Here is a 144,179-nt window from a genome sequence, read left to right as displayed (position 1 = left end):
CCCAGCTTTGTGTCATCAGCAAACTCTCCAAGGATGCATCTGTCCCTTTTATCAAGTCATTGATATTCATTGAAATCAAGTTAAGCAATACTGTATCCAGTAAGGAGCATTGTAGGACACCACTATTGACAAACCTCCAACTAGACCCTGTGCCACTGATTGCCTCTGGAATCAGCTGTGCTTTCAGCCAATTCTTAATCCACCCCACCGACCACTCAGTCAGTCCCCACTGCATGAGTCAGGATATTGTGGGACACAATGTCGACAGCATTGCTGAAGTCAAGGTAGACAATATCCACCACTCTCCTTTCATCCACCATGGTAGTCATTCCAGTGTAGAAGGAAATCATGTTCATTAAGCATGATTTACATTTAGTGACTACATGCTGACTGCTACTGATCACCTCCTTCTTCTTCAAGTGCTTAGAGATGGCCTCCAGAATGAGGCACTCCATCACCTTTCCAGGGACTGAGGTGAGGCTGATTGGCAGTAATTTTATGGGTCCTCCTCCTTGCCCTCTTTGATAACCAGGATGACATTTGCATTCTTCCATTCCTCGGGCACCTCTCCTGACTGCTACAACCTTTCAAAGATGATTGTGTGGCCTCAGTATAGTCTCTACCAACTCTCTCAACACTTGTGGATGCATCTCTTCAGGGCCCACAGATGTTCTCTAATCCAATCCTCCTGGACCAAGGCAATCTTCCTTCTGACATTCCTTTACCCTGGTTGTCTGGGTCAGAGTTTCCTGAAAGCTGGTATTGTCAATGAAGAACAATGGAAAGAAAAGCATTCAGTAACTCTGCCTTCCCTGCATCCTCTGTCACCAGGGTCCCCTTCCTTTTAGTAATGGGTCCATGAAATCCTTTGTTTTCCTCTTGTTATTGATGTATTTGAAAAAGCCCTTCTTCTTGTCCTTGACATCCTTGGCCCAATTTAAATCCAGAGGGGGCCTTGGCCTTTGTTGTCTCATTTCTACTTAGTCTGACAGCCTCTCTGTATTCCTTCCAAGTGGCCTGACCCTGCTTCCATCTCCTGTGTGCTCTTTGCTTATGCCTGGGTAATGCCTGAGTTCTTTATTCATCTTGTCCCCTTTGCCCGAGTTCTTACTCATCAAGATTCAACATTCCTGAGCCTAAAGGAAGTGACTCTGGGATATCAATATACTCTCTTGGACCCTTCTTCCTTGCAGCACTGGTTCCCATAGGATTCTTCCAGGACAAAATTAAATAATTAAATTTAATTTGATCTCCAATTAAATGAAGATTAATCACTCCTTTAAGATCCCATCCTCCTTAGTCACTGAATTCAATTTGATATATTTATTACAATATATGGTGCGATGTATCTATATTTAATATATATAACATACATACAGCTATGCCATATATATACGTGTATACATATATGTGTGTATATATATATAGATAGATAGATAGATAGATGTACATATATATACACACACTATATAGCAGCTCCATTAAGAGAGAGCCCTAACTCTAGCTAAGTGACATTTCATCTACTGTATAAAATTCATGGAGGTTCAGGTGCTAAAGCTGAAGAAGCTACTTCATGTGGCTGTGCATGTGTGCACCAGCACCCACTCAAGCTCTATGCAGAAAGCAAGGTAACCTTGACTTTACTGCTTTGCTTGAAAGGAAACTTAGTTGAAGATGGCTGTTTCTTGATTTTCCCAATGACTCTAACAGTGTGGTAATACCAATTAATACAGGGAAAGAAATATTGGGACATCCACAATTCATGTCATGACAATGACAAAGAGATGATTTGTCCATGGTGATAAGTCCTAATGCGTGTGGCAGCTGAGGCATTCAACAGACATGGTACTTTCAGAAGTTGATCATGCTTCTGACTGATTCTGAGTTCCTAAAAGTGATCATGCAACATTTTCTTGCATCTGTGAGCACACCTATCTAATGATAAAGATAACAATAATCAGTCCTACTGCCCTTTTTGTAAGACCCAAGTCCCACTTGTCAAAGCATGTGGGAATTTCACTGAAGATGCATTCAACTAATGCTTCTGAAAAGTTCCTGATATTCTACAGATATTAAATTACCCCTCCTCCATTCACTTTTGAACATAGCATCCAATAAGAATACTTAATCACAAAAGGAAGAGTGTGTAGAAAAAGGAGAGAGGGAAAAATTGAAATTAAGCTCTATCACAATTTGAATATTGTTCTGTCCCTGGACTAAAACTGGTCATTTATATAAAAAAAATTAAAAATTAAAAATCAAAAACCTTATCAAGCAGAATAGCCATTTTAACCATGCCTCTGTTTCTCTCAGGTGAATAAGAAATATCACATTGACTGAAATCTCTCACTCTGTTTCAAGGATAATACCCACAGGAATATTTTATTCATTTTTAGTTAATTAACCAAAGTCCACAGAGGACCAGAAACCAAAAAAAAAACCTGGTTCTTTGAAATCTTCTAGGAATTTGATTTTGCTCATTTTGTATGAAAAGCAACAAAGCACCATGAGAACAGCAGTGTATAACAGCTGAAGTGTTTTCAGCTGAGCCTACTTACTGATCCACTCAAAAAATAAAATAGTTTTTAATGCTTTTTGAGTTAATTTTCACTCAGCTTTAGTTGTAGCTTTGCTCAGCTTTGAAAGACACTTGAACAATTAGAGATAAATTTCATAAAAATATGCTTGCCTTCCTTGGAAAAATGCTGCTGTTGTTCTCAGAAGAACCTCTACACACTTAACTCCTCTTGAAAATCCCAGTGGGTGCATATCTGCATATTTTCATACTCAGGTACTTGTGCAAACTTGCATCATAATTGAATTTTCCAAAGCTGAAGGAACTTTCCTTAAAGAGAGAGACTATGAGTATAAGTGCCCAGCTTGAATCATTGATTATTTTTATTTGCTATCTTGTCCAGATCCTTCCATTCTTTTCTGCCTTCTGATTTGATATTTAAAAATTGTTGAGCAATTTTTGTTGATTTAGAGGAAAACAGGCTTGTACAATAGTCATGATCCTTGGAAGATTTCATTCTACTACACTAATGTACCTATTTCTGTAAATGAGAGTTATACACAGGCAATTTTTAAGTCCCTACCATACGGCCTCATGTGACCCAAAAGGAAACCTTTTAAATTCTGGACATTACAACTACTGATTCAGGAGTCAAATAAACATGTCATACTTGGTGAAGTAAGCTAATTTTCATGGTCTTGATATCTAAGGAGTTCTTCTGTGTGACCCATAAAAAACTTTCTCAATATTTTAAGAGCATCACAGGGAGACCATGTCAAGAGCACTTAGAAATCTTGATGCACCACCAGGGTGGTGAAAATCCAACCAGGGCTGGATTTTCAAGAGTGTCTTCATTGTGTTTATATCTGAGGACTTGCTGAGATCATCAGAGCATTATAAGTACTCTATGGCATAGTTTTATAGCATGATAAACACTCTATGAAATATTTTTAACAGACATATTCCTTTACTTCAACATACTCAGTTAGAAGTGATGGTGTTGTAACTTCTAAGAGACGTTTTCTAACCAGACAACTCTTTTCAGTGTTGCTAAAAACGCAATGTACAGATGATCCTATCTGTCTCAATTTTGGCTAATAAACTGTAGCTTTAGCTTAAAATATTTTCTTTTTAGATGTCAATAAACTAGGAAGGCTTATGTTTCTGTGGCAATTGTTAATGACTGTGAATATGTTGTGCTAAACAGTTTAGTGTTAAGTTTGGCATGAGTTTTGTTAAATACATGAGTTAATATCTCAGTTTTGATTTTCTTTTCTTTTCTAAAACGTATATTTTAGATTTTTATTGCTTTTTAACAGATAAATTTCCACTTCTTTCTGTGACTAAGTGCTTCATGTATTGAAATATGCAGTCATTTTCATAATTCTGTTGGCATTAAGATCACTACTTTAGGCAATAAATTTGAGAAAGCAGTTTGAAAGTGATGACTTTCCACTAAGCAATTACTTTTCTAGAATTTTGCAATAAACTCATTGCAAGAATTTATCTTCTTGTCTGATGATAGCATTTAAGTCAATATGAGTCACATGAGAAAAAAACAATTTAATTTTTTTAAGAATAATGACCTGAAACTCTGGAGAGAGACATTTTCTCACTTAGCATGGAAGTATATTATAGCATAATAGTAGGCTTAAAATTTCTTACAGATCTGGCCCAGAACTTTGATAATTACAGGAGCTGATTTTTCATTAGGTCTTAGAAAAAAGCCAGCTCCAAAGATTTGGAAGAAAAACAACACTGTTGCAATAACTGGGAAGTATAAATAGGAAAATCTGCAGTGATGGGCCTTTCAGTCTGACTTTGTTCATGAAAACAAAATGGAACTGTTCAATCTGGACTCAGTTAATAAAAAAAAGGTCATGAAATCAATCAATGTGGTTCATTTAAAAAAAATTTTCAAGTTTTTATTATACCAGTTAATTTCCAAGAAAAGGGATCAGAGCTAGAAATCTCATCTCTGTATTTAGTAGTGATGTGGCTGAAACACAATTGCGGTCCTCAGTTTTTGACAGTTGCACTGCAAGGAAATAGTATTACTATATTGGGAGAAACTTATAAAATATCCACAAAGATGGTTAAAAGACTGTGAAAGAAACATTTTCACCAAAGATTAAGAAAAGATGGAATTAGGGGAGGTAATATTATCACAGAGTAAAATTACCTATAGGCATTTAATAATAATGTCTTAAAATAACTGGAAATAAATAATTGTAATAGCCGAATGAGATACAGCAAAGCTTGGTGACTGAGTGAAGAGGAAGCTAGAGAAATTCACAAAAAAGAAGGTTTCAAAAAATGCAATAAATAAGGTACCAAAAAAACTCTGAGCAGTTGTATTCTATTATTCATCATAGTAATTTATCCATAAAAGAAATCTCTTCTGGTTGGAAATTTATTAGTTACAGTATATACATTGATTTCATCTTATGAAAGGCAGCACCATACTGTGGCTTTATCAACTAAGTCAACGAGAGTTCCAGAGTATCTCAGCTAGTGTTGGATAGGGTCTGCTCAGAAAGCAAACTGTGTATTTGCATAAGGAAGGAGGGAGTTAAATAAAAGGTATTTCACTTTCTCATTTATGTAACACACATTTTTATCCTAACTTCTGTCTTACACTCTCCAGCTGTATGATAATAGTTTGTGCTTGCACAGTACTTGACACAAAAGCACTGATGCTTATCCCATTTAGACCACTAAACCCTCCCCTGAAGGTAGTAGGTGATTGACTAATCTATTGAATGGCTACTGTGGCCCAACAGATTGATTTTATTGATAAACCACCCACTTGCACAATAGCCATCATTATGCGGAAGCCATATAGGGCAATTCACCACTTTATAACTTCTATAAATATATAAATAAATGTATATTTATTATAAATTTATTTGTCTGTTATTCTTATCATTGCAGGTGACACCAATTTAGAAGGTTAAAATCTATTTTCAAAAGCCCTTTATATTTTTGACCTCAAAGAAATTTAAATCTCTAACAGTCACTAACAGGACAGAGATATCATGCAGTAAATATCACTAGTTAGTGAATAAAATATCATATATCACTGTTGAAAATACAACCAGACCACCTGAATTACTCAAGCAACATCAAGTATGTAGAAACTATGTAGAAACCGTGATACTAAATTCTGGTTTTCAACATAATAGTGAATGTTTACATATGAAGTGCCTGATTTCCCAGTAACAGTAACTTGTCTTTAAGGCTATTCTTCAAACTGCAGAAAAGTTTAGAGTTCTATAAAGTTCATGAACTTTATTTGCTAAAACTTAAGGATTTGATTCAGGTCAACACAACAAATTTCTGTGTGACCTCATGAAGAACCATATCTGGTTCTTTTTTGCATATATGTAAGAAACCAGTGTTTGCAATTATCAAGTCCCCTATTGGACAGATGTGCAGTGCAATATTCCCAATACTTCCATGTAGGAATTATGCCCACTTCTGACTAACTTGCTGGTCTTCTCAGTCCCACTTCTCAAACAGCAAAAGCCATACTCTGACATCAGTCCTTTTCATTAAATTTGCATTTTAACTATACTTGATAGCACTGCAGAGAAAGTGCCTGAGGACCATAGGAGAGTCCTTGTCATTGATAAACTCATTAGGCCTAGCATTAGAAGATATATTGATTAACTTCTAGAAAAATAAAGGAACAAATAAAAGAAGTTCTGGTACTGTCGACTGGATTACCACCATAATGAGAAATACTTTCAGAGGCAGAATAACTGTGCCTCAAGAAAAGCAGTTTCAGTGCTGATTTTACATCTGTGGGTACACGCTGTTACCACACCCCACCGAGGGTATGAGAGTCACCAGGAGCCCTTCACCAGAGCATTTCTCTGTTAGAGCAATCTTCCAGAGAGCAGAGAGAATAAATTGTTGTTCATGTAAAATTGTGCAGAGCTCCACTGAAAGGAGGAACTCAGCCTGTCAGGTAACCTGGCAGCGCTCCTGCCCTTGACTCCATGAACTTCCATTCAGGCCTTTGGAGTAAGAGTTTGTAGGGAGGCATTCAGTCCTGTAGCGCTGCTTTGGCCTGATGGGATTAATGATAATGGGGGCCTGAGACTGAGAGCTCCCTTATGGCAAAGTTTTTGAGGCTTCATAAGTTTTGTGCATATTACATCAGCATGAAAGTAAAGCCTTCAGAATATTTACCAGAAAAAAAAAAAAAAAAAAGAAATCATAGTCATGACTCCATTTATGATCAAAAGGCTCCTCTTTTTCATACAAGTTTTCTTCTTTCCCCTAGGAACAGACTGGAGACTATATGCTGAACTGCAAAGGAGTTTTCCCTTGAATATGTTACGAAAACCGGTGTCTTTAAAGACATTTTTTTCTGTAGAACAATGTTTAATGGTAAAAAATAACATTTTCTGAAGGTGTCATGCCTGTTTGCTTAATGAATTAGGCAATAGTCTAAGGTACTTGGATAGCACAGAGCCCTAGATATGTCATGACTCTAATTAGCTAAATCATAAAAACGTATGTAGAATTTGACTGCAAGATTATATTTTTAATGAGGTAAAACAATAGCAAATACATTTCTCTTTTTGGATAACCAATAGCATTCAAGACTATCTTGCAATTAATTTCCAAAGTTCTCAGTGGCAAACCCTCAAACGAGATGCCTCAACTCTGTTTGGAGATACTTCATTAGAGCCATTAGATTTGTCACGTGTTTCTTTTTCCTCATCTGCTTCCTTAAAGTAGCCTGCTTTGGTTGGAAGTGACTGACAAATACAAATGAACTGGATTTGTGGCTGTCATGATTTAATCCTAGATGGCAACTAAAAACTATGTAGTTGCTTACTCACACACTCCCCAGGTGGTATGGGGAGGACAATTGGAAAAAAAAAACTCATGGGTTGAGAGAACAGTTTAAGATCTGAAATATAAAATAAAATAAAACAAAATAAAATAATAATAGTAATTATAATACAAATGGGTACTTAAGCTTAGGTCATACATATGTTTAAAATTAACATACATAGTCTTATATTGTTGAAAATATGTAGCAATATATGTATAGTAATTTGCACTAATAATTTGGTAAAGAGGTGACATTCAATTTAAAAGGAAGACATTTGAAAATATATTTAGGTTGCTTTTGTCAGAAGAAGTCTGCAGGAAAGTTGGATCTTTCAGCAAGAAGAAAATTTGCTCTGAAATTTCTGCTCTAAAAGAAATCAAATTAATGCTTATTATTTCTTTCTCCCATCCTATGTTATTTATTACCACAATCTTTTCTACTGCACTGGTAAAATCTTTCTAGTAAACTGATAATTTTCCATGCTATTCTGAACAAATATAAAAGAATGTGTGATCAACCTTTGTACTGAATTTATCGGAAATTCATAATACAAATAATTGGATTTTAATTAGTTCTTTCAATAGTCTATTTCTGAAATTTGCTACAGATAATCAGCCACTATACTAATGTAGACTAGCAATAATTAACATTCAGCTTTCTGGCACTAATCTCCGGAACCATGGCTTGCTTCCTAGTATTTAGGGCAGTCCTTGAAAATAATGCGATAAAGCACTCAAGAGCGTTCAACCAATTAGCATGCTTGGATGAGTGAGCTTTCCAAGCCATCTGATTTTAAAAGTGGGTGTCTCATGCTGTGGAATATTGTCTCTGCTGAATTTCCAAAAGACTGTTCCATTGAATAGTGTGGCTGGAGAAGAAAACTGGAATCAGAATATATTAACCTGAAATGAAACTCTGCTAGCTGGCCAAAGAAAATGGATGCCCCCCAGGAAAAAAAAAAAAAAAAAAAAAAAAAAAAAAAAAAAAAAAAAAAGGAAAGAAAAAGAAATAGTAGTGTGTGGCAGAAAAGGGCCTAGCCGTACTTGTGATTTTTTCAAAAGCCAGATTTTCATTATGATAGTAAGCATATAATGGGCAGGTACACTATGGTCATGTTACCATGAGAATTCACCTTTCAGAAAGTTCAGTAGAATCAAGAGGGTTACACTCTCTCTGTTGCTTTGCTTATGATTTAAGACGTTCAACAGTCTCCAAATGCCTTGCTCTTCTCAGCATTTATTAAAAAGATTCACATTTAATTGAAAAAAACATTCCATAAGTTTCAGGAAAAATTCCAACATGTTCTCAAGATCTAAAAGCAGGTGAAATTCCTTTTGGTTAATACATGCCATTAAATAAACAAATTGACTGTGTTTTCTGTGTCAGCTAAATTTGCACACAGCACTCTAAAAAGCATATCTGTTATGCAAAGCATGCTGTTAATTAAAACCTGCAAATTATGACCTGTTTATACTCAGGTAGTCTTTATCTAGTGTACTAGCAAAGTGTCTGATGCAGACATTTGGGTTTGTTAAGTTTATAATCTACTAATAACATAGTACTTAGCTAGAAAAATTTCAATTAAAACCCAATTTTAGAATTTTCTCCTAAAGTGCCTGAAAATTGTTAATCTATGCTTTAATAGGGGGAAATGAGATCTAGAGTATATTATTAGAAAAAAATTGAGCAATTTTAATCTAGATGATAGAAAAATCCACTTATGTCTATGTTTTCTCTGTTACATCTTAATAAGCTGTATGCAACTGTGAACTGCATTAAGTCCCACCCATACCCACGTGCCCTCATTTTCATGCAAAGAAAATGTAAGTACATGCTAGGGAGAGGAGCCACTGGAGAACACTTTGAAAATTACCTCTGAACACAAGCCTGTAGGCCCATCCATGGAGAGGATTTTTTTCCCTCTATGTTGACAAGAGCGAAGTTTCTAATAATACTGTGGCTAAAAGCCCCAATGTGCTTGCTCCATTTTCAGTGTTAGTTGCTCTGACCAGCAGTATTTCTTTCAGTCTTTCTGCCCTTAATATGACATCTGAATTGTGAGGACTGTCTTTAAAGTTATGCAAGAGAGTGTTAGACTGGCTTCATCTTGTGGGAATCACACCATAAACAAGCCCAGAATGCCTAAGCTGTATTCCCTGAATACATGCACAAAGCTGAGTACTGATAGTTCTCACTATGACTGTTGTGTCCACCACTGAATTCAATTAGCTGCACATTTTCCTTAAAAAATAAAATAAACCCAAACAAGAAACCAAACAAAAAACAAAACCCAAAAAAATGCACCCACAAAAAATAAAAGTGCTAAAATTGATTGGAAGAAATGACTGTGAGGAGCTAGTATGTGAGATGCCTACACAGAGTTCTTTCAATAGATTTTGTCGCTCAGAGATGGGGAAGGTCACCTTTAGCTTCTAAAAATCTCAATAGCTGCTGTGAAAAATAATAGAGATTAAAATGTCAAGGAGCTCCCTGAGATGTAGGAGATCAAGGAAAATTTGCTGAACATTTCCCGTGTCCTGAAGACTAAATCTCTCATGAAGATACCACACACAACAAATGGTCAGCAGCAATGTGGAGAAACATTAAAAAAAACCCAAACCCAACAAACCAACTAGCCAATCAACCAAATTAAGAAACAAACAACAACAAAAAAAATCTCCTTCCAAGAATGATAGAAAAAAAACCACATTAGGAGATGTGAAAAGCCAAAGCTTTCTGCAGTAGTTCAAGCTTCCTGGAATATGCTGTGATTTGTCACATACTTCCTCATCAAAGAAATCCAAACCAAGATTTCTACTTGGAGGTACTAGCCCAGTCCTCCTGCCTTCGTTAGTATTCATATGGCAAAGTTTCTTCTGCATTTGAAAATGGAATTGAATGGTTTAAGATGTTCATGCTCTTTCCTGAGCCCTTTTTGTGCTCACAGTTCTGCAGACCAAGGAGGGGAGGTGGTATGATGCTTCCTCAGCTCCTAACATAGTTCTCATTAATTTCTGTCCCTGGTATGCACTTTTGAAAAAGAGAAACACATGGGTCTCCTTTCCTACTTTAATCATCCCAATCAAGTCATTCCTTTGATCAACATCACAAATCACAGTACATTGCATATCCTAGAGCAAATAGGAGAAAGGTGTGCTGTAGATTGATATTCAAATGGCATATAAAAGATGTGGAGCACAGATCAAAGAGGAGAATGTTGTGTTTGGGCTTGTCAGTTGTGTTTTACTGTATTACTTATGTCTTTGTTTAACAAGTGTTCTGAGAACGGGCTGACTCAATGAGCTTCTAGGGGAAAACTCACTTTCTGTTGTCTATTCTGAGCTATCATGCCAAACTTTTATTGACTCTGTTTTCTAATTTGATTACAAAACAGTTGAAGAGGAATGAAAATATAAATCCACACCAGCAATATTTAAAATATTTACTGTGCTTTGGGTCACACAACATCATTTTTCAGCCCATTAAGTCCTTATATATGGCTCCTATTTTCACTGTGCTTATAGATGGCTTCCATTATCCTGGTCTCTCTGGTGAGACATGAAAGTTCTGCTATCCCCTTCACAGATGGGAGACTTGAATATCTAAAGTTTAAGATCAACACTGAGCTTCTTTTGCCCAATTTTCTCTACAAGATATACCCTACAAGCACTTCACATCAGCTCCCATTCTGCACTCCGAACACACACACACACACACACACACACACACACACACACACACATCAGCAAGTCTGTTCCTATCAGATGGTTGTCAGTTAGCAATTAGTCCTTTTTTATCATTCTAAAAATTAATAGCAGGGCCCTATTGTTCAGTTCTGTTCCTCCCAAAGCACTTGAAGTCTTATTTTATGCATGCACTGAGTTTTTTTGAGTTGGTTTTATTTTTAATTATTAATATTGTTCTGGCAGGGGTGACTTAACCATTATTTTTTTGTTGGTTTTTCCTTAGTAAACACAGAATCACAGAATGGGTTAGACTGAAAGGGACCACAGCGGGTCATCTGGTTCAACCTCCCTCCTCAGGCAGGGTCATCCTAGAACACATGGCACAGGATTGTGTCCAGATGGCTCCTGAGTATCTCCAGCAGGGAAGACTCCACACACTCTCTGGACAATCTGTTCCACTGCTCAATCACCCACACAGCAGAGAAGTTCTTCCTCCTATTCAGGTGGAACTTCTTGTGCACCAGCTTCTCTCTGCTTCCTCTCATCCTTTTGCTTGCCACCACCAAGAAGAGCCTGGAAACATCTTCTTGACATCTTGCTTCCAGATATTTATACACATTGGTGTATTCTTCTCTCAGTTGTCTCTTCCCCAGGCTGAACAGGTCCAGTTCCCTCAGACTTTCCTTGGAAGAGAGGTACTCCAGTCCCTTCATCATCTTCATTGCCCTCTGCTAGACCTGCCACAAGGGCTCCATGTCTCTCTTGTGCTGAGGACCCCAACACTGGACACAATTCTCCAAATGAGGCCTCACCAGAGCTGAGCAGAGGAACAGGATCACCTCCCTCAACCTGCCGGAAATGTTCTTCCTAATGCACCCAGGATGCCATTGGCATTCTTGGCCACAAGGACCCACTGCTGGCCCATGGACAGCTTGCTGTCCCCCAGGACCCCCAGGTCCTTCTCTGCAGAGCTGCTTCCCAGCCGGTCAACCTGCATTCTGTTCTGGTGCCTGGGGTTATTCTTCCCAAGGGACAGGACTCTGCGTTTGCCTTTGCTGAACTTCAAACTGTTCCTCTCTGCCCTCTCTCCAGCCTGTCAAGGTGCTTCTGAAGAGCTGCACAGCCCTCTGGGCAATCAGCCACTCCTCCCAGCTTTGTGTCATCAGCAAACTCTCCAAGGATGCATCTGTAATGAAAGAATAAGTTAAGCAGGCATGTGAATATTGAATTTTGAGGAACACCTCTGGTGACAAGCCTCCAACTGGACCCTGTGCCACTGATTGCGACCCTCTGAGATTTGTTGTGTTTTATTTCTCAGATATCTTGTGCTTTCTTGCTCTTTTTTATATTTTAAAATTTACTTGCACAGATCGCCCACTGCTGTATGTAAAATTAACCAATGATATAGCCTATTTGCTTTAAAGGAAACACATGCACAGCTGTTTGCAGAATCATGGCTTCAGTGTGCACATCATGAATCCAGAGAGGCCTGCCTGTGGCTCTGGCTGGGCAGCTATACAAATAGCTGGCAAATAAGGAGCCATCAGCCCTTTGCTTGCTTTTTAGGAGTGGTCTATATCCCAAGGCACATACCTATTCAGTAACAGAGAAACACAGCCACTTCTTCCTGTGCTTCTGTTTCTCACATTGAGGTTTGGGAACGCTTACAGTGGGACAAGTAACTTATGCCAAGTCACAGTGGTTATTTGCACTGTGATCATCAGGGTGCAAGGCAGGACTGGATGGTGATTCTCAGAATTAAATACTCTCCTTTTCTTGGACTAGTCAGTAAAGAATGAATAGCTAATTAGTAATTTGCCTTGGTGTTGTACTGTCAATGTAACAACCCTTGGGTTTGTCATTTCACTCAGTTGGCAAATAATGGGCAGAAAAGGCTTGCGCTGTTTCTTGGTTGGTTTTTTTTTTTTTTTTTCTTCCCTAATCCATTTCAAAGCCTTGAGCTCTTACACGAAGCCTTTTGGCATATCTGAATGCCTTTGTCTGGTTAGCGGTCAGAGAATGATTTCATGGGGGCATCCTTTCTACTGAGGTTCACAGAAACCTCATATGCTGGTAATAAAATGTGTCCTTATTGAGCTTTGTATCTGCTGATGATTGTGTAAATGCTTGTGAAGGTGAGATACCAGCATGCTCGTAACCTTTTGCTAAACATATTTCCATATTTCACCAAGGCTTTGTAAGTACTTGGTACAGAGGCAGCTCTGTTTATTGGAGGTGCTTGTTCCCCAGCCTCCTGGGACTGTGCCCAGTTGCAATCACAGCAGTGTTATAGCAGTTCCTTCCTGTCCCTTTGATGTAGCACTTGCTTTTTAAATCCCTGCTGCTTTCACTCATTTTTCTCAGTCTGCTTTTTGGCTTGATTTCTGAAGGTACTGGGGCTCTTTCAGGGACAAAACTTCAATAGGGAGCGCATGTTTCTCCCACCTCACTGTTTTGTTAATTCATAGTATTAAAGCTTGAGCTATTTAATAGCTCAAACAACCTCTACAAGGACTGCTGAGAACTGCAAGGATTACATCAAATCATCAAGTGCAGCATCTACTACATAAAGCTTAGGAGAAGTCAGCTCTAATAACTAGGAAACTGAGCCCTGTTTATTTCCCAGTTTCTCTCCTTACCCCCTCAAATTACTGCAGGGGTTTAAAGAGATTTTAAGGATCTGGAGGAGGCACTTGGTACTTGCAGCACGAAACTATTAGAAGTCGATTGCCTTGAAGCAAAAAGTGTAAGAAGATCACTATTAGAAAAACTGAATGGACTCTTGTATTCACTTTCATGGTCCAAGATTAAGGTGCAGGTGGCAAATCTGACGTTAACACCAAATCTAAAGAGGTTGGAAAATGTTTTGATTTAGACTGTCCAAGGTGTTTTATATAGTTACAAAGCTTGTTTTACAATTTTTTGTCATAAAATTGGCAAAGGTCTTACAGCTCAACACATGGAAATTAGAGAACAACTGGCATTTTTTTCTCCATTTACAGAAAGAGAATGAAGATATAAAACCCAAACTGAAAGCAGAAGGCATTGAATCTAGTATTTTTCCCCTAAAGTTGGTGTGGTAAATTCCAGCAAAATATGTACCACAAGCATACCTGGTATACCTGGAGTGATTTATTTTCCTTTACACAATTCTTTTAAACCAACTTATTATCTTTTTTTACAAACACAACATGTGAGAGCTCAAGATTCCACAAACAAATCTACTGTGAATTAACAGTGGGACTAAAATAAAGTGTAAATGTTGTTTAGTGGATCAGAACTTTTGTTGTTCTTCATGTGTGCAGTGTTATCTCCTCATTCTTGGTTAAGAAACTTATCTTAATGTTTTTTAAATGGAAACAACACTCATTTCCTTTCAACACATCCTACCTTCATAGGATCAAGGTCACAGTCCTACTCCAATAAAGTCTAGAAGGAGTAAGAGGATCCAAGTTAATTTTACAAACTGTCAGACAAATTTTGCCCTCAGCTGGACCCTTTGGATTTCTGTGGGAGTAAGAGAGTGGCACAAGGAGCAGAACTATTCTGTTGTCCTTTCCTATTCATACTGTGCCAATCATCACAGCATCTGAACACTTTCCCAAATTAAGACTAAACAAAGAAGAATAATTTCTGTGGTGGGAAATATCTTCTCTGTTCCTCCCCCACAGAGAAAAGTTCTGTGAATGCTGTGTAGGAGGGATGTTGTGATGATCGCATAAACAAAAAAAGGTAAATGTATATTATAAAAAATAAAGGGAAAAAACAGCAGACATGATTATTTACTGCCTGTTGGGAAAGAAAAGCTTAGACAAATGAGCTTTATAATTGAACCAGAAAGGCTTCTAGTTTGTTGACATACTGTTCTCTGAAACAGATTTTCAAATTCCAGACCTCACTGTAAACATTCAGTAATGAACATTGGGGTCAAGATGGGAAGTCTACCAATGTGGACCAAACAATAACTATTATTACTATACACTGAAGAGAAACACATAAATTTAAACAACATATTTTCATAATTTGAGTTATTCACTAAAGTATATAGTGATAATTCATATATTTCTTTAGTAAATTATAAAAGATAATCAATGATCCAGAGGACAGGGAAACTCTGCAGTTCATTTTGGGGGCCACCAATATCAATGCAGATGAAAATCTTGACAGTTATATTTCAAGCCATCCATCCCAATATTTGGACTTACACAACCTTAGGTCCAAATCTTCTGCTGATGTTAATTAACCCTGTGTTAATTAATCCCATGATTTCAATGCCCCTGTGACTCCATTGATTGTTATCATGGGTGCATAGATATTTGCAGGCATTTGATTTGCAGGCTTGCAGAAATTTTGTGGCTTCAAGGGACAACATCCCACAATAAGGAGAAGACAATGCAGAGCCCAGGACAAACTCCAGGCCAATGCACATTACGAATCAGATCATCTTACTGCTGCACTAAACATGGAAAATGCTGGAACATTTAAATAGAATCTAGGCTAACATTTAATCACACTGAAATAGCATTGTCTTAGCTAGGCAGAAGGCAGGGATGCTACCAAGTTCCTAGAGAGAATTAAAACAGCCCTTTCCCTAGGTATAAATTCTGCACTCTGCCTGGTTTCTGTGACCACACTTACCACTGAACTGATTAGGGCTGGATGCCCTAATTTCAGCAACAACACCTCTTTCTCCACAAGACAAGCACTGATGTGCACAGCTGTCAGTCCTGATGGTCTGTGCTGGTTGCTCCTTATGCTGGTTTCAGATGATTTGGACTTTTGCTGAACACAGACTGTTAATAACAGGGAGATGTTTCAGTTATGGCTGAGCAGGGCTTACACAGAGCCAAGACCTTTTCTGTTTTTCATACTGCCATGCTGGCGAGGAGGTTGGGGGTGCCAGGGAGGTTGGAAGGAGACACAGCAGGGACAAGTGACCATAAGTGACCAAAGGGATATTCCAGACCATATTACTTCACCCTCAGAATATAAAGGGGGAAGAAGAGGAAGGTTGGGACCTTTGGAGTGATGGCATTTGTCTTCCCAAGTCACCATTATGCATGATGTGGGTCTCTCTCCCAGAGATGGCTGAACACCTGCCTACCCATGGGAAGCAGGGAATTAACGCCTTGTTTTGCTCTGCTAATGCGAGTAGCTCTGACTTTCCTTATTAAACTGTCTCTATTTCAACATATGAGTTTGTTAGCTTTTACTTCCCTGATTCTCTCCCAGATACTACTGGTGAGAGGCTGAGTGAGGGGCTGCCTGGGGCTTGGCTCCTGGCTGGGATTAAACCTTGACAGTCCTTTATACAGAAATGTTTAGCTCTCTGCCATCAGCGAAGCTTGGTCCTTGGCTTTTTTCCTCTCCCTTTTTTCCACCTCATCAGGAAAATTATCCCCCTCTTACAATTGTATTTCTTGTGTGTTGATCAGGTTGTTATTCTCTTAAATTGGATGTTCTCAACCCTTGCCTTTTTATTTACTTTGAAAAGCAAACTTCATTCCCAATTCCAACACAATAGTTCTACAGAAAAACCCAGGGGAGGTCTGAGTGGGTAAGGAATAAAACATCAGATTCACTTTAGACATATATATTTTATGAAGAAATCACATACAATAGCCTTTGGTTTCACAGTCAGGGCTTTTTTATATTCTTCTACATTTAGACTTGCTCCATCCCTGGAGTTGTTCAAGGCCAGATTCCATAGGGCTCTAAACAACCCAATCTAGTGAAAACTGTCATTGCCTATGGTAAGGGAGTTGGACCTAGATGATCTTTAAGGTCCCTTCCAGCTTATGATTCTATGATTTGACTCACAGAAATTTGACAGATGGGGCCAGGGCTTAAGATTTTGGCAATTAAATTACTTCACTGCCATTTTCTGTATGTACAAAGAAATTACATGAGGGTGCAGAGATTCTTACAAATTATAGTCCAGATTCTTACAAATAATAGTCCAGTTGCAGCATCACCAGAAAAGTCAAACACCTTTCCTTGTATTAAGTTTCATAATAGGATATGATCTAAAAACCTCTAAAAGATGCTGTTGAAGAAATTGCTCTGGTCAGAGCTGGGGAGGTGGGGCTTGTTGGAAACTAGATCAGTTTTGGGAAGCCCACGTGAACAAATCCCAGACACAAAACCAGACTTATAAAAGCAGTTTGCTCAGTCCTGTGTAACTGAGCTACATCTTCATCTACTCGGCTGTGAAGCAGAATTGGATTTGGCAATTGACTCCCAGACTGTGCTTGTATAAATGAAAGGACAACTTTACCCAAGATCTGAATTTATAAAGGGTTATTAAAAGAATGACCTGGATAGTTGCTTGAGTAATTTTTTTCATCAAAATGTTTTCACAGAGAGCCCACAGCACCAAAGGCATTGTGCCTGTGCATGCATGTGCAATACCATTGGTATTATATTCTCCGACAGCCAGTGATTATGTATGTCTCTCAGATGTTGCTACTGCATACAAGACTGTGACAAACAAGGCAGAAATCATTTTTAAAATACACAGGCAGTGCTTATACTCCTTTCTTACTCTTGCTGCTGCTTATTGGCAATATCAATCCTCTACAAAAAAAAATAAAAATTTATAGTTCATTGTTGGTTTTATTGTTCTTGTTTGTTATTTTTTTAAGGTTGTATTCCAAAGGCCTCTTTCTTGCATTATGTTGTTATCCATTAGGGATTTATATGAAAAAGAAATATTTTCATATGGCTGGCTGGCTGGCCATTTCACTGGCTATGGGACCTTAATGTCCTGTGAACTTCATCTTGATCTAAATTAAAATAGCAATACTGTACAATGAATTCTATTAAATATGGTGGTGTTGTTTTCTAATTTATAGCCTTTTAATTAAGATCAGATGATGACCATGACTTTTATAAAACAGTAAGTGAATTAGAGGAACCAATTTAAGATGTTTCTAGAAAGTCGGCATTACAGAAACTCAAGAGCAAACTATGCTTCTTCCTTGTCCTCTCTCTAAAAATGAGAGGCTTTGGAGTGTCTCAGGCTTTTGAGACAAAATAATGAATAATTTCTGAAATATGATTATTTTTAATGTTGGCAACTTAATCTACCTGCTTTTGACAACACATCAGCCATGAGAAATACCTGGATCTCATAAATAGCAGTTGGTCAGTATAAAAAAGGGCCTAGAGTTTAAGGTGCTTTGATGTTATTTCATTTTATGTCCTTTGATTTGATTCATAAAGTGGTGGTTAGGAATTCTTTGTAGTATTCCTTAGCTCAACTACATTTCCAGATGCTTTCCCTCCACTATAGCTCTGATTATATCTTGGGAACAGTCCTTTTTGATTAGAAGGTGCCAGTTTTAAATATCCATTTTTCAAGCATGATTTGCTGTTCAGGTTCTGGTCTGTTGCCTTCTGGGCTGTGACAAAAATTGCTCTCCAAATAAAAAAAAATCTCAAGAAGACTCTCTTTTCTCTTGTTTCTTGTGGCAAAAGTATTTTATTGGGCAACATCAGCCACATGTAATTTTTCAAATTGTTAGCCTCCAAAGAGACTTACCAAACAAAGGATTGATCTTAAAATCTTGATTTTTAGACTTGCAAACAGTGATGCTATCCACAGCATGTTTATAGTTCTATCTTCTCAGTTTTGAGACAAACTAGAGTTGAAAGGATGTTGGTTTTCATTGTGGGGAAGAAGAAGAAACTTCTTTGACCACATAGAAATTTCCTAGAATTTATCAGTTATCTTATATTGTAGAAGATATAATGAAACCTAATTTACCACTCTATCATTCTGGATTGTGTTAAATTAAACAGTTTCTAAAGATTTACAGTAATATTCCCAAGATTAGATTCTACAATTTCAAAAGGGAGAGAAGATTTTGACTGCTTTCATTTTAGAAGTTTGCAGTGATTTTTCCTGAAAGTAAAGAGTGTGAGTTCACATTTCTCTGTAAAATGTTATTGTGCCATGTTTATAGATTAGGTTCATCAAACTGCACAATATTAAACAACTGGTATAATAGCAGGGTCTTACCCTTTTATAAAGTGCTGTAGGCATATGTGTTAGAAAATAAAGATGGAGTCTTGCTTAGGAGAAATGACATGTGATTTCTAAACAAGGGTGACAGAAGAAGAAAATAAATACAGGAAATTTCTGAGGGAGGGAGGCTAAAAATGAAATTGTGAGGTGATGTGGCTGTCTGGTTTTAACTTCAGAATTGCCTTATAATTTTTAAATAAATAAAGACCCGTCTATGAGTCTTTAAATAAACAAAGACTAATCCAGGGGTCTACTAAGGGAAGTGAGTTTTGACAGATACATAACAACCATATATGAGAAATAAGTATATGTGAGAGTAACCTCATGAAGCCTGTTGATTTCCAGTTAGGTGCTCAGCTCATTGAAACACAATGACAAATTTGGATGACAAATTCACAAGTCTTCATATAATTTGGATTTATGTTGTAATATATAAATATAAATGCTTTCAGTTCTGCAAGTAAGGCAAATACCTTTCTCCTTTACTCTCTAAATGAACAATAAGTTTAGGACATAAAATATTACTTTACAAATTAAGAATTAAGTCTTCAGGACTTTGTATCATTAAAAATGATACATAGCTGAAATAAAGGACCTCTTCCTCTTCTTGTTAGTGAGAGTGCAGTTTCCACTCTTCCAGAGTCATAAAGCTGGAGGTCCATAACATTGCAAGAGTAATAACGAAAACAGAAATCCAAACAAGTCCAAATGGAGCCATAAAAATGCCACTTTGCACAAGCCAGCATATTTTCAAATTAAGTTTTTACAAGTCACTGGATTTATACCCATTCCCCATTTTTCACCTGCAAATTTCCAAAAGCATTAGAGATGCTGTTGGTCCAAACCTGAAGCAGTTTCCAACAGTGATGCTGGGCAAAGAAAGCTTGGTAAAAATCACTACTTATCAGCTTGGGATTGCCACACAAAGTGACCCTGGGGAAAGAAGAAATTGAACACATCCTACATCCCCTAACACCTGCAATTGAGAGAAGGAACTAAATTGGGAAAAGCAAACTATATAAAAGCATTCAGAATATGCTAATTTTGGGCTGAGTGCAGCAAAACTGCACAGGCACTGGGATGTTTCAAAAAATTTTAAATGGTCTCTAACAGGAAAGTTTGAGAAGCACAATTCTCTGATCAGCTGCATATGTCACTTGTAGGTCAACACTATTCCATTGTTCTGTGAGAAGGACGTTGAGGTAAAAAATGTCCTGATGTCTCAGACTTTGGATTAAGCCATTTCTTTGCAGATTAAACTGTAAATTTATTATGGAAGAAAATGCATCAGGAGTCTCTTGATTTTCAGCAGAGTATTTCAGAAGTCAGGAAATTGCCACAAAGTTTACACTATCCTGCAGAAGACTTAAATTGTAAGAAAAAAATGTTATTTTAGTGGAGATTTGACAAAAGCTTCATCGTATTGGCTTTACTACCAATTATTCTCAGTCAAAGCAAAAAGAAGAAAAAGTGGGTGAGGAGGAACAAAAACCAAAAAAATATTTGGTCAAAAGTTTTGCCTGATAACTGCAATGACAGCCACAGTGCTTTCACATGGTATTTCCCTTCTGTGAGGAGGATTAAACTTATTGAAACTATTCTTGCTCAAGTAGGTGGAAAACATATTTCTGTTCTACCTGTGACCTCTCACCAGGTTAAATCCATGCCCATCTACAAAGTTTGTTGCTGGCTAGCTAACCTGTGGGCTGTATCTTAAGGTCAATGAAGTCATTGATTTCAGGGATTGATGGAGTCTGCTTTCATAACTTTTATTAGAAGATTATTTTCAAATAGAAAGGATTTGGTTATTTGTTATGCAAACTCAAAGTTGTCTGGCTAGGGCTATAGCCAGTTTATTGTTCTTGCATCATATACGAATTTTGACACAACAGTGTTTTTCAAATATTCAGACAAGTGATCAGAGACAGCCAAAAGCAATTAATCAAGAAAATGACACAAGAAGAACTTCAATATTTTCTTGTGATGGTCAGACTAAATAAGCCCTTGCAGTACATTTTGAGGCTTGTTCTAGTTTTATAAAAATGTTCCAATCACTTTTGTCAGTCTTTATGACAAATTCTTAAAATGCACTACATTATCTGAAAGTATTTATATAAGTGCTTACAAGGCAAAGGATTAAATTCATATTTCCATTTATTATTGGCTTGAAGAGGGGATACCCTAAAAGGATATGTTACAGAATAGGTGAGGCATCCTCCACAAGGACAATTTAAGGATATTTGCCTATTCTCTTGGCTACATGTGCTAACATTACTCACCCAAGTCACCCTGTGGGGACTCTCTGTGGCTGAGTACCATGTTACTTCAGAAAAGTTTCACCTTATACGTCACAAAGAAGAAAAACCAAGCACTAACTAAGCAATAGAGTGGTGTCTACATGGTTGTTTGTGTGCAAATAAAAACACCATTTAGAAAGATCTGACATCCTCTAAAGAGGAGGGTTAGAAGTAACCTACTGTGTTGAATCATGTAGTTGAATTATTTGCCCCCACAGGAAGGGCTCTAGGCGCTCAGGTGGAGCACAGTGGCCAGGCCCCGGAGAGGGAGAGCTCTGCCTCCATCTCTTGGCGATCGAGAGGAAGGGCAGCCAGAGGAGACTTATTCGTCTGGATTCTTCATTGACCCCAAAGCCAGATGAGCAGATGCTTGAAGGGAGAGGACAGCTGCGCTGTGACACACAGAGAAGAACGAGTAGAGGCTCATTCAGGTAAGCTTGTCTCCCAGGGTCTTCCCACCACTGCTGGGGGACCCACCATAACTGCAACCAGAGGTTGTGGTGCCAATCCAAGGAAGGAGGAAGAAGGTACCTAGTTTGCAGTAAGGAATCTTTTCAAATTACTATCAGATGCTGATTCCCAGCCATTAAAGCCCATATGAATCTGGCAGAATCCTTCCATACGCAGTGACAAAGAGGGAATCAAGAACAGAGAAATGCTTTTGCAATGGGATGTGGCATTCATTGCTGAGGGCAACAAGGTTGGCAGCAGAAGGACCAAAGTTGAATCCTGGTTGCAGCACTGAGGGGTGCAGCTGCAAATGATAAGCACAGGAGACTTCCCAGCTGCCTGGCCATGTGTCTGGAGATGGTGGGAACACACAAACCCCTGGCACCCACCTGTGACTGGCACCAGAGCCAGGTGGGAAAGTTGCCTCACTGATGCCTCTTGTTGCCTCTCGTTGGCTCTGGGCTGAGTTAAAAAACTCCTGTCAAACCGAGTGGGGACGGCTGAGAGAGTGATACACCATCCATAACACAGGAAGCTGCTCACCCTGCTCCTTTGAGTGCATAATAAAACTTCTGAGGTTGAGAGCTGTAAAAGCTGCCTTACAGAGTGCTGAGGAAAGTCTCAGCCACAGATCAGACCCTCGGCACCTCACCACCAGCTGCATAGCATAAGCAGAAATATACAGGATTAAAACCACATAGACTTCAAAAGCTTCATATTAAACAACTTTCAAAGATATACCATGACCCTTTATTTCCATAACATAAATCGTTGCTATGGTATACCATGGTTTTTCTCCTTGAAAAAAAGTTCTTGGTTCTCTCAGAAACTCCAGGTGGTCACCTATATGTGCTCCCAACCCCAAGTATTGCTGCTACCAACTTTGGAAAAGGAATTAAATCCATTTCAAAATTCAAAATTAAAAGAAATGGGCTCACTTATTAATAGACATAAAATTAATATTTTCACATTATACTGAGCACATTGCTTGTACTTATAATAGAGACACCACCCAAACTCACAAATAAGATAACCAATCTTATTGCAACACATCCACCTTGTTCTATATTTAGTTACAATTCTCCACCTGAAATATTTGCCTCTTTTAAAAGGTGGGCTTGTATTCACCCATACTCCATGGTTCCAAATGCTCAGAGGTTTTAAGTCAAACCATACCATATTGAAATTCAGCAGTATAAGCTTCTATAGGCACTCTTGTGCTATGAAGGCCAGGGGATTTGGGACTTTTTAACTACTATTATTTACATTTTGATCTTCAGCTTCAGCTTAACTAAGATTTTCATACAAATATGAAGTAGACAAATTAAGTAAAAAAATATAAAGTACAAGTCCTTGTGATTTCATTTTACCTTCAGAAAACATTATAAACTAAGTAAAACACAAAGAAAATTACAAACTTCTACTTGAGAAAGCAATCAATGTGCTATTTTTACAAAACTTCTTAAGTATGGAATTACCACTGAATCTCTATATAAGTCTCATTCACTGAGAACAATCATGTGCTCAAAGGCTTTCTTGACTCAGGATCAATTTTTAAAAGTAATTATTTACTGATAAAAATAAAGTTTTTGGGACATCACACTACAATAAACCCATGACTTATAAGGGAAGGGATGATACCATGATACCATGGATGTCAACATTAAGAAGAAGCGTTAAAGAGTTTGTGGATCAGCAAGCTAAGTAAAAACTAGCATGTCCTTTTTTAACCTTCATCTTGATAATTTATTGTGAATTTGTCAAGATTCATAACCTTGGGATTATCAATCACTAGAAACAGGCACTAGAAACAGTTCCAAATACTTCATGCTAAATGTCATTTCTTGAGAGATACAGGTGGGGTTTATGATTCCTAGTCTTAAAATTTTAGTATTGGTCCTTTCTGTTCAGTGATGCTTAAAGAAATGGTTTGCTGCAGAGTGCAAAGATCAGCTGGTTACTGAAGCAAATCTCCATCTCCTTCTGTGCAATGAAACATTTTAAAATCTATTCACTCTAGCTGCTAAAGAAGAGGAATGAAATATGAATGGTGCTAAAAATCTTTGCCTAGCTTGCAATGAACGAATATATTTGGTGAAATGATAAAATGATACCACTTCACTACTGAGCTGTGATGAAGAGACCACCGGGGCAGCCCAAGCCCATATGAAACCATCTCAAGCAGTACAGCAATAGCTCAGTTTGGTTTAGTAGCAGTGACATTTTTCTTCTGAGTCAACAGACTTTTGTTTTTGGTGGCTTTTGGCACATAATACCAGCCTTTGAAACACTGATTGCTTGGCCAAAGTTAACAGAAACAGCTGCAAAACAAGATGCCATTATCTCTGGGTCTTGCTCTGAGTAAGCTACAAGAGCACTGCCATCTGTAAAGAGCAGTTCTTTAATAAGGGGACTTCTGAAGCCGTTGTTTCTGCATACAAACAAGCCAAATTATAAATGTAGCTTGGGGAAATCTGAAAGTGGACTGTCAGAGCCAGACTCTGTGTTTGCTCAATTTGCTGCTACTGAGAAAAAAAAAATCTCTACTACTGAGATGCTCTATCTCTACTACTGATGTAGCTCTAATCACATTTACAAGGGAGCTTTCCATCCAAAGAACCAACTGAAGATGATGATTTCTTCAATTCATTTGCTTTGGGACAAAGAAGAGTTAGGTGTTGAGGTTGGTAGTTGTTCGGGTTTTTTCATTTTCATGGTTTTATGTATACCAGCACAGAAAGGTCTATTTAATTCTTTAAATGCATCTTAATAGTCAAGAAGTCAAGAAGCTTTAGATAGCCTGATAGTTATAAAAAAACTTCACAGCTGAAAAAGAACCATGGTATTGCACAGACACAACTAAGAAGGATTCAAGATTCACTTTTCACTTTACTTTATGAAGTAGACCATAAATACACATAAATACATCTCTGTAAGCACAGAACACTTTTTCTGACCCATTTCCCAGCTGATACTACAAATATAAGTGACTTTAAGCTGCTACAGTACTGGTGCTTATAGAGAAAAAAATATGTATATGATCTGTATATAAAACACATTTTAAATATTTCATTTTGTATCACATTGAAGTCATGCTGGGGCCACAAAAGAAGATCATGGCTTTATAATCAATATTAGGTCTTCAATTATTAAGTTGTTTTAATGTTAGCCTTTGATTTCTTTTATGTAGAAGATATGCAGATACTATTAACTGACTGTCATCTTGAAGAATTAATGACCATGACAAGTCTTAAATGCCTGGATTTCTACAGGTAAAATATGAAGTTGACTGAAATTATATAGTCAACTAACAATAGTGTAGACTTAATACTGGAAAATAAGGAACCTAGCTTCACCCCCATTAAATTCAATAGGAATTTTGCAGACATTTAACCTCACAATGTTGAAATAAAATTATTTTATTAGATTTATTTGGACTCTTTGTTCCAGAAGACCTTCTCAAGTACATGTTATAGATCTTCACATGTTCTTTTATAATACATTTCTCCATTTCTCCATTTTTTCCTTTTCTCAAAAGACAGTGAAAATTCTTTGGAAAAACAATGCAAATAGGTTTTAAATAATAAAAACAAAAAGAAAAAAAATTATAATAAGGAAACCATTTGGATTAAGAAATGCAAAGAAGCATAGAACAAAACCCATAAACCAGGGAGAGAAGATTGAAAGGCCTGGAAGAAAAAGTCATTGAGAGCAATTGCAGGGCTCTAAAATAGGCACAAGGATTAGGCAGTGGCCAGAACAGAGAAGCTGAACAGCTATTGAAGGGAAGTGGGTTTATAAACAGGAGTTCAAGCAACAACAAGGAATGGCTTCAGTGCAGGAAACTATGGTAATTAGGAATGGCTGGGCTTGTTCAGAGCTGTGGGAAACTTTAGGAGAGTAATACAAAATACAAGTCTATTAAATGAATATTTAAATGAATATTTAAACATTTTAAGCATAGCATTTTCAGACTTGTAGAATTTGGTATTTTTCTGATATGTGGATAAAATTATTTTCCTTCAATCCTACCCATTACTCCGTTTACCATTACTGTCTCCCTTTTAAGTTGAACATTTCAGTGTAGATACTAAATTTGTAGGAGAAGATGCTTGCTTTGATTGGTTTCATAGTTTTTGTCAGATTGGAACTGTCTTCCTAATATTGAACACGTGTGAAGGCTCACATTCTTTACAAAGTCATTAAGCTTCAACATATGAGTTTAAAGTTAAACAACTCTTGAGATTATTTCCTAATTATGGAGGTTTTTCCTAATTAAGGCCTTAGAATAGCACTGGTGCTCTTTAAAGTGGTGGAAAGATAGTAAAGAAAGATTTAATTGCAAGAGAAGAAGAAGAAAGAGAAGAAAGTTAATTGCAATTAACTAATGAAAAACATTGTTAATGCTTCAGAGATACATTTTATCCTTTACAAGACTCTTTTGAGCACTGTTTCTAGTGATAGGGAATGCAACTTAGATTTCCGTAAGGACTACCAAATTGCCATGCCAATAACCTTTGGTAATCAGACTGAGTTGTGGCTTCAAGTTGAAGGACTTTTCTCCACAAGGATCAAGATCAGAAGAAAAGAGAAGTCGTGGTTTTATGGGGAGAGACTTTCAGGGAGATTTACACTGACTTTAGTCCTTGTGAGATTCAGAATCTGAAGCTTCTATCCCAGAAGACAAAAAGTAAGCCAGACAACCATGGCTGCTACTGTCATGTTTTAAATTATTTGTGTTTTGAGTACAGATTCCTGAGACCCAAGCTTGTATTGATGTGCATATGCTCTTACAGCTCTCAGGGATGCTAGCAGACTGCTTTCAATTCTTTTAATTTCAGCCCTACTAACATACGTGTGATTTTGGCTTCAGTTTTTGTAGCACTACACCTTGAGCTCTACATGAGATACAAAGGTGTGTTGACCACTTTTGCAAAGAGAATTGGCACACATTGACGTCAAGCCACAGAACCACCTTAATGCAGCCTTGTGCCTTTTGTACCACCTTGCCAGACTGTTTTAGCGAAGTGGTAAATGTAGTAATGCGTCCTCTCCTCAGATATTAACATTTCTGGATTCATGGCATGATTTGACAGGATCCAGATGCCAAATATGTATTTTTCCAGTGCTAGTACCTGGAGGTGTATCAGCCTCCAGATTTCTAAGGTGCAGAAGGAAAGCTAAACAACGTTCTCTATTGAGACAAAGTTTGGAAACTGGAGTTTGGAAAGATGGGACAAACTAACTGGCAAAACCTGTCAGGATTCAGGACCCACAGTCAGATTTTCAGAGCATCCTCATGTTGATTATCATGGTTGATACTGACAGATCCATGCAGATCCACTCTGGTTCTTTATTCTGAAATTGTGCTTCAGGTGCCCAACATCAAAAAGTTACTTGGCCACTAAATCCCTGCTTGTCCCTTGCTTTCAGAGGAGAATAAAGCTTCAGATAGTAGTTTATGGACTTTTTATTTTTTTTTTAATCAATTTGGACATACCTATGCGGGGACCAAAGCAAAAACAAAACCGCAGCCTAGCACCTCTAGCGCTCCACTGCTGAGCACGGCGGCGTGTCGCTCCCGCCGTCACACGCTGCCAGCCCACGAGCGGGGATGCTGCCGCTCCGCCGCCCCGGCCCCGCCGCCTGCCGAGCCCCCCCGCCCCTGGCTGCCGGGGAAGCGTCCCTGCGACCTGCGGCGGCGCCCGGCCGAGCAGCCCGGGGCTGGCGAGCGGCGCTGCCGGGCCGGGGCGGGCCGTGACTCGCCCGCCGGGCCGAGCGGGGGAACTCCCGCAGCCGCCGGGCTCCGCCGCCGCCGGCAGAGCGCATGTGCGGGGCTCCCGGCTCCGCGCCGCTCCTCGCACCCTCCCGCCCTCCCTTCCTCTCCGCCGCCCTCCCTCCCTCCCTCCCTCTCGCTCTCTCTCGCTCTCTCTCGCTGCCCCCCTCCCTCCCTTCCTCCCTCCCTGCCTGCTGCCTGCCCGCCTGCCTGCCGCCGCCTCCCTCCCTCTCCCCGCCGGCTGGGTGCTGAAGTTGGGCGGATGGCAGCGAACCAGCTGCGCTAGGGGACGAGCCGCACCAGCCCTTCCCGGGATCGCTCAGCGCCAACTGCACGCAGCCGGGCGGGGGTGGGTAAGGCGCTCCGCGCTTATTTCAGCCGGAACCGTGATAAACGGCACCAAAATGTCTGCTTTATAGTGATGCAAAGGGTGTGTGTGGGGGGAAAACCACACCGACCAAAGGGAGGGATGTGGAGGGGCAAGAGGAGAAGGAAGGAGGGGGACCAGAGGGAGGATGGATGGATGGATGGATGGATGGATGGATGGATGGATGGATGGATGGATGGATGGCGGGCGGTAGAGTGCAACAGAAAATGTATTCACGGGGTGACAGGGTGTGTGTAAGCATGCCTCTGTGTGTGTGTGTGTGTGTGTGTGTAACAACGGGCGGTTGCAAGGTGGAGTGTGTGTGTGTGTGTGTGTGTGTGTCCTGCCCGCGATGCACAAAGGGGTGGGGAGAGGTGTCGCCGGGCTCTACCCGCGCCCCCCATCTCCGCCGCCCCCCGGTTTGTGTTGGGGATGCCGCGGGGCATTCGCCGCGCCGGGCGATGCTGCCCAGCCCGGGCAGGGGGAGGGATTGGGCCGCCCCCGGGGAAGCCGGGGACACGGGCTGGCGGTGTGACAGCCGCCAGATCGGAGGCGAGGCAGCGCTCCTCCTGTCTTTCCTCTTGACCTTCCCCTGCCTGTAACGTGGGTCTGCTTCGCGCGAGGAGAGGTGGTGTAATTTTTATTAATATTATTGTTGGTGTTATTATTTCAATCGGAGGAGCCGGCGGAAGGTGAGGGTGAACGAGCGAGTCGTTGCTCTAAGATCAGGAGTTGCTTTCCCATCACTCCCTCCCTCTGCCCCCTTTCTCGGCTGCCTGCCCTGGCCGGGCCGCCCTGGGGCCGGGGAACCCCCGCGGGCAGCGGCCGCGGAGCCCCGGGCGGCACCCAGCCTCCCCCGCCCGCCGTACCCTGCGGCACCGCCATCCCTCTGCCCCGGCCTCCTTCCCGCCCCTCCCCTGGAAATGTCGGCGGGAGGCGGGCGGGGGCCGCGGGAGGAGCAGGTGGCCGGGCGCGGCCGGCGGGCAGGGATGCTCCCGGTGTGCCGTGCCCGGCTCCGAGCAGCGCGGGACGGCGGCGCGGCCCCGGGCGGAGCGGGGCTTCCCTGCGCCGCTGGGGAAACACCCGCCGCCGCCGCGGCGCTCGGTGCGGCGGGGATGCGGTGCCGCTGCCCGGCGCCCGAGACCCGCCGTGTGCCGCTCCTGCGGGGCTGCGCCTCTCCTCGGGTTGAAACCGCCCGCGATTAAGAATGCCGGGGTTGCTTCGCTTGCTCGGCTGCCAACCTAACGTTCATCTCTATCTCTTCTTGTTGATGTGGAAGGAAACCTTACTGGTGCTGTCAGGCTTAGAAACAGCAGGGGTGAAATTTATGGTTTTCGGTATTCGCTTTCTTCGTTTCTGTATCTGGATTTTCACTGTGTGTCATAGGTTTGCAGCCAGATGCTTTTGCAAAATGGATGAAATCTGAAATATCCTTCTAGGTAAATATAAGTAAGTTACACATTGGCTGGCAATGCTATTAGGGGTAACAGGTGAAAAATAGCTTACTACAAATGTAATATTCAGGCATTACAAATGTGGGGAGTTCTGTAAAGGAAGCTGTTTCTTTTTCACATCAGTTGATGCTAGTGTCATCATCCTTATATAAATCACTAGGAAATTTACCTGTGGCACAAGCCATTTAGGCAAACAAACTATTTGACCTTTATAGAAAAACAGTGTTGCACACTGTTATCGGTGTTATCAGATACATATTTTGTTTCTAGCTCATACCCAGAAAAAGCAAAGTCCTATTAAAAGATGATTGAGCCCCACCCCAGTAAGTTTATGGCCTAAAACACAGATGCTATGATACACTCAAGTACTTGCCTCCCTGAAATAACGTGAGCATTAAAGCATTTAAATGCCTTTCTCCATCAAGGCCTTAGATCCTTTTAAGTAGCCAAAATAAGAACGTAATTTAATTAAAAGAATACGATCAAATAAATTGCTATAGTGAGTTGAACATCTAGTCCAATATCCTGGCTCTGACTACAGTCATTAGCAGATGCTGAAGGAGAAAGACATAAGAAGCAGGATTGGCATACAGGGATCTTTTCCTGGCATATCCTTTCAAGTTTCATCAACACACAGAACATGGATTTCTTAAACTGGAGTTTGCTCTCAGACCATCATATATCATAAATTTTGAGTTTTCCCACTCCCTTTAAAAAAAAATCTGTTTATGCTTTATTCTCAACCCTGTTCTGTGGCAATGAGCACCACAATTTAATTATGATTTGTGTGAAAAAGTACTTCCTTTTGTTTGCTATGAACCTGCTGCCTGGTAGATTCACTCTGTGCTCCTTAGCTTTCCTATGTGACAAGGAGCACGTATTGTGTCTATGTAAGGTGCCAGGAGTGTCCTCTCAAACCAGAGCAGGTACAGCACTGGCAGGTCAGGTCCCTTCATTTTACCTATCACCAAGCTGAGAGGCTTGCCCAGGAGTGTAAACCTGTACTCAGCCCTTGGTCTTTATCTTGAAATCTACAGATAAGAATAGTTCTTCTTCTTCTTCTTGTTATGCAACATGGACACTTATGCACAAAGAATTGCCCTGAACCCTTGAACTTTTTTCAGGAAGGCCGCTGAAAAGCTGTCTGTTGAAAAACACTCCCTGCACTATTGATTTGAATTGAAATCTGACTGACAGCTTGGTGGAAAATTCCCTATCCCAATGCAGTTTTCTACCTACCCTGAAAAGAAGATGAAATATTTTATTGTTAACTGCAATTCTTATTTTTTAACAACTATATACTAAACACAAAATGCAAGCTATATGTCAAGGCACACACATATATATGAACTCTGTGTATTTTAAGTAGCACCATTTTCTAATTGTTCTGTGTAATGTTCATTATAAGGATCTGCATCAACACGCACAGTTTCAAAAGGAAAGTTTAAATGTGCCATAAAATGTAGCTGATTTGTAAGGAGCTATAGCACAAGTTCTTTTTCAGAAGAGTACTCCTGAGTTCAGTCCTGCTTGAGGAGGTATTGATCAGATCAAAATTGCAGAATATTTCCCTGATCCCAGTGGTAGCCCCTCTTTGATTTTGTCATAAGAATAATAAAGGAATAAGAGACTAGAGAACCACAAAAGCACATCCTAGACCCAAAGACACAGAAGTTCTCACCGTTTTAATTTGGTAGCAGACACAACTTGGAGCAACACAATCCACAGCAGAATGTGATGAAATTGAGAAGGGTAGAAACCCATAAGTTGTGAAATTCTTCACAAAAAATAAAATGCTGGAAACCTCAGATGTGTTAATCCCCATCTCCCAAAAGACTAAAAGAAGGAGAGGCTGAGTGGTATTGTTATGGGGACAGGATAGGAGGAATGTCAGCTGGCCTCAGACTTAAGCCAGTCTCAGACATGATTTTCCACTTAAAAATGGTGTATATGTGTCTGTGTGTGGATATGTAGCAAAACACATATATAAGTAGATATACATGTAGATATATATGGTATATACACTTTTGTTCACTAAAAATACATTATCCTAAATAAATGTTACAATCCTAGTACTTTTAAATAGCACTTTCTTACTTGTATGCTTCACATGCATGCCTTTAAGTATGAACATATGGAGATTCTTAGGAATACACCAGAAGTGTACTAAGGGAAACAGTATTAGCTCTTACAGAGATGTTCATCACTGTTCCATTAGCTCCCTCCTGATCATGGCTTCATGATGTCAGGGATTTATTTTGCACTCATACCAAGATTTCAGTTTTTTACAGTGAAAAATATATCCCTACCATACTAGTAGTGCTTATTCTGTGAATACAGGATGAGTTTTCTAAGAACATAAAATTCATGTCCTAATTGGCTTGAACTGAAATTCATTAAAAACTAAATCCTTCACAAAATTTAGCATTTCTGTTGACATACCCTTTTGCTCTAAGTAATGAAATAATGCAATCAAACTTTCCATACCATTAATTAGTTAAAAGCTTGTGCATAGGGTATAAAAACAAATGAATAGATTAAGTTGTAATTAAGTTTATCTATTCGTGGGTATAGCTAATGGCTATGGCTATACAGGCTGTAAGCAGAGTTGTGTGAATAGCTTTGCCGCTGACTCCTCCAAAGAAGCCCGGCACTTCAGCTTGGCACTTCTGCAGGTCTTGGCTACAGAGGGTCTGAGGAAGTGAGCTGCATGTGTGTCTCACTCTGATTCTCTGCGAAGTTAACCATTTCAGAGAGGTCTTTTCTACAGAGATTTTGAGTCTCTACTTGAAGTCAGGTATTTGCTCTCAAAAGGTTTTCCTTGGCATGGCTGCTGTCTTTAGCACGCACAGAGGAAGCAGCCAAGCAGTGTGACCGTGGCAGGGACCTTGGGGAATGCTTGAAGCACACAAACAGATGAAATGGGGGTCTGCTCTGCTCCTTCTGCCCAGCCACCAAATAACCTGTGCCTCGACCAAACTGACATTAGGGCTCGATTCCCTAGTGTGCTTTCTCTGATTTGCATTGGTCCAGTGATGCAAAATAGATGCAAGCTCAATTTAAATGACTTTTGTGCTTCGAAAAATTTGTGTTGTTCTGGTACATTAATGAATCTGGACTTAAATAAGAGTATTTTAATCAATTTAAGGTTGATTCTATCATAGCATCATAAAAATTTTGACTCATAGCTTTGTCTTTAATTTCTTTTCTTATAAAATATAAATGAAATGCATCTTAACTTGCATACAATATAAATTTTCATACATTTTTTACTCTGTAAGCAAATAGCAACAAGTTCTTAGAAATCAGTAAATATCTAAATAGAATGTATGTAGAAAATTACAGGTAGGGAGATAGAGCAGAAATAAAATGTAATAGAATCTTAAATCCAGCAGCCAAGCATAAAAACATGCACACGCCTTAAACACTACATCTGTGCTGCATAATCTTTCTCCAAACAAAACCAGTATATATTGAGCCTAGGTTCTGCAGTGAGAAAGGGGTAAATTGGACAGTGAGGCATTAACACAGCTATGTAGCCTCTGCTACCAAAGCAGCTTCATTTAAAGTAGTTTGGCTGCTCTCTCCAGTGATGCCAGCTCTGTGCTTGCTGAAATATGAGAGATCACAAGCTGAACCACTGTATATAGCCCATCTCTGTACATACAGACTAGCAGAGAGAATGTCACAGTAGCACTGCCTTTAAAGGACACAGCCACTCTGTCTCAGATCCCTGATTAGTTGATTATGCCACCTTGCTAAGCAAGACTCGAGGTCTTTTTTTTTTTTTTTTAGGGAGGGTGAATATGGTTTGGGCAGTTCTGCTGTATTATGTTTTTGCTGTATTATGTTTTACTGTGCTATGGAATGCTGTAACAATGTCTTAATTTATCAGCAGCTCATGTAAGTTAAAGTAAAATAATCCTGTTAGAGAAAGCAGTTGAACCCCAGGAAGCATGGGTGATGGTGTCATGGTATCCTTAGCACAGCACTTTTATACCTGCTTCCAAGACCAAGTTGGACACGGCTTTGAGCAACCTGGCAGGGGGCTTGGAACTAGGTGATATTTAAGGTCTGTTCCAACCCAAACCACTCAGTGATTCTGTGGTTCTCTGATACTGTAGTTCAGACAGCTTTCAAGAGAGAGACTTCAGAATAGTGAACACCCTTAGAGACAGCGTGTCCTAGGCACGTCGCAGCTGTGGCAATGAGCTGCAGGAAGCCCTGGCATTTCTCACAGTGCCACTGCCTGATTAGTATCACTGTATATATGCTGCTCTCATAGAAGCTTAAATTAGAGGGAAGTCATAGAATGTCGGGGCTGGAAGGGCCCTTACCCATATTTTAGTTGCAATTCCCCTTACCATGGACCAGGACACCTTCCACTAGACTGAGTTGCTCAAAGGCCCATCCAGCCTGACCTTGAACATTTCCAAGGATGGGGCATCCCCAGCTTCTTAGGGCAACCTGTTCCAGTGCCTCACTGGCCTCATAGTGAAGAAATGTGTCGTAAGTTTTTGATACCATTGTTACTGTTTATGGTTTGCTTAATGGGAACAACCTTCTGAAGTAAGGAATTTCTTATCCATTTTGCTTTATTTTGACAGTACTGCAGACAGCACATGCTCTCTGATATTCACATTGCACCAGACCTTTGGGTAGTGTAGATTCTGCTCTCAATGATTTGCATCATATGAAAATTGAGAACAGTGAATAATAACTTCCTGTACAAGAGCTTCACAAGTAGCCTTGATTTAATGAATGTAGGTGGGAAGTGTCATCCTAATTACTCAGTGTCCAAAATGTACTTTTATTTCCAAGTCTTATTATCTTCAGAAATTACAAAGTCCTAAAATAAAAATCAGATGCTTCATAGCTTTCAAGATGGGTTTGGGAAGAGTGAGATGTAAAAGTTATTTTTTTATCATTCATGTAGAATGGTTTAAAAATACATCTACTGTGTTGTAATGCAGGTGTCTCATAATGGTCTGATAATCTAACAGACACAGTTTGATATACCTGATAACCTGGTAACTGGAATCTCATGTGTAGAATTTTTTCACTATTATATGTATTACATTTGTCCAAATATTTTTATGAACATTTACTGACCCTCACAATGTAAAAACCCCAGATGATAATAAGCAGAATCTCAGCTGTATGGTAAGCATTGTGCTGACCAGAATAGACAAGGCTGCTTTCAAATTTTTGATTATTTGATATGTAAAATTAAGTCACAGAGCAACCACAAAAGAAATAAGTACTTATGTGGTAAGAATCTTGAAAGGATAGAGAGAATACCTATAACCAGTGAATGCAGCTCCTTCATAAAGTATGAAGTTATGAAGGCAGCAGCTTTGAGCTGATAGCTTAGGTAGGACCAGGCATTGGTCAGTGATTCAGAACACAGAAATCTGAGTGTTTATTGGATTTATCCTCAGCTCTCTCTGCAGAAGGACCATCCCATATCCAGCATCTGTCTCAAACCCTATGCCTACACTGCTAATTGCAGACTAGGACAGAGATAGCTGACAAAGTTCAGACACTCAAAAAATCTAGTAAAAGCAGAACTAACAAGAAAGTTACCTTATTTTACCTCTACTATCTGTATGTCATCTTGCATCCTGCAGTATAGACTACTCAGAAACTGAGAAATACACTCCTGAATTTTTTTCTATTTTTAACCTAAATAGCTTCTGAAGATGTTTACCACCGAATATGTTCCATACTCCTTCAACCATTGTCTCAGCTCTTCTTAATCTGTTTCAATTGGTCAGTAACCCTCCAAGGAAATCACAAATGTTGTTTGAATAGCAGTCAGTGTTAAAAGAAGAACATGGCATTCATGTGGCTGTCTAAGATTTTGGCTTTATGTAGTAGCCAAGGTAGCACAACTCCAGTGGGTGCAGGATTGCACTGAGCACTTCTTTTAGTTGCCAAGACCCTCCATTTTTATTAAGACTCTCAGATTTTTTCTCTGTGAACTAACAGAAGCCTGAGCTTTTGCACCAGAACTTGATTGTGTATGTACTGAGTTCTTAGGATGGTCCCAGACCTGACTGGAAAGTTACCACATTCCAGGGATCATTCCCAATAAAATACTTATGTGAGACTGTCCTGCTATACAGAGCAGGTCACTCTAATTGTACGAATGAAACTAAATTGCCCATTTAGCCTCAGAGCCAGAGAACAAGTCCAGGAACTGTTTCTTTACAGTACAGGCCCATCACATCTCTTCAGGAAGGCGTCTGCCTCTGGCCTGAATTCTTCCTTCTCAGGAATATGATATTGACCAAAGGAAACGGTCTTTGCTGAGGTTTTTGAGTTTATGTTGTTCCCTTGATATTCGCCTACCACAAACAAGAACACTGCAGATTTTTATAGGTCCTTCTATTTTGCTCACAACAGAGGGGTGCATTGTCAGGTTGTATAAATGAACATATGCCTGATGGATCCAGTTAGTAACACACCTGCTTAACAGTTATTCCCCATGTTTAATTTCAGATTGAGATTTATCAGCTTTTAATACATTCAGTGTTTATCATGTTGACTTTTACCATGTTTATTCTAGAACCACGGTGTTGTGTTCACTAACAGAAGTCAACATATTTATTTCGACAATACCATCAATTTGGAAATCTGATCTATAAAATATTAATATCACCACCTCATACCCATCTCAAATGTATATGGTTTTAAAAATTACATTTAGCATAACTCATATTGAATGGCTTTAACTGTACTGACTTTACTCAAGTTCTTGATGTGTCCTTTATTACTATTAATAAATAGTGGGACAAGGAGGTTATTATTTATGTTCAATATTAATTTTTTTCATACATAACAGGAGAGATAATTGTTTGAACATATTTTTAAAGAAAGCGTAAAGTTTAGGAAAGGGTTGAGTTGCTTATATCTGTGTGTACATGAGGTAATAGGAAAGTTATATATCTTGTATGACCTTACTTCTGCTGAGCATTTTTCTTGGTCAGGCATATAATGCTGTGGCAAATGCAGTGTCCTGGTTTCATACAATATGACATTTCAGGAACTTTTAAGAAAATAGAGAATCCAGAAAAAAGAAAATAGTAAAAGAGGAGGTGACTACTATCATCATCATATTATTATTCTGAGAATCTAGCAATTTAGCAAGCACTAAGAATAAATAAAGAACACATTATGAAAAGACTATTCCTGTCCTTCCAGATTTTGGTGATTTAGACCTAATAAGTGATTTTTAATCATTCCATCATGCTGTCTTTTTTACAAGCTCACCTTTCAAACAACCACTAAATTACCTTTGCATGCTAAGACAGCAGCACTGCTTTTCACAGAACAGAAATGCAGATACATATCAATTAAGCAATTAGAGGATCACACAGTAAAATGGTGGCAGATGCAGAAATTAAACATACAGGGCAAAATTCTTGTTTATTTCAAAGGTTAATCCTACTCCAGCTTCCTTATTACCGAAGTAATGCTCATATATAAACATCAGAGAGAGCTTAAGATCCAGAAAATCTTCATATCTAGACAATTTCCAGGACAAAATTGGGAATTTGCAGATGAATGAGCAGTTAGTCTTTCTGATCAAGTATTCTTACTCATTGGAAGATGACCAGAATAAAACCTCTCCAATTTGCTCCTTCGAATATGTAATCTGAATATCAACAGGAAAAATATTAATTAGGGCCACATTAGAAAAAAAAAATTGCTCAGTAAGCAAAATACTACAAAAACATGAAGACTTTGAATGGTTGAGCCATGTAAACCTGCATTTAAAAAATGAAAAAGAGAGAATGGAAGCATTTGGCAAGTAGCATGGGATACCTTCTGCATATATGTATCCCATAACTTTCAGCTCATCAGTTCTTTAAAAAGATAGGGGATTTTTGGGATCCATTAAACCACTACCTCTTGATCTGTCATCCTCATAAAATGACTCAACTCCAGTATAGTCAACTCAGTCCTGCTCATAACAGAATAACACTTGTCCTCGCTTTTCCAAATTATGCATTAAAAAAAAAAAAAAAATATATGCACATTTCTTTTTAGCTTGATTGTTTTCATGACATAAGTTTCTGTAATATCACAGCTATAGCACAATAAAATATTTTTACAGGTAACAAAAGGGAGTGGACTAATTAGTCAATTAGACTAATTCTAATAATAAAGACAGCATACAATTTCTAAGCCCAAATTACTCAGAATTTTAACAACACTTCAATCTTGGATGCAATCAGAACTAGGGGAGATGATTTACTCAGTCCATATCAGCATATACTTTATATCTGCTTGTGTATACTAATTTGTAATTTAGCCTCAGAAACTTTTAATTAATTGCCATTTGGTTATCACTGTGAGAGGACACACCCATGGGCTGTGGCATGAGCTACCACCAACCAGGTTCTCCAGTAAATTTCCCATAAAGTAGGCTGATGGCCCAAGTAAATGCAATTTAGTTTATTTTGTAAAGAGAAGAAGTAAGTTACTGTATGTCCCTTGAAAGATGGGGGAGAGGTCTCCTTGAATTCAAGAAAATATGATCTGTAAGAGCTTTAATGTAAGAAGACTAAATTTATCAGAAAGCACAATTTATTGCAGATCCAGCTGCAGATGGGAGACAGTTTTTAGGATTTTAAGATTCCAAATAATTGAATTGCTACTAATGTTCAAGACATTTTTCCATAAAATTGAATGGACTTCTATGGCAGAAACTATTCTTACATGCAATGCTAATAATCATTCACATTTTAAACATAGGATTGTAAGGCTCTGTTTAGGCTCTGTTAAGTAGAAATTGTTCTGATGGGTAGTGAGATCATACACATGAGGACTGAATACCAGAGACACCTTGATTTTGTCTGCTTAATATTTGGTGAGGTACTAGCTAGAATAACCTAAAGATGGTATTTTATGTTTTAAAACTAAGTTGGGTACTATTCATACAGCAGACTGGCTTTTTCTGTTGGTTTGTTTCTGCATTAAACCCTGAGCTATTTAGGTGAGATACTGTTTAAAATTGTGCTACGGTCCTGTCCTCTGAGGTAGAGAGTGTGTCCAGCAGGGTGCCAAGGAAAGCAGCTGCTATTGAACCAGGCAGGCAGTGTGTGCTCAGCAGCACTCTGGGTTAGGCTGCTGTTCAGTAGCATGGCTGATTCCAGCTGGTGCCACAGTTGCAACTTTAGGAACATTGGAAAATAGGAAAGTATGCTGAGGGAAAATCCTAGCTAATTTAATCCCAAACTCTGTTTCCATCAACCAGTTCTTACTTTTTCTTTCCTTCTCTTGATCAAGTTGATATTAAGAGCAGGAAGTGGTTTTTGTTTTGCTTTGTTGTTGGTTTGGGTTGGTGGGGTTTTTTGGGGGGGAAGTGGGGAGAAGCTTGTTTGGGTTTTCTTAACTCATTTGGTTTGGTGGGTGTTTTTTGTTTGGTTGGTTGGAGTTTTTTACATCTATTCTTACCCCGAGGCTGTTCCAGATCTCCTGTTGAAAACCTTTTTCTCATTTCCAGCCACATTCACTCAAAGACTGCTTATTCTTCATTTGCTCTTGTGCAATGATCCATATTAAATTTTTCTTCCTCCCTTCCATTTGTTCACCTGACACATTCATATCCCTCCCCTTCAGACATTTGTCCCAGAAACTCTCTTTAGATCAAATGGACATGAAAAAATGAAGAGAGCACTCAGAATGCAGAATCAGTGCCTTGTGAAACAAAGGGGCTCAAATGTCCTGGAAACAGCTCTCCTCCCAGTCACAAACCCCCTCCTCTAGCCTTTTCCCTTCATAACTCATCTGTGGAGCTCCTTGGAGCAGGAAGACAATAAAGCCTGTGTGACTGCTCCATGAGCATTCTCTCCAGATTATGTAAGGGGGATCCCTTGATAAGAAATATTCAAGGTGCAGCTCACACGTGAAGCAATCTTAGAAGTGTGCTGCTTGAATTTCAGTGCTGTGTGACCCAGTAGGATCCTCACTGTCAATAAGTGGCAGGAAAAGACATAAGGCCATGTGTATAAGAGAAGATTCACCAACATACCTGCATTAATTTTGGGGCAACCTAAAGAGTCTTTTTTGTTTTGTTTTGTTTTTGGTCCATCGTCAAAATACACTTCCATGTTGATTTGGATACAAAATAGCTTCAATATTAGTATAATTTCTCAGACAAAATGACTCCTTCAGGAAACTCCTCTGTATGTTACTTAAAAGTGCTTCTCAATCTTGGTATCCTGTGGAGCTAGATAAAGATGTAGCATTCTAGTGTAGACATGTACTAGTCTGAGAAGGGTTCCAGCTACAGCAACTGTGTTGCAAATGCACTGGTTCACTTACATGAGATTGCACAGGGCAAACAAAAATGTCATCATTTAGATTTGTTGTGCATGACTCACCTTCTAAAGAAAAGTTAGATCACAAGAGAAAATTAAACATTTGTCAAGGAAATGAAGAATCTGGGCCACTAAGATGAATTGATGATTGTTGATGATTGTTCTCAGACTTCAGTTCTGTTATGCTGACCCACTTGCAGACTTGAATGGAAACTGATCATTCTTCTTTATAAGGGTTTCAGAGTCATATCTAAAAAGTTGTTTTTAGAGCCAAGGAGAAGTTTGAAATGACAATAACCTCATCGTGGCCTTTATTCCACTTGTTAACATCCTACCTGTTACTATGCACTGAGAAAAATAACACTATCCCGGACAGGCACTTAACTAGAAAAAAAAATTGGCTGCACCCAAGCCTCTGGTGGCTGAATAAGGATCAAATATTTAATGTGATCAGCAGGCAGCTCTGCCTCCCACACTCTCCCACAATTATAACATTCAGTTTACTTTTTCTATTTAAAAATAATTTTATTGTTCAAACCAAAATAAAACCATTCAGAAAATGTCTAAATTTGGCTTTCAGACTCAGCTTTTGAATGCCTGGTCACTGCTTCTGAGTGATGTATAATGGAAATGGAAAGGTCAGTGCTATTAGCACATTGAAGACATTTCCATCCGCATCTCCTTCATAAGATGTTGCATGGATGAAATACCAGCAGGCGATGAGTTTCACATGTATTATCTATGTGTGTTCCCTGATCAGAAGGAGCAGCTACTCCGAGCTTGTAGGCATGCACACACTATTTGTTAAAGGCAGTGTGAAGCTCAGAGACTCCCAAGAAGCATGTTGGGACACTGAGGTGGCCTGGCTGCCCAAAATTAGCCCTTATCTTTTGAGTGTCCAGTGGATGGTCTTCCATCAGACACTGTACATCCCACCCAAGTGCCTGGGCCTCCCTGGTCCTGCTACTGTTGGGATGTCGCACACAGGCACAAGAAATCTTGTCATCTTGTTCCCCAGAGAGTGAAGGGTTCCTCAGCACATGTTTATTCTTGCTAGGACTCTAATTTGCAACTCCCCAACAAGAAAATTTCAGGTGTGCATTTAACCAGAATACTGTTGGCAAGGATATCTAACCTGTCATAGCAGGTATGTCATACCATCATCCAGAAGTCATAGGTCATTGCACAATTATGGCAATAAGGCTGTTACCTAAAGTGAAGCCAGAGAAAGAAATATTCAGGAGCTTTGAGACATTTTGAGACATTTAGATTGTCCTTGAGAAGCATTTAAAAATATTCTCCATGAAAGTATCACAATACTTGCCTACCGGTCTGCCCCAGTGAGGAAACATGTTAGTCCAAATCAGTAATCGTAGGGCAAAATTCCTTCCTACATTTACCCCCAGTGAAACAATAAACACGGACACAGGCATTCACCCTAGCAGAAAAATCTGCAAAATCTTATTTTGTGACCAGACATGCAGGTGGTTCAATTTAATTCTCACTAATTCTTTCCAAAAAGCTAAAAGAATTCCCTGAAGGAAGAAGTGCTTGAGTCAGCTCCACAGAGAACAGAAGTTTATCCTATTCACTAACTGGGATGAATCTTCTATTGAGATGCTAAGTTGTTTCCTTGCTTTCCATACAGCCTTTCCATAAGATCTAAAGAACTTTTTATGCCACATTTATATTCATTGTGAGATTTTGCCCCTGGCTCTCCAGCTGTTTCCTTGCTTACATCCTCAGGCAAGAACTGCTGAACTTGGGGAGCAGGAAGACTGAACTATTGGCAGGGACAGACAATTTTAGAGTGTGTAGACCTCAGAATTGGTTATCCAGATGTTCCAGGTGAAGGGACAAATCTCAAGAGAAGAAGTAATAACCACCACAGACTGAGAGAACACAGAGAAGTTGAAAAGGATCTTTAAATCTGAAGGGGAAAGAAACAGGCACAATAGACAGTGAGACTGAAATCTCAGTAGATAGCAGTGAAAGGTACTGAATGTAAGATGGATCTGGATGCTAGTTAGTGAAGAAAGAAGGAAATTAGTAAAGAACAGGTGAATTAAAAGGCTTCAGTGAAGTCTGGAAGTATGGAATAGCTGCAACAGACACTGAAAAATAAATGTATTGGAGTCACTTTTAAAAATATAAGCTGATTTCTAATAGCTTTTGATTATTAGAAGATGTTTGTAGCATTTGAGGAATTCAGTCTTATAAGAATTTTGTTTAGCCAGATTATTAAGAAAGATATTACAGAAGTCCTGCCTTTAAAAAAGTGTTAAAATTTAAAATGCAATAAATAATGGCATATGGGCAACAACAACAAAAACCCACACTAAACCCAGGTTGTTTTCTTTTCCTATCTGCAACTAGAATTTTCTCCTGAAACACTCAAAACTGTGTGCCATTCAGCTAAATTTCCTTGATCCAGAGACAACAGGAGATAGGAGCCAACAGTTAGATGATTCTTCTATTCCTGCTCCTCCTTTCTGATCCTACACCATGGTTTAGCCTCTGGATAAACAAGAGCAGATGATCTTGAAAAGAAAAGAGATCAGCTTTCCCAACGTTGTGCGTTCATTGGATCTGGAGATCTGCTCGTGAAGAGGAAAGAAGGCAATGGAAGGTCACACTATTTGCTGCATGTGGCAAATCTACTGGAGGCCTTTTTTACCTGCAGCACACTTTCTAATACAAGACTATGGTCCTAATGACGAAGGTACTGTTGAGTCAACTGCAAGTCTCCAAAATATTTTATTGCTGTTACAGATAATTTGAAATTTCATTGTATCTTGATCAGTACCCTTAGCATTTAAAAACTAATTTTGTTTATTTGTTTTTATCTTTTAAAAAAAAAAAGAAGCAACTTTCTACTATCCCAAGTTTCTCCAAAATTATTTTCAGCAATTCTGTTAATGAAAGATGCATAAATATTAGAGTAGTATACTTATTGGCACCACTGGTGTCCTCTGGTAAACAGAAAGTGGCCATTTCAGTAATGCCATAAATATACATTCAGGGATCAAATCTAAGAACTCCATAATTCAGAGGATACAGGCATTTCTAATAGCCACCTTCTTGAGGAAAGCACTGGGCTTAGATGAGAATTAAAAAATGCCGTTAACATTTTTTTCTTAATTTAAACATTTTCTGTAGCTCTTTCTTCCATACAGCCTTCCAGGGTGAGGTATTTGTGCACAGGTGGAACTGGCCTCGCATAGAGATGGACAAGAGGAATTTATCTTCTTTACTGGGATGACAGTAGCTGCTGTATGCACCTCCACCCCAAACTGCTGTATATACTAGGCATCCAAACTAGGACTTATTTGGCTTTCAGTCCTCTAAGAGGACTCTGAGTTTTTAAGAACACACAATGTCCCATTCCCCTCCCATCCTTAGGTACCCAAATTTCCCCAGTTAAGTGCATTGAGTGCCTGTTACTCATGTTTGAAACTACATCCTGCTAACTAGGTCACAACCAGCTCTCAGCAGGACGTGTTGTCTGCCAGAGATCTCAGAGGAGCTTGGTCCAGAAGGAACACTGAGAGTGTGCTTCTCGTTTTCTAAAAGAGCTGAACTCATCACAAAACACTAGACACAAATGAACTGTCAGTCCAAAACACAGCCAGAAGAGGAGGCTGGTCAAACATAATTCATCCCTCCTGCCTTCACCAAAACTCTTGGCATTTTTTCAATTTTTCTTTCATAAAATAAAGGAGGAGGGCCAGGTTCAACGAGTATGTCATACACCTGGGTTCATCCAATGTGAAGCTGAGGGAATTCAGACCTTACCCTCCCCACCACAAAAAGTCTGCCCTAATCACCAGTTTTGGAGATATTCAAAGGCAGAGACAGTCTCCATTGTTACCACTGACACTGTGCTGTTTTGAAAAAACACCTACACAAAACCCCATCAAACAATTACAGAGAAATCATCCAGGGAGACAGCAGAGCATCCACCATTACAATGTTCACTGAGGAGTAAGGAACGCCTTGATTTCTGCCTTTTTCTAAGTGCTAAAGAGTATAGATACCACATTATTTAATCTTTGCAATATTGAATAAAAGCAAGAAAGCACATTTACCATCTCATTTTACAAAGCATCTTCTAGTCCGTAATGTGGGTTTTTTTTGAGGAATGACTCAGGGTCATTCAAATCTAGGTGAGGGCCATGGCTGCAAATCTCAGTCATTTTGCACTCCAGGCAGATGGGTTTCTCCATTTTGAGAAGGGACAAGGGCAAAGCACTCTCTTGGTCACCAATCCTTCACTCCTAGTTGTGCAGCATTTTATGCCAGTCAAAGCCAGACTTGCTGCCTCTCTTTCCCTGCCACATAGAAGTGATTGCAGTGGATCAATTCAGACAGTTAATCCTCCTGACAGCTAATGATTGCTTCTAGAGTTAGTTTTCTGCCACAAAACCTACTTGATTTGTGTTACCACATGGTAGAAACACATCAACCAGAAAGCAGGAGTTGAAGGATCGATGGCTGGAACTTAATTTGACCAAAGTTGCCAAGGAGCTTCATGCTTGGGATGCTGCTTTGCTGCTTTTCAGAATTCATTCTGAGGTGTCTCATGGTGTCAAGGTATTGCAAATGCCCAGGTACTTCACACAAGGCTGTTCTCTTCTATGAGAGGGAGAAAAATACAAATCCAACAAACGACCTATAAAAATATATGCACACACACACCTCCAAACCCACCAAAACCACCCTAAAAGCAAATGGCTCATAGCCTCTCTGGATCCAGAGCTGTATGGTCTGAGTGGGAACAGCTTTGGGGAACCCAAAACTCTGCACAGTGCACACTAGAAGCAGAAGGAGCATCACTTTTCTTATTTCCTCTTTTTGGTAAAAGTTTGCATGTAAACTGACTTTTATTTTTCTTCTCGTGTTCTGTTTATTTGGCTCCTGTTCTAACTTTCATGGTTATACTTGTGTTTAATATTTTTTATCTTACAAAAAAACATGATCATACGCAATAGGACTAACTTATAATAAATAACTGAATCAAAAGCTAAAAAAAAGTGTTCAGCTTACCAAATAAATAGAAAAACGTAATTAGAGCACACATTAAAACCTGCACAGTTGCCTACATGGGACAAAGACTAAACCTACAGTAAATGCTGCTTAGAAGCAGCCTGCCAAGATCTCTTCAAGAATTGGACATCCTAAAAGGTGTTTATCCTTGCATAGAAGTTTGGCAGCTCTGTGATTATCCTACACCTGTTACCCCAAAGCTTCTTTCTCTTTACTGTTTTCTCGTTATACAATAATCAAGTATCTTTAGACTTCACCTGGATGAAAATACTCACCAAACCTGGATGCTGGGGGAACCGAAGGCAGACTTTTTCTAAGCATTTCATCTAACACAGCTTTTGGTCAGGGCAAAGAATAACTCTTCTGGGAGTTGTGTCAGACAATTTTGAAATTGTTTCTTTCTGTAAAAAAAAGTACCTTTTTTTTAATCTGTTAAGTGCCATGAGAACATCAAACAAAACTGTAAGGAAATCACTTCCTGGGGTCAAGACCCATGCTGATGCAAGCAGAGTGTGGATGGATTTAGAAACTCCATTTAGCATTTCTGAATTATGTGTCAGTCCCTGGTTCCAGAGAACCATGGAAAAGAAAAGAGAATGTTCCCCTAGTCCATGAAATTATCAGTACGACAGGTGTCATATGTGGGAGATAAAAGCTGTTGTTTAAAAATTATTGTGGGGCTGAAAGAAATAATGTATATCAGTTTTGGTAGTGCCAGACAGGGCTCCCTTAATACAGACAGGTACCTCCCACACAGCAGCTTAGAGAAATGCTAATAGTAAATTTATACCAGTTAAAGTTTTTCTCTTACCATTTACACTTCTTTTGTATCTGTCATTATCATCTTGTCCAAGTGCATCAGAATTTTAAAGATCTTCTGCTCAAGTCCAAGCTCAACTTTTGACCATCTAATCAAAAAGAAAATCTCCTTCCTCCTCATCATCAGTCACTGATTCTTCCACCTGGTTTTAGCAAGCAAGGTTCATGATGAGCACAAAAGGTACTTACATCTACGTCTTTTGCATCCCCTGTTAGCTTGGTATCTGCTAACAGCTACATCCCCTTTGATGCAACCTACACACAAGGGGAAAGTCTGGAAAGATTTTAAAATAATATAAGTTTCCTGAAAAGGAAAAATTAAATTTTGTGAGGAAACCAACTCCTGTTGAAAGAAGTAGCTTACTGAAAGACAATAAGCAACAATTTGGTCAGGTTTCCTAAATTCTAGGATAGTCCTCAGCTACTGGATCATCTTTCTTCTCCAGTTTGTTGACTATCTCTGCTCGATGTGCTGTGGGCACAAGTGTTACTTCTTTTGTTAGCTGTCTATTAATGTTGAGAATGGCCAGCTGTTCTAGAAAATTTGATGCTTCTGTTCTTTAGGGGAATCTGAACACTTGCTCTTAAAATGCCTTTGGCTTATCTACTGAGACACTGTCACATGTGAAGGGTTGCAAAAACTGAGAAAGTGTTCACATCTCCATAAACAGATTTTCTATTTAGTTAATATAAACATTAACTTAATGCTGTTGGATATTTTTCTTCCTTGAAGTAATGTCCTGCTTATACACTGACAAATTTTAGGATATGAGAGAGCAGGGAAGATGAACACTGAAAGACAAATCAAATAAAGAACTGTGTGGTCTGTTAGGGGAATGCAACAGCAGAGAACACTGACAAAACCAAAGTGCAATAAGTGAGAGGGTTTTTTTATGCTAAATTAAACTTTAATTATAAGGATTGCACCAGGAGCTCAGAACTTACTTCTTCAGTTAAAAAGCATGCAAGTATCTTTGTGTGAGTCTAAGAAGCAGACTGACCAATTTTTTGAGGGTTCTCATGAAAGTGACACAAATAGACTGAAATGGGAATAAATAAATAAATGGGGAAGCAATATTTCTATCCATTGCTACAATAACTTAGATGAAAAAGGACACACCATTAAAAGAGAAAATGTGATAAAAGCATATCACTAGAGCAGTGCAAGTTTGCCTTGCACTTTGTTGTAAAAGCTAGGGATCATCAGTCTGAGTGTTCTGAAAGCTTCTCCATTCATCAGGACTCAAAAAAGCAGTTCCTACATTTTGTTATGAGTCAAGCCAGCAAAATGTTTTTAATGGGCTTTCAGGCTTGATTTTGGAATTGTCATAGTGTCACTTATGGTAAAACTAGAAGAAATAATAGCATCTGTCTTGAATATAGCCATCTCAGCCCCATTACACCATAGCAATGCCATTAGAAGCAAACTGGTTTTCTTGTCTTCTCTGTCTATTAAATTATCTTCCAAAGTGATAGCATTCTTGCCAGGAATATTTGCTAAGCATGTCTAAAAAATGATTAACTGTTTATATGTTGCTTCAATTTCTCCATCTATTGCAGTTTCTGGTTTCCTTTCATTTATGTCTTGAACATCCCATCTAAAAAGTAATTTGTTGCTCCCATTTGATAAAAAATACCCTCAGTATCTGAAGGAAAATGGTTAAGCTTGCATCTAGGTTAGTATAAAAATTTTGGGAAATTATGGATTAGCAACTCCAAATTTAGGAAATTCATCTTTTCAAGAAACAGTGGTATGTGAAGTATGTTGCTGGACTTGGGGTTGGGGTTTTGGTGTTAGGGTTTATTTTAAAGATCATCCTTCAACCATTCCCAAAGTACTGAAGTTACTGAAGTAACCCATGTAAACTGCAAGCGTGCCCATAGGGTAACTAATGTCAGCTGTCACTGAAGAAAATGTTCAAGTGTGCAGTGGTGTAGACCATTTAGCATGGGATGGATAACTTTGTATCTCATTCATATCATTTTGGGGACCAAATTGGGCATGGTGCTGAAGAACAAAGTATTGTTCTCTTGAATTGAGTATTGTTCTCTGCAGCTCATCCTTCATAAACTCACTTGAACTAATGGACTTTGATAGCTAAACTACCAGAAAGGCATAGCTTCAGCAGGGCATCAGACTGAGATTATTCCTGAAATCTGAGGTCAGTCTGTTGACTACATGGCTGCTGAAGCTCACTGACTCAAATCAGTTTCCTGACATGGCAAAGCATAAACATCTTTCTTTTTGCCAAGTGGCTGTGAGCTGCTCACTAGAGCCTCACAGTAGGTGTCTCTGTGACTGAGGCATAAGCACTCACTGGATGACAAGGGAGGATAGAAAACAGAGAAAGGGACCTGAAAAAGCTGAGACAGCTGACAAAACTGCTTTTGTAAAGGAAAACAAGGGGAGCACTGCAAACTCCTGCATCATGGTGTATGTCATTCTCTTGAGCAAGAGTGGGGAGCAAACTGTCCTCTGCCCTTGACTGCTGTAAGTCAAAAATCTGAGTCCTATACCATTCCCTCATTCTTTGTAGGAGTTGCAAGTAAAAAATCCATTCTGGTTTAAGAACTTTGTCCCTCATTCCCCTGACCATAAAAAGAGAAGAAAATAGGGGAAAAAACACCAAAATTTTAATTGTATCCAATATGAAATATATTAAATTCTCTCTGGGAAACTTTGGGTCATTCAAGAAAACGTTGTGTTCTGTAATACTTAGTTAGTGATTTACTGTATAACTCTGCAAAATATCCTACTGAAGCCTTATGCACTTGCTTTTATGTTTAGATGGACAGTTACAGGAAACCTAAACTCCCCTTCCTTCTAGGGTTATTTGGGAACCTGGTGTGTATCCCATGTGTTTGGAATCTGATGGAAATTCTGTGCAAATGCATGAAGCTGTTTTCTTACCAAAATGTGACTTTGCAATGGCTAAGATGGAGTTAAACTAGAAATACATCTGGGCAGCTTTATTGGGTCACTGGTTGAAATGATTATTCTTTGATCTACTCTACAGCTGCTCTTTAAATTATGCTTCGTCTCCAGCAGCTCATGTAAAGCTTTCGCTCACTGTTCACTTTCTCATTTTAAAATACCAGTTTCTGTAGCTTTTCCGGTTTATAAGTAAAAGGATGGTAAATTGTGCCTAATAATTTCTAGATGTATTTATGATTCAGCAACACTGGAAAAAAGCTATGCAAATAACAGATACCTGCCTTGTGAAAGAAATACAAGGGTGATTTCATAATCTTTGAACCAGAACTTTTCAGACACGAGTCACTTTGTATCACTCAGTTTTGCATCCCTGATCCATTGAGCTGCCCAGAGAAAAAACCTTTCACCCAGTTCAAGTGCTGAAGTGCGGTTAGAACAAAATATCTCATAATAACATGCACTAAATGTGTTTGTAGTCATTCTATTGCTTTATGCGTGAAGAGGAGTAATTTTTGTTATCACATGTAAGATTTCTTTTTGCTCAGGTTTACCATAAACATTAGATATAATTATTGTAATATAACAGGTATAATATTATTATAATATTATATTTCTCTGTATACTTCTTGACTATTTGACACTACCTGACTGTGTGAAGCTCTAGCTATTCCTCTCCATTATGCCCAAAGTTTCCCATTCCTTCAGTTCAATCATCTACTTGTTTACTGGTGCACTCAAAAGGAATTGAGCCAATTGGTAGAGGTAAAACTAGATGTCTGCAACAGAAGAGATTACATTGTCAAAAAGTTCCAAATACCGTCTTCTTCTTATTGTGAGATACTCAGAATAACCAATTTACTTCTAGCTGCCATTATTTGCCTTTGTACATATTACTGCCATTCAAGTATAATTGTTTTGTTAAGTGGAAAAGCTTTGGTAATCTAAAAACCTTTCATTAGTATTCATTCTAAGCTAAATACTAAGCTTGCTATGGGAGAACACTTTTCTCCTGTAAAATAACCAGGTATACCCAACTGAATCAGTAGCAATCAGTTGATTAGAGACAAAATTAAAGGCACTTATTTACATCATAAAAAGCAAGCAAATATGGTTTGGGTACAATAAGAATTCTTTATTTATTCACTAAGTATTGGTTTGGCTTTTTTTCTTAACCAAGAATTTATGAGTTCTATAGCTTGAGCTCTGCTTTCTCCTCTGAATGGTTCTCCCATTTTTGGCTATACTGCAGCCATTTTCACTATTCATGTTGAAGCACTCAGGGTGTTTTCAGCACAACTGCTTGAAAACACAATAAATTGGATTCCAGGGGAGAATAAAACTTTTGAATCTAGAAAATTAGTGGTTTATAGGCAAGTAGGAAATGGATATTATCATAAACATTTTGTATTCTACTTTTCCCTTGCTGGCATCTCTAGGAATGTGTTGACACAGAGTCCTGACCAATTCCAGTCTAGAGCCAGAAAGATTTGGCACTTCCCATGAGCATATTAATATTTTCAAAACTGTTTCTGCCCCGAATAGTGAAAAAAAGTCCTAAGCATTAACACTCTTCATACATGGGAAAATATGGGTATTTGGTTGGACTTACTAAAACAAGGCTTTGTTATTTCTTTTACTTCAATCCACAATATGAATGGATTAATTTCAAACCAAAGATTTCTTTAAATTAAAAACTGCTCTTTATTGATACAAAACAAAACTAACTAAAACATATCATTGAGATATTTTGGCAACTTCCAAACTTGCTATAAAAGATTTTTTTTAGACAACATCTGTAAAAAACAACTTTTTCAGCAGTCAGTTTTGATTTTGACAATTGTAGTTTTTTTCTAATAAATATTTAATTGAAAAATTCCTGACTATACCTCTGCTAGATTGATATGGGAGCTGGCTAGAAGTTGGCACTTTCTAAGAGAAATATAATAGTTGTGTAACTCAAGGAAGAAAAGGAAACTGGGGAGTGAGGGCATAAAAATTAAGGTGATGTTACCTCGGGCAACTTTTTTCCCAGAAAAATCTCATAGTGAGCAGAAAGCATTGCGGATTTTATTTGTTGTGACTGCAAGGGGAAGTAGCACAGCCAAATTGGGATTGCTTAATGCCCTGGCTATTTCCCTGCCCTGGAAAGCATCTGCACACCTCTGCAGGACATAGTATATCGACATGCACAGTGCCAGTAGTTAAAAGTTGAAATTTCACAGGAGACTGGTGTCATCAGTATCAATTTTTGATGAAAAAAAAGATTAAAATCTAGATTTTCCTTTACTCCATGGCATAGCCTTTGTGACAGTGATGCCCACCAAAAAGTTTATGTACTGCTAATTGCAGGGCTACAGAAAACTCTACATGAGCAGAGTTGCAGAGCTTCCTGCTCCTCTTGAAATACCTTAATATAATAATTACCTTGCCAATTACAAAATAGTCTTGCTTCTAAAGCATCTCCCCATTTTTAGGCTGAATTTTCAAGGAAAAAAATGGGGTTGTTCTTGGCTGCTGTTGCACCTCCCACCAGATTTATTACTGCTGCCTGTGCAGAGGCGGTGCTACAGGGGCCCTGCCACAGACAGCAGTGGCACTTGCAGCAGCAGTTGTACCAGTGGAGGTGGAAAAAGTGCAATCATAATAACAGTATCAAAAGAGTTGAGTACATGTAGGATGAGTTGGAATTCCTGCATTCTAGGAAGAGGAAATGAGATGCTGGAGAGATTTTAAACCTTTTTATTCCTCCACATCAAATCCTCTTTTTTTTTTTCTTTGTTCTTCTAGAGTACAGCAGGAGAATAGTGATTACAGTCTCTCTGTGCTATTCCATCTTTCTAGCCACAGACATTTGGGGGGCAGATATAATTAATCTTTTTCTTGTGCACTTGAGAATGCCTTGGGATATTCTCCAAGTCTCATCTTCAGCAGACACCTTTGTTCCTCAGGGGGAATTTATTCTCTGCCACAGATCACTCACTTTGAACATCCTAATCGATATGTTTCAAGAGAGTTTGAATAAATTATGCTGGGAATCTCTGGTGAATAATTCTTCATCTAAAAGAAAACAAACTCTCCTTGAGAAGGTGTGCATCATGTGTAATTCCAGAGGAAAACTAAAAAAAAATGACAGAGATTTTTCTCTACCACTTACACTACAGCAGCAACTCTTCAGTGTCAATTTTAGGCAACAATAAAACAAAAAGATAGGAGATACTCAGGGTTTTAGTGCAATGGCAGAGGTTGTTCTTTCAGCCATAACAGCAAAAGTAGTCTTATTTGCATAGGCCTTGCTGACTTTACAGCCCTGGATGTACCAAGAGCATAACAGATCACTTTCTCAGCCTCAATTGGTAATGAAACAAAGCCTGCAGTCTTGAACTGCTGAATGAGAAGTAGGTGAAGACAGACAGAATCATTAGAAGTGCCAAAGTGGCTGGCATTCCTGATTAATGCAACACCCAGGCTCACCACACCTCTGCGAAGGAAGAATGCCTACTCAACAGAGTAGTTGCATTTACCACTAAACAAGAAGATCAGAATTTGCCCTTTTGTCACTAAAATGTCAATTTATTAATACAAATAGTAGTTTCAATACAGGCAATTAAAATAATGAGTGATGAGAATAGGAAAATTCTCATTGCCCCAAAAAAATTATTCTTCTGGATTAATTTGAATTTGAAAAGAACACAAAGCTGATAGAAGTGACAATGGACTTTTTGAACATGTTTTCTGGCTCTATAACATAAATTAACTTGCACAAAAATTAGAATTTCAATCCAATGGTAATCTACCTTACTTAAATATTTGTGTTCATTTCAAATTATTAAAATAACTCTGCAAAGCTTCTGACCTTTAATTATAACAACTCCAGTCAAAGTATTTCAGGCATTTCTTGCAGCATAGCACCTTTCCATTGCACCAAGACCTTCTCTACCTGCTGTTTCCTACGAGGCACTTCCAGTAATGGGACTTCTGTGATATATTGTGGGGTTTAGACAGTGAGGGAAAAGCAGTCCATCAGAGGAGATAAATCTAGCAAACGCTCCCAGCATTTGGGAAATTGATGAATCATGGCATCAGTGGCAGAAGCAGTCCAATGTTGAGCTGAACAACAGTGGGGGAGAATTCCCCCATCCAGAAACTTAGAACATTACTAGCAAAACCTTTCCAACACTACCACACCACTATAAACCTTTAATGTAGCAAAAATTCTGTGTTTCAGCAGTCATAGGGAAACTTTGATTTGTCCTTGGCAGAACAATATTAGATGTTGTTCAGTGATTTGCTGCAAGACACAACTGTTGGCTTCTGCAGAATCTTTTGTATTTTTTGAACTATACAACTCAAACATCTCTCAAAAAGTTTGCCTAATATCTGCTATACTTATTTTGAGTCTTTTTTTTTTCTGGGAAAAATGTGCAGTCATAGTTGTGAATATGATTGAGTAATTCACAAGTGTTCCAGGATAGAGTAGGTTATTTTGTAATTTTGTCCATGGATAAATAAATCACAAGTAAGATACCTGGTGAGTTCACAAGAACCTGAGCAAGAGTGTCCAACAACAGCATCTGGATAATTTTTCAAAAGCCATTTTTTGGTTCAGCTGATTTAGCTTTCCTGTCAGAGCACATGTTACTAATGGAGTACACAACTTCCAGGTTCTCATCATTTTCATTATCTAGATTCAGATTATCTGTAATGATTAGTCAACTTGAAAAGAACTTCCAGCAACCTGCCTTTAACCACTTCCAGCTTGTGATTGAAGCACTGTCTTGACACAGAAGGGGAGGGTGGCAGATGTATTTACATAAAAATAGGAAAAAGAATTTCCCTCAAGTGGCCAGGTTCCTGCCTCCTGCAGTAAGAATTGCTCATGGAGTTGTCTCAGCCCTTTCTGGGGACCTTATTCCTGCAGTTCCCTCTGTGAACAGCATCCTTCTGTGGGCTGGAAGCAGGGATGGAGCCACATGTTGGGTTTGGAGGAGGGAGGACACGGAGGGACCTTGCAAGGGATGGTGACCTCAGCCAGGCAGCAGTCCAAGATGACAAAACAGTAACGGAAACTGTAACCCCAGCCTTAGGGGAAGAAAGGAGCAGGTAATCTCCACTGAGAGCTGGAAGTCTGGAAATGGGAAAGACTAATAGAGAAGTTTTAGATATTCTTTTATTTTGACAGGAGTCAGTGCTATTTGAAAAGGAAGGTGGGAAGGAGCATTATGTTTCCAAAAGTAGATGGTACCAAAGAATCTGTTGGGTTTTGTTATTTTTAGCAACTCAAGTAAAGGTGGCTAATGACCTATGGTATGCTCAAGCCAGGAGCAATGCACAAAAAGGAGCCCCAGAAACAACAAATTTTATGACAAGATATTGCATGCAAGTAAAAATGGAGTTAAGGACTGGTCTAGATTTCAAAGGTAATTTGGGGAAGGTGAATTTACATACAAAACCCCACTAGAACTGCAATTTGAGACAAATCCTTTGGCTTACTGAAAGATCTGTAATTGACTCTTATCAATATGTTTAATAGGCAAAGGAAGGGTCTCTGCCTGAAGTTTTGAATGATAAACAGGACTTTGACTTCTGAATGCCATTCTACTTCAGGTCTATTTCTAAATTTATGTCCTCATTTTCCACAATGTCAAAGTCCACCATGGGCAGCACCCCACAAATAACATAAGTACACCTGGCCAGTGTGGAAAAACTGAAGGAACTGTGTTGGATTTTGCCCTTAGGATGGCTCTGCAAATTTTACGAAATGTGATGAACAGAAGAATGCTTTGTTACAGTCCAAGGAAGCCCTGAAATAAAAGATGAATGGATTATTAACTGCAGATGTATGGACTGCTCAGTTATCCAATGTTGAATGCTGATGCACAGTTAATGCTGACAGTATTTCAGGGAGAAAATCAGTAGATGGTAACGAGTAAGCAGAAACAGAGCTGTCCAAGTGACTTTTCCCCCACAAGAGGACAGACAACAAACAAAAGAGGTAACTAAAACCTGCAGTACTCTTGGGGGAAATATTCCTGTTGGGGCTTATATCTGTTATATCTTTTCGTCTGTGAGCTGCTCTCCCTTCAGAAGAGGCTTCAGGTGGCTCCAGTGGAATGGTGGTCCAGAGACCTTTGCTCCCACGTGCTCTGTGGGTGTCAGAGGCTGAGGCTGAGGCTGAGGCTGCCATATCAGCCTCATTTCTTCCACGTCTGTGAGCTCCTCTCTACAGCACAGGGCAGTTCTTCTCCATCAGTTCTCTCCAAGCATAACCGAGTAGTTCCACTGGGATTTTTTTGTGCTCCTTGTCTGTAATGTGGAATGAAGCCACTCCAAGAGATGTGTATTAGAACTAGCAAGGACTGGCAGAGTGGCATTAGGCATTCTGACTTGTGTCCAGTGTGCTGGGAAGAAATGCTGAGTTTTGCTGTTTCAGTTGTGCTAAAACTTTGCAAGAGGCATGAGTCAAATATAAAACATAACAGGGAAGAACAATTTCTTTTGAGAGCTCTTGAAACAAAGCAGTGGTCTCTTTATTGAGAAATGTTTTGTTTAATGTGCCTCTCTGAAGCCTCTGTTCCTGTCATTGCAGTTAGTTGCACACCATTCAGATATCAACAAGGAAAGACATAAAGTAGAACTCTGAGGCTGCACAGTTGTATTAAATATTCATCTTTTGTCTCAAAGGATAAGGATTTATTTAGCTGTAGCAGATGTAATGGTTTTTGCTTCATGAAAAACTACAATGTCAGAGGAATCTCTGCTCCAAATCATGAAACCTTAGAAACCACTACTATGAAACAACCTTATGCCCAACACTTAAAACACAGATAGCTATGCAGTAAATAAAATTAATTTCATTTTCTGTGATTTATGGGGGTTTTTAAGTTCTTTTTCTAAAATCTTTCATACCTAAGGTTTTTAGAGTATCTTCAGAAATGTCACCTTCTTCAGAGTGACAACCTTGTCTTCACTTTGCTTCAAATTAGAGAATTTTAAAGAACTGATTCAGTTCAGAAAGTACTACAATAATATGGATGGTTTTGAAAGTTCTATCATACAGAACATATTGTATTTTTCATAAGAGGAAGGATATGTCTTGGTCCATTACAAGCTCTGCTTGCTACAGTGCCCTAATTTCCAGTTTGCTCACTCAACAAAAGCTTCATTATTCTTTTATTGTAAAGGGGTTTAGAGGAAAATGTACTAGAAATTGCTATGGTAGATTTTAAAGCGCCCGATTCCATATTGCATATAAATATAGAACATATTCTACCTTTTGACTCAAAAAAATCAGCTGAGGCAAATTAAAACAGAACATAAGAATTTTGACCTGAAATGAAAGCTAGATCAGGCCCTTCAGACAGAAAACTTTAAATTTTTATGTCTTACGTGACTAAAAAAAAATAAGCCTAAAGAAATATTTTTTCCAATTTTTGCCTTTTTTAAAAAGAGACTTAGGTAGTTTCTAATATTAACCTTCCTCCTTACCCTGCTGCAAAGCTTGGTTGCTTCAACCATCTTTTCTAGTTTTATTTCATAGCTTGTTTCTCCTCCCCAAAGCACATGATGGAACTGCACAATTGACAGGATTGAATCTAGCCTAAATACTCCTGACATAGAGAAATAAAAGCACAGAGAGGTCTAGCTCTGCTAAACTTTCTAGCTGGGCTAGGAAGCAAGCACTATTCTCCTTCCACACCCTTTTCCAGCAACAACATTCATTCTTTGCCTTGATGACTGAAGGCAGCTCCTGGATCAGGGTTGGGGCTGGACAAACCAGAAATCGATTTTTCGGTGGTGGGCTAGTCAGAGCTCAAAGCTCTTCACCATTTTCACCATTCATCTCGTTTCTGACTTTTCATGTTGGTTTCCCAACAGATGATCCTTGCTGTGTCTGCCTTTCTCTCTCCACTAATTTCTTGTATGTCATTCAATTTTAATCAAATGACAGGTCACACTTTCAAAGACAATCTCAAAGGCAGAAGATTAAGCCAAGTGCCTGGAAAAAATCAAACAACCAAGTAAAGGAGAGAGCTTTTATGGAGAGACTCACAGCTGAGTATCTGGGACAGGGCAAATTGTGGAGAAGGTGGAGTTGTAGATGGCTGAACAGGCCAGATCTGCCATGCCCATAGTACTTTTTAATCCACTTAATGCTGTGCTTAAACGTACAGTCAACAGGCTTCCCCAAGCTCCTCTGGCACAGTTCTTTTAAATTAAAACATTACCTTGTCCTCTTATCATTATAGTCATAAGTTTTCTAAAATTCAGTAAAATCCCCCTACCTAAGTATATGTCACTGCCTAGAGGATATATTTCTCTTTCTACAAAGCCCTGTATTTATTATTTGTTCTTTACATTATGATGCCTCCGAACTTCTCTCATGGAATCTGAAACAAGGACATCAGGCTGTACTGCCAGTGAGCAGAGCTTTTATGGGAGGAGGGATGCTAGACCAGACATTCACATCAAGCTCCACTTGACAGCAGTGTTTCAAGAGGTCTCATCTGCTGATCTTCAAAATCTTTTTTTTTATTTTTTTTTTTTTAAGTTAAGTCAATTCACTTTAACTCATTGCATACTCTGATGGAAGAGCTGCTTTAATGCCTTGCTGTGCAGTAACACAGGTAGTGAACTGCAGTCTGTGCTAATGCTCAGCATAAGAGCAGAGAGCCTGTATATGTATGGATATGACTATAGAAGTGAAACTTTCATACCAAATTTACATGTTTCCAGAGATTTCAAAGCTTTTATGTTTTCACAGCATGTTCTCAGTCCCTTGCAGTTTTAGCAAGGGTACTGCTAAATATATTTGCTAAATACCATTTTACATTGGTATAATAGAAAGATAATGAAAAATCATGAACTTCATTTTATAGAAGAATAGTTTTAAGTTCCAGCCTTTAAACTTTATAAAAACAAAGTGTTAAAGTGTTCTTTTATGTAACTCTTTTGTAATTCACTTATAAGCGGTATTCAGAAGATTTTCCATGTTTGGATGTACTTTGCTCTTTTCTGGTCTTCAAATAATTCATAATTCTTTTTCTCTTCTTAAGCTTTGAAAAAATGCAGTAGCACCACAGCCTTCCCCAGACACATATTGCTTCAAGAACACCATAGAAAAAAAAGGGGGAAAAATTAAATTCTAGAATATCACTTACTATTGTTGTCTGTCCTCCAAATTAAAATATCCTTTCTGAGAAGAAAAAATAATGGATCCTTTTTATTAAAATTTTTATTTAGCATTTGTAGAAATTATGGAAATAATAACTCACATCCTTGGTAGGGTAAGAAAAAAAGAGAAAAAGAAAGGAAATACAAGCTCCTATATTGTTTTTTAATATTAAGTTTTCCATACAGCAATAACTGTCAGATTCTGCAGGAAGGCATAATTTTTCATTACTGTTGGTGAATATGAAAATACATGCACAGCTTGCTATAAAAAATTTGTTTACTAGGTTGGTTGGCATTTTGTATTTTCAAACTGACACATTAAATAATGACCATGGGAAGAGAAAAGAGAGGAGAAGAAATAATTGGTTTTGTTTTCTTTCCCTTAACCTCCATACATCCCCTCCAACACACAACTGCTAAGTAGTTTTCCACAGTACTAATTTCAGAACATCTTAAGCTCTCTGCCTTAGTGTGTTACTTTGGAAATTTCTGTGAACTGAGATACCACTTAGCCTGTTAGGTATTTTGTGTATAATTTAGACTTTATGTCTTTTTACTTCACACTTGCACCATACCTCTGTGTTTAGGGGAGATTGTGCTCCAAATCTTCACTGGTGAGTGGCCCTGAAGAAAACCATTCTTCCAGGCAAGCTAACAAACAAGAAACAAGAGAGTAGTGAAGATTCAGGCAGCTGAGGCAGATGCTCAAGTGGTGAGGTGCACAAAGGAGGCTGCAGCTTTCTGCACAAGAATCCTTCCAGCAAGAAAAGGGATAAAATGAGGACAAGAGAAAGGAAACTTGCTTTCTTTCACTGAAAAGACAGTAAGTTCTCAAATGCTCTTATTTAGGCAATGGGATTCAATCTGGAAGTCTGAGTTTGTTTTTTCCTCCACAGATCTGTTTTCATTTTCTGTGCTGCCTAGTGAGTTGTAGTGAGTCTTGCTGCAGCAGCATCAGACAGGCATCTGCCTGCTATATTGCTCTGCAGGTTACCAGTTTCACAGCAGAGCAGGTAGACACCTTAGCCAGGTAAAGAGCATGACCTCAGAAGAGGGATGGAGGCCATGGAAAAGGAACTGAGCTAGGACAATTGTACAAATCAGGAGAGACAGATGGTCCCATGAAAGCCTGTCACTCTGAGTGACAGGCTTGAGTGCATATTGTACCATATTGTACTATTGTACTATTGCATATTGTATATTATAGTACCATATTGCACATTGTACTATTGCCTGAGTGCATCCTGTACCACTGCCCTGGGTTGTTGCAGGTGAGTACAAATCAAAGCTTGAAGAGCAGTGTCGTAATTTTTAAAAAACCTGCGGTGGTTTTTTTCTGCTGTTAGAGAACCTTGGATGCAAACAGCTTCAGGGCCTAGGCTGATGGTTTCCACCACAGAGAAGTGTTGGGCTTGGGGCATGGCTTGTTTGTTCCATGAGATCTAGGCAGAATTTTTATATATTTGAACACATAAATGTTGTTGCTGAAATGTTTACTTTGTTAACATATAAATATAGTTTAAGACACACAGTAGCTGAAAGCTGTGTGCCTGTTCTCCTATATATTAAAAAAGCCTCCCATTATAAGTTTGGTTTTTCAAGCCATATCGTTTGTGTTGTCTCAGACATCCACTCTAATTTCTTGCTCCAAAATGGTTCTAACCCAATATTTAGTCTGGTAAATTCATGGGTTTTGTCTTTCATCCTTATTTTTTCATTGTCTTCCCATTTTCCTACTCTAGTCAGCTGCTCTTTTTATTTCATTCCAGTTTTTCCTGGTAACTTGCAGAATGGCAGAAAGATATAAAAGAGCCCCTGATAACTTCTCCTGACTGTCCTGTGCTGGTGGCTGGTCTCAGTCTCCCAGTTCTCTCTGCACTGGTGAAGTCCCAGCCATGTCTCAAAAAAACAGCTGTAAGGAAGGGAAAACACCAATTAGAGTATGTGACAAAGCCTTGAGGACCTATGTGTCCACAGTGCTCACTCCAGCACAAATATACACCCATAAACCATTCTGCTACTAAAGAAAAGAGGCACGTTGTTTTTCTAAGTGGGAAACCCTCACATGTGACAGAACATGAAGGATGTGATGCTTAGTATCAGCAGATGGAGAAATGAGTGTTGCTATATGCAACATGCAGGTAAACAAAACAGCATTAAACACAGAACAAGCAAGTACAGTGAAAGATTCAGACAATAGAAATACAGGATTTCAGACCAAAAAACCCTTCTCCAAGTGTGGTGACAGTATCTGGTTTTAATACCATGTGCCAGCGTGGTGGAATAGAGCACATTCCTTGCACAGAGTAGAACTGGTCTTCTCTCACTTCCTCAGACCAGCACTGTCTATAAAAGCACAAGTACCAGGAGCTTGCCATGAGTTTAACAGAAGTAGCACAGCTTGTGGGAGAGAAGTGGAGATTCATTACAGGTGGGTATGCACCAGCCTGGCCACTCTCTGCCAAGGGCAAATGTTTCTTTAGTTCTATGGGCATGAAGGTCATAGAAGCTGTAATATGAGCAGATCATAGCACCTTGACAAGCACTGCCCCTGCCTTTCATGCTGGAAGTAGCTTATCTGAGTGAAGTGCTTGCATTCACCTTCTCCCACTTTTCCAAGCCATCAGAAAGACTTCAAGGCTGTTGCTACTTCATGCCACCTTCTTCTCCTCTCCCTCTGTTATACCATATTACCCAAATATCGTCTCTACACCCTACTACTCTCTTAATTTTGTTTATACTTATTACTGTATTTTATTTTTTTCGTTTTGAGGGTGGCTGAGGCAAGGAGGGCTGGAACACACAGAGATCAAGTCAGAAGATATCTCAGAAGTCAGTCAGTGTGACTAAAATCAGCATGACTACCAAATATCAAGTTATTTCAAAAAACCTACAGTCAGGAAGCCTTTTTTGAAGCTCCTTCTGTTCAAATTTGAGACTTTCATTTTGAAAAGGAAATCGAAAAAATTAACAGCTTTGGAAGCAGAGGATGCAAGTCTTCATCTTACAGTGAAAATGTGGATTCTGCCATTTCAGAGACTAGAACCATGTCCAATGTGCTTTCAGAAAAGCTCTTCTCACATTAAAACAATTTTCCTAATTCTTTCCTTTGTCTTTCACCCCTTAGTAGCACATGCACCATAAACAAAATTTATGTGCACTTTTTTGATTAAGAGCTGCCATTTCTGCAGACGAAAATTTTCCAGAATGGTCTTATCTGCAGAAAAAGTAGTGCACCAAAAATAAAGCTTGTTTAAGACTTGGATCACACCTGCAAATCTGTTTACCTATGTTGGCTACAAATTCTTGTGCTATGCCTATGACTTTTTTCTTAAATTTCTGCAGAAATTTGTGCAGAATCTTTGCAGTTCGCATAACCCCCAAATGACAGCTGGTTTTTTATACAGAGAAAAGGCTTTGAGCACAAGAAAACTTATTTAGAAATTACAATGCTAATGCATAAAATAAAGCTCTCTGGGTTCTCAAGTGTCTTCTTAGTGTCCTCTTTATGAGGAGTGTCACAGACTTTAACAAAACACTTCTTTTCAGCAATATGTCAAGGTCTGTATTTCCTCATTGTAAGGAAATTATCTTCTCAGCTTTCTAAAGTGTACTGGCTTTATGTGTGTAAGTCAGTGGAAGCCACATTAGCTGTAATGAATAGGAATATAGATGTCATGTAAATAGGATTCTTAGATGTTTTTCAAACACAAATACGAATAAAAACAATGCGCTTAAAAATAAATAAAAGGTTTCCTGATGAGTTTTATATTTTGCATTTTATAAAATGTTCCCAAAGACTGTAAAGTGCTTTTAATCATAATTTTAGTGCAGCTTCTTAAAAACCACATGCAGCCATCCTAAACTTTTCAGTAATGCATTACTGTCAGGTTTAATGTTTTGTTGCTGAACAGTAATGTCTGATTCAGAAGCACAAATGCATATTTACTTGATGAAGTGAAGATTTAAGCAAGGCTTCTTCAGGATACCAAGTTCCCATAACATAATAAAAAAGAAATCTCAGACATCCTTTATGAGTACAGAAGGTGTCTGGGAAAGTCATAAAAAGAATATTACTGTAAAAAAAGATAGGGATTTCATAGTGTTCAACCAAATTACACCATTTCAATTTAAATGAATATTTGTATAGAAGTGTTCTACCCTTAAATAAAACATTTAATGTATGAACACTTTTTGCCAGTTTTCCACTAGATTTTATTTTCTTTTTATCCTATCCTATAATGGATAGAATGTCCACTTTATGACCTTCTCAGGGCTTGCTGCAAAAGACTTTAGAAAGAGTCCTACATCTCCAGGTCAGAAAACCTGACAGAAAAAAGATGTCTGTATGGCAGTAGTAGATCATGTGTCTTGAAGTTTCTTTGTTGACCTTCAGTAACTAATAGAAGAGGAAGATATTTTGCTGTAGACACTCAAGTCCTGAGTTCTCCAAAAGCAAAAGTCAGTAGGCGCAATAACCTGTTCTCTGAGCCAACAGGTCTTCAAAACCTATGATGTCAAAAGTTCAAGATAACTCAATTGCATTTCTCCTGGTAGATTTCTTCTTCTCCATCCATTACTTTGTATGAATTTATTTGTGAAGTACTGAATGACTTTCAGGATTTATTAAAGAAACTATGTCGAGGTTTCTCCTGTGCAGAGTAGCATGAATGCCATTGCTGTATGATGGCTGTTAAGTGGTCAGCAGCACCCAAAAGGGTGCCTGTGGTACTGCTGTCTTGATTTTGCTGCTCACTCAGCATTGCAAGGGGAGTATGGAAATCTTTTTGTAGCTCAGAGACATCTGGTAAAATCTTGTGGTCTGTCTTCATTTAGCTTGTGGTACCTTTAAAACACTCCTCCAGATGAATGAAGACAGCACAAATAAAAAATCAATGTTGTGTTAGGGCTGTCTTTGCATTGCAAGTACAGCACACGCATCAGTGATATTATTTAACTGGCAGCTGTAGCCAGACTTTGTTGCATGGTTCTGTTACTCTAAGATGTCTGTTCTTAAAAAGCCCTATGGATTTCAAATAGATAGCATATCACACTGCATTTAAAACAAATAGCATATCACAGATCATTAGATAGGCCACATTGTAGCATTCTTTGAGGGTTTTTGCTTAGTGTTTCAAGTTAAAAAATGGTCTATACATTGAAAATTGACTGACTACTGAAAAAAATCTGACTATTTGAGAAATAAAAAAGCATCAGTATTTCAGGGTTAACTTTGTCACTCCTGCTACTATTTTAGGAAACTAAAACCGAAGCAACCAGTAAAAATCTTGTAAAGGCCATCCAATTATCCCCAAACAACTCATTAAAAAGATTCAAGAAAGTGTTAATGTAACTCTAATAAACATTGAGATTTTCCAAATATATGGAATATAGTCTAAAATGGTAGTTTGAAGTCTTGAATCCACAGGATACAAAGCCTTCCTCAGTATACATTTTGGTTCTTACAGTGAAGCCTGGATGGGATCTTAAATGAATATTTTCTACCTTAGGTTTTAAAGGCTTTCAAAACCCCTAAACTTTAAAACAATCCTTGTTAGGAATCAAGTGAATGCCAGTAAGGACAGTGAAAATAAGTATGGTTAAGGGACTGATAGAGTCACATCTGGGTTTGAAATAAACTGGTATAAGGTATGAATTTATATAAACTACACAGTTGAGGTTTTGGCCCTTTATTTTCAAAGTCAAAAGAAGAAAAGCAGTGCAGGAGAACTGATGTGATAGATCACAAAAAAAGATATTTTAAGGGCTAAGTTTCTTGCCTGCAGAGTAAATCACCCTCTATATCCTTAAGTCATTGACTGCACCTTTCTTTTGCAAGGTGATCTTTCTTACCTATTGCAAAGTTTGAAAAAGGACAGATTGCTCTAGCTGATTCTACACCAACTCTGTCCCGAAATCTTAGCCATTATGTGTCCTACCAGCAACAAAAGACAAAATGCCACTTATTTGCTGTATAAAATGGTACCTGTTTATCCTCATCCTTATACGATCTCTCCCTTTCAAAATAGCTGTTAGATAACAGTTCCAGAAGATAGGATAGAAACTCTTCTCAGCCCCCTGTGGAGTTACAAGATTTTTCTCAGATTTCATAGCGCAGGAGCTTCTCCAGGGAATGCCTTCACAATGCTAAGAGGGGGACAGAAAATATTGCAGGGGGGTCATGTGCAAAGGAAGCCTCCAAAACAAGCAAAGAGGGCCAGATTGGACAGCACCAAAAGTTCAGAAAATTGGAGTACTCCAATGACAGCCTTTTGAGGAAAGGGGGGAAAAAAAAGGAAAAACAAATCTTTTCAGCAGAAGAGAGACATCAATTTAATTGATTGAAATGGTGCAGCCTGTGTTTTTTGCCGTGTCCAATACCTTGGGAATCTCTGGGGAAAACACTTTAAAACCTATCTAAAAGTTAGCACAAATCCTATAGGAGGTAGAGAGTCAGGGAAGTGCAACAATTGAGAAATTGCCTTCTTTTCATTTTCTAGAGTTACTCTGTGGAATTTGAAGAGACTGTAGTCTGTATTCAATAGGGCTTCCCAGGTATAAATGTAATAAACCAAATAGTTCTTCCATCAGTTATTTCTTTTGAGCAGTCTTCCCAAGATAGTTCTCTGCACACAAGGGGTTTTCTGTAATAATTACTCCTTGGAACCCAGTGGAATAAGTGGTAATTACACTATCTAAACACAGAAATAGATCCTTATGCCATTGGTTCCAGAGCTAATAGGAGACCTTACTCCAAATTGTTAAAGGTTTTTTTTAATATTCATAATCTTCCAGCACTGAAAGATTGAAGGCTTGCACAGACTTCCTTACTCTGCACCTTATAATAGCTACCTGTCTCATAACTGGTATAATAAACAGTTGCTGTACCCTTGGGTTCCTTTCCTCAGCTACAGAGTAGGGCCAGCAGATGTCATGCAAAATGAAGTCCTCCATGATTATGGGATTGCTCAAAGGGCCATATTACTAACCCACCCCCAAGAGAATGAGTCAGTCCAGCCAGCTCGAATACTATTCCTATTTCCTAGCAGTACAAACAGAAATCATAACGCAGTTAGTAAACTATGCCACCAAATGGAGGCAAAGAGCCAGATGCAAAACCAGCAGAAGAAATTGATACCTGTGATGTGATAGTCTGAGACATCATATGTAGTGTACCAAGGAGAAAAACCCTTCCATTGGACAAAAGGCCCACCTTCACCATCTGGTACTTCTGCCAAGCTAGAGGGTCTCAGGAAGAGTGAAAGTGGTGAAAAAGCTAAAAGGCAAACTGAGTTCTTGGAAACAGTGTGTATTATTTTTACTATTATTTCAGAAGGTCTACTCAGAATCAGTTCACAACATTCTAGTCCTTCATAATTATGTACTTTCACACTTCGAAAAATTTGTTCATTTCATCAGAGTGACTTGCTGAATCAAAGATTCTAAATTTCTTTTTATGCCTTGGACCAAGGCACCAAAAATAAACCCTCTGTCTGCTCAGTCTCTAAATATAGCCAAGAATTAAGATATTCCTGCTTCTGCATCCTAAATAATCTAATGGAATCAATTACTGTTTTGCGTAGATGATATCTGGTATTTGCAAATAAAACATGAAACATGAAATCCAACCAAAATAAGCATGAAACTAAAGTCTCCAGCCATCCAACTACATCCTCGGTAAATGTAATAGTTTTGCTTCATAGGGTGGGTTTTTCATATTATAAATTTCAGCTTAAAGCTTGCTGAGAGAAAGTAACACAAACAGAAGAACAGGGCTGAAGACTTTGACTTCAGCCACTGGTTGAGCCAGTGAACACTTCATGTATTCACTGAGAGCACTGTCCCATTGCTTGGAGTTTCAGCCTCATGCTTTTATTGAGCAGAGCACCAGTCATGCCAAGCAAAATCACTTTCTTTGTACCATGAGATTCAGCAAGGTTCAGAGTGAACACCAATGTCAGCTATGGAGAGAATCTGAAATGGATTAAGTACAACTTTTTCCCACTGTGGCAGTAACATCTTTCCCCATTATATTTGGCAGCTAAGGATAGTCCCACTATATAATACCCATGTTTACAACCCATTTCAAAACGTATCCAATTGTAGCACTTCGTTGGCATTGCAATTAATGGTTTATTCTGCTAGAGCCAGAATTTCCTTGGATGTACATACAAGATTTGGGGGTGTTGCTCGCTCTTTCTTCCTTCCTTCCTTAAGAAAAGAATTCTTTACTGTGAGAGCAGTGAGGCACTGGAAAAAGTGGCCAAGAGAAGGTGTGGGTGCCCCATCCATCCCTGTCAGTGTTCAAGGCCATATTGGATGGGGCATTGAGCAACCTGGCCTAGTGGAAGGTGTCCCTGCCCATGGCAGAGAGATTGGAACCAGATGATCTTTCAGATCCCTTCCAAGCCATTCTATGATTCTGACTCTATGATTCTTTCTTTCTTTCTTTTATCTGTTTGTTTTTATTTTTCAAATACAGCCTAAATAGATACATATAACTTGGCCTGCAATCAAGGACTGCTCTCTTCCTTCACCAAATAATGCATGGCCAGAAAGAGGATGGATTATGTGCCTCCCCATAGTCCAGAGCTGTTATAACATAGCAAAGCAAGGAGTTCTGCTGCTCTAAAGACTGGCTGGACTGGTTCTGAGCAACCTTGGAGGAAGCCATTTTTCCTGAAATGCTCTACAATGGAGATCCATATTTCCTCATAATTCTGTGTCCTGCCAAACTTGCAAACCTCTGAAACAGTTGGCTGTGGTAGTTCATACCAAAAGATGAATGCTGGAGACTTTTCAATGGTTGAGGTTGCTGGTCAGGATCAAAGGTGTGAACCATTCCTGTGAAACCCCACTTCTGACTGTCCCTCTCTGCCATATTCTGTGTGTTGGGATCTGCAGTTGTAGATTTTACCTTTCTGCAGCTGCATAATTCCTACCCATTTCATCATCACTTGCTGACAGTGTGAGCAGGAATGGAAGAAAGTGGTCCCCACATTCTTTCTGCCTGCCTGATGTTCAGTTTTCTCCCCTGTTCTGTCCAAGTGCTCACATCTTCCCGAGGTAAATGAGAAAGTCACTTGAAGCAAATTAAACCTATTTTTTTTCTTTTCCCTCTAGATTAAATTTCAATCATGCCTATTCTTTTATCAAATTCACCAGGTCCCTGTACAAATGCTGCTTCCAACACAGAGAAGGGGGACAGCTCAGGTGAGGGAATGAGTGACTGTGAGCTGTGCAGAAGAAAAGGGAGAGGGCTATTTATTTTAGTGGTAGCAGCATCTTGTGGTGTGGTAAAGTTTTTGTGAAACTACAGCAAATAACCAATGGTCATCATCATGTCTGAATGGATTACCTTCATCCTGTCCCCTTTATTTATAGTGCCACATATTCTAGCCATAGTACATTATATATATATATATATATATATATATATATATATATATATATATATATATATATATATATATATAGCTAAAATGGTGAAAAAAATGCTTGACTTCAGGTAGACAGGTGGAATTAATGGGATTACAGCCCAACAAATTCCTAAATATGGATAACTTACTGGTTTCTGAAACTAATAAATTTTGTTTGGTTTTTTTTGTTGTTGTTGTTGTTGTTGTAGAAATATTTCTAGAATCACTATCTTACTTAAAAGAAACAAACATTCCATTTGAAAATATCTGGGTTTAGTTCCTTTAACCACAGTCATTGCACTTGCTGAAAAAATACCAAATCACAGCATGACACAGCTATCTATGAAATAATTTAAATGCATCATGCACAGTCAGCAGAAGTTCTGGTTTGTAATTTGGAGAAAAAGACTTCATACTGTCACTTACTCTCTGAGCTGCATCTGAGCTATGTACTATGCTTCAACAATTTCCCTTCCTTCCTATCTATTGAAAAAATATGAGCAGTTATCCAGTTACACAGGAGCATCCCTTTCTAACCCCAGAGGTTTGCATTTGACGTCAAAAAAAAAAAAAAAAAAAGGTGTGGGTTTTGTTTGCATGTCATTTTAATTTTCAAGAGCAGCTATAAACTGTAAGTCATATAAATGGAATTAGCAGGTGCAATTACCAGTCATAGTTACATGGTTCTTCATTGTTTGATTTGACCAAATACTACAGAAATTACTTGATTCTACTCAGTGACAGTATACATGGAAAAGGTAGCTATGCAAGAAGCCAAAATAACCACCAACCTTGAGTTTCTTGAGTTTTAGAGCATGGGTTTGAGTTCTGAAGCTTAGTATCCTTGCTGTGTGTGGTTGTGTGTAAGCTGTCTAGAAAGACACCATTGCAGAATAAAAGCCTCGGGAGTTTTAGCAACCATATAAATAATAACTTTCACAGCTGCTGCTTGAGTGCATGTAGAAGAAGTGGCATGTCTCTTTTTTGTCTGTGCATGGTGTACCCAGGTGGCAAATCAATCAGATTTTGCCTTTCCCCAGCTCTCCTGGTTGTAGCAGGATGCCTGGGAGTGTGGAGCACAGTGCATGCTGCTCACACCAGGCCATCTCTACCCACTTCTGTTTTAAACCAAGCTCCTCTCCAGAGTAACTTTTGCAAAGCCAAAAGTACTAAATTTTACTCTAATTTACATGTTTGTACTAGCCATTACTCTGGGAAACTTAAATTTGTTGTAGAAAGATGTGAGCCATTAGAAGGATCCTGACATCGAAACCTTCCTAAATAATGTAACTTATCAGTAAATGTTAAACTTCTTTATAAGACTAGATAATGCATGATATACTACTTCCAGCTGCGTGTTTTAAGTCACTTGGATGAAAAAAATCTGGGCCTAATAAAATCTAGGAAAAATTGGCAATGAACAAAGAAGATCTGTGACTTTGAGAAAAGAAGATCTTTGAGAAAATAGTCTCAAAGGTGGAAAAGTATTTTATAAATGCATATTTATTATTCATTTTATTTACCAAGAATAACTATTAAGTAGCAAGCCTCTCAGTTATGACATATAAAAAATCTTGGCCCTTACCAGACTGCTGCCCTCGATATAATATCACATCAATTTCATTGGTCCAGCATAGACTAAAGAAGTCAAAAAGTAAAAAAAAATCAGTTTCCAACTCATGTTGAAGGTGAATAACCATTCTGCTGTATTTTTAGCTGTATATTTAGCACAATGGAACAGCTGTGATAGTCCTATGGTAAGGAACAAGGCACTCTCTCCCAAGTGCTACAAAAGCTGTATGGCTTGCTGTTAAAAACACTGATAATAAACAGCTCTTTGAGTCCAGCCAAAGCAGTAAAAATGGGCATGGTTCAGCGGCACAGGAGCGTGTATCCCTGAGATGTGTTCTTCTGGAAACTGCTTTCAGCACAGTGAAACTATTCCTTGGCTGGCTCAGTTGATGGTCACATGCTTTTGTTGCCATGTGCTGTGAGAAGCAGTTGCATCCTGCATTGCTGTAGAAATGTGAATGTAATTTATGATGGTCTGTAGTAATTCTGTACATCTCTTATGTCTGTGTTCTTATAGCCACTTGGGCACTGAAGTAGCTGAAATGAGAAAGAGGCAGCAGTCACAAAATGAAGGAACATCAGCTGTGTCTCAAGCACCTGGAAACCAAAGGCCCAACAACACATGTTGCTTTTGTTGGTGCTGTTGCTGCAGCTGTTCATGGTATGTCCTGTAGTATATTTGCTTCCATATCCACCACAGGTAAACAATGAGAATGGAAAGCACTGGGAACATGTTAACTTCTGGGAGAGGAGACACAATTTAACTTTTCACTTAAAAATTTGATTTAAATATTCCCTGATTTGGTCAGACATCAAGTGATGGGGAAGAGGAATAGTAAATTCAAGCTACATTTATCCTACTTAAAACATAACTAAATGAGAAAATTTCAGTTGTAAAACTTGTATTTGTGAGGGAAAGACTCAATAATGAATATTTTATAGCGTGCATTTTTTTTCTGCTTGTACTTTTGATAGTGCAGTTCTCTGCATTCAGGAGAATAAAACGGAGATGGTCATAAATGTGCATATGTGGTGTCCTGTTATATTATTAATATAACAGGTAATATAAATAATAATATAAATTCTGTAAATCTGAAAACATGAGTCTTAAATTCCACTTTTAAATGTAGTGTCATGATTTTAGTAGCTGCTTGTCTCTTCCTCAACAAAGCGTTCACTAGTAAAATCAAAGATTTGAAGTCAGTTTCAAAAATAGCTTTAAATTTTCAATGTTCTGAGATGCATCAGATCTTTATTTCTTATTTTTATGAACACAATATTGAAATATAAGGTAGATGACATGCAGTACTGTTCAGAGTTTGTGCATCATATTAACCAGACAGTTCAGTTTTTTTGGAGTCACCATTCCTCTGTATATCTGTGTTATTTTCACTTCAATCACCCATCTGGCCCCAGTCTAAAACCTGAGGCTGTTTCCTTCAGTATATTTAAAAATACATCCCAGTATATATGCACTAGGGCACTAGGGACAGGTGTTTTTCCAAGATACTGCCATATCCTGGAGGCAGTGGCAGGGTGGACCTGCCTTGGCTGTTATTTCCAGTATCATCCTGAAGGCAGAGTGTATTTGGAGCAAGGATGAGCCAGAGCTCATGTTTTACCAAGAAACTTTGCAATATGTTCAATCCATATTGAGAAATAGGTGGAAGTGTATTAAACAGGAAGTAAAGAGAGGGTGTTTTGTCACTTTTCTTTCTGCTCTGGGACAAGGGCACAATATCAGCTATGCTGTTACAGGCCAGAGATTCATTTACCTCAGTATCCTATTTCAGGAAGTGAAATATCAGATTATCAGATACCACAAGATAAGGATAAAACAAGTAGATATGAATCTCCTCAAATTACCCACAGTAAAATACCTCACGACTACTGTCAATCTGCAGCTTAGGGATTTCCTGGCCCAGAGTTCCTTTTTGTGTGGTTTATAGACCTTGGTGGAATTTTCTTACCTTAATTTGGCAAACCATTTTCTGAAGCAACTTTCTAAACTCATCTTAAGTTTTGGCATCCAAGGTTTCCTCTAGCAATAAATTCTACAAGGGGCCTGTGTACTCCCTTTTATTTGTGTTAACCTACTAGAAGTTAATTTCATTTGATGCTTCCTTGTTCTTACGTAAAGAACAGTGACTAATCATTCCCAGGATGGTCAAGATTTTACAGAGCTCTCTCATATCTCCCTTCACCTGTTTTGTCTTCCACAGTCTTCTCTATTTTAATCTCTGTGATACAGAAAGTGACCCAGACCAGGATTTATCCTTACCTGTCCTATTTAATCACCTACCTTGTGTCTCTCTATGTACCTTTCTTATTCTACTATTTCCTGTCTGAGATGTGTGACTAGATCTGTTTTGTTGAGACATGGGTGCACCATGTTTTGTGTTTGCTCTTGAGTTTTGTTACTAATTCCTAGCACTCTGCGTATTTTTAAACAGTCCCAGAGATGTTGTTTTCATGGAATTATCCATCATGAATACAACATCTCTTTCCTGAATGAAAATAAAACCCATCATTGTGTGTGTACAGCTAGGGTTGGCTTTTACCTTGCATGCTAGAATATCAATAATATTCATATAATATCTATAATATTCTTATAATATCAATAGTATTCATATACTACCAATAGTATTCAATAAATATCCATCTAATTTCTAAAACTTAATGACAACTTATTTCATTTTTTAAGCATACTGCAACTCAAGAAATCTTAAATTTGACAATGATATTCTAGTTTGAAGCTCTCGTGACCCTTGGACTGCCTCCAGTCCTCAGAAGGCAACTCCATTATATATGTAAACAGCTTATGTACATTAAACTTAAATTAGAGTAATTATTGATTTAAAACATAGGATGTACCTTCAGCTGCTCTATTAATTGTTTTTACTGTCTTTACGGGTTTTTCAGGGCTTGAGGTTGGGATTTTTCTTTGCAAAGTAGATTAGACAGAGCATGGAGAAATCCTGTTAGCTAGTTTCCAAGATTAAGTCAAATAAGTGATCAAAGGAACAGTTTCATCACTCATGTTTGCTAAAATCAAAGAGACAGAAAAGGTGATGCAATAAGTATTTTCCAGCTTTAACTTCTAAGATTCTGTAGTAGAAACTCCATTAGAGGAAAGATGAGACAAAACTTTGAAAAATGCAGTATGAAATGTTTCAGAACCTCAGTTAAAATTAAGTAACTGATTGGGATGCCAAATTCAATAATAACTTTTTAAAAGTAACTAACTTTATTATTCTCTCATATATATGGAATTCTAGCAAATTAATTCTCTAGAGTAGTTCTCTGTAATAGAAAAGCCTAATCAACAGTTGTAACAGGTTCTCTGGACTTAATGTAATTACATGCTTTCCCTAGTTCCACAGGTCTTTGTATTTGAGTAACATTAATTTCTCAAGAGATATCTGTCTGGAAATGTTGCTGGATTCATTAATGGGGAAGGCAATGTTCCATCAAGATTAGAATTTTCTTCAGTTTTTCCACCTGTGTGTGACTGATGATAGCTCTTACATCACTAACCACTTACTGCCTCAACTTCTTCACCATTCACAGAAGTGGGAGGAGTATGTGCAGATTTTATTAAAAAAATGTTCCCTTCTTACTCTTCAAAGAGTTAGTTCAGTAGTTCCTATATCCAAATAAATCATTAGAATTCTGAAAATATCTTTTGTGATTCATATGGTACTTGCTTTTTTTTCTGTTCTACCCCATGTTAAAATCAGAATAGGCATTAAGTCTTCTGTTTGCACAACAGCATAGGCAAATATTCACACCTTTGTTTGGGAAAATAGTATCTTGCCTAATAGACTCTTGTCAAAAGCAAAAAATTAAAGAAATTATTTGGTACATCTTATTAAAACCCTTTTTAAAATTATTTTTCTCTAATATATCTTTCTTAAAGATAACAACTATTTGAAGGACTTCTCTACTGTTATGGGATAATCCTTGTAGGTAGCTCAGCCCAGGCAGATGCTTACTCACTCCTCACCAACAGGATGAAGAAGAGAACCAGAAAAGTGAAAGCAACAAAAATCTTTCATTGAGATAAAGAGTTTAATTGATAAAGCAAAGCTGTGTGCACAAGTAAAGCAAAACCAAAAATTCATTCACAGCTTCCCATCTGTTTAGCCATGTCCTGGAAAGCCATGGTCCATCGCGTGTTACAGTGACTTGGGGAAACAGATGCTACAACTCTCAATCTCCATCCTTCCTTTTTCTTCGACAGCTTTTATTGCTGATCCCAATGTCATATGGTTGGGAATATCCCTTTGTTTGGTTGTGATCAGCTATGCCAGCTGTGTCTCCTCACAGCCTCTTATGCACCCCCAGCCAGCCCACTGACAAGGTAGTGTGAGAAGCAGAGAAATCCTTGATGCTGTTCAGTGTCTGCTCAGCAGCAGCTATAACATTAATGTGTTATCAACACTGTTTTGGACAAAAATCCAAAACATAGCACACAAGGATCCCTATGAAGAAAATTAACTCCATCCTAGCCAGACTCAGTACATCTATTGGCACTGATAATCGTCAGGACAGTACATTGCTCAGTTTACAGGGACAAAGCAAGACTTAGTACCAAGGTTTGCTCAGATTAAAAAAGAATGGAGATTACCAGGACTATTAAGATGGTTATTTTATTTTAATAGGTATGCTCATGACGTTTCCCAACTAGTGTAAGCTCTGAATTTGTTTCTGAGTACAAGTAGTGAAGGGAACACTCGTCCTCCTCAGTGGAAAAAAATAAAGTGCTTCTGAAGCTCTCAACAGGAAATGCTTGTCCCCTTACAGCAGAAGCAGATGATACATCCCTGTGAAGACCTTCTATAGACATTCCTCTCTTCACTGACCAGACATAGACCTTAGGCACTCATTTCAGGAAGACTAATTAAAGTAACTAACAGACAAGCACCAGTCATGTACCTATGGTCCTGGACTGAATCACCCCATGTATTACGCTTCTGCAAAGTTCCATTTCAATAGAGGACAGAAGAATGTGCTTCTTTATGAGGCATCATTTCAATGACTTGGGCAGCCTGAGACTTGAAAAATTTGCAGTAAGTCTTCTAACATGACATTCCATAATTTCCTCAATTACACTATCTCCAGAGAGTTGCCCATTTAGTACTTAGAGCTGTGATTTTATAGTTTCGAGCTCCGTTTGACAAGGTTAGAGGAGTAAGCCTGCTATTCCACCTCCCCAACCTTATTTAGCAATCCATTACTCCAGCTTCCTGAGCAGACATGAAACTAGTTGTTTTCTTGCAAACATTTGTAAATTATATTCTTCAAAAAAATTCTTCAGGCACTAGTACAGGGAGGTTGGCTTTTCTGCCAGTTTTACTTTGCTTTCTCCTTTGTCTCCTATCCAGACCAGGAGTCATATCTTTTTATTCCCTCTTTTATAAGGTGCTCAGTGAATTTGAAAACTGTGGGACACTGATGCCAAATAATCTGTCTCCTTTTACTGTACACAGAAGGCTCAGAAGGGGTCTGACATCTACCCTGCAAGAGACCTTATCAGTATGGCAGTCTGGGGGACATGAAAAGGCTTCCTGGGGATAAGTGAAGATGATCACTTAGCTTTACCTGTAGCTTGATTGAAGTGAGTGAGCTGAAGGGTCTTTACCCAAAAATGTAACCATTAAAACTGCTGAAGACTTGTGGAAGAGAGTTTCCCACACACAAGAGATCCCAGGGAAGATAGGGTATTTGCCAGCTTGGCAGTAAACAAGAGTTGCTCTTGGCAAGAAGCCTCTTGCCTCATTCTTATAACTTGTCTATGACTGCTGTGAGCTACTCTGAAATTTCTTCCTGATGATGTTGCTACACAAATATTTTTCTTTATTGAAGGGAACATTTTCCTTGCAAGAGCTTCACAGTTTACTTGGGCTTACCAAAATATTTCTGTCACTTGTGCAATGAATATGAAATGGCAGAAGCAGTTCTAAGAACAATTTTAAATTGCATTAATACTTACTCTCTATGGGGTTCGGTGCTATCCTCCTAATTAGCAGTGTGTTCTAAATGAAAAAAACCAAAACAACAAAAAACTCACTCTTTTTTCTTTTTGCACTTCCCACCTCTATAGTACTTTGAGAAGAATAACAGTTTCCTGGCATATTCAATCTTAGTTTGTTATCAAAAAATCGTGTCAAGGCTTTGCATGAGTCTATACAAGATTATTTCTGGGGGCTACAGTCATGGCTGCTTTATTTCATTTAACTGTGGTAGGAAGTTTGAAGGACAGAGAAGCAAAGAAAGGATGGAAATAAAAAAAAATAATAATGCAATACTTTATAGCCACATGTTCATAAGTATGTGGAAAACAAAACCCATATCCTATTTCCCATGCCTGTCTGCAGCAGAACTTCTAGACTAAGAGCAGACTAGAGGTGGACTGGTACAAAAAAGTCACCCAGGCTCCAGGATTTTGTTAAAGCTTCTGGCAAGAAAAGAAAATCTTCATCTTTGAAACAAAAGCACTGATTTTGAAAAATGTATTTTGGCTTTTAATTTTGTTTTTAATTCTTCTTTTCCTCCCTGAACACATAGGACAACACATCTGAAACTCAATTCTCTGTGTTCTACCTTTTCAAAGCATCACATCTGTAAAAAAGTGAATATGGAAAAGTGCATCAGGATTTTTTTTACTCTAGTGCAGAATATAGAAGTGCAAGCTACTGTAGTCTATTTTACTGAAATAGAAGGTGATATTTTTAAAAATATTTAATGGCAAAAGATGTTCCAATCTGAGCCTTTTTATACTTTAAAATATCACAGAACACCGTTACATCTTTACCACTTGCTATTGCAGAGGTCAAAGATGAAAACATTCCATCTCTTTCCCAGATAATAATTTATTCTGAAGGAAAGATGTCTTAGGAACTTGTGCTTTGTGCAACTATGGGACAGTATCATCTGATAATCAGAGTGCAATGGGCAGTACTGGTGCTTTCTCAGGAAAGTAGCACCAGGTCTTTGATGGGTAGTATTTAAAGCTGGATAAAATCCATTATCAGTCTTGTCACAGAAGCTATTGAACATGATATTCATGAAAATCAGTCTTAAATCACCTTGTCTTTAAATCCACATATCTTCACTGCTGAACCCATGAGAGAAAACTGGCAGACATTCCTGTTATTGATGGAATGCACCATGGGGTGAGTGTGGGCTGAGGATTTAAATATCTAGTGCTCAGAAATGGACCTCTCAAAGTTCCCTGAGATACTTAAAAGAATTAAATTCTCAGCATTTTTTAAAATTATCAGAATACACACTGAAACTAAATAGCTTGTCGAATTGGTTTTTTCATACTTCTGTAAGTTAACAGTGCTTATTAAATACTGCCCAAGAAAAGCATTTCTTTTCCCTTTAAAGCAAAAGAAAAGGATGATCTCTAAACTGAAAAAAAAATCAGAGCAGGGGAGCATGTCTTCCTAATAAGTATGAAATTTAATAAGCTCTTTTTCCTTTACAATTAAGACAAGGGAAGTGATTTTGCTGGAAATTTATGGAAATTTAGGTCCTCAGGGCAGGCTGGAGACAGGTGGCTCTGTGGATGCTTGCTTACACAACTCTCCTAGGGCAACACAGCCTGACTTGACAACCTCTGGGATTGCACTCTTCTGTGACACTGGTCCAGATTGTCAGTGTTAGCCTAATAATTCCTGGAAGCCTGCTCTCCCCTTGAGCCAAACCACAAATTTACCTCATATGGGATTCAATACACAGCTTATCTCAAAGCTACAGTGCTGGCAAGTAAAGGCAGGTTTGACCACTTCTTGCACCTCCCTGTGAAGCAGATGTGAAATGCTGCCTTTTCAAAAGAGGGGGGCACATTTCTTTGCCACAAGGTGTAAAGGTAGGTAGGCTCACAGATATGCTAACTGCTCCTAAGTACTAGTCTATCATTTTTTCCTGCATCTGCTTCTAGAGAGTAAGATGTGAATGCAGGAAAACAAGATGTTACTGGCGAACCAAAAGGACTTTGGAAATACAGAAAATAAAAAAATAATTTAAAAACAACTAAAGGAAGCTTAAAGTTAACATATTCAATGTCCTGAAAACCTGCCTTGGTCACTATGGAGCCCTCTTCAGAATCAATCAAATATATCTCACCTCCCCTCATAAAAAAGCAGATAAGAAATCCCTTAATCCAAGCTAATGCACCACCTTTGGTCTTCTTCCTTTCTTCTTCTCAGCATCTTGCCACATACCTCCAAGTTCCTGTTGGAACACAAGTTTTTGCACAGCCTTGGAGCAGGGGCAAGGACAGTGAGCCACCAGCTCCCACAGCAGAAAGGCGTTTCCACAGGAAAATTGCCAAGAAGTATATTTGATGCAGGCCATTGCTTTCTGGGACATGTAAAGTAAATTAAAATCATGTCCTTCTCTGGGAGAAAGCTGTAAGCTACACACTGTATTTATTTTGGCAAGCGGTGCAAAGGGGTAATCACTAAGATGCTGCCAGTCTACCATAAAATCATGGTGGAAGCACAAAGATACACAAGACGCTACACAGACGTTCAGCATATATAAATAATTCTGAATTAGTTTCCAACCAAGAACCCTGGTTTGACAAAAATTTTAACACTGTAAACTAAGTCCGTGCAAACTGATAAATGTTTCTATTTTCAAAGCTATGAGGAAAACTTGTTTCTCCCCATAATAATATAATAAAAATAGAAGGCTGATGCAAAGAGTGGAGCAACAGCTTCTTCTGCAGCTGGTCTGTTAACTTTCATCACAAGCCAGTGGTAGAATCCTCATTAACATCAAAATCAGCCCTGGGCTTTCTGTGCCAAGCTTTCCTAGTATCAGGAGTTTACTCTTAATAATTTAAACTTTGAAAGTTCATTTCATTTTGAGGAACAGATGGAGGCTCATGTGTTTACTGATATTTTTCCCCATCTGTGATAACACAAGCAGGTTAGAGAATGAGTAGACTGTAAACATAATAGACTAGCAAATTTTAAATAAATGTTTCTGAAGATTCACAAATAAAATGCAGATTCCTTTGTGTGTAGTACTACTAAGATACAAACCCCTGATCAGTCTAACTGCAGAAAATAGTCCTATTTCAAGCAAACATTTCTGTAAAGAAAATTACAGTGAAAAAAAATCAGAACTGCAGTTCTACTAAATTGAATAATAAATACAGGCTGAAAGGGGATTTGGGATTACACAAGGCTCATTCTAATTCAGTGGTGCAAAAGATACCAACAGTAGCTCCTTAGAAGGAGAGAGCAGACTAAATCTAGTTAACTTCAGAACATGATCTTGATTCTGTCCTGGCACAGCACACAAGAGTGTATTCAGGGACAACTGCTCTTGAGGAGACTGGAGGGAGAGAAAGCAGTGGCAGAATCACTTCCACTGGTGAAAAGCAGCTTGATGCCTCCTCTAAGGCTGTTTAAGAGATGGATTGCTTCAGAGCATCAGTGTCTTGGCTCTCCCTCACCCCTCATACCCATTTCCCACCTGCCTGTGCCAAAATGCTGTTCAGCTTGGTGTCTGTGGAACACTGGCTGGAGGAAGATTCGTAATGTCATGACAGATTTTCTGTCACCGGAGCACAGCTTGACTGTTGCTGTGGAGAAAATAAAAAAGCATAAGGAGTGCTGAGAATGCCTGAGTCCAGCTTATGCTGTGAATTACAGATATTAGGAGTTTGGAGCCTTTGAAATCTCCCCTGACAGGGTTTGGGCTGCTTTTGGTTTTCTTATGACAAATTTGCAATAAGATATTTACTCAAAAATGCATTAACTCAGAAGTCCATGGAAAACCAGATAAACAGAGAAGTACATGAAAGGTCACAATGGGTCTGAGATCAAAATATCACCTGAAATAAGGCACATTGATAGATGGTGACATTTTAAAGGTGCTAAAGTCCCCTTGCAGACCCTCTGAACTTTATTCATTGTGAAATAATAAAAAATTTAATATTCAGCATGCAAAAACAATAACAAAACAACCTTATCCAAGTTAAACACACTGACAATGTCTGTGCCACTAAGTAAATGAAGCAGGGCCAGGGTCTAATGGGCTACAGTCAGCCTGTACAGTAAATTGTTACCAAGTGTTAACTTCCTGACAGGGATTTGGCCAATGCCAAAGTGCAGTCTTAGCCAATGGCCTGTGGCAGGTTCAGAAACCCTGTTTTGGGCATGGGCTTTAGTAGACTGGGGCTATGTGGTGCCAGTCAACTTCAGGACTCTCCCAGAACATTTTATCTGCAAGAATGAAGGCAGCCTGTAGTTCCAAACCAAAAGGGAAAAAAAATTAGGCTGCTAAAATCTGTCAGCAGCAGAATTTCTATCTTGCATACATTTATTTTTTAACTGTGCATAATTCCAAATCGGTTTAAAATGCCAGTTAAAACAGGAATAAATGTCTAGCACTTAAAGGGAAAAAATGAGAATATTTCATGGAAATGAGTCTGGACCCCTGTTAGGAAGCACTTATTAGATGGAGATCCTCTCACTAGAAAAGTGGGTCAGACAGTCATTATGCGAATCAGAAAGGCAAAGGAGATCTGAGTCTTGTCTAGTCACCCTTAATAATTCCATATTCACATGTATTTGTCTAGATGGCAGCTCTGGTTCTTCTGAAATACCTGGTTGAAGGCCTGATACTGGCAGATGCTGAGCACCCATTGTGAAGGAATGGGTAATTTCAGTTCTTATTGACATCCATGCTGAAAGTGCTTCCCAGCTGAGGGCCTTGTCTTACAAAATTTGGAAACCAGCACCAACAAAACAAATGTCTGTAATATAAACAGACTGCCATGGAGGGTCTCAATCCTTTTTGTTGTCTGAAAGAATGTAAAGTGAATCCCCCATCTTACTTGACTGTGATGTGGATAAACGTCAAGTAGTTTAGTCCAGGCTAATTTCACAAAATATGGTGTTGCTCCTACTTTAATACCTGCAAACCAAAAATAATAAAGAAAAAGTCGCTACAGAAACTGAGACTAGGCTCATTTGTCAGAATTAGTTGAGACCTCTAGGTTTGCTTGCTGGTGATTTGGGGGGGCTTTTATTCATCTAGCTACCCTTTGAAGGGATACGATTTCAATTTCTTTGAACAGTACAGAACTGTCACTTTTAATTGTCTCAAATTTATGAAGGAATTGCTTGCAAAATAACTGTAGCCAGGAATAAGGATGCTGCAGATTGTCTAGTAATTAAATGTATCCATCATACAAGATGGAATATGAATGGTGATATTATTCTGAAGGAAGGAATGAAGCTGACAGCCAGACTAGCAATCTGTTGGGTGACCTGACAGAGAAATACATCCTTGAGTTAAATATTGCCTAAAGCAGAAACCATCCCTAAACTAATGGAAGACAGCTAGAGTAACTCCACTAGAAATCACTGGTAAGCAAACTTGGGCAAACTTTAAATCACTAGTCCTTTCCTCTCTTGCACAGTTATAAATTTTGCTCTGTGTTAGTCTAAGTTTGAGGGAGATACTGTCCTTTATTTCAGAAGTTCAAGTGCAGTGCACATTGGTAGTTTCCATCTGCCTTTGAGCTCCTGCTGAGCTGCAATATCTGCAGGTAGGAAGATTAAATAAGTCACACAAGAGCAGAGGAAGAAAATAACACTTTCGGCAAGGCTGTCCATTAAAAGGGCCAGTCTTCTTTCGCATAACATTTAACCTGCTTTGACCTTGAGAACAGTTCTCTCCTTCACTCTGAAGTCATCCTGAAATGTAAATATAATTGATTTTTAAGTAACCCCCCAGAATATCCCTCAATTGGAGTCTCTTTTAAAATATATTGTTTGTGGCACTACTGGCCATGCCTAGAGCACTATATCTAGTTCTGGGCTCTTCAATGCAAGAGCCCTGAGAATATTGGAGATTCCAGCAAAGGGTCTCTAAAATGATTAAAGGACAGGAGCTCCCCTCCTGTGAGGAAAGGCTGAGAGACCTGACATGGTTCCACCCAGAGAAGAGAAGGCTCAGAAGGATCTTATCAATATGTATAAACACTTGAAGTGAGTGAACAAAGAAGATGGAGCCAGGATGTTTTCAGTGGTGCCCAGTGACAGGACGCCAGAGGGAAGGAAAACAAACTGTAACACAGGAGGTTCCCTCTCAACATCAGGAAACACTGAACTCAGTGCACTGAACTCAGTTTTAAGACTGAAACTCAGATCTTAAATTTTTGCAAAACATTTCTGAGGGTCTTTCTGAGTATTTTAGGAGAATGTCCCTTTTATCAAGGGTTTTCCAGCAGGTTAGTTTTTCCATTACCAATACACTTCTGAACATTTTCTAAAAGACAAAAGAATCAATATAAAAATTACATCAAATATCACATTGCAAATATCTATCTATGATGGAAGAAGTATTGACATGTGGATTTTTAATTTTACAAGGCTTTGCTTTCAAATTTTTCATGGGGTCCAAAAGGAAAATGTAGTTTGGACAAGTTTTATGATTTGTCTGCCAAACATACACTAATTTCAACTTTGATGAAAAATACAGAAGGAAAATATAACTCGTGGCCTTATAAAGAGACTGTTAATCTGACTGTCCCTTAGAAAGAGAAAAGATTACCAAATTTTATGTCTATTCCATTTTAAAATATTAAATATACAGGAAAGGGAAGAGAGTGAAACACTGCAGCTTTGCTAAAACCTTTTAAGTACCTGCTTTACAGAGCACATCCCTTAATGACTTACTTTAGTTCAGCACTCATATTTCAGTGAGGATGATCTACCTTCACTGTGCCATGTGGGATGCAATTTAATAACCTTATATAATGATCTTACATAAACTCCATCTTGGCCAAGACTTCCCATTAACAAAGGAATGATTATACTCTTAAGCAGTAGATCATTTGGGTTCAATTCTACTCAAGCTGAGGAATAGCCCAACATAATACTATCAGCACAGAGCTAAACATCTTAACTGACTAGACCTTAATAGCTTAAGGTGCCCCAGATATCTTAAACTGTGATTTCCACCAATCTCCTTTTTCTTTTATGGTTTATAGTTAAATTTATATTGACTTTTGACCAATTAGGCTGAATGCTGCACAGTATTAAGAAAGCACAGCAATTGAAAACCAGTAAGAAATCAAACCCACTCTCCCCCACATTCAAAGTACGGCAGAAAGATACAATCTTAAATGAACTGACAAGTTTCATATTTTTCATGGAAAAGTCACAGCTCTCAACAAAGATGATCTGGCCTTATCATAAACCTTTGAACAAAAGAACTCACAGAACTTAGTCCAGGTTGGAAGAAAGAAAGGTAGGACCCTATTCATCTGTAGTATTTTAAAGTGCATTTCCTTCTGAACTCTTCAATATCTCACAGGACTATAACCTATTCCTTCACACAGAAAAGTTGAAATAGCACTGCAATAGCAGCACTAAAGAACAAACACAGGAGAATAGGCAATGATTCTTTCAGTCACCCTGGATTGCTGCTACAGCACTGGTGTCAGAAATAAGACAGTGAATGGCTCAAGATATCCATCTGTAGGCACAAGGGGTTTTGACTACATCTCTGTTCCTGTGTCCACACACTCCACAGCTATACTATTAATGCTACTCTTCTAGAAATCTCAAGACTATTTTAGGGAAACAAGGATACTTCAAACATAAGGAAAAAATGGGTTTTTTTGCTGTGCTTTGGGATTTTAATGCTGTAATGCACTGTTTTTCACACTTCTCTCCATAGTTCTTAGTATAAACATGATTCTGAGTGAAAATGGAGATGCTGTTTGCAGCACTCTGAGAGATGAGGCTTTAACAAACACTCCATGTATCATGGAGTTATAGCAGGTGTATTTCCTGATGAGCTGTTTTTTTAATAGAAAATCACTTGTCTCATAATCAGAAAGCCTACTGGAAAAGAAATCTGCTGTGACAGAATGTTATTTTTCTAAAGAGCTTCTTAAAGTTAAGCACAACATTTCATTTAAATCTATTATTTTACTACATTAACTAGAATTATTCACAAAGGAGTATTAAGAATAATGCTAACTAACAATGAATAAAACCAAGAGAACTGATTATTTCATTTTAAAATGTAATGATAATTATTTTTAGAAATACCAAAAGCATTTATGAAATGTCATTAAACTTTTCCACAAACACAATTTTGTTAGAAACCAAATTCAGAAGTAAATTAATTTTAACTGTCAAATCTGTGCCAACACTAACTCAGTTCCATTCAGTTGCATTCTCCATAAAACCCTGGTGGAAGGGCCTGTGAAACAGCTTCTGCATCCATCCTGGGTAGGAAAAATCAGACCAGAAAGTTTACGCCTTGTGCTCCTGCTTGACCCACAGGATTTATGGTGTGCAGAAATGTGCTTATGGGAGCCAGAAGTCTGCCTGCATTTAATATTACTGGATCCTGAGCAGGGGATCCTAAGCTTTTTCATGGAAAGTACATTCATGGCATATAGAAGTGCCCAACCCTCTGTTACAGAATATTTCTCAGCTGTGTGCTCTTCAAACAGAGATTAGAAAAAGGGGAAAACTATGAACTACAACACTACACATACTACATCATAAACGGAATCAAGGGGGAAAATACAACAAAGAAAAATTGGAAAAGAAAAAATTGTAGGCTTTCTAGCCATTGGAAAAGACAAAGCATTGGAAGAGACGAACCACTTACTTCATTTCATCTTGCTTTTTGTGACCTATGAGAAAAAAAAACAGGCCAGTTATTACTGCAGCTCTTGTAGTTAAAGGCTAAAACAATGAGAATACACTGTAAACTGAAGAAAGAGGTCGGAGGTTTGTGACTCCACATTCTTCACCTGATGCTTTGAAATACTAGAGGTGTTATAGCTATAATACAAAATAAATCTTTAGGATGGTTAACTTGCAAATACATGCATTATTAAAAAATAAAAACATGTTTGGTGTTTTAGTTACATGAGGTAAGACTCGCAGAAGCAGATATCAAGTTTATAAATTCAACTTTCAAAAAACCATTTTTTTCTACTCTAAAACAACTAAGTCCAAGCTGGAGTCTATGCTGGGTTGCTTTTTTCTTTTAAAAACAATTTGGATCATACTTGCCTCTTGCACCATCTTATCACCTAAGGCAAATGTAACTCTGGCACTCAAAAGACTCAGCACCACAGGTACCTGGACTTTTTGAAAGGAGTTTATAGTTTCAGTGGACAATGCCAAGTAGGCTGATTATAGCCTTATGGTAATTGCTGGCTTTGCCCCAACAAACTGCTTTCCTATGTCAGTCTGCTAAACACAATCTCATTATTTAGTTTTAAGCACAAGACAAGTAATTTTTTACTCAGAGTAGGATGTAGCTATTTTTCATTACATTTCTAACTTGTTTTCAATATAAAATTTTACATCCTACATTTCTTTATTGAATTCAGTGAAGAGCTGTAAATCATTATCTTGCTAAAGAACTGGGATTGACAATAATGACAAAAAAAATCTTCACATTTTTGATCTGTTTCTTATTTGTAAAAAAAAATATTATGTTCTGCTGACTGAATTAAGACCGTATTTTGATCAGTCTAAGCAAATTATTCCATAGGCTTTTGACCACCATTTCCCTTCAAAATCTCTCACAGACTACCAAGGCAGACATATGGGAATAACAAATTTACTACACATCACTTATGTTTGCTTTAGTCTTTCTTGTTATTCTTACAAGGACATAAGGTCAGATAAGAGATGGATCCCCTTTTTCTCTAATATAGCCAGGGACTTGAAGGATATACTGTAAGTTTATCTGACTCTATGAAAATGTCTAGTACATGGCATTGCATCTTCATAAAAATACTGATTCCAGGTCTAGTTTTTCTCAGAATAATCATTCTGGATATTATTCACTTACTGTAACCCAAAAGTGAATTCTTTCCCTAAATTTAATAGAAACAAGTTTTTTACCCTTTACCTCAGCTTTAAAAAAAGAGCTATCATTGGATAATATTGTTCATGTAACATTTCATTCTCATCCTATTTTTGTGACATTAAAAGGGAGATAGAAGACAGTGATTTGAGATTAACATAGCTGTGTTGTTCCTTGGATGGGTCACAATAATATTGCAATTATTTTTCATTATTATTGCTTTGCAAAATGTAACAAAATCATCATTCTCCTCTGTGCATAAACAAACACAGTCTTGACTAGAATTCAGTGACATCAAGCTTAAATATTCCAGGTGTCAGAAAAAAATGAGGTGACAAAATGATTTTGAGTCATAAGTTTAATCAGGTTTCATAAAAGAAATTGAAGAATCCCAGTATAGTTGTCATTTCCATTATCACACAGTATATGAGATATTGGGACCACATCTATCTCTGACATCTAACAGAGCATACCTCAGCACTTAGGAGTGAGCTTCTGAATACAATTGTGTGAACAATCGATTTTTCAGTGACTGACTGTTGAGCTGCAGTGTTGAAGACAGTTTGATCAGGTTGAACTGCAATCAAAAATTAAAAAGATGCTAGCATACAGGTTTCTTTGCATCTGAAATAAAACCAGAAAAAATATTTGTTCATATGGCATGTTTTAAGCTAAACACTTGTAATAAAAGGAAAGGAATCAGAGAGCAGGGAGATCAGCAGGAGCACACCTATTTTGAATTGAAGAGTGAAGGTATTTACCCAGCTGGCAAAAGATTGAGACAAGATGGGCACCAACGCTGAGTTTTTGAAACTACCTTCCCCTCATTTCAGGAAAATGCACTAAACATATGTTCTTGTTTCCGTGTGCAGTAATTTGTTTGTTTAAAGGCTTTTCCTCTTCCAATCAGAAGAGAAAATATATTTTCTATCTGAATCTGTTTAGTAAATTTGGTAAATTGTGTTTTTCAAAACTTTTGGGGAATGGTAATTTTACATCATCTACTACTGTAATTTTAAAATAATAATTAAATCTTGATATCTTGAGGTCTTTTGTTCTTGGGGTTTTTTTAGAAAGTTAAAAATATAATGCCCCCTGATCTAATGATAATAAAAAATTCTAGGAGTAGCATAGGGTGAATTGCAGTGCCAGTGAGATATATTCTTTCAAAGGGTTGATCAGTGAAGGAAACTTGTCAGCACATCTGTTATCCTGTGAATCTTATCTGAATATTGATTTTCATTGAAAACAAAATTCTGCCTTCAGATTATGTATAGACAATTGACTTAATGTGACCTTTGGCCTAGAATAAAGAAGATTTTTCTGTTACATTTGTGGCTTGAGGGCTCACTGCCCTAGTGCATGACATAAACACGTCCAGCCTAAAGTGCAGTCACTTCCCAGCAGACTACAAATTTCAGCCAAAAAGTAGAAACTGAGCGCAGATCTCCTAAACAGCCAATCCGATAGCTATTCACAGTGTCCCAGTTTGATTTCTACTCCTTATCTGCATGGCAGTACAAAAAAACACCATTAAGGCAAGAGGTTTTAATAGTCACATTATCTTCAGTGCCAGACATAATCACAAAATACTGTGAGGATATATTGCATATGAGGCACATAACAGAAAATACCTGAACGAATAGTACCTGGTCAGCCATGCAGGGGCAGAATATTAATCTTGGCACCTCTCACAATGGCATGGTTTTCTTGCCATAGTGAAAACAGCAATTTCACTGATTTACCATATTTAGGCTACTGGTACATGAGAACGTGACTCTTGGGAACCAATTAACTACCATTTATTTACTGGATATACAGAGAATGAAAGATCAGGTGCAAACTCTAAATTACCTTCAGTTTCTTAAAGGCAGTAGAAGGTAAGTGCAGCAGTAGGGATGCAACTTACAAAAAGGCTAAAACCATCAGCTGGAGAAAGAGTCAGTGAGATATTTGCTCTTAAATTAGTTCAGCTCTTGATGACTCTATGCAATTAACTTGGCTTTTTTATCTTCTCATGCAATAGGGTGCTTCAATACCGATTTAGGTATGTAATTACTCAACAGAATAATTACTTAATTGCTTAACTTGAGTATTAACAGCCAAAGAATAGCAGCTAAATAAATAAAGATCAGTGTTCAAAATCCCAGCAGTACCCCCAAAAAACACATCATCTAGAAACCTGGACACACTTATCCTTATTTGCAGTCATTTGTTCAATATGTATGCCTCTTCAAATAGTCCCTGATCATTACCTTTTTTATTTATAAAGCATATGAAGTTGCAAAATATAAATACCTTCACTCCAAGCAGAAGTTACTCATAATAATACCATTGCAGTAGTTCAAGGTACTTATTGGTTTTGTAGCAGTCAGGAACCCAAGATATATTTGAAAGGTACATCAAGCTCAGGCCACTGAAGTATTTTTTTACTGTACTCTCCAGAGCAATAAAATCAACACAGAAGTGGGCAGAACAAACCTTCCAAACAAAGAGAGAAAAAGTCATACTAGTGCTTTCCATTTAAACTCTGCCTTTAGACATGCCAAACGCTCCCTTTTTAAGGCATTAGTAGTTTTGTTGTTCATTTTTCATGGGTATTTTGCATCTCTAAATTTTAAAGATATTTGATGGGTGTATTCCAATTAATAAATAATACCAAAGATGTTAGTAACATCAAAGATGTTCGTTTGCATCAGATGTCTCTTTAGTGCACCTCCCTTTCATTAACTACTTTTTGGTAAGGTGTATCAGCAATTTCCTATTCTTAAATCCTTAACTAAGATAATTTTCTTAATCTTTAGCCTGTTACTTTTAGTCTGTTTAGTATTACACTATATAGCAAAATCCTTCTGACACAAACAGCTAGCTTCAATGATGGATCAATGTATCAAGGACATCAGCTCCAGGTAGGCAGAATACCTTTGCTGCTGCAGACTGCTTGAATTCCACAGAGAAACATGAACAGATAGGGTCCTTCCAGCTGAATATAGCAACATAGGAAAGAGCAGTGCAGTGTTGTCATTTCAAGGTAAAAGGCAGCAATCTCTTATTGCAATCAGTTACTTAAAGACTGCTTCTAAGCTACCTTTGCAGTCAAAAATGTTTAAATATTTAATTCTTTTTCTAAGAGATCATGAACCAGTTCCTTAAGTGAAAACGAACATACCTGAATTGAGTGTACTTGAGTATAAAAATGATGGTTTCATTCACAGGAAAAACACATCAAAAGTAACAGATCTGATTGAACTCTTGCCTCGACAGATGTAGATAAATAAAAGTTGAAATTTAGTGCTAGTTTTGTCTCAGGAAACATAATGTAGAATTTAGGCCAAGATGCATTACAAAAGTATCACAGTTTTAAATGCAATACCCAAACATGTTCCAACCCAGTGTGAGGCTTCTGTCTTTGGAGTGTTCTCTGTTTTGCAGCCCTGACTAACTTCAGCCATTAAACTCCAGTTGTGAATGGTGAGATGAGGGAATCAGGACCAAGTGTGTATCTGTCATTGTCACTATGGTATATATACCATAAAACTGCATACTATGTTCCAGGCCCCAATCCAAACTTTTTATTGTTTGTTTTGTTGTTTGGGGTTTTTTAAAGAGAATAAAAGTGCATACTGTCTATTAGTTATTCCTTTGATAAACAAACATTGCAACGAAGTCAACATGGCCTTCTTGCTTCTATTCCTATTTCTCTTTTTCACCACTCACTACTTCACTATCATTGTTTTCCCTTCATCAACCCATGATGGTTTTCCCAAGTCTAGCAAAGATTTTGCATGAGCAAAGCAAACAGTATTTGATCCCAGACAACAAATTAAATTATTAGTGTATACTGACTGCTCTCAGATGAGTCACTTTCTACTTCCAGTAAGACTCTGCATCCAAACCTTGAATGTCTAGTGCCTGACAAGTAAATTATCTCAGCACAGCTTAGTTGCTGTTCATGTGATGGAGGAAGGAAAACAGGCAGCTTCATTCTCTCTTAGGCAGACTCGAATGAACACCCTATTGCATTCGCAACATACACAAGCAGTTTCGTCCCTCCATGGCGTTATTCTTCCATGGAACCAAAGGACACTCTGCTCTCTGCAACCAGCAGAGAAGACAAATACTGCTCTACCTAGGCACTGCAAAGGAGGAAGGAAGGGAGAGAGAGAGCTTTGTGCCTTCCCTGCTTCTCTCACTCCAGCTTTGTGGTCTGGCCAGATGCAAAGTGACTCTAAACAGTTACATGTTACATGGACTTAAAGATTACAAGACAGAAAGAAAGTGGATGGTCCCTTTTTTTTTTCTTCTTCTGTATATGGAACTCCTTTCTGTCTTTCCTGGGTGCTCCCTCTGTAGACTGACGAACAACAGGTCAGAGGAGACAGAAAGGCTTTTTACCTGCCAACCCCAGAGTTCAGGATGTGTTGTTTCTCCTGCAGCAGTTGATGACACCCTAACAACCTTAGCAGCACTGGAGCTGCATTCCTACGCTGTAACAGGGGAAGCAGGACCAAGGGCCTGAACTAAGGTCTTGGCAGGTAAGTGAAGGAGCAACCAGTATCAAAGAGCTTCGTTTGCAAGTGTACGTCTCTGTAATGTTTAAGTCTTAATATGTGCTCTGCTTTACCTGGGAGCTTAAACTTCCAGTTTTCAGAAGAGTATTTGAGAATACCTATTAGCTCTGCCAAATGCTTGAAAAAAATGTTGAAGAAACTTATAAATGCAGAGAACCTATAAAGAAAGATTATTTGTGCTAAAGATGTCTCAGAGTTGGGATCTCTTCTTAGAGCAGAGCAGGAGTTATTTAGATTAGTGGGGGAGGGAGAAGCTTTATGCTACAAACGTATTTTTGTAGCAACACGTAGAGGGACTGAGACCATCATTGTATGGTGAATACTTAATATTCAATATATGAGCTCTTGAGATTGGAAGGGGGATTTTTTGCTTAGTTACTTGCTTTCTCTCAACCAGACATATAGGGAACACCTGATGAAAGGAAATGTCCATCTTCTTACTACATTCCACTTCTTAAGCTTAATTATCAGAACCAGGTTTTCCACATTAAAATCTATGTCACTCAAAACATACTTGATTTCAGTAGTTATCAGGAATTGTGAGTTTGCTGGCAATACCATATTCCAGAAGATTCACAGAGAACACACACAGACAAAGTCTTTACCACTATAGCAAAGCTGATTTAAAAGATATTTGCAAAAAAAAATAAGTGATTCTAGTTAGTGGTTCTAAAAAGAAGCAAAAAACCATTAAAAACATCGTTGCATAAAGGAAGCCTTTCTTTTCCTTGTTTGTGGAAATATGAGGGTAATAGATGCCTTTCTGCTCAGAGGCCAGTATGTTTTACTTTTTGGAATGGAAAACAAATTTAGGTCAGAAGAGGAAATCATAAGGAGCTGCCACATGCTAAGTTCTGTATCTAAGCCATCTACTGTCACTGTATCTTGGAGAGAGAAAAGGGAACATTCATATAGCCTGAAAAATATCCAGAACTGGTGGGGCATCAAAGCCCCATCAATATCCAGTTCAGATATTCATATCCCCCCTACTTATACTGTTGCTAGTGTTCTCAGTTAACTAAGTTAAATCACTCCAAAAGTGACCTCTAAGTATTTGCCCATCTTTCACTGGATAAACTTTAAGTTTCTAAAACACTGCATGTGCTAATAGGAACTGTAAATTAATATTCATCATAGTTCAGGAGAAAAGTCATTGTAAAAACTTTTCTCCAAAATTTTAGACACAAGAGTTAAAAATGATACCCCATATAGGTCTATATCTTTTAAGAGTTTGCATTAATATAGTCATTGTTTTAAATTAACTTTCTCTAGACAAAATAAAGTGTTGTACTACATTGCAGCCTCACTGTTAGGAATGAAGATAGAGGAGACAATGCAGGAAGGCCAACACACACGACCAAATTGGAGAGTATCCAGGTCATAGAAGAATGGTAAGTTGGTCAAACTGTTATCTAATAAGTGTTTTGTCTTTAACTAATATTGAGAAATGTCTTGAGTTTAATTCTTTGGGAATGTCCTTTTAATTGCTTTTTCTCAAAAAAAATTCTATACAAAAGGAAACCAAATCTGTCCTGACAATGAAATGGCAGCAGAGACGTTCACATGTCAGGCTTATTTACAGTTTCTTATTTGTGGGGAAGAACCACAGGGAGAAGTGGAAGATGCATAGATGGTTCTGTATGTAGGTCTCTATAAGAAGCCTTTGCTGCCTGTGAGAGTACTTTTTCCTGTCTCTCCAGACAAGAAGAAAAATAATAGTCACAAGTGTACTTCATGACCAGATTTTTAATGTGGTTACCTTTCATAAAGCATCTTGAACTATGGTTTCACTGGAATTAAAAAAAAAACAAACAAACAACACATACTTTGCAAACTAGGTTAACCACACAAAGTTTGAGCTTCTACTTCTGTCTAAAGCTTGGGCCTATGTTTATTGTGTGGGAAAAATGGTAATCCATCAGGGGCCCTGAGTTCTCTAATCCCATAAGAAGGAAATTCAAACTTTAAAGGACATATATGATGACAAAAACAACCCAAACAACTCATTGCCTTTATTGCTAATCATTGTCTTTTATGAGAAGACAATATTGTAAATTTCTACAAAATACAATAGTGACGAGCTTCCCAACAGACAATAAGGGAGCCCAGGTTGTTTGTCAGCCCCATTCAGCTCAGCAGGTTCTTTGCACTCTCCTCAGCAGAGAATGCAAAGTCCTGAGAGGACTGTTCACCTTAAAATCTGTGTTTAAACTTTTTCATTCAGTTTAAAAATACTTTACAGGTAAACAATTTGTGATTTATCACAAATAGCTTCCCATCATCCAGTCTGCCTTGCATAAAGAGGAGGAGTTGATAAATTGACTTGAACAGAAATTACATAGACAAATGTCACTTATCATGCATCATGGTAACGCAGACACTCATGACAACAGCTAGTAAAGCTCTTATGTTGGATCAGGAAGGAGAGGGCTAGTGCTCAAAATTAAGTTTGAAACTATATTTAATTGTTGTTAAGTGATCTGGAGAATTACTTTCTTAAGCTGTTCATTGGCACATTAATGGATTAGTGATGCCAGTAAGACTTCTGATCACTTACCCAGTGCATCCACTGGTAAGAGCCACAAATAGTTTCCTTCAGGAAATGGAAATAAGGACTTTTCCCCATTTCTTCGCTTTCCTGTTTTGCCAGCAAAATCCATCACATCTTATGCCAAAAGATCATCATTCAGGTCAATACCATGAAACAAAGGGAAGCTTAGCAACCCTTACGTACAAGCACAGAGAAATATGCTAATTTAAAATCTCTCTGAATTACTACTTTGTTTGGCCTCATTAGTATGCTTTTGGCTGCCAAGAGCTTTTTGTTTTACTTGTTCCTCCTAAACCAAATCGTGTACCATCACCATCAGAGGCAGGCAGGGACATCAGGTGTCACCTAAACTCTTCACAAAAGAGAATCTGTTTCCAGCTTCCTGGAATCTCCTTAAACTGCAGAGGCAGGAATTCAGTGCTGTTGTAGGATTTTGTCTTTGAGCCACATGGCTAAGAACACCAGCAGAAAACTCATAAAAAGTCAAGTGCATGTTTTATAACATTAAACACATTTAGTGGGCTATTGGGATAATGAATGCACAAGCGAAGAGCAAACAAAATTCCCCTGTTATTGCTGAAGTTTTTTGCTTCCAGTTTTCACTTTGGACTAAAGTGCAGTTGAAAGAAGAATTTTTGGATGAATGTATGAAAATACTGTTACAAAAACAGAAGCATATTTGTAATGATATTTTCTTTTGCAGCCAAAACCCTACTGCAGATGAAATTTTGTCTTGGGCTCAGAATTTTGACAAGATGATGAAAACACCAGCTGGGAGGAACCTTTTCAGAGAATTTCTTAGAACGGAGTATAGTGAGGAGAACCTGCTTTTCTGGCTTGCATGTGAAGATCTAAAGAAGGAACAGAACAAGAAAGTTATTGAAGAAAAAGCAAGACTTATATATGAAGATTACATTTCTATACTATCACCAAAAGAGGTAAAGCTGTAAATGTTACATTTGCATTTTCTGTTATCCCAGAGCAGAAATGTTATACACTGCACTGCCTGGTGAGGGTCTGAAAGTCTGTCAGATGAAAGTCTTAGTATGAACATTAAATCATGAAAGGAAGGGACAGAAACAGTAGAGATGCAGGCACTGGAACATTTAGCATTACCAGCCACAACACATCCAAGTTCTCTATAAGGCTCAAGAAACTCCAGTAAGGGAAAGCTGAGAAATAGGCTTGCCTCTTTAGTAATGCTACATGTCTGACAGAGAGAGGAAATAAGTAATGCAAATGGATTTCTGGAGAAAAAGCACCAGACTTAAGGAATTTAAATCAGAATCTTTATAGATTTATCTGCTGCCACAATTGTCTGGGAGAAAATCTGAATTTCTGCTGGTTATTCCTATGTGAGAGTCCAAGAATGAAGCTGACATATTTTGTCTAATGAAATGTATAATATCTAGGGAATTTTATAAGATTTTATTCAACCCTTTAACTGAAATAGACAAATTTTGAAATTATCTTCACCTGTACTAAAGAAAAAGCATCCCTATCAAACCATGTTCTGTAATACAAAGAGATACATAATTATATAAGCACTAGAGAGGAGTTTTTCTTAGGCCACATCATGTACTTTTATCTTCTTTGCCTTGTCTTTGTGCATTGCATTTGACTTTTTACTCAATGGCTTATGCTAATTTATGCTCACTGTGGAACTTCCTTCCTACATTTTACTTTTTCACTACATTCAGTAATAATTTGCAACTTCATTCATATGAATGAAGCCAAAAGTGAACTAGAGCTCCATTATCTTCTCTTGTGCCATAATATCTACTTTTGCTTAGGAGTGAAATACAATTGCCAATACAGCAAGCTAACAATAAGTTTTTCTTCTAACACTATATTTTTACCAGATAGGTATATGATGAATGCTCAATTGTCTTTTTAAGCTAAGACCAATCAACATTTAAAATTCAAACACTAACTAAGCATTTGACTTAGAGTTTAACAAAACTACTCACAAACTTGGTGCACTGGATGCATACAGATCTCATCAATACAGTTGCTCCTGGAAATCTTAGGAGGCAAAAAAGAACTGTTTGCAATGCATTAGAACAGCATGGGAACCGAAAAATTCCTGTTCATCCAGGCGTCCCTTTCCAGATGTTACCTTTTGGCATAGGAGCTGATATATTTAGCATGACTGGTACAGTAAAGAAGTTATTGAGGCAGAAGGTCTTAGTGTTCTAAACAGATACTTTGTATTCATCTGTTTAGCAAGAAAATACCTTTAGTAATTCCAACTAGTTTTGCCATCTGGCTTTAGTGAGTCACTGAAAAAATACAATGCAAATTAACAGTTCCATAATTAATTTTGTTTTTTGCATTCTCTGAGTGCAATTAACTTTTATTATGCTCAGTGGCTCTAAACCCCACTATCCTGCCAAATTTGAGGGATTTTTTTATCCCAGCTATTATGTTTGATATTGAAGAACCAATTAGCTGCACAAACTGGTTTTGTTGATATAAATGTGTGTCCCTGGGTGTCAGGGGGAGAACTGCTTAAATCTTAGTGTCCTTTCTGTGCTGTAGAAATGCAATGGTATAGGCTTGAAATCTTTTGAAACACATTCTGAAGACACATGGCTGCAACACTGCCGCTCAAAACTACCATAGTACTGTACTCCTGCCCACACTCACTGGCTGAGCAGCACCACTGGTATCTCATAGTTGTGCCTTGTGCCTGATAACCGAGTGAGAGCAAATATTAGAGGAGAAAGCTTGTCTGCTCTGTCAATAGCATACTCCAGTATGCCAACAAACCAACAACGCCAGATTCTGCAGCTGGTACTGAAGACAGAATGAAAATGTATGTTTACTTCTCAGTGCTGTACCATACTATACCACACCACACCAGCATTTTTCAAAGACTTTGCTTCACCATGTATGAAAGCACAGCCTCACACATCCAAACATATTCTGAGTTTTCATCTTGGTTACCATCCTTCATGTATCAAGGTATCTTAATACATGGAGCTTTCCAGGGTTGAAGTCAATCCTTCAGAGAGTATGAATATCTTTGTACGGTTGCAGAGCAGTACGGTCAGATTGCAACTGGGTGTAAATCACAGTATCTTAACTGATCTCTTACTGGCATTTATCTACTCAGGATTTTAGCCCTTTTCTTCTTAGCTGAGTAAACCCTTGCTGGTCCCAGTGGGCCTTGCTGCTACTGCCATTTCATTTAATCCAGAACACATTAATTTAGTAGGTTTTATAGCATTTTGTGTATAAACTGTACATTCACTCAAATTTCTAAAGGATATTCTAAAATCATCTGGGCATTCATCCCAAGCATAATATGTCCTTTTCTGCCTGCCTAGGCACAGGAGTTCATCACAAATGGTAAGTAAATGAGAAAATAAAAGTGAAACTTGCTAACAACTTTAATATGGATATATGATCTCCTGAAATACGAATTACCAGATGTTAAAGAGTCCTGACAAGAAGAAAAAAATCTGAAATAATTAATAATAATAGGGAGATTAACACAATAAAAATGATAAAAATCCCTGGGTAATTTGTAAGAAACAAATGTAGTGCCTGAGAAATAAACAGAAAAAAAATCTCTAGGGCAGCCAGATAAAAATGATGAATAGAAATCTTCAAAAAGTTTAACCACAAATGCTCAGAAAAAAAACTTTGCAGCTCTCTGAATGAGAGTAATTCAACATTCATTCCAGAGAAACATCTTTAAATGCATACAAATTATTTTTCAAGGTAAAACAATATATTTTGGAAAACTGTAGTTGCACTGCATTTAATTTACTATACAGCTGCATTTCATTGTACAGATCTTGAGATGGATGCAAAGACCAAGTCAAAACTGAAATAGAGTTGATGGTCTCAGTGCATTACCCAGTAATTTTGTGATGGTTCTGAAAGAAGCAGAGAACATTACTTGAATAACTGAAAAACTCAGCATGTTCAATGAAGCCCTAAGAAATAAAGAGACATATTACAGCTTTTGCAATGTTATTGTTTCATTATTCTGTGCTCATCTTCTTCAGGTTAGTCTTGATTCCCGGGTGAGAGAGGTGATCAACAGAAACTTGTTGGATCCCAGCCCTCACATGTATGAAGATGCCCAGCTCCAGATATACACTTTGATGCACAGAGACTCTTTTCCAAGGTTTTTGAACTCTCAGATTTATAAGTCTCTTGTTGAAAGTATTACAGGCTCTACTTCTGAAACTTAGTTTTAATTTTCAAACAAAATAACCTGATTTTTTTTTTTGGGTGGGTGGGATGGAAGAAAATTAGTTTAATAACATCTGGAGCTGGGTTCCTGGAGAACTACAGTTTAGCACTACTCAGGCTACTGTGAAGAAAAAAAAACATATTATGGTCTCTGTCTACATTTTTACCAAGATCCTCCTTGCTCAAGATGGTGTGGGAGGGGATCAATGGATTTGCCAAAATACATTTGTTTCACACTCCTTTCACCCTACTGCAGTCAAGATTGCAATGATGTATTTGTAGTTTTATGAACAGTCTCCTTGTGTATCCTCACACTGCATGTGCAAGGTAAAACTGCTTCACTTACCACTTAGTTGTTGCAATATTTAATCCAATAACATAAATTATAGCTGTATTTAAAAACTTTTTTTTGTGCAATACAGTCCTATGGTACATAGAAACAATTACAGCAAACCAGAAAGAGGCTTGCATTTTTTAACATCACTAACTAAAAAGCCAATTTTTAAGGTGTAGCATTACTCTACATGCTCTACTGAGTACAATACACTGACTTTTTGAAGCCAATATTTCTGTACAGAGAAAAAAGAGCTATTTATCACTGTTTATTTAAAATAAATCAAGCAGAGGATTCCTCTGGTTGTTCACTGCCAAAACTGTGGCATTTTCATTACAGAGTTTGCAATGTCAAAGAAAAAGAAAAATAAAAGGAGAAAAAAAAAAGCACAAATCACTTAAAGGGATCCATTTCTGGGTGACACAATCTATGCGCTGATATTGTTTAATTGTTAAAAGAACAAAGATTTTCAATGTACATTTCAGATGTCAGATACTGTAATTGATTTATTAAAGACTGGCTATCCAGTTCTAACACTGTTGTATAATGTTATGTACTTCAGAAAAAAAAAAAGAAACAAGAAAGAACACAAAAAGCTTGATAATTTAGTTTTTTGAATAAAGAAATTTAATAAAAGATTGCCTACATGTAGCATTTTAGAGCATTTTAGAACATTTTGATGAACTGCATCTGTTCTGTAAGATATTTTTTTTTGAAAGCTAAATCCGGTAAAAAATGTTTTTAAATGAAGTAACGTTTTACGAGGTGGCGGGTTAAAGAAGACTTAGCTTCTAGCCTCATTCATTTTGAACAACTCCTTGAAAACAAGGGGTTTGGAGAGTAATATAAACCAAACTTCAAGGGCTTCTAAACCCACAGATCTTACCCAAGCAAAATGCCTAGAGAAACACAATGGGTATCTTTCCTGGGTGAAGATTCCTGTACTGAGCCCTTAATCATAGCTAAGGCAGCACAGTACTCCCATCACTAGGCTGCCATGGTGTTTTTAATAGGGGTTTGCTTGGCCTTTTTATCAAAGAATGTCCAGTTTCAGGACACATTTTGATGTTTAAAGAGACAGTGACTTGGAACTTAAAAAAAAACCATCTTCATACCTACCATACACAAGCAAAATGAGTGTTAGCATCCCTCATAAACTGCTAAAGATATACCAAGAAATTGCTCTGAATACTTGTTAAATATATATATATATATATATGTTTGTGTGTGTATATATATATTTAATACTGACAACCATACTAAGACTTAAGTGGCAAGGTTCTTCTCACTTACGTAGGACTAAACATGGCACGAGTCCATCGCTTTCGATTGGCCTGGAAGGTCTGGCAGTTGTGTCCTCGAGTGGAATCTGGCCTGACCACAGTTGGCTCCAACCCCTCAGTTACTTCCTGCGGGCAGCCTCCGGTGCCGGCTTTGGCGGGAGCTGCTGCTGCCGAGGCAGGTCTGCTGTGACACCGTAACTGGGGGGATGCAGGTCTTAGTTTATCTTCTGGGGCTTATTTTTTTCCTTTGTTTTACTACCTCTCATTTTCTTAATTTATTGAACATGCTTCAGATAGCAGGTTTGGGGAATTTTTTTAGTCATTCTTTTTACTTGAAACCTGTGTGCTTTTTTTGGATATATATATATATGAACAATTTAACAAACTGTTTCTTAAGCTCATTTGGTTTTGTAATTTATATAGAATTCAGGAGATGATTAAAAGGGCTATTCTCTATTCCCTATGCAAATATTTTAACTGTTGTAGTGTTTGACAAAATGGGATCTAAAACAAAAATCTGCAAAGTGGAAAAACAAATCTGTTTACAGTGGCATTGCTGACTATCCTACCATATTCAGCACTTTTAAATATTGTTATTTATGAAAATGTAGTTTAAAATGCAAGACAAAATATTTATAAATGTTTCTTTTAATAAATACCTGTTTTGTCTGAAAGTGCTACCGTGTTATGACAACTTTATTCATGTTGGTTAGCTACTTACCATTATGAATAAAATATTCAATTATTGTACTGACAGAATATGAGCTATGATGTTTACAAACCCTGAGGGGGGAAAATTCAGTGAGAAAGGACTGCCTCCTTCGACTGTGAAATGCTGTTAGGAAAAAAATAATTTTTCTTGCTTTTTTCTTAATTGGAATTTAACTATGGTCCTACATATGTCTAGTATCATTTGACTAGTTATATTTACTTGGTACTAAACATATACAGCATCATATATGTATATATTTACATAGTGTAATTTCAAGTTGTTGGTGTTTGAGGCACAACACATTTAGTGCACACATCTAAGCAACGTGTAAGAGACAAAACTGCATGCATAAGTCTTGACAAATGTAGACTTGAATATTCTTAATGTTACTATTTGATGGTGACCTGCTAGTCATAAGCTATCTTTATAAGATATTTCACACAGGTAGAACTTCTTGTCAACACAGACAAGTCATCCTTTCAAGACAGGTTTAAAGCTAGATGTGCAGGCCCTATAATATTACCTTGATTTCTAGCATAAGGTTCCAAAATCTGTATTTGGAAACTGTGACATAATTTTGAAAAACATTACACCAATCTTCAGTGTAATACTGCAATGAAATCACGTTCAAAAGTTTATTGTCTAAAATCCTCTGTTGGGAAGGATTTAAAAATTGAACATAGCACGTAAAGTTTCTTTCTTGGAGCAAATGCTCACCTTTAAACATTTAATATACATTTTGTTTATTGGTTTGGGTTTCCCAAATTTTTTTATGACAAAAATGGATGTGGTCCAAATGGACAATAAGTAACATGATCTCATTGCCTATCATACAGTTCTTTGAACACAAACTGTAAAAAAAGTCAAGCTATTAAACTGATTTATTGTGCATGCAGTGTACAATACACTTTGAAAAACTGCCTAAATACACTTATTCTATAGCTTGGAATAAAATAAGTATGTATTTAACTTGTATTTCAGTTTTTCATGAGAATGTATATAGCAAGTGCACTACAGAAAGTGAACTATGCTTTTGTCACTTTTGCCTGGTGTTTTAAATTCCTGTCAGATAGAATGCCAAAGAGCCAAAAATAAGCAGAGTACTTCTGTACCCTCCTGTCCTTTAGGCTGAAAAGAAAGTCAGCTCAGCTGTTTACAGCCAGCTTTCACATAACTGAGCTTAAAGTAGTTTGGGATACCCAGAATGAAGCAAAACTCACAGACAGTATCATGAGCATTCAGATTAGCCTGAAGGCACGTGTGGTGTGAAGGAGACTCAGGATTTGATGGAGAAAAGACAGGTTGGTGACACAGGTGGCTGGGCTGCAGGTTAAACGGCACAGTACTATGGGAATGTTGTCACAGCTCATCCAGGTCCACAGCCAGTCCATAAACTTGAGTACCAGTGGAGTCCACATAGTTCGTTGGCAGGACAACAGAAAGTGGATACAAACCACCCTTCAGCTAGCAATAGTTACTTTTTAAATTAAAAGCATGCTGAAGTGCTGCTAGGCTGTGGTCTAAACTGAGCAAATAAAGGAGACCTACAGTCTAGGTTCAACAGCCAGGGTTTAAGATGTCATCTCATGCCAAACTTGATTCCCTAGGCAGCAAACTCAAATTACAAGGAGCCAATTTCTAAAATCAGACAGGGGGCTTTTTCAGTAAGAGCAGCTTGCTGGACTGACCATGCTGTGAGCCTGGTTAGGAACCCACAACTTCCATAAGCAGGAAGTTGTTGCAAAAGCCATTTAGCAGAAGTTCCACAACACCAATTCAAAAGCAATCAAAGCTGATATAAGAAAGTCTCTAATTTTAGCAACTCTTTACACCACAAGGAGTAAAGTCGATATTTCCACAATGTCTGTGAGCCTGCTCCTGGCACTGTTGATCCAATCAACAGAGCCTGAGCCTTTATCAAATCCAACAAAGCAAAAAATTAAGGTTGCATATAGGCAGATAGCTGCAATGTCTCCCCCAAACTGATCTGAATGATGTCTAAGGGTTTTTCTCAGCCTACAGCACTGTTATATTTTAAGAGACCCAAGAGTAGCACTGTAGCACATTCTGGGACTCGGGCACAGCGACAAAAGTCTCATCCTGTTTACCAATACGCTGAGTATTTGCAGTGACAAAGCACCATCCCTGTTCAAACATGTCCTGAATACTTCTGCCAGCAGTACAAGTGATGTTGGTGGGATGAAAGAACAAAGCAATAGTAATGCCCAAATCAGTTAGACAAAGACTTGACAGAAATGTCTGCATATTATTTTAATTTCATACCAAATGCCTGATTTTGCCCCTTCCTTTATCCATTAACTCACCCTGTGGAAATCCACTCTTCTCATTTAAAACAGGGATACGATTCAGGTGATTCAAAGGCTGACCATCAGTCATTGACTCATATTACCTTTTTCTTTTTTTTTTTTTTTCAAAAGCTTTATCTTAAATTAACCCTTACTCTAAGTTTCCTGAGTTTTCCATAGGTCTCTTCACAAGCTGGGCTCACACAGCAGTTAGACACTCATTCATTGTTACAGAACATCAAAATCTTTTGTGTGTTAAAGCATAAATTAGATCATTTTTCCTTTATGCTTCTGGAAGAAGACTTCAAGGTGCTTAATGGACAGGCGGTAGTGGGTGCAAAGGAAGCTTTTGGTGGGTGAGATTTCATAAGTGATGGCCTGGAGTTTTAAACAGTGCCAGACAACTCACACAGACTGTACATTCTCCACAAAGATCTTCCAGTGTGACTTTTACTTATAAATTATTGCTATACTGTATTTTGATAATATACCTTTTCCAAAGTTGCACACTTAAAATTACAGGAAAACATTTTTATCTAACCATTCATTTTAATGTCTAATATTCCGAATAGCAAATTCACACACTGACCTTTGGATTTCCAACATAGAACAAAAACTTCCACGTTTTCTTTTCTGACTACCAGAACTATTAAGGTTTACAAGAATTACTTTTGCTTTTGCTACTACATTTGTGAAAATAACGATGTACTAATGCTTCATAAGGAAGTAACTGTTATTCCAGGAGTGTAATTTAGTTGTAAGATATGATTGCCTGGTTCTAGTAAGACAGGAACAAGGACAGAAGGAAGGCAAGGACACAACACTGACTCCTCCAATGACTGTAATACAAAATACTGCCTAATAAAATTTTATGGAAAGTTGCATATTTTTATAATCAAATATAACCTTGAAACTGTTTTGAGTTTAGCCAAGAACCTCATTAATGATGTTATCTAAAACAAGGCAATATGCACTCGGTGGTCTGCATTTCAGGAGGGATTTGCCCAGATCATCCCACAACACACAGTTCCTAAATGGCTGCATCCTCACTGCTTTCCCACTTGAAACTTACATGTAAAACACTGTACTCAGATCTGTATTGTGTAAATGGGCTGTCTTTTAGTCTCACCGCTAATCCCTGATGCGAAAGCACTTTGAATTGCCCTTTTTGGTTCCTCTGACAATTCATTTCTTTTCCTCTAAACGCTTAATTTTGCACCTGCTTTCAGTACGGGGACATCCTTCCACAATTTTTGCATGCTCCTCAGCAGCGTACTTTAATTATGAAGATTTCTTCTGGAGGGAGAAGGTCTGTAAGATTAACTCAGACATCCAAAGCCCCAGCTCACACTCCCCACCAGCCTCACTTTAACCTATGTAGACTTTAAACCGACCCGGTAGAAACCTCAGTACCCCCAGGCTCTTGCTTAGAAGTCCGGCTCTTAAGCCCGGCTATAAGCAGGAGGATTTGATGGGGTTTGAAGATTTATTTTCTTGGTTTTTTTGTTTTTTTTTTTTTTTTTTTTTTTTTTTTACTTCAGAATGACTCCGGGGCCTGCAGAGGGCGCTCGGGGCGCCCGGCCCGGGCCATGAGGGAGAGCCCCGCCCTGTTAGCACTGGCCAATCATAGCCCGCCCGCCCCACGGCGGGGCAGCGCGCCCGAGGGAAGCCGAACCCCTTCGGCCATTTCCGCCACCGCAGACCCGATGATTTCCGACTGCGCCCAAAGCCAGCGCCGAGTCTCTTCGGCAACTTCCGGAAACCCGGAAAGGAGGCTGCCGAGCATGTTCGGGCATCTCCGGAACGGCAGTGCCGCCCGGGCGACAGGAGGGCGGCCGCGCTCCGGCCCCGGCCAGACATGCGGCTGCTCTCGCGCGCCCTCCGCGCGGCGCAAGGCTACCGAGCCGCCGCGGTGCCCGCTCGGAGCCTGCGGGCAGCGCCGGTGGGATGGCCGGTGCCGGTGCGGCGCGGGCTGAGCGCGCGGCCCGGCCTGGAGGAGCTGTTCGCCGCGCCCTCGCTGCGCCGGCTGCTGGAGGCGCGCGCGCGGGGCGAGGGCGGGGCGGCGCCGCAGCTGGCGGCGCGCGTGCGGCGGCTGCGCGACAAGGAGCGGGAGCTGCGCGACACGCGGGAGCTGGCGCAAGGTGCGGGACGGGGCGCGCGGCGGGCTTGTTCCGCGTACGTGACGTCACAGCGGGGAGCAGCCCCCCCGCCGAGGGGGCGGGCGCAGGGCGGAGTTCATTTGCATGCGCTGACGCGATTGGGTGGACGGGTCTGGGAGGGGCGGAGTCCGGCGCGTGGCGCCGCGCACCTGCCGGGATGGCGGCCGCGCGCGCGAGGGGCGCGCCCCGGCGGCGGGAGAGCGGCGCGCGCGTCCCCGGGCGGGGCCGTGGCGGTGACAGGCGTGTCACCCGCGGGAGCCCCGGGCGCCGCCCTCGGGCCTTCCGCGGGCAGGGAAACGGCCCGAGCAGAGGTCGCGAGTGCGAGTGAGTGGGGGAAGTACTTCCGCCGGCGTGGGAAGTGCTGATACTGGAACCTATTTCGTATAAAACAAAGATAACTAATCGGGGGTAGAAAACTTCTAAAGTTTAGGTGGAGCTCTTTTTTTTATTTTTAGTCCATCTTTCCCTTGATGCCAACACAGCCCAGTCTGCCTGCCTTTCTCCGTTTTGGCAATTATAGAAGTCAGCACCTGAATCTGATGTCTCCACACAGTCATTTGTCTTTGTTGTGTGTCAGTAGCTGCGCACTTTTAGTTCTGCCACATAATGGGCTTTTTTTTTTGTTACAGAGAATCAAACCTCGTTTCGATAGCAGTTAGAAAACTAAAATGTAGAAATGGATTGCTTTAGCATCAATAAACGTTCATTAGATGATTAAGTATTCTCTAGAACTCTAGTATTCGGATTTTTGCACACAGTGATAGGGGTATTAGTCCTTTTAACAAGGAGTGTCAATTTTGGAGCCGCTGTGCTCTTTAAATCCATTCTGTGTTTTTGCACACTGAAATACAGAAAATGGTTTTTTAGAGCCAGAGCATGGCTGGTGTAGGAAGGACCTTTGGACATCACCTAGTCCACCCTCCTGCTCAAGCAAAGTCACCCACAAGTTGCTCAGGATTTTGCCCAGTTAGGTATTGACTATCTCCAAGGATGGAAATTCACAACCAATCTGTTCAACATGTGCTATTATTTGACCACCGGCACAGTAATTGTTGTGATTTTTGGTTGGCTTGGATTTTAGTTTTGGATGTTTTGACGGTAATTCTTTTGTTTCAGATTTTTCTCATGTCTTATACCTGCACAGGATTAGAAAACACTTAATATGCACTTAGAATCTTCTTTACAGACAATATTAGTAATTTGATTTTCTAACAGGTTTAGTGTTTTGGGGGAGGGAGGGGTTGTGTGGTAATATGGTTTGGGTTTTTTGTTTTTGTTTTTTTTTTTTTTTTTGCTAGAGTAAGTTCTTCATGTGGTTATTTTTTAAAAGGTTTTCTTAGAATGGCACTGCTATATGTCTGAGGAGTAACCATACTCAAATATTTCAGATGAGAATGAAGATTTCCGGAAGCTTGCCGAAACAGAAATTGCTTCCTGTGAAGAAGAGATAGCTGAACTGAAACAACAGGTTAGATCCCCTTATGAAGCCCCGTTTCCTTGCCATTCCTAAATTAACAAAGCCGAATTGTTTTCTTGGGGGTATTGGAACTAGGTGATATTTAAGGCCCCTTCCAACCCACACCATTCTATGATTCTCATCAAGATGTATGTGATAAGTTCTTCCCCCACACTGTGCTAGTTATAGTCCCCAGATATGTCTATTAGCCAAGGAAAATGAAAAAATCAGGTTCTATAAAGACATCCTGTAAGCAAGTGCCTGTTGGTGCCTGAAAATGTTTCAATCAAAGTATCTTTTTAAATAGGTGTTATAGTTTGTCTTGTCTGGGCGTATCTCTATTGATGTTCAACTCTTTAGCCCTTGGAAACGTTAAACTTACATAGTGTCACTCACCTGTGTCTTTGAAAAAAAATGTAATACTATGTAACTACTTTAGGCTGCTACTTTATATAAATTTTACAGAGTATCTATGTTATTTAACAGAAAAAAAATCCTTAGGTAAACAGACTGTTTCAACTTAATATTACTGTAGAAGCTGCTATGGTCATATTCTTTATTCCTCCAACAACAATGCAACAGTCACTTTATTAATATTTTTTGTAAATATTTATGATTCTGCCAAAAGAAGTCGTCTGTGGAAAGAAACATCACCCAATGCTAGTAAAGGATGAGGGTTTAAAAGCATTTGCAAATCATCCAGAACTTTGATTCAGCATGCAAAATTTTGATCTTTTCTTGGTTTTAATATATCTTTCTTCTGCAAATCAGGCTCTTTTTAAAAAATAAATAAACAAATAAGATGTTTGTGTTGTTGTTGAAGGACTGTGCTCCTGAACATCCTTCTTAGCTCAGCAGTTGTGGTAGAATTAAAAGGGAATCTGATTCAGTTGTGTTGCAAGAACAGGCATATATCCTGTGGTTTATTCTCACAGTGCTCCTGATGGATTAAAAACTTCTGTGACCCAGAACAGACACAGGGAGCCTTCCTGCAATGCAGCATCACCCTTGCACACCTTTGTCTGGCTGAAGCCTGTCCTCAGGGCAGGAGAACACAGCCTGGATCAGTTACAGTCGTGTCTGGCATCTTACAATGTCTCACTGGATAGCAATGTCAGAGAGGAGTCTTAGCTGGGTGCTTTTGTATTCGCAGATAGTGTTGCTTTTGATTCCTTCAGAAGAAACAGATGAGAGTGATCTTGTCATGGAAGTAACTGCTGGAGTTGGAGGGCAGGAAGCCATGCTGTTCACCTCGGAGATATTTGATATGTATCAACGATATGCTGCTTATAAAAAGTGGAAATTTGAAGTATTAGAATACTTTCCCAGTGAACTAGGTCAGTAATGAAAAAACTGTAACTTCCTAATTCAAGTTGAAACACTCATTCATATGATATTTTCATTTCCAAAGTAAAGGAAACAAATTTGCACTATCTTAATTTTAGAAGCAGAGTATTGTTTGAATGTCTGAGTACAGTTCTCTTTAGCTTCTGTATTTGGGCATGAAACTCCATTTCAGAAAACTATTAAAATACTAAAGTGCTACAAAGAAAATTTGTCTTTCAGTAATTTCATTTCTACATATTAAAACTATTGAAAGACAAGTGCTTGGCAGAAGGAAATTTAGAAAGTGATACAGATAGGTTGGTTTAGCTTTTTTGAAAATAAAGATTATGTAAATTTAATTTGGCTGCAGTGTTCTACTTAGTTATCTAATGTTATATTGTTTATAGATTAGGTTGGTGGAAGATTGAAAAAGCTGTTTTTTTATTTTGGATCTACTGGCATAGAGGAATCAGTTTTATTTAAAAATTCTTGAAGTTTAATCTAAACCATTTTAAATTTATTTGTAATAGTATCTCGTCTGTAATATAAGGGAATGGGATATTTGGATATAGCTCATCTGTAACAGCTGTTAAAGTCTTTATTAGAATTTGATTTTCAAAAGTGTTAGATTTTAAAACAGTTTACAAATATTTCTTTAGAGTTCTTTATAGTTGTAAGTCAGGTCTGACTCAGCTTACACTCCTATGATTAGAAGAAAAAGGGAGTTGGGCTTGGCTACCCTTTTGGTGGAAGCTCAGTCCTTGGACAAGGAGCCCACACCCTCAGAAATATTCTCATTAATGACTTAAATGGGAAATTGAACTAGTATGTTAACCTAGTATAAATCTATCCATATTTTCTCTTTGAAAGGGCTAGGTTTTTTAAGTGGTTTTATGTTTATTTTAAAATCTGTTTTGCTAAGGGTTTGTTTATGCACCTTAATTAACATTTAGGATATAAATCTTGGGAAAAATAAAGGCAGTCCTAACTTTTGTCAGCCTCTTGCAGATTATTCTTTGATTTTGTGTAACCTCATATTATCAAAACTGATGCTGGAGATAAATCAGGAGGTAGGGGCCCTATACATGGCATGGCAAATAAAATGGATATTTGAACCCTCAGGTTCAAATTGTCTGTGCTGTGCTGAGTAAGAGTGGGGCTAAGGATGCTGGTGACACTAGGATATTACATCTTACCCACATTCCATTGTTATTGATCACATGAGCAAAAGCAAGGTCCTGTGTTAAAATGTCAAACTCCTTTATTTCAGAGAACTGAATTTGAAATCTGAAGGTGAGCATGTGTGAACAAGGTGCATGTTAAATAAAGCTGCAGTAAAATACAAGTTACAGTCCACTCTTAAATGACTATTGACCTAACCCATGGGATACCACTGTGCAAAAGCAGCATGTTGAAGATTCAGCACACGTGTTGCAGCACAAACTCACATGTCATTATTTATCCACTGCTTCTCACCCCGTAGTGGCAGGCAGAGACACAGGTGTGGCCTTTTCCCTGATCTAAGATGCCGCATAAAAAATGAGCACAAACTCATACCCTTGTTCTGAGTAAATCAGACATCAGGATAGATTGGGACATTTTGTATGAAAGGGGCAAACACATGGTTATCAAGAGTTAAGTGCATTTAACAAGCCTACAGCTTGTCTGCCAGCATAAAAGGTCTGTCAAAATTTCATTAGATTTGGCTGCAGTTCTTAATAAACCTGTGTTTGAGGTAGTCAGTTTGAAGCAGTGTGACCTAAATACCTGTCATGTGAACCAGTTTCTTGGTCACCTTATTCTAACCACTGTAGGCACACATGCTACTACAAATTTTAAAAGCAGAAGGATAAAAATGATGTGAAATTGAAAGCCAAATTGCCTCTTCCTATCCTTCACAAACATGACTGTAAAACAATATATATTTTAATAAAGTCATGAGTGAATGAACTCATCCATGGAGGTGAACAACCTGGTCTGTGTTCTGATGGATGACTTTTTCCTGCTCTGCAGGGCAATTTCAGATTCCGTGTTGTCTTCATTTTACTTTTTTAAAAAACTGTTGTCTTGCTCCTGTGGTTGAGTTCCTTAGTCTGAGAGGTAGCTTAAACCAGTATTTCTAAGAAGTGTGTGCCTCTTCTTTTCCTTAGCTGTGGTTTCACATTGCAAGGCTTGAAGAGCAATACTCTTTCACGGCCACCTGTGTCTTCAGTCATTCCCTTGGCACGCTATCCACTGTGCTGAGAATGGGATTTGGGAATTGAGCTGCATTGAAAACAAAAATGGGTGAAAAGTTACATTAATTTATAGTGCCATCACTTCTCTGATTCTCATTTCACTTATACTGCACACTAGCAAACAATGAAGATCAAGATTATCATAAAGTAGTAGAGCAACAAACTCTGTCCCAAACCCTTGATTGCTATGGGCTGGACTTCCAAGTTCCAAGCTGTTCAATGCTGGTGTGATGTTGCTGTCAAGTGTTTTCCTGGAGGTATTGGTAAGAGGTGCAAGAATCTGTGTTCTGTTTGCTCCAGGAAAAATTTAAGTGTATATAAAAGTATAAAAAAAGTATATAAAAATTAAATTGCACTCTACAAAAGAGAATTTGACAGTCCTTTCCTTTTTGAGGTAGTGTGTACTCACACACTATGTTGGGCTTTGAGGTTGTTCTTGCATTTTTGGCGTAATTTTGCCCAAGTGTTTAAATGGTAAAATCATCATTTTAAGAAATAAATGCCAGTGGTGTGTAAATACACTGTTTAAAGTATAACAGCATAGTACTAGCAGTTCTTAAAGGTTTACAACTGTTTTTCTTCTCTGTTTAAGGGGGCCTAAGACATGCAGTAGCCAGTATTGCGGGTGTTGAGGCTTACAAATACATGAAGTTTGAAGGAGGAGTGCATCGTGTCCAGCGGGTACCAAAGACAGAAAAACAAGGACGCATTCACACCAGCACAATGACTGTTGCAATATTACCCCAACCCACTGAGGTAATATTTGTCTTTCAGTATTACAGAACTTACCAGGAGCAATGTTTGATACCTAGTGTTTTCTGCCTCTCTTGATATTCTCACATAATGACTTTCTTAATCTTAATTTTAAATTAGGTCATATTTGTTATTTTATTTTTATCGCAGGGATGGAATAAAGTTTCTCATAATCCTAATTTCAGTAAAGTCTCTGAGAGTTTACTTAACTATGACTTGAATATTCACTGTAACAGTCTTGCATGTTTTGTGGAAAACTACATTTTCTGAAAAGTAAGAAAAGACTGAATCATTTCACCAGGCTCATAGATTACTTCTTTTAGTACTTCCTCTTTCCCATTTTTGTAGTGTCCTCACTAGCCTATTCTAAAATGTATGATAATTCAGTTTTGCTATATTTGCTTGCTCAAAAGCAGTGGGCTAAGTAAGCTTTGTTTTGATCTTAGTTTCATGTTGATGTAGTAGATTGACAAAGAGGCTACTTCTTCCTGAACTTTCTTGAAATTGTCTTGCTGCTTCCTCACAGACACTACTGATCCACTCCAAAGCCAAAAAAAAGGAATGTCTTCCATTTCATTTAAAAACCATCTAATCAAGCTCAAATATTGGTTAACTCTGCTGGAAGAGAATGCAGAGCTCTCAGAAGAGAGGAAAATCAGTGCTAAGCAATGGTTATGCATGAAGTTATTATTTGGCTGATTTCTGGGGTTCCATCATGATGCATTCCATTCTGATTACCAAGATTTCTTAATATGTTTATAAGAGGACTTGAATTAGTACCCCTAAGCATTCAGAAGTTTGATCTTGCATGAATGTGCCTTCTAAAATAAACTGACTGTGCATATTTGATATCTGTCTAGAAAGGAACAATATAAAATACCTTTTTTCTTTTCTTCTGTCTCCCATGATAGATGAGGCTGCAAATTAGTCCAAAAGATCTACGGATAGAAACAAAGCGAGCTAGTGGAGCTGGAGGCCAGCATGTCAATACCACAGATAGTGCTGTGCGGATAGTTCACATTCCAACAGGTGCTGCTTCATCCTTTCCTTAGTACAAGATCTGCATTCCAAAACTGCTGTCAGAATTTCTTTTGAAACAATGGTTTTATTTTCAAACCTGGGCAACAGTAGAGCAGAGGTTTAACATAGTTTTCATGTCTATTCATACTAGTCTAAATGCATCATCTTGTGCCCACTCCAGTTTTTAGCAGTGAAGACTACTGGCTTCATTAGGTAAGCTATAATTTTGCTACTAAACATGACACTCTAATAGCAGTCAGATCAGTTTCTATCAAAAAATTATATTTAAGCTTTTAGATAATGAAAATTACACCTAAAAATGGAGTAGGTTGAAATCTAATGTTCTGAATTTTCTTGACTAGTCTCCAAAAGAGAGATTGTGCTATTTTCGTATTAAAACATTGCTTTTAATTGCAGAGTCTACTCAGAATGCCAGCTCCCATTCGTCTGCTGGCTCCTTTCCCATAGATGACACACATAATTAAGAGGCCCATCCCTCTGGCTCAGGTTAGGAAACATTGCAGGGATAAGATACACCGTCAAACACTACCTGATTTTGGCTGTTGTGTGGGGGGCTTTTTATTGCCATTCCTAAGTCTTTCACTTCCCTTTGAGCAATTCACAACAGCCTTCTTGACTTTCATTGCATTTTAACTTTTCTCTACCACAAACAGTCATCAGGCTTTACATGGTTTCAGGGTAATCCCAAGCCCTCTTTATCTTCATGTATCCAGATTTTTGCCACCCATTTCTTTGTATCTGTTTAAAACATTAATCCATTCTGCACTTACTGCATCACTCTAGTAAAGCAGAAGGCAAGCAGTGGAGAGGTTCAAATTCTGTTCACTATATGGTGACAAAAAGATTCCCCAGATTAAAAATGTTTAGCATTGCCTGTATGTTTGGATAAAAACACAGCAAACTAAAACCAGCAATTGATCTTAGTTTTTGCTGATGGCAGTTATTAGGGTGTATTATAGAAACCTTAAAATGTATTGCAAATTTTTTGCACTTATACACAGTTAATGGGGGAGTTCATACCTCACATTAGCTCCTGACTTTTTCCTCTTCCACCTTTCCCTTTTTCATTTCTCTGATCTCTCTTCCCTTAAAATTGTCCTGTTGCTTCTTCTATTTCTCTCATCCTAAATCTTTTTATAAACCTTCACCGTGATCCAAAATGTTGTTTATAAATAAGTCTTTCAGAAAGCAATACTATGTAATCTTATAAAATCATCCTCTAATATTACCAGAGCTACTTAATAAGTCCAAATAACAACTTAGCTCGTACTATATTTCTTCTTCCTGCTCCTTTTTTGGGCTTTTCATTTCTTACCTTTAATTGTGTGTTTTGGGATAGGAAAGCACACCCTTCTATTTTTTTTTAATAAAATAGTGCCCACCTTTTTATATTCTGATCATATGCTAAGCACTCACTGTCATATGTATTTTACTGTTCTTTAAATCCTACATTTCCTGGAACTGTGGCCAAAATTTATGAGTAATGAAGATGTCTTTTATAAGTCAGATCACATCACATATCTTTGATTTCATTATGCATCTGTTGTCCAGGTGGAATAAATTTCCACTGAATTAAATTATTCTTATGGCTTAAAGCACCTGTACAACTCAGCCAACATGTCTCTCCCAAAATGTATCATTACTCATTAATAAACCTGGACTTCTACATTCCCAGTCCAAATGTAACAGCCTAATATAACACATAAAAGTCTTCCAGAAATGGCAGAGCTCTTTTCGTATGTGTTAATCTTAAATGCTAAATGTCACGATATTTTTGACAGGGATTGTGTCTGAATGTCAGCAAGAAAGATCCCAAATTAGAAACAAAGAGAAGGCTATGCAAATGCTATGTGCTAAACTATACAACGCCAAACTAGAAGAAGAAACCAAAAAGAGAAACTATGCTCGAAAGATTCAAGTAAGTTTCATTTAGTTGTGATCTAATTCTGTACAAGCATATGTCTTTAGGGTAACACCTTGGTTGAACAGCAATTAGTAAATGGAAATATAGAGCAGCAGGAACCCAGGAAGGACTTACATAAGGCAAAAAAGTCAAAGAATCACAGAATGGTTTGGGTTGGCAGGGACCTTAAAAATAATCTAGCTCCAGCCCTCCTACCATGGGAAGGGATGCTGTCCACTAGGCCACTCTGGAAAACAAAATTTGTGGAGTCCCCAAGCTCTCTGAACAGCAGCATTGCATTTTACTGCAGCAGTAAAGGCCATATATTAGCCGGACATAAAATTTCAGTAGTAGGTAAATCCTAGAGATCCAGTGAAACAAACTGGGTTGCAGCATGAAGAACCAGAATAGTATTGGAAAAAGATGAAGTAAAATTATTCTTTTACGTGTTTGAGAACAATTACTGCAGCTGTAGAAGTGATCTGAGTACTATGTAACTCTAACAAATTTTGTGTAGTCATGTGAGGAAGAGAAACCTTTTGCTTTATATACCTAATCAATATTTCACCATTTTTTAAAGATGATGGTAAACTGATTCTTCTTGTTCAATAGATTGGGACTAAAGGAAGATCAGAGAAGATCAGAACATACAACTTTCCACAGGACCGGATTACAGACCACAGAATAAGCAGATCAGTGCATCATGTTGAGTCTTTCATGCTAGGGGAAGAAATGCTAGATGAAATGATACAAACTCTGAGAGAATATGCTGATTATGAATCTCTAATGGAAATTATTTCAGAAAATGAAAAAAATTCCTCCTGAGCATTGTTCTTTCTCAGGCCATTACAACAGATATAGATGTTGGTCTGCAAAGCTTCTCAGATCACCATCCAGAAAATGGAACTTCTTTTCAGATCATGAAAAACATCACAACTTGTTTCTTCATGAATATTAAAGTTTTCTTACTTGCTGAGTAAAAGACTTTATTATCTTCGTATAGGACATTATTGCTGCAGTAGTCCTTTTGAAAAGTTTGACTGCACCAGAAGTAACAGCAGTTTTTAACTTCTACTGAGAACTGATACACCACTCTCAAAAGGTATTAATGCATTAAAAAAGGAGTTATTTCTAGTTCCCATTTTCATTCAAACTGCGGCTTAACCATCATACAACAGTGTGAAATAGCAACAAAAAAAATACTATTTTGTTTGAGTGATTGGAAAAAAGTGATAAATAAATGATCCCACTCTATCTATCCACATATTTATTAATCACTTACATGTGTCATGGGAAAGGGAGTCAAAGTGTATCTCTGTCATATTTTCAAGGCCTTCTGGCCCTTATTTATAAATACAAAAAAGTTTAGGAATACCCCTTGTTCTAGGAAAAAAAGCCATGGAAGCCAAGGACTAGTCATATGAACTGGTTTTGGAACAAATGTTTCTGTTCTTGAGTCAAAAATAAAAATAATTGTTACAATATTGTTCAACTGATATTTTAGTATCCAGTTGACTTCAGTTCAGTGTCTCCTTTATGGTTTTCATTGAATGTCCAAGTTATTGATCTTCTAAAAGTTATGTGCTATGACCAGCACTTACTGGTTCTGTCTGTTTATTTAACAGCATTTTACAACATTTGATACCTTTATCATTTTTTTTTTCTAGTAAACACTGCATGGTAACTATGATTAAATTCCAGCCAAGTCTTTTAATTTAAGATGCATGAGTGCTAGGTCTGTATTTACTAGCAGTTTTATAATTCCAAACTGGCACATAAAAAAAATAAAAAGAAACATTGACTCAATTTTTGTGTAAAATAATTAGATACCTATTGGAGCAGAAACTAGGACTGAAGTCTTCATTCTTACCAGGTCAGTATGGTAAATGGAACACTGGAGAGCACTTGTGGCAGTCCTATGAACGTGACTTAAAACCAGTCCTTCTTATGCCAAGTGATAAATGGAGTTTGCTGTTCAGCTTCATATTCTTCCAAACAAATAAGGGCCATTGACCAGGTCTGCACACTGGACTTCTGCATGAAACTTAGATAATTGTTCAGGTCTTTGTCACCTTAGATTTTCCCTTATCTTCCAGCTTGTAGCCTGTCTGGCCAGATCCTGCCTCCCTATTCTCATCTGGCTCTTGAACTAAATGTGTTGTTGCTTTGCAAGTGACTAGGCTCTGATCAGTGTGAAAAAAACCAGACATCCTGTAGCTCTGGCAGGAGGCTGACAGGGTATTCCAAACCTGGTGTCTCACAGTGCTGTACATAGGGGGACTTCACTGTCCTTGGCCTGTTGTGTCAAGCTTTACTGGAAGTCCCCCACTTGCTCTGTATCAATTTTAATGCAAGGGATGTTGTCTCTGCGAATGCAACCTCCTTGAGCTGTGAGCAGATTGCCTTTCCAGCAGTGGTGGGAGTCCCTGCATTGGTGTCCAGTCAGCCTAGCTCCCAGTAGAGCTCCTGCTCACTCTGCAACCACTGGTGGCATCGGTCATTTCAAATAAATACAATTCTTTTATGGGGAGTAGCCCAGATGCACTACCAGACTTGAATCACAGAATGAGTCACAGAATGGAGGGGACCACAGTGGGTCATGCAGTCCAGCATCCCTCCTTAAGCCTGGTCATCCTAGACCACATGGCACAGGATTGCATCCGGGCAGTTCTTGAATATCTCCAGTGCGGGAGAGAATCCTTTCCCGGTAAAGGAGCTTTGCGCCTTCGGAGCGTGCCGGGACGATGTGGAGATCCCAGGCGCGTCCATTTAAACAAGCAGCCGCAGACGTAGCTGGGCGCCAGGCTGCGCTTAGGCGCGTGTCCGTGCCGGGACGCGGCAGCCGCGGTTCCTGCGGCACGGAGAGCGGTGCGGGGCCGGAGGGCGGGAGGAAGGGGCGGGCGGGAGCGGCCGGCGGGCGGGAGCGGCCGGCGCGCGGGAGCCGCGGCCGCGCCACTCGCGTCCCTCCCCGGCGGCGAGGAGGGAAAGCCAGGGCCGGGCCCGGCCCCGCCCGCCGCGCCGCCCATTGGCCCCCGCCGCCCGCCCGCCGCCCATTGGCCGCGCGCGGCGCCCCGGCGCCTCGCCATTGGCTGCCGCGGTTTTGGACACCAAATTTAAAGTTTTTAAAAAGCGCCCGGCGCGAGCGGGACTCACTCACTGCCCGCGGCGGCGCCGGCGCAGCCCTGCAGGTGAGCGCGGGCGGGCGGCGAGCTCCGCCGGGAGCCGCTCCGGGGCTGCGGGGCTCCGCGACCGGGACGCCGCTCTCGGGCCAGCTCGGGGGCAGCGGGGCTCCGCGGTCGGGGCTCTTTGGCTGGGGTGGCGGGAGCTGCCGGCGTACGTGGTGGCGGGACCGTGCGGATGCTAGCGGCGGGGCCAGATAGACTGGGGAGGGGGATTCCTGGCGGCCGCTCGGTCTCGCTGCTTTCCTAGCCTAGCCCCGCAGCTATCCCGCCGGCGGGACGGGATGGAACGGGACGGTGGCGCGTTGGCGGCCAGGGAGCGCTCCGATCCCGCCAACGAGCCGCGTGCGGGGTGGTCCCGGCTGCTCGCCGCACGGCCGGGGCTGGAGCCGGCCGGGATGCGGAACGCAGCCCGGCTCCCGCCGGCGGGCAGCCGCGGGCGGGGAAGGGCCGTGCTGGCTCCCGCCCGCCGGCCACGCCGTCGGAAGAGCATCCCCCCCCCCGGCGCGCTCCTGCCTGCCCCCCACCACCCTTGTAGGGGGAATCCTCCAATGCCGGGAAAGCCTCCATTGCGGGAGGCCCCCAAAGGCGCCGGGTGAAGTTCCCAGGGCCGGGGCACGGTGGAGCCGGGACCCGCTCTACCTGCACCGACCCGGGCCATCTTGAGCGCTGGGCGGGAGAAGCCTGACAGCGCCGCGGGCCCCCGCGGCTGAGCCCGCTCCTCTGAGGGTCGGGGCAGGCCCTGGTGCACCGAAATGTGATTTGGGAACATTTTCCAAACCATCGGGATTTCAGCCCAAACGCTTCTCTGGCCGTTCGCAGGGAAGGGGGGAAGGGGAGGAGGAGGTTTAGGAAGGGCTTGCATTTCTTCCCCCAACTCACACGATACAAAGCCATAAGCCTATTTGTTCCTTTCTCCCACCAAACGTACGTACAAAGAGGGAATTTTTTCTCTAAGTCGTTAATGGAACACATTTTTCTTGTGCTTCTTTACAAAATTGCTGGAAGTGCTTAAATCCTTTATAATGCTCACTCAAATGTGGGATATTCTATTTCCTACGGATTGCAAAGTTTGTTGAAACTTATTTTCCCTTTAGATTTAACAGGGGAGAGATGACCTCCTTCTCCCCTTCAGCTCTCGCCCATCCCCCCGCAATTGTTAATATAGATAGCACCACATTTCGCGGGGGAGGGGAATGGAACAGGGCAAGAAAAGGGTGTATCAATTCTCCTATGATATCTATCGACTTCCCATCCTCTTTAAATCATGCTTAAACCTTTTTTTCACTGACCATTTTTTAAGTATGGCTGCTTTCCTTTGTATTTTACTCACACATGTGAGCACTCAAGCCTTTCCTGTGCTCCCCAGCCTCCTTCCTTCTCAAAAATGCCAGATATCTGGCTGCAGCGGCAGCATTGCTTCTGGTCTTGGATGCAAACTTTAGGCTTCTCTGGCCTGCACAGGCCTGCAGTCACTCATGGACCCTCTGCCATTGGTGTCCCTTGCAGGGACCTCAAATGTCCTGACTATGTTGCTACCTTTATGGTAGGAAGTGGAAGCACTGGTGTGTCTCATCTATGTTGGTGAAATGGTGACCAAGTAAATCACTCAGTTGGTTTTCTTTTCCTTGTTATGTGCAGCATATAACTACTTTTTAGGAATATCTTACATAGATTTAATCAGCGGCTGTTCAAATACTTAGTTCCATTAGTTGTATTTTAGATACTAGAGAGTGAGTCAGATAAAAGCATAAAATTCATAATGCAGAGGGGAAGCATGGTAGAGTCTTTATAAGAGAAAGACTTTGTGATCTAGTTTATGCTGTGTTTTCATACTGTGCTTGTTGTTTCTTGCAGAATACAAACAATAAAATAAATTCGAACCTTAACCACTCTTGCAAAATGAAACGTGATTTTGATTGCGCGTCTCTTCGTGCTGGGTTTGCACCATTGAAATGTGCTGTGGAGAAAACAAGACTGGAAAAATCCTGCCCCTTGAATTATGAGGAAGACTTTTGTAAAAGCTGTGCAGAAGAACATCAGAAAATACTCCTTAGTGACTCATACCATGCAGCCACCAGAAATCTAGATCTTGAAGATGGAGAAAGACCCATACATAACAAAGAAAACAACCAAGGAACCCAGAGACTTGATGAAGGTATCTGTGAAATAGAGGCAATGGAAAGCAGTAAACTTAATGAGGACAGTGGCTATTGCTCTATGTTAAGTACTCACTATGCTGATGCAATAGAACATGAGGATAGTTTACCTTTGGCTGGGAATCTCTGTGGTACACCAAATCATTGTCTCATGAAGAACCAAAAACAAGAACAATTTTCAAAGAAGACACTGTTGCCAGTAATCCATTATGAAGAAGTGATTTGCTCAACTTTGAAAAAAAGTGGTAAAAGAAATCTCAAGTCTTGGGCTGCTGTAGATAGAATTGTTTCTAGGGGAAAATATGAACTTTGTAACTTAATTGGAAAGAAAATGGGGCTAGATAGAATAGACATTCTTGCTGAACTCTTCCAAAAGAACCTGAAGCATATATTAGCCAACATTTTAAGGCATCTCAGCGAGATGGATTTAGTAAAGTAAGTATGTTCATGTCATTGTGTTTCACTAGAAAGAAAAAAAACCTAATCACATGCCTTAATGTTTAAGATATGGGGCTTGTGACATTTACTCAATGTTTAGTATTCTGTTACTCAATGTTTAGTATTCTGTGTTAATGGCAATGTAAGCCATGATACAAATAGGGAATGTGTCTTTTCCCTAAAAGGCAAATTAAAGGCTACAACTGTGAACATATTCTATGTTTATGTAAAAGAAAAAGGTTATTCTTGCTATTTAATAAATCCCTCTTCCTAGGAGGTAACTGATGTGTTTGTATTGTTGTTGCAGTTTTGCCAAAGTCAGCACAATATGGCAGAAGATTCTACAAGAAGATAAATGGATTTTCCAGATGTATAGCAGAGCTGTGAAAAACCTTTCTGTAAGTTTCTGCACTGAACCATCAGTGTTTTTCTGCTATTTCAGGTCTCCTCCTAAGCTTAAGAGATCACAGATAAGTTTCTTGGATTGAAAGCTATCACTGGAGTGTATAAGTTTGTCCTGTTAGGATGCCTTGTCTCAAGCACTGCCAGTTACATCGGGACTTTGGGGACCCCAGGGAAGGTTGACTGAGAAGGTGACCCAAGGAGGGATGCAGATGTTTTTAAGAGCTTCCACAAGTCCTGTGGTACAGAGAAAGGCAGGAAGGAGAGAGTCATTGCCAGCACAGCCCACTGGGCAAGCCCTAGAGTCTCCCAGCAGGGACATGCTTGCTTCAGCATCTCCACTGATCCAGAAGGGAGGAAGACTGAGATAAATCGCTCAGGTGCCTCTGTGAATCAGGGTCTCTGTTTGTAGCAGTAGTCTCTGAAGTCCACCACGCCTGCTATGGAAAGTTAAAAAACTTTTTGCATTATGAGCTATTCCTAAAGACTCTATCCTGTGAAATAAAAATACTATATCCATCCACAATAGACTAGCATTTTATCAAGTCAGGACTCTTAAAACACTAGCAAGTTTTTTTCCTTCTTGAGAGATGGAGAGACAGAACAAACAAAGGTTTAGGATCTGCCACAGGATAAGGTTGTTAACCACTTTAAATTTTATGTAGTATTTTACAGTGCTGTCAGGGTAAAACATTTGTACTGAATATTTATCCCATAAAGTTTGATTGCTTCCATGCTATTGTAGCTTTTTTGTTTAACTTGAACTGGAAACTTGGTAGAAAATTGGTGGGCAGAGTTGATTTTTCCCAAAGAAAGCTTGAAGCATTCCTTCCTGTCCACCATAAAGAATTGGATGTACAGATTTTTGCTTAAAACAACTATGATGAATAGGTTACATGCTCTGCCTAAATAACTGTGTTAATATGAAAGTAGGATAATATAATAGAAGATGGCTGGGTTTTGACCAGGAACTAGGGAGTTGTTCTGTGCATTTGTAGCAGAAGTTAATGTGGAAGTAATGGTAAAATCAGTAGCAGTCCTTGGTGTGATGTTTTATTGCTGGAAACCAGGAAGAAGAATCTAAAATTACTTAATGACTTCTATTAAACAAAAAACTCTGTAACAGGTAAGTTCTCTTCACGAATTCAAGTCTTTGTTTTTCTTTTCATTAGAATGTCACTAAGGCACCGGAGCATGCTGCAACAAGAGAATACGTACTCTACAGAGTGTCCTTAGCTTCCATTCAGAAAGCAACCCCACCAAAGCACTTAAACAAAAAAAGCACCAGATCCAAAGCATCTAGGAATCACAGCAGGCTCACAGAGTTTTCTGAGGTAAGTGGTGATTTCCACTGATCTTTCTTTAATTTCTCACATGTTGTCGGGCAAACAATCACCTTGTAAAGCATATTTTTGAAAGTAATATGTCCAGTTTAAAGTGTTTGTAATTCTTATTAATATGGCTGCCAGCTTTTGCTTAGTGTGCCTATTTTAAGACAATGTCAGAAGCTAAGTTGAGAGAATATTGACATGCATCCTACATCCTTTGTCCTACATCCTCTTTTTTCCTTAAGAATTTCACTTGGTGAATTTTTTTGCTTAAATTTTGTCTTCTCAGATATAAAGAAATTTGGTCATTTCCTGTTATTTTCCATGGGTTTATAATGAAGCACATATTTTCCAGATAAGCAACATCACAAAAACTGTCAACTTTGCTTCAAAACTGATGGACAATTGGGAAAGAAAAAGACCAAAGACTTAATAGTTCTTAGTTAAAAATTAGAAATGCATAATCCTTTTAATCATTCTGTGGGGTATTTTGTGAACCTGGCATTAAAAATACTTTGACTACTTATTTATAGTGTGTCACACATTTGTCAGTAACTGCCAACAACCTGTTTCCCCTTCACCTTTCTTAAGCTTTTTTTCCCACATACTTGCAATGTAGACCTGCACCTGTATCTTACAAGACTTTTAAAAATGCTTATTGAAATTATTGCTTGTTAGTAAAGAAAGTATTTTCCTAACTAGAAAAAAGTTTTATGCTCAAGTCTTATTCTGCAAATTGATGCAATAAGAAAAGATGAAAGGTCACTGGAAAGCATAATCAAGGTGCTATAATGCTACTATATAGGACTTTGTAGCTTCAGGAATGTAAGAGTACAACTGTTCAGTAGGAGTCTTAAAATTCAATTCCTGTTATATGCATCTATACACAACTACATTACCATCCTTGAATGAGGTTAGAAAGATTCAGGAAGGCTGTTATCCTTACTGCTCTTGATTTAGCCTCTCCTTTAACTTTTAAATTTTAAGAATTTTAAATTGGCTACCTCTTCCAGTTCAAAACACCTGCAATTATATCCTGATTATTCTTGTTCTGAACTCCACCAGAATTTGATGCAACAAGAATTAGGCTAAGTTTTTAGTTTGTCTCCTTACGTTAGGAGATGTTATAATATATTTTGTGGCACTAAGATATTATCATGAAGTGTTTGGAGAGTGTATTTACCCTCTCCTCATGATTTTCTGTGTGTGCTTTTTCCAACAGGCTGCCAGGAACTTGAAAAACACTGAAAGCCTTAAAGCCTGCCATCGCTGTGGCTCACCTGCCAAGTATGACTCCTTCCTCCAAAGAGCAACGTGCAATCGTGAAAGCTGTGGCTTTGACTTCTGCACCAAGTGCATGTGCAGCTACCACAGCTCCAGTGACTGTATGAGCAGCAAACCAGTGAAACACAGCTCTGCACTAGGGCCGCTTCCTGGGACTAAGAAAAGCAAACAGAATCTAAAGAGATTGTGATCCATCCCCCAGTACAAATTGGCAGATGTCCCACAGAAGTGTTTCTTTAGTCATCCACAAAGAGACTGCTTTCTGCTATTCCGTGTTCATAAAAATGGTTAATTCTGTTATTCCCCGTACTATTTAATCATCCTGCTCAGAAAGGTTTTAAAAGCATTTCTAGTGCTGTTGAGTGAGGTGAGTGAAGCCCCTTTAATGTGAAAATATGAGGGAGACTAGATTTTATGGTTTTTGAAAGCTTTGCCTTCGATTTTAAAATGTGGACATTCATAATACTATTTTCTCTGATGGCTTCTCTTATGTGAATCTGAAGTTGCTCTTCATTTCTTCTTTCATTTCTTGAACCTTTTCTAAGTTCAAAAAAAAAGTACTGTATGTTGGCTATACTGCTAAAAAATACTTTGACTTTTTTTGAATTCACAAGCTAATTTTAATATTTGTATATATTTGTAAATATTCATATTTGTCTTGTAAATGTGAAAATAAATGATGTTTCTCAACAACTTGGTTGGTAAATCTGACCTTCCTGTTTATCCTCCTAAGTGCTTCTTATGCTCTTTTTGCAGGATTTTTAGTATATACTTCTTTAAATTGTCGATTCAACAAGGGGCAAGTCCTCCTGGGTTTGTGTAAAGCAGTGTGCTGAATCCATTGTTATGCTGTATTCCTGCATCTTACCTAAAGGCTCTTATCAGTAATTGCCTATAGTGTCAATTGTGTCAGCACTTCCTTTTCATTTCAATGGAAATTTTTCTTTTGGCTGGATTTATGCTGCTGTTGCCAAACTAGCTCACTGTCAGCAAAATATTCCTGATCCCACAGTAAAGGAAGGCAAGCTTTCCAGAAGCAGACTAATAATTTTGTGGAATTATCTGGGATGGTTTTTCCCCTCTTTGATAAGTAAAAGACAGAGTGGGAGCACTGCACTGTATTTCTGCTTTTTGAGCAACTATGTCTGTAGTGACACACAAGGGACAAGTGGGAATGGCTTCAAAGTTAGGAGAAAGTAGGTTTAGATTAGGTATTTTTACTATGAGGGTGGTAAGACACTGAAACAGGTTTTCTAGAGAATCTCTGGATGCCCAGCGCTGGAAGTGTTTATGGAGCTCTGAACAATCTGGTCTAATGAAAGGTATGCCTGTCTGCAGCAGGAGAGTTGGAACTAGATGATCTTTAGGGACCCTTCCAACCCACACCATACTATGAATCTGTGATCCTATTGTACTTCATTCTGGTATTTAGACAGTACCCTCTTAATACATATAAAACCATAGCAAGTGTTAGGCTGAATGCACAGAGATCATTTTAACAAATTTTGCTTGTAAGATTTCTTTTCATCTCTGTCTACTGAAATTCCTGTATCCTGAAGAGTGCAGATAATGTGATCTGAACAGAAATGCTATTTCATATAGTGATTTCAAGAAATATGGCACAGGCATTCACTCTCAGACTGGTGTTGCACTGTAGGATACATCTTGAATTAAAATTGTGGTAAATTAAGTTTACCTTTCCATATTTTGGAGCTTACTAAAGGAAAAATGCACTTTCTAGTAGGCCTAGCATTTTGTACACTGAGTAAAGAACATCTGGTCTTTTTCTTCCTTTTTTTTTTTTTTTCATTTTTAGCTGTAGAAATTTATCTGTTCATGAAGAATTTTGAGAAAAATTCCTTGTTACCTCCAGATAAGAGAGAAATGAATGTTTTTCACTAACTTCCGAGTGATAAGGAGCAGCTACCTTCTACCTGAAACCTTGTTGGAAAGGTGAAATTATTTGACTTAATGAAGCTTTGGCCAAAACTTAATGGACCAGCTGCAAACCATTGTGGCTGTTTTCACTTGCCCAACCATTTTGGATTTATATGATCCTCAGATCCTTGCCTACCAGCTTGAGTTCTAATCAGAGTAGACGTTCAAGATTGCAGCCTTCAATAGGTGAGTGACATCTTAAGGACCTTGATCTGTTATCAACATTTACAATTTTCTTATGCACAGGATCTGTAAGGGTGGCATAGATATTTCTTTATCATAATCCTGCCCAGCATTTCAAATCTTGCCCAAAAACACTGAGCATGGAGCCTGAATAAAACCATGCATCTTACTGGAAGTTGCAGGATGTTTGGTCTCCTCATAAATAATTTCAGGGAATGGTGAGCTGCAGAAAAAGGGTGGACAATCAGTTCCCACCCAGCTGTGCTAGCATCTACTGGTGAGGGAGAAAACAGGTCCGCAGAGAGTGAGGATGATGGGTGTTACTAGCAGTAGGTGCCCCAAGGAGGGCTGAGGAGAGTGATTTGTGTGCCGAAGGTGTGAAAGTCGCAGATGCAGATTGTCGTGGATGTCTCTGCTGGGCTATCTTGGGCCTGCCTTTGATATGCAATCGGGGTGAGTCATACCAGGGCAGGAGCCCGGCAATTGCCATCTGGAGATCAGTACTCCTCAGGTACTGCAGCTGTTGTCAAAAAGCGCTTTCAAACTCAGCAGTTGGCAGCCCCAGTGACTTTGCAGGAATGTGATAAGCTGCTTACCCACACTGCATACGCCTTTCAGATCTACAGAGGGTGATAAATACCTGCAGGCTGCCAGAGTCTCCTGGTGCAAGTACAGATTTCTCCCAGTTACTTACTTATCTCTAGCAATGGCTCTGCATGGTGAGGAAGGGTGGGACGTTCCTCTGCTGTGTAAATTGCTGTGTCTAGCAGCTGTTCCCCCCAGCTTGAACAGCTGTGAAGACAGATTATTCCATCATACTAATGCTAGCTGGGAGACAAACAAGGGTAGGCATTTAGGACTTTCTGAAATCAATATTTAATATCTGGATTTTTAAGCTCCTCTTTCTTGCACTTATGAGGCTGTCTTGAAAAACCCAAGGAGCTGCTTGTCATTAAAGGCAATTTCAGCTCTCACCACAGCAAGGAGAGATGCTGAAGAGAAGTACTGATAGTGATGACAGAGTCACTTGGATCAACAGGGACAAGTTTGGATGCACTTATCAGTTTAATGTATCCTCCAGCAGAAGCCTTTGTGTGTGCTCTGAGGACTGTGGGACATGTTAGAATCAAAACAAGAGAAAAAAAAAAACCTCAACTCTGCAACTATTGGCACCTTAGCCCAGCTGGTCACCTCGGAGCCTGATTTCTAATGTGTGGCAAAACTGCAACATGTGCCAGATACGTTCTCCCTAGCCAATGGTTTCACTGAAAGTAAGAAAAATGTTAGCATGTTGAATGGTGGGGTTTTTTGGTGTTGTTTCGTTTTGTTTTTTTTTAAACTGTATGTCACAGTTGTGCCAGTGATCACTCTCAAAAAATTCTGTATATTGAGCCCTAAAATATGAAGCCTGAGAGACTTTAAAAAGAAGGAATCTAGATTAAGATTCTAAATAACAATTCTCTTCCCACGTCCCTGAGTCAAGGACTTCCCTTTTGAGGAAATTATGCTGTAGTATAGAGATTTTTAAAAATGAAATCTGTTCTGGAAAGGGAAAACCACGAGATGGTGCTCTTGACTCATTCACTGCGTGAAGCTGGATTCATTGAGTTCCTTTTGCTGTGTTCACTCTCAGTGTTTTCCCTTCTCCTATAATAACTGCAGCTGTAGATCTAGTCACTACAGTCATGGGGAATCGGATTGTATCTGCAACCAGAAGAACAAAACCCAAACCTTGAATTCGATTACTGATTCTAACATCTGTTTCAAACATATTTGTGAAGGATATGTACACATTTGCTAAACTTAAAAATACACAGGAGCCTTTCATAAAAGCTTTGTTGTAGAGCAAAATGCAGATGCCTTCTTCAAGCAGTGATTAACTGCCCTAAACATGACATTTGCTTTGCTCACCTTGTGCCCTCATGGTGATAACTGGAGAGTAAAGTCACCACTCCCAAGCAGTGGGTGCAAGCTGTCCCATGAAGCCATCAGTGCAGGTGTGGAGGAAGCTGAGCTTTGCCTGGGATTGGATGTAGTGTTCCTGACTGATGGAGGTTTGGTGAACACCTCAACAGCCCAACAGGTGTGCTGCCACCTTATTGTGTCTTCTGGCCAGAGCTAATGATTCTGACTTGCAAAGTATCTGACAGTCACAGCATGCATTCATCACTTCTTGTAGGGTGCCTCCACTGTGCTTAGGAGGAGCTGGCATCTGAAGCTGAGATGCCATTGCCTGAATGCAAGGATGAACCAGGCCATTACTGTGACAGATGCTGGATTTTTGAAGACACTTGCCATGATGAAAAGATCCTCATTCTAATATATTTGAAATATGGAGTAGAAGATTAGGAGTTACAGAGACAGACAACTCCTGGATTTTAAGACTTTACCTAAGGATGTACAAATTGTCAGGGCCACTCACTTTCAGTATAACCATGTCAGAATGGTTTCTCCTCTGAAGTAGTCCATGGGAAGTTCAGGATAAAGGTGAAAACATAGTGCTGATATTCCCAACACAAAATAAAAGCAGCTGGGCTCTGTGAGCCTGCTGGCACAGGCAGAAATAGTTGCAGGACTTGAATGATGGAACAGACATTGTTGTGGTAGCCACTGAGAAGGTTCAGCTGAGGTTTTGTCCCTTAAGGTTTCATATTGTTCTGCTTTTTCCATTCAGAGCTGCCCTCACAGTACCCCAGTCCAGCATTCAAACCAGCCCTCAGCCAGCTGCAGTATCAGGGCCATGGCCTGAAGAACAGCCCTGAGGATGTCACTGGCCATGCAAGTGCATGTCTGGGAAGAGGGAGAGAACCCTGCCCCTCCACTGCCCTATTTCCCACCTCCTAAATGCTGGGCTAGCTTTTGGGATGTTGCCCTTGGCTGTTGTAAATGTGCCAGTCCAGAGTTGAAAAACAAAGGCTTCTGGGCATTTGATGTTTCCTTGTAACCAGACCGAGACAGTAGTGGTTCATGCTGGTTTGGGGTTAAAAAGACTCTCTGGCTTCATCAGGCCCTCAAGTCTCACTCACATGGAAAGGGTCGGGGATGTCTCTAACCTAAAGCATTTGCTGTGGGCACATAAAGGTCAGGCAGCCCCCAGCTGCTGTGCAGAGGGACTGGGCTCAGGAGACACTCCTGCGTGTTTCAGGAGGAGGTACAGCTCTTCCAGGGCTAATGCATGACACCTACAGCTTCACACGAGGGATTTGGGATGGGCACAGCTGTGCCATCCACTACCTCCCAAAAGTCCCCTCTGCTTTCTGCCCATGCCTGCTTTGTGCCCAGCAGAGAGCGCAGTGCCCCTGCTCAGCAGGGATGAAAGCTACTTCCAGAGGAGCTGGCTGATGCATGAATCATAAAGCAAACATGATGACACAAGAGCTCTGAGACTTACCTCTTGTGTTTAGTGTCATTTTCTGAAGGTCTACCTTGGCTCAGTTAATTATATTGTACAACAGATTTTTGTTAGTCATATGTAGATCTAATTTTCAAGATTGTCCCTCGGTACCAAATTAGCAGAGAAAACATCAACTGCAATTTGCTTACAAACATACTTTAAACACCAGCTGCTTGTAAAAATGCATATAATGTTTTTAAATTAAAAGTCTCTGTGTTGCCTTAAAAATACTTGCAAGAGGGAGCATAACATTTACTCTCTGCAACATGTTTACTTATGTACTCAACAATAAAAAAGCTGTGTTCCAGTAGGAAATGCAGAAAGTCTGAATTGTTTCATGTCCCTTTCTTTCTTTGTGGCACATCATGGTTGTGTAAAAAATTGTGGTGCTAGACTGTAGTAGTAAGAGCCCTCTGAAGCATGATAAAAATCATGTAAGCTGTCATGTTTAAGTAAATCAGTAGGAATATCACAGGACTTCTAATCTCACTGTATACACTTTAGCAATGGTTTTTGGCAAAATAAGCAGTTCACATTTCTTTTGACCTCCTCACCTCTGTTAAATAGCTGTTATATTCTCAGTATTTGTACTTGATATACTAATGGGAAATATATAGAATAAGATATCTCAATGCCTCACGCCACTACCACAGCCCCACCACTGTGCCATGAATTAGCCATGTAGTAGATAACAAGTACACTTTATAGTATTTCTGTTTATTCTCTCAACATGCTAATACTCATAGAGTTATCCTCTTGTCATTACTGATAATTTTCACTCTTCTCAACACTCTTGTAAATAGCTTATATCCTGAAGGCTGACTTAAAAAGATTACGATGACTCTTTTTACTGCTTAACATATCAGAACAGAAGACATATTCTTTCCTTGGAGTTACAATCAAGAGCAAGTTTTTCACTGTTAAAACAGAACCCTTTGTCCTCACTATACCAATGCTTTCACAAAATTTTTCACGTAGATGGCAATTCAATATATTGCATTATGTTTACATGCCAGTCTCAAATATGATTAATTTTTTTCAGATTTCCTATCCGTACACATTGACACTGAAGCAAATTAAATGCCTTCTTTGTACTTACTTTTCTGCATATCAATTTCTTAAATTCTGGTTACCAAAATCATAGGTACTGGTTGTGCATGTCTTAGTAAGATTTGTATTTTGTATTACATGGTGCTCAAAAAAGCAATGAAACTTCTGGGAATGTGAGGGGTTGTCTACAAAAGAAAGATTACTGGTTTAAGTAATTGATGTTTGAAATTTGGTTACTTTATTGATGAAATAATATATATATAGATACAGCTATAGATATACAGAAGAGATAGTATGAAATTATAAAAAACCAGTCTCAGCTCATAAGGCCGAGTGAAGATCAGAGGTAGCAAATATCTTTATTTTTCTTTCTCATATGAAATTCACCTTTTGAAGCAACTTCTTAGTGCAGATACACTTGCACAGCCCTCCTAGGTCTACATCACATAAGTCTACAGCTTATGCAGCTGATAAAACCAGAAATTTATTCTTCTGTATAGAACTAGGATAAATATTTACCTCTGCTGAGGTAGTTGTCATTCCAAGTGAAAACACGTGTGACTTGACCAGTGGATTAGGCTTCCAAAGTTTAACAGATATTAATTATGGAGAGGATAGTAGAGGGTAAATATTGCTTTTCCTTTGCTATCTTTCCTGAATAAATTAAGTACATGATTTAATATGGGCTTACAAGGACTATAAGCTAAAAAAGAAAAGCCATCAGCTATATTGCTATTTATTCTGTTCCTTTGATCTTAAATTAGTAGGTTCTCTTTCAGAGAAATCATTAAATATAATTGTAAAGTTCAAAAATATTTCTGAATGTTTTCATTGCCATATAAGCAGAAATTCTTTCTTATGAACCAACTAAATTTTTATTCAGGTAATAAGGTTCTCCTATTCCAGAGTTATCTGTATACCTAATTCCAGTTCACAGAAAATTAATTCAATTTCAAAACAAAATACATTACACATAGAAATTAGAATGTCTCTGTAAACTATTGTGCTACAATTTAGTTGTAATTAGGGACATTATAATTTTTTTTTAAGTACTGAGTGTAGTTTTAATTTGCAGAATTTAAACTTTTTTTTTGACCCATTTTCAAGATGTAAAGTGTGTTTTATTCAAGCTTTCTTTTAATTTATAAGCTTATTAAAATATATAAAGAACATGAAGTATAACCACAGGTATATATTTTTATCTGATAAATTGCATTTTTTAATGGGGTTTTAGCGGGTTTTTTTGCTTTTTCATTAGTTCAGATCCTTTCAGAGAAAGGGAAAGAGAAACATTATATCAGCTCTTTGTTCAATCTGTCTTTCACTTTTATTAGTATTTAGCAGAAATTTCTGTGGTAACTATGCTGAAAAGACATCAGTTGTATAAACTTGTGAATAGCAAATCATGGACATATGAAAAATAAAATATGTATGCCGTGTCTTTGTTTCTACTGAAAAACAAACTAGAAATGATGTGATTTGGCTTTCAGTTTGTAATCCAGCTTCCCAGGGTTATAAGGGAAATACATTGTTATTATTTATTACACAGCTTAGAATAGTTGGGGGAATATTTAATCCAGTATGATAAGAGGTATTTGCTTTAAAAAATCAGATTTTAAACTGGTGTGTAAGTGAGAATGTTTCCTTTCAGGCCACCACAAGTATCACAGTTTGCTGGTAGTGAGCCGTACACCTAGTAGAAAAAGCTTGAAGGATTAGAAATTAAAAGAAGTCAGCAAATATTTTGGCTACCAACTCCAAGGCTTGTTCAAAGCCAGCAAGAAAGCACATAATTTTAAAAATTAACATGGAAGGAAACGTGATCCAAAAGGCTTCTCCTTAAACTTGCCCTTAAGGGCATGGAAGGAGCTCAATACAGGATTGTGATACACAGCCTACAGGCAAGAAATTGATCCATAAATCTTTGTAAATTAAGCCAGTATTTGTGTTACTGAAAAATGGATTTCATCTGCTGGTGAACTCAGAACACTCATAGGCACAATATATCCTCTGTAGGAGCTCAGTTTAGAGATGCTGCTATATTGTATTAGAAGCTGCTACAAAATTGCCACAAAAACCCCTAGTGTATGTATTTTCAATGTCATTCCAGTCTTGGTGAGTTTTGTAGGTAATAAATGTTAACTCTGAGGAAGATGAAAAAGCATCATGATAATTTTTTGTATTAAACCTCAGTTAGCATGACTTAAATTCAGAGTAGTTAGTAGCATATAGGGGTTTGTTTTTTTTTTTTTATTTATACTAAAATTTAAACAACATGAAAAGCACCGAGAATATATAATTTAGGAGATCTGAGAGATCACAGAATTTAGTCCAGAGAGTACAGGACATCTCTATAATGAAACTTTATTGTCTTCTTTATATGGGCTGTGTGATTTCAAATTTGTTGATTTAAAAGTTTGTGCAATTTAAAAATAGTTGTCTGCTTAATATTTCTTGATTTTCATCGCCTTGTTCTTGCAATGCTGATGACAAATTTCAATACCTTCCAGAATATTTTGCTATCTTTCAAGCTAAGACTTTCTTTGAGTCAGCAGACTCAAACTTTCACAAGGTCATCTTACACAATGACCACTGGGGAAAAACTCCAAAAGAAAAACACTTATTTCTAATAGCAGAAAAAAATGTTAGTAAACCTTTCTGCATCCCAGAGAATTCAGAAATGGAGCAAAAGTTGCCATCTTGAAGTTTGGTATTTGTTACTTGGAGTCCACCAGTGTAATGTCCACATTGTGAACATAAAACATGGTATGACTTGAAGGGAGCCTGAGTTGAAGCTGGGTCTCTCCTTAATTAGTAAGTGCTTGTCCAAGAGATTCTTTTTGCATGTAAAACTAGTTCTCATTTCTGTTTTGCCTTCAGTATGAGTATGTAATGAGGGTGTGCCTGCAGAGCCTTTCTCTTTTATTTTTCCAGACTTGTAAATTCTCTGCCTATGCAGGTAGCATGAAAGGTTCTGTTCAAAACCAGACATGCAACTGAGTTAGCACCATCCTGAATGCAGGCTGGAGAGTCCAGGATTGCCCCTCAGCTTTGCTCTTTACACTGGTGTGACAGGGACATCACGTGCACCCCATTTCTGTCATGTCCCATCGTTCACTCATGCAGGTACTGCATACACAACTCCTGCTCTCAGCTTACAGCACTCTACCATTCAAAGCTCACAGCAGGAACACTGAAAATCATTTACTGTTATTTTACTCAAAGACAGGGTTGTAGAAGACTTGGTTCTTCTCTTGGGCAGAATCATGTTCAGAGAAAACAAAGGCTGAGTTTCTAAAGAAAATTTTAAGTACTTTTGTACTCCCCCATTTCTGGTCAGCCAGAGGCAGGTGGGAACTGGCTGGCAGGGAGTGGTGCTATTTTCCAGCACTGCATAAACATACCCACAGCAGTGCTTCACTGCTTGGGCCACTTCCTCCCTAGCAGCATGGGAAGTGCAACCACCCACCTTCACACCATTGGAATCATGGGGTCCATCCCATCTCCTGAAGCAGCTGGAGAATACACTTTTTCATTTGAAAATACCTGGTATGGATAACATCTTAAAACAAAACAAAACATAACAAAAAAACCCAAAGCAGTCAGTGCTTTAACATCAGAACAGAGAAGATGGTTCTATCTTCTTACCTGCTTTCTGAGTGGATGTAAAACAAGCAGGTGAAAGCACACGCACATGTAATTCTTGATCTTTGCTGGGGCAAAGATACAAACTTACGGAAATCATTACACTGATGCAGTGATACTTTTCTTTCCTGCTGCAAGGCTGGCTATAAAAAGTGTAGGAGCTCATGACATCAGTGCCACCCTACATCCTTGGTGCTAAACTTGGCCATGATTTCAAGTTTGCTATCGTGTTAAGCTTTCTGTGATGCCAACAATCATACCAGTACCCACACATTCCTGCAAAGTAAGAGTCCTCTACAAAAGAGGAGGAAGGCAAAGAAAAGTGCAAAAGGCAAAATGAAGTGTGTACCAAAGATTCTTTCCTTTCATTAGATATTTGTCATGCATAATATTTTTGAGTCCTATTTTGCCATGAATTAAAGCACAGCATGCCTACATTGTTGATTATCATTAATTCCCAAAATTAATGTCAGAAAAATATCAGAGTTCAATGTAAGATAATATAATTGAATTTATCCATTTATTGATGCATTTATGAGTGTTGTTTAGAACATGCATATTTCTTGAATTACTACCTTGTTTTATAGTCAGTGCTGTTTGGTTTTAAAGTCTAATTCACTGAAGTTATTTCTAATTCTTTCAGTTTCTAGTGCTTCCTAGCTTATTAAGAATGTAAAGCCATCTCTCTGTGTACAGACTTGCAGGCATGATGAGGTGGATTCAAAGTTAATGAATCTTCCTCTTAATTTTAACCCCTGAGTATGGCCATGACCTTCTCCTCCTACATTGTTGAATTATAATGAGGTTGGGGGTGGTTTAATCTATTGATCCTGTTGTCCATGACAGCGCTGCTATATTATTAATTGCAGACACAAACTACATGTGCATACTTATCCCTTACTTCAAGAAGAGATACTTTGCAGTCTTTATGTAACAGAGCCATGCTCCGCATCTAATTATCCCAGCTTAGGCTTTCTAACTAGAGTATGTTCTTCATTTGCTGTGGAATACTAGTCCCCATAAGAGCAATATATACTACGCTACAAGGCATTCATAACATAGCTGAATTTTAGGCATCAAATGTATGATGAGTATGTTACAGAGGTTTAAGAACCACTGCTGAGTGTAATAACAGTCCCAGGACTCAGTCCTCGTTTTCAAGATGCACTTTAGTTTAAAGGCTATCTAGTGGTGTTCAGAATATTTTTTCTGCTTTGCAATATGAGTGAGTTCAGAGCATACCCACAGCTACAAGCTGGCAAAATAAAAGTGTCCAGGAATGTTTAGAGTAACTGAGGCTAACTAGTACAGAACAGCCCATGCCTGTGCTAATGAATCCTCAGGGCCTCCAAAAGAGGTTGACTTTGTGCATGTGACCTCCTTGCAGCAATGTCCATTCAGTGTTAATTTTTGAACAGTAACCAGAAATTATTTGGGAAAAAGCTACTTGCTACATGCTAATAGCAGGGCTCTAGCACTAGAAGACAGTATTCCTATGCCCAAGTAACTCCTCAGGTAACTTATCATTTGTTTGCATAAAGACAGCCACAGTGGACCAGCTAAGATGCTGTAACATCATCAGTTGAAGTTTTAGAATACAGAATGATCTTTACTGAAACTATGTCATTTAAAAAGTGATTGGAATTTGCCCCACATTCTTAATTATATTTATGACAGTAAGATAATTTATTGGGTAACAATCAGTTCACATTCAGATTTTTAACCAAAGGGGTAAAGTTTAGGGAAATCTCTGGAACCTAAGCAGGTCAATGGAGAAAATACCAGGTTGGAATGTTAAGACATCTCCTGGTAGTCTGTGTCACACTGCCTCATCTTATTCCTGTTTCCAGTCACTGAATCCCATTTTAAGAGACAAGTAAAATGCACTGATGTTGTAAGAAATGTGTGCAGTGTCTGTTGTTTTCCAAAGGATAGTACACCAGATAGATAGATAGATATAGATGGACTGTAGGAACTGAAATAACAATTATAGTGAATAAATTACAATGCATGTATAGATCTGATCCCCTTTTAGGAAAGATGCAGATCTCTACCAGTACCATGGAAGATAAGTGCAAGAATGATACACATCCTCAGATAACTGAGCTGAATTGAAGGGATTCTGGTCTGTTTCACCCTGGGCACATAGAAAGGATGTGTTTTGTCCTGTCCTGGAAGGAGTAAACAGAGAGGTAAAGAGGGTTGTGTATGATGACAGAAGGGCGGGGAAAAAGACTTCCAATCCTGAACAATGTCAAGGAAATGGAAAGAAAGCCTTTTTTTCTGAAATTCCTGCTGCAAGTTAGGAGGAAGAGGTGGCTAAGAACTGAAAGTATGGCTTAACTTCCTTCTTGCACTAGCTATGCCTGAGTATAACCTGCAATATTCAGCAAGATTTTGGCTGGTAATACCCAGACTCTGCATGTGAAAACAGCATATAGATTCCATGTCAGCCAAAGATTCCCAGGGATTTACCTCTCAGATGAAGCCTGTAATTTATGTTTGGGGAGACAGATCTTTCAGTTGTTCTAAATCAAAACACCTACATGATTCACAGCACACGAGGCTCTAGTCCAAATTGTGTATAGATAATTTCTGTTACACTCTAGGGATTGTGAGGCTGGTTTTTCTTGCAAATTCTGTGAGCATAATTTTGGAATAACTGCAGTGAATGTAGAAGTTTTCCTTCATTGAATGAGAAGTGAATTAACTCCAAAATATGTGTCGCAAATACAGATCATGCTGTGCTGTCATTGTCAAGTTTAAACCCCAGCAGGCATATATTTAAGTCCATTGATAAATGTGTTAAATTGAGCGCATCATCATGTTAAAAACACTATAAATTTGTGGCTAAATCACAATAAATTTAGCCAATTCTTTCTTTTTAATACTCTTCCAGAGGGAAAAAAACCACTGATCATTCAGTTCAATTGATGCTGCTAAAATACTGAGACTATTGAGACAAACAAGCTTTTTCCAAGCAGAAAAGCAAAGCAAGAAAACTATGTAATACTCTTGAAGAAATGTGCTGAGAGGTTATAGTTTTGAATTCAGCAAGGAGTTGTCAAATCTGTGAAAGATTTTTATGAGATTTTTCCTTAATAGCAATGTTAAGAACTGGTTCCCCTGTGGAGTAGCTTTTGCAGCCATTGTACTGCTAACAGCTACTGTTTCTCTCTGGACAAGGAGAAAAAAAAATTCTAGAGTGGCACAGTCCAGCTGAATATTTACAGCTAAATTCTTCTAAAATTGATTTCGACTCCAGGATACATCTGCCTGACTCTTCAACCTCTCCTCAAAGGGGTGGTTATTCAAGTAATGCAAGTAGTCCTAGAGATACATCCAAAAATCTTCCAGCACAGCAAGGCAAGAGGGCAAGTCTCTGTCACTGTGGGAGAGCAGGTGGAAAGGGGAGCCGGTATTGTCCTGCACCTCCATGTGCTCTACATTTAGATTTGCATCTCATCTAGAGCAAGCCAGCCCAGAGACACATCTCTCATCTGGAATCCAGCCCCAGTGCTAACAGATTCCAGGCTACTGCCTGAAATGTAATTATCTCTGATATGTATAACTGAAAGTCTGGAGGAAGACACTTTGAATGCTGCTTTCCAAGATGCTTGTGAAGTGCTGGCATGAGAAATTGGACCCAATAAAATAAGAGGGGAAGGCTAAAATAGAAGTGATAGACATTTATTAGCCATTTGTGGAAAGTGTTGGTCATCATGCATGCTAAGTGGTGATAATGATGTGCTGTGATTGTGTGGTGACTCAGAACTGACTCCAGAAGGCTGCAGCAGCTGCTGTGCTTCCAGCCACCCTCTTCCCCACTGCTGTGGGGAACTGTGCTAGTGGAGAAGCAGTGGCTTTGCCCATTGTGCCCAAGATAGAAGCCTGGAGGCTGGGGAGGAAAAGCTGGCAGGCTGTCATGACTGCCTTCTTTTTATATTCCCCTTTTGCTCTCATGGCGGTAACTCCCTCCAGTCACTGGAGGAACAAAGGCAGCTGAGACATTTCTGCAGGAGGTCAACACTGGCATATGGGTCTCACCCGGAGCACCTGCAAGAAGTGGCTACCCTTCCTTTACTTGTGACTCAAGAGCTGGTGTCACTCACCCTTGTACCACAGGCAAGCTGAGGAGCACTAAGTAGCCTCAGGGGTTCAGGGAAAGCAGAAAGATTTGGTGCCCCAGAATTTTATTAGATGCTGTTATTCACTGTAGGGTGGGGTCTGCTTTAAATATGACAGGCAGCTCCTTCAAAACAGCTGGAGGTGGAGGGGAAGGTGGAGGAGTACAGGATGAGCTTCTTTCTTCAACTAGAGAGAGGGAGTGGGGAGGTGCATGACACTGAATCATACCTACACTCTTTTGTATTCAAAAATTGAGGAAAGGCTCTGCTACTGACACAGGCCTTCAGCCAGTGGGTGCCTACGGATGTTCAGAGCCCATTAAACCATCTCGAGTGACTTACTGCCATTAGGAGCCTCTCATGAAGCACTTTTTGCTAGGTATGTCTGTCTTATGTTTTTTTTGCTTATTTCAGGTTTAGGAATTGAGGCCAGAGAAGAGAAGCTGCACTTCAATAGGCCTGAGGTATACAGGGATGCTTCACAGCTTTGGCACATGGCACCTCAGTTTTGCAGAGTCTCTAGAGCAGGGCTTCTTCCATCTCTTCTCCTTAAGCTTTTTTGATTTGGTCATTTGATTTGGAAATTTTCTACCCCTCATATTTAATTTTTGCAGAAATAATTACAAACCAACACAACATTATACCTAACTTTGCTAAGTGGCTGTTGGAGGTGCCTACCAGCTCATTTCTGTCTTTATCATCCCTCCCCAGCCTGATCCCACGCTTTGCTGCAGTTACTGCTGCAGGAGCTGGAGGAGAACATTAACACCCTCCTGTAAGTTGTTTTTGATGGTAAAACTGATGCATTGTTTAAAGGAGGGATGTCTGGGGTCAATCACCAAGCCACATTTGATTGAGGGCGTTGTGCTTATATTTTGTTACAACATGTTGATAGTAGTTTTTGGCCTTTGGAAGGACACACTTTGGAAGGAAGTTTTGCTGTTGACAGTACTTAGCACTAGGTTGAACTTTTCATTATCATCATCTCATCTCAGGGAAGTCTTTACATTTACTAAGCTAATTACTTAACATAAGAATCTTCTATGAATAAAATCCCAAACAATCCCAAAGCAAACTTTTGTTGTATTGTGGTCTAATGTAACCTCATAGACCAAAATCAATCCTTCAGAGGGAAGTGCTGCAGTCACTAGCTAGGGTATAATGACAAATTAACTCAAAATACATGTGAATTATACAGTGATATTCTGAGAAAACATCTCTAACTTCAACCCTTGGATGCTGCCTATTAAACTTCTCTAATTGTCTTGGGAAAGCTTAGGGTGCTTGATTCCCTTCCAAGGCCCAACCCAAGGGGTGCAGCTAGGGACCAGAATGGATCAGCATGGCTCCAAATGGTGCTCTGGTTGATGTGAACATGGACAGCCTAAAAGGGGCTGTAGAGTCGAGAGGACACATTACATTACTGAAATCACAACAGATATTTTACCTGATGAGCTCTGCACTGGAAGGAATGAAATTGCTAATGCCACCCAGATACTTCACTTCCTAGGCCTTGCATGTACAATTATCTTTCTTACTACATTTCTTTCACTTGCTTTACTGACCTCTGCTTCAGTTTTCCTCAGAAAAGTTTTATTCATTACATACGCCAAAATTTCAAATTGACAGTTTTTGTGGAGGGAGAGGAAGGTTAGAGAAATCTTGCTTGTATCTTCATTACAAAGGAACTAGAATGCCGCATTTGTGAACACAGAAAAGTCATCCAATTATTTAAAATCAAACAGCTTTTGTTCAAGGTGAGAAAATGTAATTTCTCTATTTTTCTTTCACAGTAGTATTCTGCAGACTTCAGTGGAATTATTCTAGTTTATGGTTACCTAAAATTGGAAAGAATAAGACATCCATTTTTAATTCTTCATTCTTTCTTTTCCAGTACTTGATTCTCACATTGTTTTTCAGTGTATACTGAGGATGAAGGAAATCTGTTGTAGTGTGTAACAAATTCTGTGCAACCTCTGCTGTTTGTCTGATAGCTTGCTGAATACAGCTCTGCAATGTCAAATGTCTTTGATTTGATTTGGACTGGACCAGATGTCAACAAATTGGAATTTAATGTTGTTGAGACAGAGGACAATGTAGGAAGCATAAAGGGTTTCATTACAAATTACAATTAAAGAAGACATTCAGATGCAGTTGTGCAATTTTTATATACTGCAACTTAGAGCAATTAGGAAAAAAAAAAAAAAAAAGAAATCCTGGTTTTCTCTCATTCTTTATGAAGAAGTGAATGGGAATTTAGGACTTGTATCATAAAGCATGGTCATGGTGTTTTGGTTTTTTTTTTTTTCATTTCCATCACAACTTTTATTTTTAAAATAAAAATTTGTGGTATATAAGGTGACATTCTACTTTAGCCCTTTTAAATGATTCATGATTTGCTTATCTGGTAGAATATTAGACAGAAACTCAACAAAGGGCCAGTGTTAAGGAGCAAAACCCAGCCTTTATTATAGTTTCAGACTGATCTGCAGTAGTATGCATAAAGCTGGCAATGATCTTTGCTTTCTTCAGGCTGCCAGCAGCAAATATACAAACAATGGCATTTTACATGCAGAGATGATTACAAAGCAAGTACTAAAGGTCAGAAATGCACAGAAATTAACTGTTTAGACTGCCTGTGTGAGCATTTGCCAGAGGATGATTGCCTGTTGCTTAAATATGTAGTTGAAAATGCAGAAGAACAATGAAGAGGGAGAATGTCCAATGCAACATGGCATCTGCCTCTCTGCAGGAGAAAGCTCCTTTTCTCAAGGTTGTCTGTGGTGAAAAAAAGGTTTCTTTTTCTAGTTCTGGCTTACCTGTAATACATCTACCTGGGACCTCAGAGACACATTTTTTCTGCCCACCAGATGTGCCCTCACATTTTCTTTCGTAGAACAGATGGTCTGGCTTCCAGGGAAATGGTTGTAATGGGATGTGGTATTGACTGGTAAATCTCAGGAAATTTGAAGGAGTCAGGAAGGGACTGGGACCAGTTTTCTTCTATCCTGAACAGTCATGTCTCCTTCCTGGTGCAGTCAGTGTGGTGGGAATGGAGAAAGAAAAATCTCCAAAGAGTGGTTTCATATGCAACTGCATAAATACTTCCAGAGGGTTTTTTTTGTTGGATTTAATTTGATTTTCTTGCTTGTTTGTTTCTTTGGGGGGTGAGGGGGGCAGGGTGTTGGGTTGGGTTTGGTTTTTTGATTTTTTGTTTGTTTGTTTCTGGTTTTGGTTTTTGTTTTCTTTATTTCTGCAAAGCTGTATATACTTCAGATTACATTAGTTCTGCACACTGTGTTAGATGCCTAAGGCTCTATATCTATTTTTGCTGAATTTAGACCTGAACCTTTCTGGAGCCTAACCTAAAAAAATCAGAAATTCAGATTATCTATGTTGCACCCCATTGATGTTGAGGGAGGTTATAAGAAATATTGCTCCTTGGTTTGTGGAGACCTCCATGGAGATACTTTGTGGTATGTCTCCAAGAAAATTATTTTACTGGAAGGACACTTAAATCTTCACTTTTTTTTCTTTCAGATGACTGAAAAAAGACATTGGCCAATTATAATCTTGAGATTTGTGCACCTTCTAATTGTAACTAAATGTCGCAAAGCAGTTGATAAATCCTTTAAGAACTTTGTCAAGAACAAGTTTGTCTAAAAGTGGTTTCCATCAAATTTGTATGTGAAGCAAAGGATAAGTAAGAGTAGTTCATAAGTACAAATCTTCCTGAGTTCCATAAAATGCTTGTTTACCAAGAATAGTTTTTTCTCTACCGGCATTATGTCTAGTTCTTCTGTTTACTAGAAATCCAAATCTGGCCTGAGAATGATCTTAAAAGTTGACTAGAATAGTAATAGCACTAATTAAATGTCTCTGGTCTGGTAGAATCCAGTGTAGATTGACTTCATATCAACCATAAGTGATGAAATCCACACTTTTGAGATTAAACCTCTTGAAGTGCATGATTTTATTCAGTGAGTGATCCTGAACCTAGGAGCTGCACTGCTTGATTTTGCAAGAAAGAATAGTTCTTCTGATGATCCACAGCTAATTTTCTTCCTCCTCATTTTTTTGTTATTATGTTAAATATAACCAAAATGTCTATCTTGATGTAACTAATTTTATAGGTAATTTTGAAATTATTTAAAGTATATTCTCTCAGTACCAAGGTACAATTTTTGTTGCCAATTAAAACCAAAGCTTGAATTCTGTCTTTCAGACTCCCTTTTTTTTTATCTACCTTTATAACATCCCCAATGTTTTAGAGTAAAAAAAGAAGCAGGTGTTATTATTGTTATGATTATTATGATTATTATTTATCTCAAGTACATAGAAGAGCAAGCAGGACAGAAAATACTAGAAAGATAATACAAATGGAGACAGAAATCTATAAATGAGGTTTCTTATACACTTCAGAAGAGTGAATGGGTAAGAAATACAATTTGAAAGGAAGAACACATAGCAATGGCATCTGTTGCTACAATTTAATGTTATTCCTTCTCGTGATTGAAGCAAAGGGCAGACTATTCCCTACCTTTTTGCAAGGGTCTCACAAGTCTGCTCCACTTATCGATGCCAGGATGATTTTGCTGCTTTGGTAACAGCAAAACACTGGTAACTCATGTTAGCTGTTATCTTTTCTACTCTTCAACTTCTTTTCTGAGAATGGATAGAATCACAAGATAAATTCATCAGGAAGGGACGTTGAGATGTGGGAGTACAGCCCAACCTCCTGCTCAAGGCAGGGTCAGCTGTTTGTGCTCAGTATTATCTCTGCCCATTATATCTCACCCTCCTGATGTGAAGAGCCTTACTCCATCTTCTCACTTATTTTCCCAGAGGTGCAGGGGAGCTACAGAAAAGAACCTCAAAAAGGAAAGGAACCACCTCTGCTGCAGGCTGAACCAGTCTTGCTTTCTCACAGCCCTGTCCTCAGTCCTCACAGGCGGAGTGCTCCAATCCCTGACCATCTCGGTAGCCCTCCACTAAATCCACTCTAGTTTATTTTTGTCTTTTCTGTATTGGGAAGCACAAAATTGAATGCAGTACTGTAGAAACAGTACAAGGAATGCTGTGTAAAGGGAGATGATTACTTTGCTCCATCTCTTCTAGTCACACAGCAGAGAATATTGTTGTTCCTCTTTGCTGCCAAGGCACAATGCTGGCTCCCGCTCACTCTGTGTCTGCCAACACACCTTACATCTTGCCAGCAGAGCTGCTCTCCTCAGTCAAGCCCAGCTGGCATAACTAGGAGTTCTTCCTTCCCAGGTGAAGGACCTTGCACTTGTCCTGTTGTCTCCATCTTTAGTTTGTGCTAAATTCCAGGGTGTTTATAAAACACACCTGCGTGACTCAGAAAGAAATCCTCACCGTAAATGCAAAGTCTGGGTAGAAATATTCTATAAGGAGCAAAAGCCAATCACAATGTTTAGAGAAAGAGAGGAACATCTTCAGTGAGCTGGACTTTCAATTACTAGAGCAAAATTTTCTCTTTCGGTTATCCTTCTCAGAACAAAATCTATGGGCCAGTCAATATATTCAAAGAAAAAAAAATTAATCTTAGAAACATAGAATCATATAATATGCTGAGTTGGAAGGGACTTGCACAGTACAGTTCTCAATTGAGATAATTTTTTTGTTCTGTGATTTATTTAAAAACATTATGCCAATATTTCCTGGGTAACAGACTACTAAAATGGATTATGCCCACCCCAAATCTGAGGATTGTCTGCAATCTCATCCAAGAAATCAGATCTTGCAAAAAACCCAGGACAAACCCACATGACCATCTTTCCTTCTGTGTAGGAGTCATCACTGACTCTCTAGGAGAAGAGAATGTTGCCTGAAGACCCCACAGCAGCCACCCAGTATCTGAAGGGGGCCCTCAAGGAAGCTGAAGAAGGACACTTTCTCAGGAACTGTAGTGAATGGACAATGGCTAATAGCTTACAAGAGAAAAGTGGTAGGCTTAGATTAGATGTTAGGAAGGAATTCTTTACTGTGAAGGTGGTAAGACACTGGAAGACACTGGAATAAGTTGCTCAGAGAATTTATGGATGCCCCAACTCTGGATGTGTCAAGGCCAGGCTGGATGGGGTTTTGAGCACCCTGATCTAGTGGAAGGTGTCCCAGTCCATGGCAGGGCTGTTGGAATTAGATGATCTTTAAGATCCCTTCAGACCAAACCATTCCATGATTACATGATTCTACTACTCAATGACTCCAAATTGTTTTGCAAGCCTACAATGCTTTATTGATGTGTAAATTCAGTTCTGTGATGTATGCATGATTTACTTACTGGCACCTTGAAATTATTCTCAGACTAGCAGGTATGTTGTGATAACATGAACTTCTCCCAGAAAATTCCTCTTCGTCCCTTTGTGTCTACAGTTCTGCTGAGGTTTGGAAGTTGAAATTTACTGAATTGTCTAGTTGAAATTTACTGAATTAATCTCTTTGTACTATGCTCATCACCATGGTTTGAATGTTTGTTTGATTACCAAAGCTTTATTGTGTTTCACCAGTGTATGATAGGGAGAAAACAAGTTATTTCTTATCACCCAAGCTTTAATCTTCAAACAGGATGCTATCTGCCTGCTGCCCATCATCTCAAGCCATGAGTACTATATAATGATACTTCAGCTCTCACACCTTTGTGCAGTGCAATTATAATTATATTACTGGAACCCACACAAATGGATTCTAACCTCCCCATGACAACAAAAGCTTTGATCTTCAGTTATTATTTCCTGTGCTTGTTGCCTTCACGTTTCTTCTGCAGAGTACATTGGATCATTCCAGTATGAAATTAATCTCTTGAAGAAGATAAATGACTTTTTACTTTCTATTTAAAATATGTTCTTGCTTTTCTATTCATAAACATTTTAAACAGGTATGTTTTGTAGAATGACTGCAAGACTTGAATGTTTTCAAGTAGCTTCCTTTCACAGAGACATGTTGAATTAAACATGCTTTCATTGGCCTTCTTTGAGTAAGAAATTGGAGAATTTAAGCTGCCTTGTAACCTAAACAATTATGTGGCTAGCCTGGACATCCTTGTTGTAGGAGATATCATTGTATTTTCAGCTTCAATAGATATAATAAATCTTTGCTATAGTACAGGAATAATTTTAATTATAAAATCTCTAGATCAGCTCATTGTTAAATTTGAAATTCCTGAAGTCCTCAAAAGTCTTTCAAAACCTCCAGAAAATATTGGAAATCATTTCAAAGAGGAGATACAAAAAATTAATCCTAGGACCTGCAATTTCTTTTTTGACTTAATGTTTTCAAAACTATAACTTCAGATTTAGAAGTTGTTTCTTCTGACTGATCAAAAGCATGAGTATGTAGGGATACAAACCTTCAGACTTGTTTGTGGAATATTTAACTTTTCCTTTCTTTCATTTCCTGGGTGTGTTTTTTCCACCCAGGATGAGGTGATTATGGAAAAAAACCAACACCCTGACATAGTCTTATTATCCTGTTGTTAATCAGAAGTATAATTATTAACAGTTCCAAAAGCTAAGGAGCTAAGTGAGAACTGCTTCTGCTCTTATTCTGGAAGTTACAGAAATCCAAAAGCTATTATGATCAAGATTTTCCTGTTAGTAAAAATGGCTTTATGAAAAGCAAAATGGTTTCTAGTCTCTGTGGCTAGCTTCTGGGAAAAAACAGACTTTTAAATTTTGATTTAAAATGCAAGAGAAAGAGAAAACATTAATATTTAATGTTAGTGGGTTAAATCTGTGCTAACCTTAGTAGGGAGTGACCTATAAGTTCAAATGTTATTATAACAAAAAGTAAAGAAATTTTTTCGTTATTTGTCTTCCTTCTTTCATCTTACCTCATCTCTCCCCCAACTAGGAGACAGAATAGGATTCTGAATATTGATAGGTATAGCAGTCCATAAGGTAAATGCTTTCCTACAAAAATTTTCCACATTTTTTTCTTATTTTCTTCACACATTATATTGTTTCTTTAACATATTTCTGTTAGGCCTTAAAAATTTAGCATTGATTTTATAATTTTAAAACATGTTTAACAACCATGTATTTTCTAATGGTCTATTGTGCCAAAAAAAATGTCAGAAAGGAAATTAAAAGCACTAAAACCTATTCTGGAAGTGCCATAGAAGTTGGGAAAATCATATCCAAATTGTTTTAAAACAGAGCTGGTCACTGTTTGAGGTATACCATGTTACATGGTTTTAGATGAGGTTGCAATAGCATGATTTCAACATGTGTTATACATATGGCAAGAGGAATCAGGCAACATTTTATAGCTCCATGCTTACATTAAACACTAGGAGCTCAATTCATTTGCATGGACCCAAGTGTTAGTTCCACTTATGAGATTCTAGGATATCTCACTCAGGGTCTTGAGGAGACCCAAGTCTTCCTCTTGCAGCAGTTGGAGGGATGTGAGGCTGTACAAGGCCATGCCCAATGGTATCACCTGCCTCTCTGGGGGTAACTGTATGTGCCTGTGCTGGCTCTCAGCCCATTCCCTGCAGGGTGTTCACTCTGAGACACCATGGATATGCCAGGTGTGCATGGAGCTGACAGATCCATGGGAAATACATGTCATTCTGTAGCAGCAGTTAGGAAGCAAGTGAAGTATTGCAGAGCAGCTGAAAAGGCACTAAATTACCAAGCCTGAACAGCTGGATCCTGCCTCAACAGCACGTGCAGACAAAGAAAACCTACTCATTAATTCAAACTGTTCTATAATGGAGGAAAAAATGCCTGTTCTCATTGATTATACCTCTACCTTAACTTAGGATTGCCATAAACTAATTTTGTTTCTGAGATTCCAGAGGATTTTTGGCAATGACTTTATGCAATGTGGAATTAAAAATTAACAGCAGCAGAAATTCACCTGGTTTATTTCCATGTCCCCTAAGCAGACACACCTGCACCTAAATTCCTCCTGATGGACATTTGTTCTAAAACTTCAAACGACAGAAACGCCATGTGATATCTATTCTATTAAAAAGCTAACTTTCTCCTGGTACAATTTAAAACATTATTTATTATTATATTATTCAGAGCAAACAAAAAAACCTAAACAAACAAAAAAACCAACCAAAAAAAAACAGAACATGTTTTTCATTTTTTCTTTGAAACAATAGTCTAAATATTTGAAAATCTCTCTCTCTAAATAGCATCTCCTCTCCCATATGTTTTATTTTCCTCTGGTCACATCTTCAGTGACAAAAAACACTGCACAAAAGCTTTTTCTTCCCTGATACCCTATCCCACTAAAAAATTACCTTTGTGACGGTGAGCATTGAATCAGAGATCATCTACATTTGAGGAACATGCTATTTCTCTGCCTTTGTTTTTGAGGAACAGTCACTGAGATTAAATTCTGAGACCTTCAAAATTTCACAGCAATAATTTGTAGTGAGTTGTGTCAGGCTTGTATGAGGCCATCTTTTTCCTCAGGTAATAATGATGCTGTATGTGTTTCTAAGTTTATGCCTTGCCTGTGATATAAAAAGGACTAGAAATTTTTTTGTTTGAAACTGTTGTGAAGGTGTTCTAAGTTTTAGTACAATGAGGGAGCAGCAGACTGAAGCACAAGACTCTTTTAAATGCTA

At 38.8% G+C, this 144,179-nt stretch overlaps 3 protein-coding genes across 10 annotated transcripts; all 3 read left to right on the top strand.

The window, feature by feature from the left end:
* The first annotated feature begins 27,736 nt into the window (after positions 1-27,736).
* RGS17 (regulator of G protein signaling 17) lies at positions 27,737-99,236 on the top strand. Of its 7 annotated transcripts, none has more exons than XM_038132353.1 (6): positions 27,828-27,954; positions 58,316-66,559; positions 69,237-69,380; positions 90,486-90,563; positions 92,427-92,661; positions 95,743-99,236. In XM_038132353.1, exons 2-6 carry the CDS (start codon positions 66,510-66,512, stop codon positions 95,929-95,931), a joined length of 696 nt encoding a protein of 231 aa, XP_037988281.1. In that variant the 5' UTR covers positions 27,828-27,954; positions 58,316-66,509; the 3' UTR covers positions 95,932-99,236. The 7 variants fall into 7 exon arrangements, with proteins under 7 accessions (XP_037988287.1, XP_037988285.1, XP_037988282.1 ...); XM_038132352.1 differs by having other exon boundaries at positions 90,474-90,563; XM_038132359.1 differs by lacking the exon at positions 58,316-66,559 and having other exon boundaries at positions 27,737-27,954; positions 90,474-90,563.
* A 2,969-nt stretch (positions 99,237-102,205) lies between these two features.
* Positions 102,206-112,424, top strand: MTRF1L (mitochondrial translational release factor 1 like). Of its 2 annotated transcripts, none has more exons than XM_038133549.1 (7): positions 102,206-102,708; positions 104,115-104,194; positions 105,336-105,519; positions 108,338-108,501; positions 109,410-109,527; positions 111,321-111,457; positions 112,055-112,424. In XM_038133549.1, the coding sequence occupies exons 1-7, from the start codon at positions 102,426-102,428 to the stop codon at positions 112,265-112,267; spliced, it is 1,179 nt and encodes a 392-aa protein (XP_037989477.1). In that variant the 5' UTR covers positions 102,206-102,425; the 3' UTR covers positions 112,268-112,424. The 2 variants fall into 2 exon arrangements, with proteins under 2 accessions (XP_037989477.1, XP_037989478.1); XM_038133550.1 differs by lacking the exon at positions 102,206-102,708 and adding an exon at positions 102,821-103,050.
* Positions 112,425-114,603: 2,179 nt separating this feature from the next.
* On the top strand, positions 114,604-120,907 carry FBXO5 (F-box protein 5). Its single transcript, XM_038133548.1, has 5 exons — positions 114,604-114,630; positions 116,479-117,215; positions 117,526-117,616; positions 118,793-118,954; positions 120,171-120,907. Exons 2-5 carry the CDS (start codon positions 116,524-116,526, stop codon positions 120,420-120,422), a joined length of 1,197 nt encoding a protein of 398 aa, XP_037989476.1. The 5' UTR covers positions 114,604-114,630; positions 116,479-116,523; the 3' UTR covers positions 120,423-120,907.
* The last annotated feature ends 23,272 nt before the right edge of the window (positions 120,908-144,179 follow it).

The sequence above is a fragment of the Motacilla alba genome, chromosome 3 (assembly GCF_015832195.1).
Source record: "Motacilla alba alba isolate MOTALB_02 chromosome 3, Motacilla_alba_V1.0_pri, whole genome shotgun sequence".
Taxonomy (NCBI): Eukaryota; Metazoa; Chordata; class Aves; order Passeriformes; family Motacillidae; genus Motacilla; species Motacilla alba.
The sequence above is the reverse complement of the archived record's forward strand: the minus strand, read 5'-3'. Positions and strand labels throughout refer to the sequence as shown.

Excerpts from the sequence above, each read along its gene's own strand:
- RGS17 (XM_038132352.1), top strand. The coding sequence starts at position 66,510 with ATGAATGCTGGAGACTTTTCAATGGTTGAGGTTGCTGGTCAGGATCAA. Across the intron at positions 66,560-69,236 it reads GTTGCTGGTCAGGATCAAAG|CCACTTGGGCACTGAAGTAG; the intron begins GTGTGAACCATT and ends GTGTTCTTATAG. Across the intron at positions 69,381-90,473 it reads TGTTGCTGCAGCTGTTCATG|CCTCACTGTTAGGAATGAAG; the intron begins GTATGTCCTGTA and ends ACTACATTGCAG.
- MTRF1L (XM_038133549.1), top strand. The coding sequence starts at position 102,426 with ATGCGGCTGCTCTCGCGCGCCCTCCGCGCGGCGCAAGGCTACCGAGCC. Across the intron at positions 105,520-108,337 it reads ATACTTTCCCAGTGAACTAG|GGGGCCTAAGACATGCAGTA; the intron begins GTCAGTAATGAA and ends TCTCTGTTTAAG. Across the intron at positions 109,528-111,320 it reads GATAGTTCACATTCCAACAG|GGATTGTGTCTGAATGTCAG; the intron begins GTGCTGCTTCAT and ends TATTTTTGACAG.
- FBXO5 (XM_038133548.1), top strand. The coding sequence starts at position 116,524 with ATGAAACGTGATTTTGATTGCGCGTCTCTTCGTGCTGGGTTTGCACCA. Across the intron at positions 117,216-117,525 it reads AGCGAGATGGATTTAGTAAA|TTTTGCCAAAGTCAGCACAA; the intron begins GTAAGTATGTTC and ends TTGTTGTTGCAG. Across the intron at positions 118,955-120,170 it reads GGCTCACAGAGTTTTCTGAG|GCTGCCAGGAACTTGAAAAA; the intron begins GTAAGTGGTGAT and ends TTTTTCCAACAG.